Source organism: Mytilus galloprovincialis, chromosome 8 (genome assembly GCF_965363235.1).
Source record: "Mytilus galloprovincialis chromosome 8, xbMytGall1.hap1.1, whole genome shotgun sequence".
NCBI lineage: Eukaryota > Metazoa > Mollusca > Bivalvia > Mytilida > Mytilidae > Mytilus > Mytilus galloprovincialis.
In genome coordinates this window covers 3,198,785-3,304,433 of record NC_134845.1, presented here as the reverse complement: position 1 = coordinate 3,304,433, position 105,649 = coordinate 3,198,785, and the positions used below count along the sequence as shown (strand labels likewise).

The following is a 105,649-nucleotide window of genomic DNA, read 5'->3' as shown; positions in this document are numbered from 1 at the left end:
CCTGTAGAAAACTTATCTCAAACGGGATAGCACATCCTCATTTTTACGGAAATGTTGTTTACCGTGCCCGGAAATTTAGAAACGATCCTGGTAAACTTATTCTAAAAGGTTACCAATTCAACACTGTGATTAGATCATTGAATATTGTTTTATTGGTATTAATATTGATTTTGTTATCAGTAAATTAAAAGCAAACTAAATATTATTGTTATATACATATACACATCCATGGATCTACAATCTGTCGATACCTGTATCTTTGCATTGCACAAGGTCATGTTTTTCTCTGACTGTTTATGACGTCTTTCCACTAAATCTATTGGATGTTGGATGTGTACTGATTGATAATTTAGTCTTAAATGCATGTTTTTTTTTCATTAGTTGTTAGTGGCTTTGAACTAGCTGTCAGTAACTGTGAGTACTTTCAGATCAGTACTTAGTGTCTTTTTGTTGTTAGGATATACAAGTACCCGGCCACGTCCACTCTGTGTTTTTGTTAGATGTATTTCTATTTGTATCCATCTGATGAGTTAAGCCTTCTAACTGATTTTTATAGTTCGTTCTTATGTTGTACTGTTAAACCACTGTCCCATGTTAGGGAAGGGTTGGGATCCCAATAACATGTTTAACCCCGCCACATTCTGTATGTATGTGCCTCTCCCCAAGTCAGGAGCCTGTAATTCAGTGGTTGTCGTTTGTTGATGTGTTTCATATTTATTTTTTCGTTCATTTTTTGTACATAAATTAGGCTGTTACTTTTCGCGTTTGAATTGTTTTACATTTGTCATTTCGGGGCCTTTTAAAGCTGACTATGCGGTATGTGCTTTGATAATTGTTGAAGGCCGTACGATGACTTATAGTTGTTAATTTCTGTGTCATTTGGTCTCATGTGGAGAGTTGTCTCATTGACAATTATACCCAACTTCTTTTTTATAGTAACTCATTAGATGGATACAAATAGAAATACATCTAACAAAAACAGAGACGACGTGGACGGGTACATTCACTTAACAGAAAGACAATAGGTACAGATCTGAGAGTACTGACAGTTACTGGCAACTAGTTCAAAGACTATAACAGAAAGACAATAGGTACAGATCTGAGAGTACTGACAGTTACTGGCAACTAGTTCAAAGACAATAGGTACAGATCTGAGAGTACTGACAGTTACTGGCAACTAGTTCAAAGACAATAGGTACAGATCTGAGAGTACTGACAGTTACTGGCAACTAGTTCAAAGACAATAGGTACAGATCTGAGAGTACTGACAGTTACTGGCAACTAGTTCAAAGACAATAGGTACAGATCTGAGAGTACTGACAGTTACTGGCAACTAGTTCAAAGACAATAGGTACAGATCTGAGAGTACTGACAGTTACTGGCAACTAGTTCAAAGACTATAGGTACAGATCTGAGAGTACTGACAGTTACTGGCAACTAGTTCAAAGACAATAGGTACAGATCTGAGAGTACTGACAGTTACTGGCAACTAGTTCAAAGACTATAGGTACAGATCTGAGAGTACTGACAGTTACTGGCAACTAGTTCAAAGACTATAGGTACAGATCTGAGAGTACTGACAGTTACTGGCAACTAGTTCAAAGACTATAGGTACAGATCTGAGAGTACTGACAGTTACTGGCAACTAGTTCAAAGACAATAGGTACAGATCTGAGAGTACTGACAGTTACTGGCAACTAGTTCAAAGACAATAGGTACAGATCTGAGAGTACTGACAGTTACTGGCAACTAGTTCAAAGACAATAGGTACAGATCTGAGAGTACTGACAGTTACTGGCAACTAGTTCAAAGACTATAGGTACAGATCTGAGAGTACTGACAGTTACTGGCAACTAGTTCAAAGACAATAGGTACAGATCTGAGAGTACTGACAGTTACTGGCAACTAGTTCAAAGACTATAGCAAAATGACGGGAAAAAATTATGTACATGTATCTAAGACTTAAATATAAAAGGAAACAGATTGTAAAATATAGCTGAGCAGTAAGAAATGAGAAGTTGACAACTGGAAGATTCAGGAGTGTGTAATTCAATGATTGTCATTGGTTTCTTTCTATCATATTTGTTTTCTTATTTTGCGTAATCAAACCGTATCTCCCAATTCTTATAATATAATTTTAGTACACTTCACTTGAGTTTCGTCACAAAAAGACGCATTAGTGGCGTCCTCGAGTTAAAAAAACTCCATAGTTGACCTAATACTTTTAGTTTACAAGAAACAGACTAAACCATGACAACTTTAGACTGATCAATGAACCATGCCAAGGTCATATGAACCCTACCAGACAAAAATGTACACCTAACAATCACTTCATGCGTCAAATACAGATGACATATTGCTTACAGTATATTAAAAAAACAAACTCAACCAGGAAAACATAGCATTGACCAATGAACAATGAAAATGAGGTCAATGTCAGATGATACCTGACAGAATGATATATACACCTTACAATCATTTCATACACGAAATATAGTTGACCTTTTCCTCATAGTTTAATGAATACAGACCAAAACTCAAAAAAATAACATTGAGCGATGAACTGTTAAAATGAGGTCAAGCTCAAATTTACATCGTAAACTATTTTCCATTCACCAAATATAGATACATTATAAGACGAAAACACAAAAACGTAACTTAACCATGAAAATAAAGTCATGGTTAGATTACACCTTCCAGTTAGACATGTACACCTTACAATCATTCCATACACCACACACAGTAGACATATTGCTTATAGTCTCTGAAATGTGGACTTGGCCACGAAAACATAACCTTGTTCACTGATCCATGAAATGTTGTAAAGGTCAAATGAATGTTGTCTGACAGGAACGACCATGCAAGGTATGCACATATGCTAAATATAGTTGTCCTAATAATAAGAGAGAAATTATCATTACAATTTTTTTTCTCACGTACTTATAGTAGTCACTGAACCATAAAAATTAGGCCAACGACAATTGAAATATGACAGACATAACAATAGGCATCTATATACAAAGTATGAATCACTCAGGTCTTTTGAAGGGCGCCGCTGCAGGGTCACTATCATTATTACCGGCCTTTATTAAATTTCAACAGATGCTTTTATATAGAAATAAACAGAATCGAGCAGTTACTAGACCTGCTTTCATCTGTGGGGACGTAGGTAATAATTAGTAATGTTATCACAAAAGTGAGGGCGTGCAATGATGTACTTCTACTTCTACTTCTACCACAAGTTTGTCGCCAGATCAATCTTTACTTCTTCGTTCGGTATAAGAGGGTAGGTCACCGTCTAGCGTTCTCTCGTATCTCCTCTAGTGTTGGCCATTGTAGTTTTGCAGCATAGATTCTACTGATGATGTGTTGTGGTACCCGTTTGTTAAATACCTTCCTGGTCTTCCTTGTATCATATCTAGTTTATGCTTGTCTTTTTGTACGTGATGATCTCATACTTAACTTGTATATATAACTGTCGTTCCTACTAAAGCTGTGCATGCCTTTTCTTTGTCTCACTGTTTGATATGTTTAAGTTTCGTTTAAGGAATTATATTGTCCTATTTGCTTTATGACAGATGTTGTTTATATGGGCTCACCACTTTAGATCAGATGTTATGGTGACTCCTAGATATTTGGCTGATACTACATGTTCTATGTTGTGGCTATGGAGGATGTAATTATTGTGTATTGGTTTCTTCTTGTTTAATTATTGACAGAACAACACATCTATCGGGATGTAACTGTACCATCATTTTTCTTCCATGTTGAGGTCTTCTTGTAGACTGTTTGATTCCATAATTATCAAGTTTATAGATTAAGAGAGTTTAGTTATTTATCGAATGCCTTCGGGAAATCCATGATGAGGCAGTCTGTTTATTGTCCAAAATTGAGTTTCCACGTCGATGAACTCCACTCTCCACTAGTTGTGTCTCGCATAACAATTGTTTTCTAAACCCATACTGCATTTTGTAGAGGGTGTTACTTTTATCTGCGTGATTCATGATATGGCTGGTGACTATATGCTCCATGATTTTGCAGCAGATGCAGGTAAGAGAGACAGGTCTATAATTGATAGTTTCAAATCTTTTGCCTCTCTTAAAAACTGGGCATACATTTGCTGTATATTTATGGTACTTTTCGATTTTCATACAATACAATACAACATGTTTTGTTGTCAATCAAGGACGCCCTTAAAGAGCAGTATAATTACAAACAATTTGTTACAATGATTATTATTTTACTAATGACAAAATATAGAATAAAGAAAATAAACCGCAAGGCAAAATTAAAACCGCAGAATCATATGATCTTCTTAATGTCATTGTTAAGATTGGTGTTACTTTAAATGTCATCTCTTTGAGTACTCGTGGTGTCAAGTTGTATGGTCCTGCTTCTTTAGGTGGGTTTAGTGCTAATAGCAGCTTTTTTATTCCGTTTTCTATTATGATTATGTCTGTTTCTGTTTCATGTTCCCAGTCATTTTGCATCACTGTATGTATTGAAAGCTGGTAAATTCATCTTTACTGGAGAATGCATCTTTCAAACTGGTGATTTAATATATTGGCTTTATCAAATGAATCTCGGTGAAGTAGGCCATCTGTTTTCAGCGGAGGTTTGTTATTTCCATCTGCTTTTGTGTGTATTATATATGACCATAAGCGTTTTAAATACAAAATTTCAATCCTGGTATCTTAAATGGGTGTATTCGTACATTTTGGTTTGTCATTGCTTTCACTATTTGTTTGTTTGCAAAACTTTGAATTTTTGAAATACTATTAAGGCATTTCTACATCAGGAATGGATAACCTTAGCTGTATTTGGCAAAACTTTTAGGAATTTTTGGTCCTCAATGTTCTTCAACCTCGTACTTTATTTGGCCTTTTTAACATTTTTTTATTCGAGCGTCTTTTGTAGACGAAACACGCGCGTCTGGCGCAAATATAAAATTTCATCCTGGTATCTATGATGAGTTTATTTGTTGTGACTTTGTCTTCTATTTATCTCCAGTATGCATTGCGTATTTATTGCCGTACTTCACGTTCTAGTTCTTTGAACTTTGAGTTGTCCTTTGAGTGATTTCGTCTTCCTTTTGTATGCTCTATCTTTCTTCCTAATAAGTCGACAGCTATCTGTGGTAATCAATGGCCAATTATTTTTAGAGCTAGGTGTTTTGTGTGGAATTTTTCTTATTAAACTGAATTCAGTTGTTTTACAGAAGGGCTCCTAAATGACTTCCGCGCTGGAATTTTCCTTAAGAAATAATGCAATCTCAGCTTGTACATTTTTTATGTCTTTTTCTACATTTTCCCTTCTTGTAGAATATGATCTCTCTTGGTTTTGTGTTTATCTTCGCTGGTATCTTGTTAACCTGTGTATATGCAATGCCATGATCAAATATTCCTGGTATAATCTCAGTTCTCCTAAAACTTTCTTGAAAGTTTGTAAGTATAAGGTCTAAGATGTTTGTTCCTCTTGTTGGTTCTTCAACCAGTTGTGCTAGGCCATGATCGGTGAATTTATGGCGAATATTCACATGTTGAGTGTTAGGCTTCAGCTGTTTTGTTTTCCAGTCCCAGCCAGGGATATACTGAGTTGAAATCTCCTGCTGCTATAATAAATGAGCTCTGTTTATGCTTCGTTTAAATTGCATAAATTCTTCCTGCTTAGATGTTTTAGAATTGTAATGCGATGTTAGGTAGATTGCTTTGTGACAAAAAAAAACTAGTTTAATACACCATATATTAACTATTTCGCAATCAGTGTGGAATTCTGGTATGGGTGAACTGGTGAGATTGTCCCGCATTGCAATAAGGACGCCTCCACCATTCAAATTTCTGAAGATGCTACCTGGAGGCAAAATTGGGACAGTGGTGTAACAGTACAACATAAGAACGAACTATAAAAATCAGTTGAAAAAGCTTAACCCATCAGATGGATACAAATAGAAACACATCTAACAAAAACACAGAGTGGACGTGGCCGGGTACTTCTATATCCCAACAACAAAAATACACTAAGATACTGATCTGAGAGTACTCTCAATTATTGACAGCTAGTTCAAAGCCACTAACAACTAATGAAAAAAAAATCATGCATTTAAGACTAAATTGTCAATCAGTACACATCCAACATCCAATGGATTTAGTGTAAAGACGTCATAAACAGTCAGAGAAAAACATGACCTTGTGCAATGCCAAGATACAGGTATTAATACCAATAAAAACAATATTCAATGATATAATCCAAGTCCATCAAAGAGCATGCTTGTCAAACATTAGTAAGACTATAAATGGATTACGCCATGACGTGATGAGACTCGAATCAGCAAAATCATTCAGATAAGATAGAAAAGTACAAAGACGAACTGAACGATATGTGACCAGCAGACATGGAAAAAGATGTCAGCAATATGATAAATGAAAAAGGATGGAAACTTAGCATATACAAAAAAGGCCAAAAGGTGACCCACTCGTCATATGTTACAAAAAAAACCTCAAATGCCCTTATAGCCATTGACAATAATAAATAACTTCAAAAACCAACAAGAAACTTCTTACTTACATGAATCTATTAAAATCAGCTACAAAGATTGAAGAAATTACCAGGGACTGGAACAAACTGTCCCGAATACCCCGACATCAAAAGCATAGATATTTAAGTCTCAAGTGACCAACATTTCTAACTAAACAATTCAACAATATTTTTTGTAACCAATGTGGGGTACTTCAACTCAAGAAAAGAATAATAAGAAAGAATCTATATTGAGGCATTGCATGAGTCTTAATAATATTCTAGGCGAGGTTCCGGGTGCATTAAGAAAAAATAGAAGAACAGAGGATCATAGTTTTACTCTACAAGGTATTTGTTCTATTCGAAATGCTAAAAAGTTTAAAACATTTGCCTTTCTAGACCTATCAAAAGCTTTCGACAGAGTCTGGCGTGATGGCCTTTTTTTAACTTATTTTGGAAAATCAACATTCAAGATAAGTGTTGGAAACTGCTCAAATCACTTTACAGTAATGTATCAAACAAAGTGTTGTTTGGTGATTGTGAAACGGGTTTCTTTGATCAAGAATTGGCTTAACACAAGGTTGTGTCTCGTCTCCAGTTCTTTTCTCTGTTCTAATGAATAACCTCGTAAGTATGCTCGAAGCCAGCAATTTTGGTGCCGAACTATCCTCACAACTAGTGAATTGCCTTTTATTTTCTGATGATGTAGTCCTTATCGGGAAGTCCGTGGCGGAACTACACCGTCTGCTTTATATAACAGCTACTTTTGCCTCATAGTGGAATCTAAAATTTAACCAAAAAAATCTATGCAAGGTTATGATAATAGGCAAGTATTTAGATAAAGATAAGAAATGGCAATTAGGTAATCTGCTCCATGAAACCAATGAACACAAATATCTCGGAGTTTATTTTACCCGTTCGTTGACTTTTGCATACCATATAAATTGTTACTTAAAAAATAAATTCGAGTGCAAGCTCAATTATATGACTTAAATGGTAATGAGCGCGGATCTTTCAATCGTATATCCTTTGGAGATGCCCTCTGGCACTCGGTAATACGGCCATGTATCTCACATGGTTGTGCTGTATGGCTGTCGTCGTCAGCTTCAAGCAAACAAATTCTTGAAACTTTGCAACATAAATCGGCGAAATTTATTTTCAGTACTGATATGAATATGCCTAAATCGGCTCTGTTCGTAGATTTTGGTTGGGAACCAATAAATGATTTCCTCGATAGACAAAGGTGTCTTATTTTGCTAGAACTCATGACCTAGATAAGAATAGATTATTTCGAATCATATTTGATGAGCTAAAGGGCTTAACGCTACATCGGGGATGGGGACATCCCCATGCAGTATATCGAAAATGTGTTCAATACTGTTGGTCTTCATAATGTTTACAATTCAAATGTTAACCTGAATATTTTCAAACCGTTTTTCGAAAAGTTTTTTCGTGTAAGAGATGGATGATTTAAAGTTGTAAGAAATAAGACTTGGTCTAAATACGTTATCCAGATTTAACCGGGCGCCCTGGTAGACCAATCAAATTAAAAACCGATCTCTCATTGCTCCCGTTTTCTGATATGTCGCGTAAAATATTTTATTCATTAGCAAGTCCGATATTGCTGTATTGTAGTGAGATTTGGTGTTTTTGATAATTCGGGAGACAATTCCATTTTGGAAAAATTCCATATGAAATTAATAAAAGAATTTCTAGGTGTTCATTGCAAAGCAATAAATGCTGCTTGTAGAGCCGAACTTGGCAGGCTACCGTTGTGGGGAAAAAATCTGATTTTCTTGTATTCAGTTTTTTGAACATATTTTTAGGTCTGAAAACACACCTGTATCCAGAATTTTTCTGGCAACTGAAAAAAAAGAACCCCTGGACAAAGAAACTTTATTCTATTTTAAACAATCTAGGATTTTCAAACTTAGCTGAGGGGGGGGGGGGCTTAAAATTTTATCAACAATTTCATAATTCAAATCAGCGTAGTTCTTATGGTGATATTCTAAGTAATAAATTAGAAAAGTCATGCTTGTGTAAAATCAGATTGAGTGTACACAATCTTGCTATTGAAAAAGGGCGACATTAAACGGTTTACCCACCGATGAACGAGTTTGTAAGGTATGTAAATCGGGTGAGGTAGAAGATGAAAATCACTTTTTACTGAAATGTGGAAAATTTTATAACTACAGAATAAACTTTAAAACTATTACTAGTATATTAAATATACTTCCTACATGTTGTAGTGAAAATCAGCTGCATTAATCGCAATTCTTTAAAAGTCCTGAAAGTGACAAGTTTTTATATCTCAGTATAATACTAAAACTACGAGGTCCAATTTGTCAGCCGTCATCACGTAAAAACGACGAATCAAAGAATTCAACTTTATATATAACTAATATAGTACAAAGGTGTAGATTAAAAATTACACCACTCCAGGCCCGTTTGTTTTCCACGTAATTAATATTGTCAATAATAAAGAAGTTCCGGGTCGAGTCCAATACCGATACCAATAGTATATTCACCTGTTACCTATTACCTTATCTGTACGTTCCGCATCTGACAGGCGCACCACCAAACGGTGTATTCAGGATTAAAAGAGGGACGAAAGATACCAATATGCTATATACACGGGTCATAATCACATGATTGATACTACTAAATTGTAGTATTTTAATCAGTAAGACTTTCTAAGATAACAATACGAATACTAAACATCTGGACTAAAAATAAGGCGTATAGGTACAGTTTTCAATTTGTTAGCGGGCATGACGTAAAACAGCGAATCAAAGAATTCAACTTTATTTATAACTAATATAGGACAATGCTGTTGATTAAAAAATACTCCATTCCAAAAATTTGTTAGCGGGCATGACGTAAAACAGTGAATCAAAGAATTCAACTTTATTTATAACTAATATAGGACAATGCTGTTGATTAAAAAATACTCCATTCCAGGACCTTTTGTTTTCCAAATAATTAATATTACCAATAATTGATAAGTTCCAGTTCGACGGGTTCAAACAGAAAGATTTGAAAACAGAGAAAACTGTGTATCTTATAATCGGCATGACTTTATCAGATTACAATACTAATACTAAAATAATGCTTGCGCAAAGTTATATACTTTAATTCAGTCACGGACCCGCGATATCACGGGTGTGTTCTAGTATACATAAAAAGTAAAAACACAAAAATACTGAACTCCGAATAAAATTCAAAAAGGAAAATCAAAAATCAAAAGGCAAAATCAAAAGTCCAAGCACATCAAACGAATGGATAACAACTGTCATATTCCTGACTTGGTACAGGCATTTTCTAATGTAGAAAATGGTGGATTAATTTGAACCTGGTTTTATAGCTAGCTAAACCTCTCACTTGTATGACAGTCGCATCAAATTCCATTACATTGTCAACGATGCATAAATGTCTGGTATATAGAAATAAGAATTTAGCTTCTTAATTATAATATATTTAATTATGCTGTATTCATTGTTTCAATGCACTGAAATATGGGCCTTTGCCAATTATTGTAATTGTGTTTGTGCCAATAAAATACTTTGTTGTATTTGTATTTCGTATATAGTCACATAAACCATTGTTTAGTGTTCATTGACCATGCGCTAGAATCAGCATCACATCCATAAAACACATTGAAACAATTGTATAAAGTATGAGTGTTTTTCATTATGTTTTATGAAAGCACACATTTCGTACAAGAGTATCTTCCTTTTCATTACTCATTAACCAAATTAAGGATTTGTATAATAAATATATACAAATCCTTGACCAAATTAATAAACTAGAAATTTCGTTTTTACTATTCATCCATTTATATATATAGATCGAATATTTGTTCTCAGAATGAAGGTAGATAGTTTCCTAAGAATTTTAGTAACAAAAATTTAAATGCGCGTAACTAGTCTAGCTACAGAGCAGAGCTATGGTCGATCAAAATGATGTATTGCATCATCACAACGTACGGAAACTTTCCTTAGTTTGTCCGCGTTTGTTCAGTAGCTTATTTTGTAATAGAGCGAACGAAGAAAAGCTCAGTAGAACAAGAAACTAGCTTGATTTATATTTCCAGTTGAAAGCAGTTCACAACGTGGGGAGATTAGCGGGAAAAGAAACAGATTTTGTAAGAAAAAAAGTGAAAACAAATATATAATTCAGACTTATTTTATGTTATATTTGTTAAAAAAATTCTTATACAATTGAAGAGAGAAAAAGGAGGGAGAAATACTCAATTAAATTTAACAGGAATCAACTTTCTTGTTTGTAAACAAAACACACAACGATCCAAACATGACCGTTACCAGTAAAATTCTTAAAGAAGGCGATGAGGATCCGGAGGTTAAAATAGAACTCAAAAAGGAAATAACACTTCTTAATGGAGTGGCTATAATAGTAGGCATCATCATAGGATCCGGAATCTTTGTATCTCCTGTTGGAATACTCAAAGAAGTTGATTCTATAGGACTTTCATTTGTTATGTGGATTGTGTGTGGACTTTATAATGCTCTTTGTGCTGTATGTTATGCAGAATTAGGCACAACTATACCAGAATCAGGTGGAGAATACATTTACATTTATAGAGCATTTGGAGAGGTACCAGCATTTTGTTGTTTATGGATTAATTTTATCCTGATTTGTCCAGTTGGAATAGCAGCATCAGCTCTGATATTTTCTATGTACATACTACAACCACTTTTCCCTGATTGTAACATCCCTGATAACGGGTTAGCTCTTCTTGCTACATCAATTTTCAGTAAGTATTATTACAGTAAAGTTGCAGTAAACCTACTAATTTTTCAAGAGTGATTACTATGATGAATCCATGATATCTCGGCCTGTAACAAAATCGGACTAACAAACTCGGCCTCTAAGATAAGATAAGATAAGAAAACTTTATTTTGATTCGGCATAGATACAAATAAGCAACACAAGCTCTAAGGAGCTTTTGACCGAATATAAAAACATATAAATCAGTGATCGGGAAGGACCTGCGCCCTGCGCCTATAGCGCATATTGACAAGAAATGGTGCATACAGTGATAAATGTAAGCGCCCACGTGGCGCACAATATTTTTCACTTCGTTTCGAAATGTTTAGATATAGTCAAATGAATTTCCGATCGTGTTCCGTGCCGCAATGTGTGTGTTCACAACTGTGTAATGTTCCTCCAATAATAGTAACCCCAATAATTCAGTCGTTATATTCCGCTGATCTACGAAGGCTACATTAACGCCTGAACGTCTTCCTCAATAAAGACCGTCAACCGGAAAATTCACACCGCTATGCAATATTAAGTTGGCAGCCAAAGAAGGAGGAGTTCCAGATGTTAATTGATGTTAAATGATGTAAACTGATGTTAATTGATGTTAATTAATTATTATCGGATTTGTGTTAATTGAATACACGTGTTTGGTAAGACAACTACAAGACAGTTGCGCAGACTCATTATCCTGATCGCAGCCGATTGGCTCTCTCTCTCTCAGAGAGCAGGCGACGCGGCCAATGATCATAAGGAGTTCAAGCCCTCGTGTGGGAGAAAATCGGACACGGAAAAGGCTTGAATTATTCGAGTTACAATAATAGGAGCACCTATATATATTTTTGGGACGTCTCGGGTGTTTCCCTATCATAATAGAACCATGCGATTTAACGTCTCAGTGTTTTCCTATTGTAATAATAGAACCTTGCGGGTCTAACTGATAACCAGAAAAACGTAATTAACCATCATTCATGATATATTTGTTTATAAACAACTTTAAATTTGTGAAATTTGGCTAGTACAGACGAGATTTAACTCTAATAATAATCTCATTTAATGTAGTTTAGCTTGCTATTATTTTGATTGAAGAACCCCAAGACTTTTTAGGAATATAGTTTTTGTGTCCTAACTGTCCTTGTCATTTTTTGGTCTTTGGCTCGTTTTCACATTTTGTAAACATGACTTCAGCGATTTGTTGTTATGTTCTTCAATGTATGAATTAATGGTACTCTATACTGTTATTCTTGTCACCGTGATGAAGTTATAATAATACAAGAAGTGCAGAGGAAATGCCAGAAATGTCCTCTGATACGGAACGTTTAGTATGGTATCGACGAAGACCCAAATTTAATGTACAAAAAAACATGAACATGAACAAGGCAACAGTACCAGTTTAAACATTGTAAATAAAGGTTGACTTAAATATTGTTGGGGTTGGAAGAAGTTATTGTATATTCATTGAAATTGAAATTATAAAATCACAGGAACAATATCCATGATTTTATTTAAAATCATAAAGGTAAGTATCAACACCTCTTTGCCAAAATATACTGATAATTTTTTTTTACAGAAGTCAATTAAAATGGCCCACTCATTTGACAACATGGCCCATTATTTTTTAAAATGGCCCATTGAATTTATTTTTGAGGGGCCCTGGGCCCATAGTAAAAAAAACCTTCCAGATCACTGATAAATAACATAAAAACAGTGCATTTTGACATATAAAAACAACCTGTAATACGAAGTTGAAATCTCACATATACATAGCATGTAATAAAAATATGCAACAAATTCGAATGAAGTAAAAACATGCTTGACCAGAGCAACCAAAAGCACAAACATAATAAACAGCTCAAGAATTATCTGCAAGCAGAACAGCGACATTCCAAACCGTTGCAAAAATACAATATTCTGACTATACATTTGTAACAAACTCGGACTACTAGAAGAATATAAGTGTTTTCTTTATTGGAAATTAATGATCAAAACTTAATTTGAAATCAATTATATATTCTGACTGTATTTTATCTTTTATTAATTAATAATTGCTATAACAACACATATTGTATTTTGTTTGAATATTTTTTTATCACATGTTGGCATATAATTGCCCAACTGGCACATGTCGAAATGTACTGTTGACACTTATTTTATCACCCAAGTGAGAACAATATGACCTGTAATTACATGAAATTGTAATTAACTAAACATCCAATATCCAGTATTTCCACAGAAACAGCTTGTGTATAATTGATGTTTTGAATGATATAGACAAAAGAACACTGAGAATTTTGGGGTGGCATTAGAAATTATACAAAAAAAAAAGGAAAATAACTTGCCAAAGAATGGGAGATTCATTATAAAAATTTGCTTGCTTCAAGTGAAGATGATAAAAATGATACAAAACAAATTATAAATATGGAGAACGAAGACCATAACTTTGCAAATACATCCCTTAATGTCCCCAATATATATATAAGTCTGAAAATTACACCAAACAGTGTTAGAGTTAGATTTTCTGCTGACAAATTTTTGTCCGTCCCTCTGCGGGATTTGAACTCACACCTTTGATACACTACAGCACCAATCGCTTAGCGTCATGTCTACTGCTCTAGACCACTCGACCACATCTGCTATGTTAGAATATAACTTCAATAGTCGTAGTGTTACCTTGTCACGGAAGGCTAATCTAGAGATAGACATGAGACACATGTTTTAAGCGTGTGCAGATGTTATATTGTTATTGCCCTTTTCTTTTGAAAAATTTGACGCCATGTGCCCTTTAGTGTTATCTGGATCGAAATCGGTTTTTCGCTGATCGAAGGGCGACAAGCATTGACTAAAGTTGGTTGCATGTTATTTCATGAAGACAACATGTATCTCTTCCGCGAGACTCTAGAGCGTACATTAAATCATTCTTAATTTCAGCAAAATCAGTGTGTTACTTCATTAGAACGTGATGAAAGTTGCCTGAAGTAAACTTGTAATCCATTTATTGCATTAACCCTTTCAACGCTACAATGTACACAAAAAATTAGAAAAATGGGTGCTGCTGCTGCATTTGTTTTGTGTTCATTCATTAGAACAGTATATTCTTTTTCAGACTGCTGTATCTTTTTTATTATATGAGATACAGAGAAAGTTATTGCATGAAAAATGCTCAGGAGAGCATGAACTGTAATGTTAGGCAATTATTTTAATGAAATTTTTATTCAGGTAATTAACAGGTAAAAGGTGTAATTTATTACATTTGTATTGAATTTTGAATACAAACTACTTTTAGCATGTTTAGTCTTCATTTATTTTGTTGTTTTATCTGCCATATAATAAAGAAGACACCAGTTGCTCGATTCCGTAGCGTATTGCACCATACACAATGTTTTACGTAATCGTGGCACAAATAAATGGCTCCGTCCTAAAAAATTTCAGTCAACCTCCGTTTTCCCCCTTTTTCTACGTCTCGTAATGATCGATCAAATCATATTTCCCACATGAATTAAATGTAATAAACACATTGAGATAACAAGAAACCTTTTAACTAATTAACTAAACATTCATGAATGGCACAGCTGACGGACATTGGTTAGATCAGGCCAGAAAAAATATAGTCTTGTTTCCTGCCTCCCGACCGACCCTAAAGTTTTTTTTGACAAAATAAAATTATTTTTAAAAGAAAAAATCAATTTCATCACAGTAGTCCGACGGGCTAGTCAAAATTTTGTTTAAAGCTAGGAATTTCACAAAATTTTGATTTTCAACAAATCTCAGATTTTTTCATGAACTTTGCTGTCTTTATTGTACAGTTTAGGCCACACTTAAAATTATTTTGGTTTGCCCAACCCTACCCAAAGGTTGAGACAGTGGGTAGGTAAGTAGGCATTTTCTCTTTTTTTTTCATAAAAAGAAATTGAAGTATCAGATGTTTATTAGTCTTCATGCCTATTTGATTAAAAAAAACTTCTTCAAATCAGGACAATAAAAGAATTTGAGTAGGCAGCTTTTTTCTGGGAAGGTAGCATTTGGGCGAACAAACCTATTATTTATTATGGCCTTATTCAAACTTTATATCAAAATTATAACATGAAAACGAAATTATTATGCAACAGAAGTTTATACCTGAAAAAATGAAGAGAAATAAAAAATAGAATAAAATTATTTACCTACCTACCTACCCTATTTTTTCTGACTTGTAGCAGGAAACAAGACTATATTTTTTTTGGCCTCAACTTGATTAATGTATATATTTCCATGTATATGCATTGTTTCAATTTATTTATTAAAGTTGCTTAACTCTGGGACTATTATACTAATATCATTATATTATGTACCAGCTAAACTTTGTTAAATTTATATATCTTTTTAATGAGAAACACTGAAAATGTGTATCTTACTAGTTTATTTATGTGCCCTTTTTGGTAAAGTCGATGCACAAAGTGCCCTTTTGGTAAAAAAATTTACCATGCCCTTATTTAGCTCTACATAGATAAAACACTAAGGTACAGCATGTACATTACTGAGAGAAACTTAAATACAATGAATAAAAATGTTTTTTTCAAAGATGGACATAATTTGCCTAAATTTGGTGCAAGTCAGTAAGACAATCAAAGGAAAGAAGTTCATTGGCTCTCTGTAAAAATAATTTATCAGTGACTGCTGTGGAGAGTAAACTTGGAATTGATAGTAGATAGCAAATGCAAATTATTTGTAATACATGTATATACATTGTATATGTTCTAATGATACAGAAGAATGCGAAAATAATTGAAAATAATTAATAGAAAACGAAAAAATAACAGATTTTGGAAAAAAGGGGAAGGGCAAAAAAAAAAAATTGTCCTACATGTATCCCCAAGTACCTATGGTATTGACAATTATGAAATATTTTGGTGCAAAATAATTTGGTTTGTTGGCAAATGAAAGATTTATTTAGTGCAAATGTAAAGTACCAAATCATAAATGTACATTTACATGCCTACAATGTTATATATATATGACTGACTCAGACGTACTTATATATGAGCCAGTCCATGCGAAAAGGTACAAAAAGTCCTTTTGGTAAACTTTACAGGACACGTTATCAAAGTTTGTTATAGTATTTTTGAAAAACGATTTTATCCGAAAAAAAATTACATTAATGTAAACATTCATAAGATTGTCAATTCTATCCCGAATTTGTCAACTAAAACCGAAAAAGACGTAGAAATATCTGAATTTTTGGTATTTGAGCAAGTGTAAAATCATTTGTTCCCCGGACTAATGCTATACCGACCAGAAACTACAAAAAATTATGACACTACAGAGACAAAAGTCAATAATTTCCGTCAGTTCTACAGGTTTAAAGAAAGAAAGACAACATTAAAACATGAGGGAAAATGCAAAAACTATGACATCTTGTGTTTTAGAAATTGAAATTTAAGTTAAGTTAAGTTATTTAATATTATATAAATCAACCTAGTTAAGTTAAGTTATTTAATATTATATAAATCAACCTTAGTTGCACGGGATTCGAACCGTTGCCTTGTTTGATTGCATTGATATCCGCATCGTAAGCGAGAGCCTTATCCCCACTGCTACCAGGTTTAACGTTATCAATTGGCAAATCAAGCCATTTAAACTGTACTTTGAAAATGATTGAAATATATGAAATAATTCACTAAAAATCTTGATAAAACTAGGGGGGGGGGGTCTCAACACTCGCAGGTGCGTGAAGCTCACAGCTTGATGATATGAGGGAAAGTAAATGTGTTTTATAAATCACAAGTCTACTACCAATAATTATGCACACTTTTTAGAATTTCGTAAATTTTTCGTTTTTGTACCTTTTCGCATGGACTGGCTCATATATATATATATATATATATATATATACAACTCGTCTGAACATCAACCCAACAATGTTAGATCTGTAAATTTGCTTTCGCAAATTTTTGGTTCTTCCCTCGCCGGGATTCGAACCCATGCTACTGTGATATAGTGACACCAAATTGCCTGCACTGCAGCCGTCCCGCTAGACCACACAACCACCTGGGCTCTCAAAAAAAGAGCTTTCGCTGGCAGTGTGTTACCTTTCCTCGTCAGTTTTAATCTAGCGGCGTACTACAGTACATGATATATAAGGCATGAAGATGTTATTGTTACAGATCAGCTAACTTATCTATAGTAAAGGATCCTACAAATTAATGTAATATACAGTCACAGAAAATAATTATATTTATAAGTACGTCTGAGTCAGTGACAACTCTACAACAGATGTATCCATCGGATCGCCATCAATGATGGTGATACATGGCTGTGTACATAATGTATATATACAACTCGTCTAAACATCAACCCAACAATGTTAGATCTGTAAATTTGCTTTCGCAAATATATATATATATATATATACATGTACATGGACAAACATGACAAATGAACATGTCTACAATTGCTTTATACATATATAAACATTGTACATTATAATATTTTCTGATACAAAAAAAAAAATTATGATACATAAAGGTACGATTGTACATGTACAATATACAATCTGTAATAATTTGAAGAAGTTCTTCACATGTACATGTTGAATTAAAGTTGAAAGTAAGAATTTTTTCATTGTTAATTTGTTTGTCCACCATCTTTTTACCGGTAGACAGTACTGTATCGTGTGTGTGTGTGTGTGTAAACATGTACATATATATATATATATATATATATATATCAAAATACCACTTCTTATATTTGTGTGCATATCTTCATGATCTTATTGTTTAAAGTGCATGAATTTGATAGAGGACAATTGCAAAGATCTATATACTGAAATTGCCATGCAGTTAAAACCATCATGGTTCAGCTGTTTCTAAGTTTGGGATGTTTCTGTATCATTGATCTCTTTGTCATATTTATAGTTCAGGAAACAAATTTAACTTTATTTGGGATAAGTTTAATTAGGTGACAATAACATAATATAATCAGCATGGTCATCAGTAATAAATAATGTATGCACCATATATCTTTGATACATCCTCAAATACAATGAAGTAACTTATAATTGGCCATTCTTATGATAGTAAGGTGGCTTTTAATGGTATCAATTCTATAAACTTTGGAGTTCTTAAAGTATTTGTTTTCTATGTCTATTTGGTACAAACATACAGCTGTAGCTCGTTAGTGATTTTGAGCCAGTCAATAGTATTTATATTTGTTGTCTGATGACAAAATTGGATTATGTAAAAAAAAAAATTTTCTTTTTACTGAACATTAAGGAATATATACTGTGACATAAAAGCAAACATGACAACATCAAATTCAATAGAAAAAGTTAAAGGTGGTATGGAGGATGAGAAATTGAAAGTTGTCATCGAAAAAGTTGAACTTGGTAGAAATTTAAAGCTTATCCATGGTGTAGCGATTCTAATTGGAGTCATTATTGGCTCGGGCATATTTGTGTCTCCTGTAGGAATACTCAAAGAGACGAAGTCCGTTGGATTTTCCTTTGTTATGTGGGTTATCTGTGGACTGTACAATTGCCTCTGTGCACTGTGTTTTGCTGAATTGGGGACAACATTCCCACAATCTGGAGGAGAGTATATCTACATACATAGAGCATTCGGAGATGGTGTCGCATTTGTTAGTTTATGGATCAGTTTTATATTAATTTGTCCAGTGGCTATAGCGGCATGTTCACTGATATTCTCTGTGTACATCTTACAACCTTACTTCCCAAACTGTAAAGTTCCAGACCTAGGAGTCAACTTACTTGCAGCCTCTGTCTTTAGTAAGCTATTTATATTGGGAACTTGGAGGCATAACCTTAAAGCTTCATTTTGTAGCTATCAATCTTTATTAATGGTTTTGCAGATCTAAACATGATTAAACTAAGGCCATGTTCACACTGCCCATGTGAAGCATGTTTTGTGTTTCACACTGCCCATGTGAAACATGTTTTGTGTTTCACACTGCCCATGTGAAACATGTTTTGAGTTTCACACTGCCCATGTGAAGCATGTTTTGTGTTTCACACTACCCATGTGAAGCATGTTTTGTGTTTCACACTGCCCATGTGAAACATGTTTTGAATTTCACACTGCCCATGTAAAGCATGTTTTGTGTTTCACACTGCCTGTGTGAAACATGTTTTGAATTTCACACTGCCCATGTGAAGCATGTTTTGTGTTTCACACTGCCCATGTGAAGCATGTTATTTTATTCACACTGCCCATGTGAAATATGTTTTGTGTTCACACGTTGTTTTGTTAACATCTTTGAAATAAAAACTAATCAATTGTTTTAACATGTACTGAATTCTATATTTAAAAGTTATATAACAATTTAATAGCTTCGATTGTTTATGAGCCATTTAAGGGGAGATAACTCTTTTAGTAAAAAAATATACTGGAAGAATAGGGAAAATTTTTATTTTTACTTGTGCCACACCAATTTAATTCCTTGTTCGACGGACCCCCCCGCACCTATTTTTTTCAAAACAGATTTTTTAAAATTTTTATTATATTCCCGCATCCGGATATGTAATCATTTCCATTTCCCGCACTGTGTTTTTTGTAAATATTATAAAAAGATCTCAACATTTGTTTTTAAAATCACAGTATAACCTTTATATAACGATTTTAAACCTATAAGCACTGTAAATATCTGTGAGAATATGCATGAAACCAATTTTTATTCCAAGTAGGAGTGCTCTGAAATAAATATATAACAGCGGAAATACCTGTACAGAACAAAACATTAGTTTCTTTTCCCCTGACTTATATTCCCTATCAAAAAATGTTCGTTGTTAAAATAAAGTGCAAAGAACTTCTGTAGGATTTGCCTTCAACTGCAATTATAATGTATGCTGATGGTCATACCCGCTGCAGGTTTGTTCACCTGTCCTGATTTGATTCAGGGACCTGTCGTTCAACAGTTATCGTTTGTTGATGTGGTTCATTGGTATTTTCCCGTTTGGAAAATTAGATCGTTGGTTTTCCTGTTCGAATTGTGTACAATACTAAGTTGTGGTCCCTTATAGCTTGCTGTTTGGTCTGGATCAAAGCTGTGTAAAAGACCGTACTTTGACCTATGTTTGTTATTATCATGTTATCCCTCAGACAAGGGCCTTGAAGGGGTCATTTTACCATATTTACTGTTGTAGAAAAGAAAATAGAAATACTAAGGATTTGTATAGTGCTACTATACAAAACCTTTGAAAACTTAGAATTTTTTACTCAAAAAAAAGGAGAAATACATTGTATTTTAAACAACTTTTCTAAAAGAGGGGTCCACTTATTTTGAATAATATCAAACTGTTAAAGTAAATGTTAAAGTCCAGGAATATTACAAAATTCTTGGACATGCTTTGAGAATTTAATACCATATGGTTAGTATAGTTCTTTGGGAAAATATTAGCGCTTTTGTACTAAAAGTGTTTTTACAAAAAAAAATATATTATAACTTATATTGACCTCTCATAAAAGGGATATTCATAACATTAAGGGGTTGTTCTGAACCTCATTATGACTTGGATGGAGAATTGTCTCATTGTCAGTCACACATACATAGACCAGATTTAATTATTCAATTATTTCTTGTTGAACAGGGAAAAAATACTGCATAAATTAAAGAAATGTCAAGGTACAAGTGATAAATCAAGTTTTCATATAGTCAAAACCTACTATTTTATGTTTACAAAAAAAAATTTAATCGCTCGCCTTTACTTTTTAAGCTTCGCCTCAAAAATTTGCAAATTAAATATTTTTTTATTAAAATTTTCAAATCGCTCGCTCGCCCAAATTTTTGGAGTCCAAAAATCTGTAGAACAAGAAATTGAATTGGTGTGGCCTTGTAGCAAGAAAACAAATTTGGTGAAACCATTTTGTCTCTTTATTTTCTTAAAACATATTATAAAACCTATCTTTTCACAATTTATTTCAAAACTCTTTATCTCATAGAATATTTTTTATTCACACAAATGTTTTTTTTTCATGAACAATCTAACCAAATTTGGGCAATTTCAATGACTCATAGCTTGAAAAATAGCACGGTGTCCCATACTTTTTATTATATTTTTGAAAAAAAGCATATTAAAATCTTCATTTTGGCAAATTATACGAAAATTCTGTTTCAAAAAGTATATACTTATAATCTACCTTAATCAGATAAGCAATTGACCCATGCCAAGTTGCCCAGTATTATTAAATGTATTTGGAGTCTTAATTGAAAATAGCTGTATTAATTTTCCATACATTGAGAACATTTTTTCCATGTCAGAAGACTATTATAGTCTGGGACTCTTGTGTTGCTATAAATCTGACATGGGACTATCATGTGACCATTGTTAAGTCTATTCTAATTTACATGTCAGACAATGATTTGGGTATGTATTTCAATTGTTTCACTATTCCTTACTGGGCGTATCATTTGCTCAGTAAATTATAAAGTTCAAAAGACAACAGCTTTTTTATGGTAGATGTACATGTTAAAATAGAAATTTATGAGTATTTTCTCAATAAACTTTATAAAATTTAAAAATAACAGTCTGGTATACTTGTCAAGGGTGCTCATTGGGAGAGGAATTCTACCCATTGTTATTGACCATGTAGTATCAATTACTTCTATGATTCCCTTTTTAGCTCACCTGGCCCGAAGGGCCAAGTGAGCTATTCCCATCACTTTGCGTCCGGCGTCCGTCGTCGTCGTCGTCGTCCGTCGTCGTCCGTCGTCGTTAACTTTTACAAAAATCTTCTCCTCTGAAACTACTGGGCCAAACCAAACCAAACTTGGCCACAATCATCATTGGGGTATCTAGTTTAAAAAATGTGTGGCGTGACCCGGTCAACCAACCAAGATGGCCGCCACGGCTAAAAATAGAACATAGGGGTAAAATGCAGTTTTTGGCTTATAACTCAAAAACCAAAGCATTTAGAGCAAATCTGACATGGGGTAAAAATGTTTATCAGGTCAAGATCTATCTGCTCTGAAATTTTCAGATGAATCGGTCAATCGGTTGTTGGGTTGCTGCCCCTGAATTGGTAATTTTGAGGAAATTTTGCTGTTTTTGGTTATTATCTTGAATATTATTAAAGATAGAGATAAATTGTAAACAGCAATAATGTTCAGCAAAGTAAGATCTACAAATAAGTCAACATGACCAAAATGGTCAGTTGACCCGTTTAGGAGTTATTGCCCTTTATAGTCAATTTTTAACCATTTTTCGTTAATTAAAGTAATCTTTTACAAAAATCTTCTCCTCTGAAACTACTTGGCCAAATTAATCCAAACTTGGCCACAATCATCTTTGGGGTATCTAGTTTAAAAAATGTGTGGCGTGACCTGGTCAACCAACCAAGATGGCCGCCACGGCTAAAAATAGAACAAAGGGGTAAAATGCAGTTTTTGGCTTATAACTCAAAAACCAAAGCATTTTGAGGAAATCTGACATGGGATAAAAATGTTTATTAGGTCAAGATCTATCTGCCCTGAATTTTTCAGATGAATCGGTCAATCGGTTGTTGGGTTGCTGCCCCTGAATTGGTAATTTTGAGGAAATTTTGCTGTTTTTGGTTATTATCTTGAATATTATTATAGATAGAGATAAACTGTAAACACCAATAATGTTCAGCAAAGTAAGATCTACAAATAAGTCAACATGACCAAAATGGTCAGTTGACCCGTTTAGGAGTTATTGCCCTTTATAGTCAATTTTTAACCATTTTTCGTAAATTAAAGTAATCTTTTACAAAAATCTTCTCCTCTGAAACTACTGGGCCAAATTAATCCAAACTTGGCCACAATCATCTTTGGGGTATCTAGTTTAAAAAATGTGTGGCGTGACCTGGTCAACCAACCAAGATGGCCACCACCGCTAAAAATAGAACATAGGGGTAAAATGCAGTTTTTGGCTTATAACTCAAAAACCAAAGCATTTTGAGGAAATCTGACATGGGATAAAAATGTTTATCAGGTCAAGATCTATCTGCCCTGAAATTTTCAGATGAATCGGTCAATCGGTTGTTGGGTTGCTGCCCCTGAATTGGTAATTTTGAGGAAATTTTGCTGTTTTTGGTTATTATCTTAAGCTTGAATATTATTATAGATAGAGATAAATTGTAAACAGCAATAATGTTCAGCAAAGTAAGATCTACAAATAAGTCAACATGACCAAAATGGTCAGTTGACCCGTTTAGGAGTTATTGCCCTTTATAGTCAATCTTTAACCATTTTTCATAAATCTAAGTAATCTTTTACAAAATCTCCACTGAAACTACTAGGCCACAATCATCTTTGGGGTATCTAGTTTGAAAAATGTGTCCGATGACCTGGCCATTCAACCAAGATGGCCGCCATGGCTAAAAATAGAACATAGGGGTAAAATGCAGTTTTTGGCTTATAACTATGAAACCAAAGCATCTAGAGCAAATCTGACAAGAAGTTAAATTGTTAATCAAGTCAATATCTATCTGCCCTGAATTTTTCAGATGAATTGGACAACTGGTTGTTGGGTTGCTGCCCTCCAATTGGTAATTTTTAAATAAATTTTGCCGTTTTTGGTTATCTTGAATACTATTATAGATAGCGATAAACTGTAAACAGCAATAATGTTCAGCAAAGTAAGATCTACAAATAAGTCAACATGACCTAAATGGTCAATTGACCCCTTAAGGAGTTATTGCCCTTTATAGTCAATTTTTCACAATTTTCATTAATTTGGTTAATTTATGTAAATTTTTACCAAATATAGTTCTCTGTTACTAATGGGCAAAGTTCATGATAGATATAATTGTAAGAAGCAAAATCGTTCAGTAAAGTAAGAACTTCAAACACATCACCATCACCAAAATACAATTTTGTCATGAATCCATTTGTGTCCTTTGTTTAATATGCACATAGACCAAGGTGAGCGACACAGGCTCTTTAGAGCCTCTAGTTTAAATTTATGATCAGAGAAACATTATACTTGAAGAGTGAAGAGACCATGGAGTTTGTAATGTTTTTAAGTAGAGTCAGGTTCCCTATGATAAAGATACATTTTTGTACATTTGAGGTTAACAAGCGGTCAAACGAATATGGTCATTCAGTAACTATTTTAATACTTTAACAAATGTAAAAGTATACTCCTTTCAACAGAGGAAATATTGTTTTACAACCTTGAATAATGAATTTATTTGGACAGTGAAATTTTTACGTAAAGGACCAAGTTCACTCCTGGCAAAATTTGGTCTTGAATTTCATCTTTCTGTTAAAAAGTATTAAATGGATATGCGTTTTATAAACCATAAAGTTAGACACAACACCTGGATCAGGACTGGCTCCCAAAATAAAATTTATTTTGGACATGTACATCATTTTTGCTTAATTTATACATGTCATATAAAAACTGTTACAAATTATGATAAAATTGGATCAAAATTCATTTTTTAAAACAAATATTACAAAATTAAGGGGTCATTACTTTGTTTCATTTGTAATGTGGTGTGCCAAAAAGAAGTCATTTTGTAAAGTTATATCACAACTAGATCTATGTAAGATTTTGACTATTTTGGCTAGGTATTAAAATGAAAAAAAAACAGCTGTTCCAATAGTGCATGATACACCTTTATTAATTGTGTACACAGAAATTGTTGCAAGAATACATTGATATATTTCAAAGTCTTGAATGCCACATTTAGTCCTCCAATCTATCCAAGTAAAATCAATTATACAATATGGCAACCAAAATCTGGCAATTGTAAGACCCATAACTCTGTAATGACAAATCAGATAATTAAAAAATTAGAAAGGAGCTTCTTTTGATCAATCCCTCCAATAATATAGTTTGGATGAAATCAATCCCTGAATACTGGAGTTAGTGTGTGATTTGTGAAAATTGTCTTAATTAAATTAAAACAAAACTTTTAAGTTTTGTAAATCTAGAACAACAATCTGTAAATTAAAAATATCACAAGGGTGCTTTACACTTCCTTTCATCAATCCCCACAATAATTAAAAATTTGGAGGAAATCAATTCAGGAATACTTGGGTTAGGTTGCCACTTGCATAAAATTGCCTTATATGTAAGAGTCAAAGTTCCATAACTCTTGAATGAGAAAGTCAAAAATAAAGATACTTGAAAGGTAACTTTCTGTTGTCAATTGTAATGTGTTAAAAGTTATATGAAAATTATATCAAGTGAATTTGTGTATTCGTTCAAAATTTTGATGGACATTGATGAACAATAATTATATGTCCTTTCTACAATGAGCGTATAAAAGTTAAAATTAAAGGGGCAATTTTAACTGTTAGTGAACCTTTTTGTGAGGTAAAATAATATGTTCCTCAAATGAAGTGAAGATACATGATCATTTCCTAATATATATGCAGTATAATAGAATTTAAATTTGACCGATAATAATATACATTATTATATATGCCCTTCAATGAATGATATTATGTCTTTGATATTATGTAATAGTATACCATGTATATGTATTGTTTATAATACATTTTTTGGAAAACACCACAACATTGTAATGGTAGTACATGTGTACTATGTATTAAATTGAATGTCATTGAGGAAGGTCAAGGATTTCAGGAGGACTATTACAATAAGTGGTGAAAGTAATTTATGGCATTCTTTTTGTAATGTACATGTAAAATAAAGCTTAATTTAGAAACACACATGACATACTTTGTATTAGCATGCTTATTTCATATTTGGTGAAACAATCTATGGTCAATCTACGCGTCGCCAGTAAACTTAATTTGCTTCCATCAAATCACCAATTGATGCTGTCGGATCTTAAATACAATACAGTTATCTCTTAACTGATATGGTCATAAGTATAAAAATTAGCTGTGATAACAAATTTTGAATTTTTGAAATACTAAGGCTTTTTTTCCTCAGGAATAGATAACCTTTGATACTAGCTGTATTTGGCAAAATCATTTTGGTCCTCAATCATGTCAATGCTCTTCAACTTAATACTTTATTTGGCCTTTTTAACTTTTTTGATTTGAGCGTCACTGACGAGTCTTTTGTAGCGGAAACATGCAATCCTGGTATCTTTAATGAGTTTATTTCTCCATATATATTAAAAACATTTTGACTTCAGTTTCACTTGTAAAATGCAAACATGTACAAATAGAAGTTCCAGGTAATTACAACTTCAAGCTGTCTCTTTTTATCTCCTTGTTAATTACATGTAGGTGACCTGAATAGAGATAGATCATTCTATCAACACATGATAAAACATGTATACATGTATGTCAGTTAGATATGCATGTTAATGTTACTGTCATCAAATTAGTGCATGTTTTGTTATCAGGAGATTGATGTTAGTGGAATTAGATCAATGTTCTGAGGAAGAAGTGTACATCATGTACATGGTGAATAGGTTTCATTGCACCATATCATTCGGATCAAAACCTGGCCAGCACAGACTTGACAATATATGTATGTGTCTTTATTTCTTGAACGAGAGTTTATTGAAATCCTGTAGGAAAGGTGGATTAGGGACTGAATTATATATACTATAAGTTATATGGTTTGCTACTGACTCTACAAATCCATAGAGGGTTAGCAAAATCCGAAGGAGGTGAGGCCAAAAGCGGAATCTCCCATTGATTTTATTCACCCACTTTGGTCCATATGGGGTCAGCAGTGAACCATGTAATGAATTAATTGCAAGTGGGACCTTTTTCTGCAGCGTTTTGTGAACTATGAAACTCAACAACATTGATAGATGATGTCACTATTATCAGTAGACATGACGTCATTGACCCCCTATGAAATTTACTTGCCCTCTAATTAAGAAACCATAGGGAGTCACAACATGATTAATTAGGGCCCCGCCGACGGCGGGTCGCCCTATAGTGATCAGTCTGTCCGTCCGTCTGTCCGTCCGTCTGTCCGTCCGTCCGTCTGTCCGTCCGTAACACTTTCGTGTCCACTCCATATCTAGAGAACCGTTATGATTTCATACTTAATACTTAACATGATTATTAACCAACACCAGAGGGTGTGTCATGTTGTATGTACAACTTCCTAGGTCAAAGGTCAAGGTCAAAAACTTTGGTTTCAGTTGACAACCCCGTGTCCTGTGGTGAAGATCGTGTCCGCTCCATATCTAGATAACCATTATGATTTCAAAGTTTATACTTGACATCCATTTTAACAACCACCAGAGGGTGTGTCATGATGTATGTACAACTTCCTAGGTCAAAGGTCAAGGTCCAAAACTTTGGTTTCGAGTTGACAATCCTGTGTCCTGTGGTGAAGATCGTGTCCGCTCCATATCTAGATAATCGTTATGATTTCAAAGTATATACTTGTCATACATTTTAACCACCACCAGAGGGCGTGTCATGATGTATGTACAACTTCCTAGGTCAAAGGTCAATGTCAAAAAAACTTTGGTTTCAGTTGACAACCCTGTGTCCTGTGGTGAAGATTGTGTCCGCTCTATATCTTGAGAACCGTTATGATTTCAAATATTATACTTGACATCCATTTTAACCAACACCAGAGGGTGTGTCATGATGTATGTACCACTTCCTAGGTCAAAGGTCTGTCTGTCTGTTGGTCTGTCCATTGCTAACAAATTTGATCCACATTATATTTTGAGAGGACAGCTGTTATTATTTCATACTTTATACCTGACAAACATTTTCAACTTAACATATATATTAACCAACACAAGAGAATGTGTCATAATGTATGCATCCTAGGTCTAAGATCAGTCTGTCGGTCTGTCCATCCGTTCGTTGTTCTTAACAAACTGTGTCCGCTCTACCTCTCGAGAACCATTAATATTTCATACTTTATACTTGGTGGGTCATAATATATTGAAGGCATAATTCTAAAAATATGTGACAAATATCAATTGGGCAGCACCTTTAAACATATTGTTCAAACATCAATCCATATATCCAGAAGTCACCTTAGAGTAGTAAACAATGAGTTCACATCATGCAGTCATATCACTATTATACTATGAAAGTAAGATGAGAATATTTATCAGTTTTAACTTAAAATCTTAGATCAAAATCACACATGAGACTATGTAATAACTTCAAATAATGCTTCATATCAGATTATCCATACAACTTATTTACCCCATGTTATTGACAGCGGGGCCCACAGAGATGGCTCCCATCTCAATGATATCTAGTTAAACCTGTGGTTGGATAAACAAATTAAACATATTAAAGTTTCTTTGTAAATCAAAACTTATCAAAAATATAATTTATGAATTTTGTACAAATTCAAACAAGTATTACCAATGTTATTTCAACTAATCGGGCGGAGCTTATGTTTTAATTTGCATAAGGACAGTCTAATTGAAGATGTGTGTGATAAGGATGATTGCCGTTATAACTATTACTGATTTCTAATCACCTATCAGTGTCATCAAAGGAATTAACAAAATAATTACTGGACACTTCATTGATGAGTTTATCCTAAAACACCTTTCTATAGATGGACTGGTTTATTATGAGTGAACCGGTTTAACTCCGGCCAGTCAAGTGAAATAAATCGAGTAATAATTATTAATTAAAACAATTTTTTCATTATGTTTATGTGTAAAGTTTTAATTTCAACATTTGCACAAAATATCTGCATGCATGTCGTTGAAATTGGAGGACTTCAGACGTTATCTGATTTTTGGTTGGGTAAAATTGTTGTCTCTTTTCAAATTCCCCTTTTCTATTCTTAATTTTACTATCAAAAGTTAAAAAAAAAATGGTGAGATATATCTCGATGCCAACCGTTTATTATAATAATGTCCCATCAAAATTTCAATTGCAGGGACCACGCTGGGTGTCGCCAATGTCGTAATTTGAGATTTATTATTTCATCTGGCGAAAAAAAAAAAAAAACGACTGCTGGCGATATTTCTTACTCCAAAGTTTTCCTATGTCTAAACTTACATTTCTTGACTGTAATGTTAACAATATCGATCTTCATATAAAATTGGTAAAAGTTTATAAAAATTAAAGTATGAAATGAAATTTTACCTGGTTACAAGTTTATGACTTTGTTTACTATCACAAGCTAATCAATGGTTACGACAGGTGTCATAAGCTGTTGCTACATGTAATCTGTTTATCTGATGGGTCGTTAATGATCATCAGCATCAATTAATTCAAACAGAATGGGTCAGTCTGCATTTGTCTTTTCATTTGAAGACATTTTCATATGGCAACACAATTTACACAGTTAACTAGTTTGATGAAGAAAATATATAATTAACAGAGAGTCCATAAGCATAACCAACTTGTTAAAGAACATCATTTTACTTGTTTGCCGTAAAGAATAGCAAACTCGTTGAAGACGTAATTTGTCTTTGCTTCCTTCCTTCCCTTATTGACCAGTATTTGCCAGTTTTTCCCAGTAATTACCAGTATTTACTGCCGGCTTGCCAATCTTTTTGAGGATAAACTGCTTTAGATGAATGATATTTGATAATTTCTTCTGTTTCTTATACTCTTAACTTGAAACTGTGAACGTTATATCATTAAAAGATCAAATCTCAATTGTAAAGAAATGTTAAGCCTATTTAGTCACCGGGCGTCTGACATTGACACACATATATATTAAGCTCATTTTATCAACTGAAAAAAATATATCTTTTCTAATGTATGCAATAAGGTTATACAGTATCATGTTTTCGTTTGGTTCACCATCATACCTTAGTATATAATCTGAATTTATACACACAACTCTTCTAATCTTTCAAAGCACCTTAGAATACATACACCTTTTCTCAAAATTTCAAGAGCTAAAAGCTGTGATTTGAAAATGAAAATTACCCTGGTAATATTTTCATGAAACATTGATGAAAAAATGGTTGATTATAAAAAGATACATGTATATAAATATAAGTAAATGTTATTCAAAATATCAGAGATAAACACACTACCATTATTGACTCTTTCACAGTAATAAATATTGTTCCTTGACAGCTTGACCCACTGATCATGAAGTGTAGAGAAATGTGGTCATTTGTTATTTTGGGGGTGTCAATGATCTCCATAGCTACTTGACCTGACAGTTGTCCTTAATAAGGCATATCTTATCAAAACAATGACCATTCATTGCAAGGTATAGAGGACTAAGATTTCATCATTCTCATGATATGCTTGTTAACCAAATATTTACTATAAAATGTTTATACTGTAATACAATAATATTTCTTCGTTGAGGTGTATTTTAATATGGGCTATTGGCCAGGAGATCTTATTTTGTTTTGGTTTTCAGCCTGACCAAGTTTACAATATAAAAGACCTTTAAATCCTGTCAAATAAATCCGTTCAAGTTTACAATGTTTTGTTTTGGTTCCAAATAAAGTTAAACAGTACTGAAATGATTTGTTATGAACTTGACCTAAATTCAAAGATATTTTGGTTATAAAGCAAGGGTAAGAAAATAAAGAAATTTCTATTATATTTTTTTTTTATGTAAACGCAAGTTGTTGAAAAGACAGGGATTGAGAAACTTGGAACACATTTGTGTAAAAGTATATATCGGGTATATAAATACAATTGATGGCACAAACCAATGACACACATCACCAAAAGTCATCTCGAGTAGAGGGCAGCAAAAATTAACAATAGTTAGATTAACAAAAGATAGGTGTCTATGCAATGATACACTGTATGCAAAATGATCTCTGTATGTTGAACTTGAAGACACATTGTTGACCTTTGGCTTTTTTCTGCTCCTTGGTCAAGTTGTCTCTTTGACACATTGCCAAAAAAAACCCAACAGTATACAAACACAACATACATGAGCAACAACTAATTCACCAGCAAACCTCGGGAATGATTTAAGGTGCTGCAGAAGGGAAGCAGATCCTGCTCCACAAGTAGAACCCATATTGTTTCTCATGTCAGTACAAACTTTGGTGATACTTATAATGTGGATGAAAAATGCAGTTAACAGGCTATTATTTGAACTTAGAATTATTTTTAATTATGGAATTTGCTTGATTTCTTGTTATTGAATTTTTTAATAAAAAGTCCATGTTTATTCTGTACTGAATTGTTCTGTGCTGCGCACAACACTTTCTATTACAAAGAAAATAGTATTTTTTCAATTGAATGTACTGTGCCGCCCACAACACTATCTAACCAAAATATATTGTATGGAAAGTGTTATTAACCGCTCAAAAGATTATAATACCAAATAAACATGGAATTTATTAAAAATTTTAAACACAAGAAATTATGCAAATTCCATAATTAATAATAATTTCAAGTTCAAATAATAGCCTGTTAGTTACTTAGTCTTGATTTAGTTATTTAACAACCAACATTTGGTAAATTGATGGACAAATAATTCAATTTAAAAATGTTCTCATACAACAATGTTCATGTATGTTAACATAACAGTACTCTGAATTTATTCTTTCAGCTTTATTAGTAGCCATTAATTGTTGGAATACCAAATGGGCCACAAAAGTCCAAGTTGTCATTACTGCCAGCAAACTTATAGCCTTGCTAACAGTCATTGTTATAGGCTTCTACTACATCATAGGATTAGGTGAGTACTAACTGGTAGCAGTGGTTGTCATAAGTACCATAGGGCCAGTTCAAATTAACATCTTCCTCTCTCCGTAAGTTTACCTGCTCCTAGTAATTCACTTCTACAAGAGTTGATCTAAAGTTTACTGGTTTATACAGAGCCTGTCTAAAAAAAACCTTGATAAATATGTCAATTAAAGCAAACAACTTTTTAAAATTCATATGCTCTTTAAGTTGATATTTTACGTTGTTGTTTCTCCTCCCAAATGCAAGAAGCTATTCAAACCATATTAAGATTACATTTATACCACATAATAATAATCTGAAAGGGTTCTTTCTTTAAGTAGATTACGTTCTCTGGTAAACTTCTTAAAATTTTTGTTACCTATTTAAATGAGACTCTTAACAATAAATTCCTGATTTCCCAGATAAATGCAATACTTAAAAAGTTAATAGATTAAATAAAATGTTACTTTTTGTTTAGAGATTAGACAACTCAATTAATTTTTTCTAAATAAAGTATTCTAAATCTGTACAACTATGTAGTCTTACAGGTTGGGCTATATTGTATATAGATTTATTATATTCTTAAATACAAATGTAGGACGTGGCTCCATTGATAACCTACAGACCTATTGATTTGTATTCAGCCGTATGTAGATACATTGTAACAGCCTGATGTATTAGTTAATTGAAATTCAGATGATGAATGAAACTTTTAATAAGATAAAGATAGATAAGAATTTTATTAATCTAATCAAGAACCCATAAAGGGCATCATTTTACAACACAATATAAAAATAATTTAATTTAAATAATTTAATATAAAAGATAGATTTTGTTGCACAAAATGTTGCATTCATTATTGAAACTCAATATGATTGACAAAACAGAAAGCAAATGTACTGCACTTAAATTGTTGTACTTCATCTCAAAGTCAAAGTAGTAATAATAGTATATATATTAAGTCATGTAAGTACATCTGAGCCTGTGACAACTCTAGAACAGATTTATCCATCCAATCACCAGCAGTGATGGTGATACATGGCTGTGTACATTAAGTATATACAACTAGTCTAAAAATCAACCCAACAATGTTAGATCTGTATTTCAGTAAATTTGCTTTCGCAAATTTTTTGTTCTTCCCTCGCCGGGATTCGAGTCCATGCTACTGAGATATTGTGACACCAAAATGCCTGCACTGTAGAGTTGTCACTGGCTCAGACGTACTTATAAATATAATTATTTTCTGTGACTGTATCTTACATTAATTTGTAGGATCCTTTACTATAGATAATTTAGCTGATCTGTAAAAATAACATCTCCATGCCTTATATATCATGTACTATAGTACGACGCTAGATTAAAACTAACGTGGAAAGGTAACACCCGGCCACCAAAAGCTTCATTTTTTATGAAGCCCAGGTGGTCGTGTGGTATAGACGGCTTCTGTTTACATTCACCAAAACCCCGCGGAAATCTCACATGCGTATGTGCGTTCTAAAAGTCATGTACGTTCGTACAACAAAGTTTACATTAAAAATTATATAATTGTCCCGAATAAACAGCTGTCATGGTTGTAAAGAGCTATTGGAGAAACAATTATTTTAACAAAAATATAAATCTTTGTAAGATCTAGTTCAAATATTTATAGTTTTTCACTTGCTTTCCATCACGATATAATTAACGAGAATTTTTTTCAAACACAACCAAATTAACCACCATGACAGCATCTTGTCCAATCACAGAAAGGATTTTCGAGCATGCATATTCTGTTGCCATAGTTAAGCGTCGTTAAGTTCTAAGGGCACAAACCGAAACTATACCGACTACGTCGGAAAAATTTGCAAAAGCAAATGTACAGATCTAACATTGTTGGGTTGATGTTTAGACGAGTTGTATATCTATATAAGTCCCCTAATAGCATGTGCTTTTGAACATTTAACTCAATTCTTAACTGACTATGAGCATCAGTTTACCCGCCAAGGTACATGATTCTATCTGGTTACATACATCTATGAAAACTTGCCGCTATTATTACTATGATATAGCCTACAGTGCTTAAAATGGGATTAAACTCTAAAAAAATTGGTCAATCTTGGTTGGGTGCAGAGATGCATTAGATCAAAAATTTAAGCCAGGGTTATAGTAAAGAAATAAAAAGTTAAGGAGTTTCATGAATGGAAGTGAGTCTCATATAATTGTACATGGTTGTTCTTGTGCATTTGTTTATGTACATTTCTTGTGTAAAGTTCTGTAATACTGTCATTTTTCAGGTGAAACTGAGAATTTTAAGAATCCATTTGAAGGAAGTGATTTCAGTGCAGGAGCTATAGCTATATCATTCTATTCTGGATTCTGGGCATACAGTGGATGGTAATTTTCATTTATGTCTATATTATATTCGTGTTTGAGGGGCCCACATGGTTATGACCCCTTAAATTTGGTGTGGGCTACTAAAACTTCTGCTTTTCTTGTATAGAACTATATTTTTTAGTGGCTACCAAAATTTAAGCTTTGGGCTACCATGCCAAAATTTTTACTTCAATCCCTGATAATGAAGTTAAATTATTAAGACGACAATTATTACTTCAAAGTAGGTACATTTTGTACTTCCAATAGCTATTTGAGTGTTAAAAAAGGAACACAGTCTGAGTTCAAAAATTTCAAAATAACAAAATAATTGAAAACCATGAAAACAAATAAGATAGCTTGGTTTATGCTAAAACATAATGTGGCAGACAGCAACCTACAACATCTAACATGTCTAATGAATAATTGTCTCCAACTTGGAACAGGCACATGTCGTAGTGTTAAACATGTTTGTGGTTGTAAAACATAAGAACAAGCAACAAAAATCAGTTCAGAAAAAACTCATCAGAGATGGCACAAAGCACACCAACATTTAAATTTTATTTTAAGAAATTGGGAAAAAAATAGCTATAAAAGTATCTTGGAGCAAATATAAAATGAAATTTTTTTAGAAAAACTAATTTATTCTAAGAATCAATAAGTCGCATGGATTATATCTAAATTTGTGATCTCTATATATTGCATCCCCAAACAAATTTGAGTAAAGCTTCTGCAGTCATTGATTGTTTAATTAAAGTCATGAAGGAAAAGCCTATATAAAAACTGCTTCCCATAATATTTAAAAAAAAAAAAAAAAAAAAAAAAAAGAAATGTGCAATATGAATATTGTTAGAACTGTACATTGAATTAATTTTGAAACTTTGAAAGTAAGTTGATTCTGTAACCCTTGTGAACTAAAGTAAATCATATATTTGTTGATAAAAAGTTGTAGGTCTTATTTAAATGACTTGTATTTAGTTTGTGTTTATAACAATGCTCTGTAGATTTATATATATTTACAACATGGTATTTTATTGTTGGATTTAATCTGGATTACAAGTCATTTTCACATGAACTTTTCACCTGAACTTTTGACATGAACTTTTGACATGAACTTTTGACATGAACTTTTCACATGAACTTTTGACATTTGGATTGGATGTCTAGTATGATGTTATAAATGAATGTTTTTGATATATCTGCCTCAACAAATTTATTATATATTATATATTTCTATTTTTAGTCAGATTTGTAATATAACTTCTGAAAAAAAAGAAAGGTTAAACACATTGATTCACATGTACAAAATTGGGAGAGAGAGAGAGAGAGAGAGAGAGAGAGAGAGAGAGAGAGAGAGAGAGAGAGAGAGAGAGAGAGAGAGAAAATCATTTAAATTAAACCTAACAGTACTATTGATTAATTTATTGTTGGATGAATTTAACATGTTCAATATAACAGTTGTGCATACATACATGTTTTCCATTCTCAATTTTATACATGTGTAATATATATATGTGTAATGAAATGCAAGGAAAGCTATGTATGCCATTATCCACATGTCAATAGTTAATTTTTTTTACCAATAAGAAATATTTGTATAAGCAAATTTAGAAACATTTGTATAAGCAAATGTCAGTTTTAACAATGAACTTTCAATCTACAGGCCAAGAGCTCAATCTTTGGACAATTTAAGTTAGATTATGTTGGCCTGTAGATATGATTTATACAGACACAAGAGCAATTTTACAAGCCTGGGCTGCTGGGCCTGTGGTTCAGGGTGAAGATTGAAATGTACTATAGACTTATTCATTGTAGCCCATAGTTAATCAATAGAAACAAACATTATTTAACATTTGACTTGTTATTGGTGTAAATATAAACAATCAGTCTTTTTATATATTAATAATAGTATAAAGTATCGGATATTATGATTTTCGACAGGTACGATGTTATTCTATATTCTATTTCAGGAGTTACTTAAACTTTTTAGTAGGAGAACTTGTAGATCCACACAGGTAAGAATTAAATCATACTTAGCCTTTACATTTAACTTTCGAGTCCACAAGCTAGAAGCTCTATTTTTTAAAAATTTTAGTTGGATAATGTCTTGTACAGAAGAATTTTACAAGCCAATGCCATAGGACTTGTGGTTAAGCGTGAAGACTGCATGATACCCTTATAAATTTTAATTACATCACAAAGCTAAAAGAGTTGTTTATCTATATAAATCTTGGAAGACTCATCCTGAAGAAATTACACTCAAGTTTACTTACACATGACATGCCCAGTATACATAGGTTTTACCAGTCGGAAAACTCTTCTGAAAAATTACAACACAAACACACCTGTAGAAATTGTTTGATTAGCTTATTGTTTAAGTTTAATGTCACTTTCATTCTCTTGGCTCTATTGTGGCAGTAATCTTTATGAAAAAAACTTAATTTCTCACTTGTAAACAATAGGATAACTACTACATGGTATATAAAATCAAAGCAAGGTCGTCATGTCTGTCTGATGGTATTTTGACCTTCACCTAATAACATAGGTCTGTGATCAAGGTTAAGCTATGTATCCCAGATACTATAAGCATTAGGTTAAATGAGAGTCAACATATTCCTAGGTTTATATCTTTAATAATAAGGATGACTGATACCTGAAATATATATACACAGTTCATTATCCTTTGTATGTAGACATAGACTGGTACGTGTATCATGATAATGAGCAGTCATGTTAACTAGGGAATCAAGTTCAGGTGCCGCCCCCGGTAAGTTTAGACGATCTGGTGGTCCAACAGGATACCGTGACGCTGCATCTGGCCCAAGGTTCTATCTACCTGGTACATGAAGAATTGTGAACCTGTACCCTAAAGTTTTCTCTTTGAGGTTGTCTGTTGTCGATGTCTGTGAGTGATCGATCGTTCAGAATCTGGAGTAGTGGCTTGTGGTCAGTTGCAACAAGAAGGTCTTTGCAACCAAGAACATAGTAGCGTGTTTGGTGAAGTGCATACACAACAGCCAAGGCCTCACCTTCAATAGGAGCATATCTGCTTTCTGCTGGATGTGTGAATCTGCTGCCAACTAGACATAGTTTCCCAACCGTCATTACAGCAGGTAGGGGTTTTACTTGAGCACTGACAGTACTTCTGCATCAAAAAGAATCCAATTCCGTCAACAGACCAGTCGGTAGCTAGGCATGTCATACGAGCAGGGTCAAAAAGATGAACACCTTCCTTCATCTCCTGAATAATGATCTCTTTTGACTTGTGAAATACTTCATCTAATTCATTTGTCCAGCAGAATGTTGTGGATGGTTTCAATAGAGCTCGAAAAGGTTTCATTTGTCTTGCCATGGCAAATGCATATGCTCCTTGGTTTATAAGCCCAAACCAAGCTCTTGCACCAGTAATGTCAGTTGGTGTTGGGAAGTTGCTAATTGCATCTAGGAACTTAGTACTTGTCGAATGTTTGTTAGGGTGATTGTAAGTCCTGCAAAATTGACAGTGTCTTGAGCAAATTGAAACTTCTTTGGGTTTAATGTAATGCCGTTACGAGCACACAGGTCGAGTCATTCACATGCCTGAAAAAATGCTGCTTCAATGGAGTTCGCCCACATACATGTGTCATCGACACATTTAACCTTGTCGTTGAAATTATAGCATCAAATCGTTGATTGTAAGCTTCACCGCTGGCCATGAATCCCTGTGGAGCAACTTTGAACCTGTAGCGCCCCCATGGTGTGATGAATGTTGTGAAATGGCGATCTTCTTCACGAATAGGCACTGAGTGGTACCCATTCCAAGCGTCTGTCACTGTTTTTTTCATACCTTGAGGGACACGGGTCAGCTAGATGAAAAGGACTTGGGACATGATGTGATTGCCGAACAGAATGTTGATTTTGTGGTTGTAGGTCTACTGTCCGCCTTGGAGTGCCATCAGCCTTGCTGGTTACCACCATTCTTGAGCACCAAGTTGTAGGTGTGTTTTGACTTACTTGTACTTGTACTTGACCAGTACACCAATGCGAACATCCCTCTCAAGATCAGCATAAACTTTATCCTGCCAATGGATAGGAACAAGTGCTGGTTTGTGGACGGCTACCGGTGTGGCATTAGGATCAACATGGAGTTGAAGAGGCTTACAATTCATAAGCGGTAGAGGTTGATGTTCACATACATTAAATGTTGTAGCACCATATTAATCAAGAAGCCACTCTTTTAGTGACTTTCCCATGTTTCTCTGTTTATTATCAGTTGTCACAGCATCTAAAGACTGTTTCTCACCAGAATGTATCAGTCATAAATGAGGGTCAACATCTTCCTAGGTTTATATCTTTAATAATAAGGATGACTGATACCTGAAATATATATACACAGTACATTAGTAAATGATTAGTTATAGGTCAATTAGTGTATGGAATGAATTATAAGTTGTACATGTCTGACTGTCGGAGTTTATCTGACCTTGACATGGATCATTATTTAGTGTTTATATTTTTCTTGCCTTCACCTCAGTATTTGAGACATAGGTATTACTTTGCGGCAGCAGTGGCAGCCATAACTATTAGTATTTTAAAATTTAAAGTCATATGCATTTTACAGGGAACATGGAAAAAACTATCCATAGCCAAGAAACTAACTAATAAAATCATAAACTGTCACTTATATAGTTTCCATTTTGTGTGGGAGAAAACTTTCAATTCTTAGTAAGATCAGAATTATAGTCACAACATGTTTTCTTTCTTTCAGAAATCTACCTCGGGCCATTTTGATTTCCATGGTGTTAGTCATAGTAACCTACTTAATCGCCAATGTAGCTTATGTAGCTGTTCTCACACCAGCACAGATGTTGTCATCTCCAGCTGTAGCTGTGGTTAGTATATATAGTTATAGTGACCATAGTAACCTACTTAATTGCCAATGTAGCTTACGTAGCCATTCTCACGCAGGCACAGATGTTGTCATCTCCCGCTGTAGCTGTGGTTGGTATCTATAGTGAATAAATATAGACATAAAGGGTATAAACCAATGTGACAGAAACATGAAAAAAAAAAGTAAAAGATGTCTAGAATATTAGCCTAATTTCCATACTTTTATATTTCCCAATCAAAAGATATGCAAAGATGAAAGATGTTGAAAAATAGAATGCCTACCCATGTTTAAATGAACAAAGAGAATGGATTTGGATTTTAAAGAATATTACTTTGACATGTTTTAATGTTTTTGAAGCAAAAACCTTTTAGAAAACCAACTGTCTCACAATTAAAATATGAAAAATTAAACTCACTTCACTTCATTGTTTTTTGAGAACGATTTGAATTCATACAAATATGTCAATAAGTAACAATGTATTAAGTTTAGTATGTACTGTTACATTTCATACCTTTGGAGAACATTCGATGGGAGTTAAGGCCTGGTTAATGGCAGTATCGACAGCTGTAACAATAATGTTATATATTTACTTTATTTCAGACCTTTGGAGAACATTCGATGGGAGTTATGGCCTGGTTAATGGCAGTATTGACAGCTGTAACAATAATGTTATATATTTACTTTATTTCAGACCTTTGGGGAACATACAATGGGAGTTATGGCCTGGTTAATGCCAGTATTGACAGCTGTAACAATAATGTTATATATTTACTTTATTTCAGACCTTTGGGGAACATACAATGGGAGTTATGGCCTGGTTAATGCCAGTATTGATTGCCATTTCTGTATGTGGAACCATGAATGGATGTGCACTTGGTTTCTCTAGGTAGGTACAATGTATGAAATGAATATGTACAATTTTAACTACTGCAAACCAACTTATTTTCGTGGATACTGTATTTTGCGTATTACCATTTCTGGTACACTTTGCGGCTATTTAATTTCGCGATTTTCTAATTTACTGAATGTAGTCTTAATAAGGAAAGATCAAAGTTTATATTCGCGACGATTTATATTTGCGTTATTTTTCTACTAGCGATAGACGCGAAAATAAGTTGCTCCCGAAAATAAGTTGGTTTACAGTATCTAATAGTCAGTCAAAGAAATCTATTTATTATCTTGAGTATATTTCCAAAATACATGTGATTTGATATTCTATATTTATAAAAGTTACTTTGGATTATTTAGAAAGATATTCATTGGTATAGATTAACCACTAAATTTAGATGTTCAACAAAGTACAAATGTTTATAAGCTTCTAATCAGACCTCATCATAACCACTAGATCATGTGATCAGACCTCATCATAACCACTAGATCATGTGATCAGACCTCATCATAACCACTAGATCAAATATCCAATAAAGTACAATTTCTCCTTTATCCATGGAATTTTGGTGCAAACATCCTTAATAGCAAATAAGAAAATAAGATCGAATATATATGAAAAGTGTATTTATATATTCTAAAAAGCAGGATTCAGCTGCTGATCCTTTATCTGAACATGAAGATTCATCAGGGAGAGTGGTGGGGGGATATTTTGATGATAGTACTATAAAGTATTAAAGTTATTGATTTTATATAATTTATATGTTGACGTTTCAGATTGTTCTATGTGGGGTCAACAAAAGGACAGTTGCCAGCCTTCATGGGGATGATACAACAGAAGAGATTGACTCCTTCTCCATCACTTCTAGTTATTGTAAGTTGTGAAAAAAACATGAAGGGCAGACAAGAGCTGAAGGTCACTGATAAGTCTTCAATGCTTAAATCCTGCACCCAGAGGTGCTCCTTAACTGGCCCCTAAATAAAGTGTACTAGTTCAGTGAAAATGGATGTCACACTAAACTTCAAAACATATAAATTAATACAACTTTATATAGTTATTTGAAATTAAAAGGATGACTTGAGGAGAAAGTTCAATTTGAAAATGTATCAGATATTGACTCTCAGCCTCTACATTTGACTTTAAATAAGGATGCTGTCTATATATTGTTAAAAAATACTATCTGACTGGTATAAATGAATTTGAAGACAAGAAACAATTGATAATGTGAATATTTGACTAAAACTGCAGCTTAGCTAGAACATTTCTGTCCCTTTATGATGATAACAATCAACATTTTGCAATGCATTAATTCATGAAAATGAATTTTTCTAGCAGAAAAAAATGTAACATTTGTTTTATTTTCTACAGTTGATTATGACTTTGATCTACACATCGACAGGGGATATATTTTTCCTAATTGAGATGGAAGGATTTGGTTTTGCCTCTGTATTAACATGTAATTGTTTTATTTTCTACAGTTGATTATGACTTTGATCTACACATCGACAGGGGATATATTTTTCTTAATTGAGATGGAAGGATTTGGTTTTGCCTCTGTATTAACAATGGTGTTTGCTGGACAGGTTTACCTCCGATACAAAGAACCTGATTTACCAAGGCCTATCAGGGTAAGGATTTATACAAAGTTGTCTAGGTCTCATTTTTACTAGCTCACTTTTTAAACAAAGGAAAGAAATTTTAATGCAAATATTTGATAAAAACTAAAACTACAGCTAATAAAAGCTACAGCTGGTTGAACTGACTTCTGTCATGGATTTATATGGTCTCTAGAAAGTATCTGTGATAGAAATTTCCTCTTCTAAAGCCATTGAGGCATTTGGAAGCAAACTTAGCCTGCATATTCCTAATGTGTTTGATATCAAATAGTGTGCCTCATGACTTGCCGACAAACATTGCCACAATTGATCAAATTAGAACATTAGGTTAAAATCCACAAAAAAGAAAAACAACAGAAAATACTGTAAGGAACTTATTGCCTATTATAACTGAGGTTAAGATACATTTATAATCTGTAAATATTATAGAAAATGACTGAACCACTTCAAACATTGCTGTCACTATAGTCAAACATGGAATTTTACAACAAAAAATGTAAAAAACAAATGTCAAAAATTGATTTTGTATAAGTAATTGATAAATATATATATATTGATAATTTCAAGGTTTCAAACACAACATTTTTAAAAATGTCATTAATATTGTTTTATTTTTTGACAGCTTCCTATTTTGTTGCCTATAATTCTGTGTATCATCAGTTTCCTGATAGTTGCCTTGACCTTCTACCAGAAAACGAGAGAAAGTTTAATGGCACTAGGATTAGTAGCGTTTGGACTGGTTATGTACATCGTATGTGTTGTATGGAAAAATAAACCTAAAGTTATACAGCAAAAAATGTGTAAGTTGTAACACTGTTTGATAATTTTATATTTTTGATAAAAATGAAATACAAGGACATAAATGGCACCAATTTTACTGAACCAGATATTTATCTTCACTCTTCAGTTATGCTTCTGGCCAAAATATTTGAAAATCCCCAACCAAATACAAATGTTCAAGATATGATAAAACCAAAATGAAACTGTAATCAGCCCATAAGGCAATAAGAACAAGAATGTGTCCAAAGTACACGGATTCCCCACTCGCACTATCCTTTTCCATGTTCCATGGACCGTGAAATTGGGTAAAAATCTAATTTGGCATTAAAATTAGAAAGATTATACTATAGAGAACATATGTACTAAGTTTCAAGTTGATTGGACTTCAATTTCTTCAAAAACTAACTTGAACAAAAACTTTAACCTGAAACTCCCACTTTCATTTTATATGTTCAGTGGACCGTGAAATTGGGGTCAATAGTCTAATTTGGCTTTTAAATTAGAAAGATCATATCATAAGCAACAAGTGTACTAAGTTTCAAGTTGATTGGACTTCAGCTTCATCAAAAACTACCTTGACCAAAAACTTTAACCTGAACAGACGCACAGACGAACAGACGGATGAACGGACCGACGAACGAACAGAGCACAGACCAGAAAACACAATGCCCCTCTCATATCTTAAGCAACAAGTGTACTAAGTTTCAAGTTGATTGGACTTCAGCTTCATCAAAAACTACCTTGACCAAAAACTTTAACCTGAACGGACGCACAGACGATCGAACAAACGGAGCACAGACCAGAAAACATAATGCCCCTTTGCTATTGTAGGTGGGACATAAAAATATTTGTTAAGCCTTGTAAATAGAAAAGTCAATTGAAGATTCAAGTTGTCCAATTTAATATGAAGGTGGACAGAAATATTATGTAAAAAAGTTCCAGTACACCATAAATAAAATATTGTTGTTTGAAAATGTAAGTGGAACTGTTACAGAAATATATTGCTACTTTTATATCATCTGCATGTATAAGGTTAAAGTTTAGGTTAAAGCTAATTTACCCAAAAGTTATTGTAATATTAACTGAGTACACCTTAAAAAAAAAGAAGATATGGTATGATTGCCAATACGATTCCTTCATCAGAGACCAACTGACATGGAAGTTTACAGCTACAGTTAACTCTCGTTGTCTCGAACTCGGTTGACTCGAAATTTCGGATGAGTCGAAGTTTTCACGTGGTCCCGAACTTTATTCCATACAAAAGTATGTAATTCGACTCCTGATGAGTCGAAATTGGATGAGTCGAAATTTCGGTTGAGTCGAACTAAATTTACGGTCCCAAGGTTAACAAAAGCATTCAAAAATCATTTTTTATCTCGAACTAATACACATATGTCAAAACATGACATCCGGGATTTAAATGGATTGAAGAGTTAATCTGACAATACACGTGTAATTAAATTTCCGGTCACTGACCACTGTATTGATTTATGACATGCTATTTCTATGAGTGTTTTCCTAAGATTATCTTTTGTAGAATTTTTATAAATAATTAGTGATAAATTGTTAATGTTCATGAAAAAGTATTTTAATTGTTTACAAAACAATTAATTTGTGATTTACACTAATGAGCTTGGGTGTGTATAAAGTGAGGATTATGGCTTCCGTTGATGATCACCTAAAAACTACTCAAACGGCGTCTTTAATCTTATTATATGTTCTTTTGAAAACAAAGAGTGAGATAAAACAAAATGAATAGAAATCAAAATTTTCTTAAATCTCTTGTATCCGAGAATAAACAAATTTGTCAGCTATTAGCGACCTGAATTACGAAACTGTCGATTGGAAATTACTCTCTTGGAAAAGCCATAGGATTTTTTTTTTAATTGAAACAATTGAATAAGTAAAAATAACAGTCATTATAATAATAAAAGACTGTGACATACAAATACATCGATCTGATACTAGAATATCGATCCCCTTGTCATATTCACCCGGATTTATTTTAGCTTTACCAAGCTAAGCAAGAGTTGTGTCCCTTAGATTGTCGAACTTCCGGTGTTCGTTTGAGTCGAACTACGTGTATCTCGAAATATTTCTCTGGTCCGGCTGACTTCGACATAACGAGAGTCGACTGTATATGTTATATGACCTTCAACAATGAGCTAAGCACATACTGCATAGTCACGGATAAAAGCCCTTGATCTGTCAAATGGAAAACAATACAAACAAGAAAACTAACAGCCTAATTAATATAGAAAACAAATATGATATAGATCTACAAATGCCTACTTATTTAAAAGCTTGACTTGGGACATACTAAATGTGGCGGGGTTAGACTAGTTAAACTGTGTTTCACAAAATATGGTGTTATATGATTATTAAGGTTATATTAAGAAAATCTTGTCTTTATTTTATAGATGCTATTAACACATTGATACAGAAATGTTTGATAGTTTTACCTGTTGATGATCCTGATTCAGTAGACTGGGATTGAGGAAAGACAGACGTACAGGTTCTAAAAGGGAGATAATTTATACTGTGCATCAACAATGATCAAGATAAAGTAGATGGAAGAAGATTTGAGAGGAATATTGACCTAAAAAAAAAATGAAATTAGATTCGACAAAACGGTTGTTTAATCAACAAAAATGTTTTAGGTTGATTTCTTTTCTTCCTGTGAAAAAAATTTTTAGAAGTTTATATAGATTGTTGAATTAACATTGCAGCTTTGTTAGTTATCAGAATTCATTTGTTCATACAGTAGCCACAGATTTTTGCAGTGGTGTTATGGTTTTGGTGTTTCTCATCTTCATCATTGTTTATCTGTTGACACAATACTTGTCATTTTAATTTCTGATCAAGTCATCATATCCTTTATTATAAACACAAAAGCCATGAGCATAAAAGGCAGCCCAAACTAAGTGAATTATTCCAACAGATTTGACTTCACTTTAAAAGGAATCAAATTTTTAAAAATCTCAGATATTAGAAATTCTTCATTGTAGATATTTATGTTTCTTTAAATACCTCTGGAAAATCACTGCCTGCATATTTTTATTTGAGCTAGCCAAATTTATACAGTTTGTGAGACACAGGGGGAGTTAAAACACTGAGTGCAAACCTTGTAATATTCAAATGTTGAACATTTTAGTCAAAATGTTTTGGTTCTTTCGAGATATTAACTAGTATCAATATTAATACACAATGCTTCTGAAATACAAGGGGTTAAAGATGTCTCATAAGCAAAGCAATTGTTTTCTACTAATTGTTGTGTCAAGCATAATTTATGTTCTCTTTGATTTTGATATTCATCATAGCCACTTTCCTGTGTGAACTTGATTATTGATGCTGTAATATGTTTAGAAATTTCTTTGTGGCATTACTGATATGTTGATTTTGTAATTTGAACGTTGTGCCTATTTTGTCTTGGTACTCATTGTATTTCTTCTATTGATCTCTTGTGAAAAGTTCAAATTTTACATAGAATTGATTCGAGAAAGATTAGAGAACAGATAAAATGAAATTCTACAAATTAGATTTAATTAGTTGCATTTTATGTAAATAACTTATGACAAAATCTGCTATTATTTTGTTGACAAGAATATTTTATCATGATTTACATAATTTATTAAATTATTTGCATAATAGATTGAAATTTTTAAGATCAAATTGTTAGAAAACAAATCTTTTAACTGAACATGATGTATTATCTATTAGATAATTTCTATTATAATTGTGTAAATTTTAGCATCAAATTATGAATTTTAAGCTTGGTAGATTAAGATATTATTGTGTGCATTTATTATTGCAATTATTCAACAATCAACGAGTTAAGGTGGTAGGTACCCAACACTTTAAAATTAATTTGGCTCGTTTAATTTTCTTGAAGAAATTTTGACAAAGTACTTACTTTGACCCTTTGACAAAAATATAAAAATTTAAAAAAAATTTAACCAACCGTTTTATCAGAAAAATTACACTGGTTATATAGCAGTTTGACAAACACTTATTTTGATCATTGAGAAGATTAATATTCCCTTAACAACACAACATAATTAAAACATTTAGCTGATTTTACAGAGTTATCTCCCTGTAGTGTTAGGTACCACCTTAAATAATTTCAGTAAATGTTGCATACAAATTATGCCATCAAAATTGAAATGTGATTTATTTTTGCAACACCCATTTTATTTCAATTCCAACAATAGTAAAACCATTGATAAATTTTCTGAAATCAGAGTAATTTATTTACATGTAAATCATTATGGTGACAAGGATTTTCATTTAATCCCAAATTAGCCAGCATTTAAAATTAGATAACAGTATAGCATTTAAAATCTTCTGTTTTTTGGTTTTTTATTTAATGTATAGTTTGAAAATTCAATGTTCAGCAAAAAAGAATGAGCAAGTATGGCAGTGCATTTCAGTTATTATTATACGATTGTACATGTGTACTAAGAATGTTTTACTTGTAATAAAAGATTTTTTATTAAATAGACATGATATAATTCAGTTGTTAGTCCACTTTTCCTAAAGTAGATATCTCTGTAATAAGTGAAACATACAGATGTCTATTTGCCATTCTGTAATTAAAACTATACAATGTAATTATTTAAATAACAATGTATTAGACAAATGTTGGAAATTTTATGTTATATTTTTATACATATTTAAGTTTGACCCAGAAAAAAATGTATATATGATAGCTCTTTTTACGGAATGTTCAAAATCATAAACCTTTTACAGATTTGAATATCATGTAGATTTCATACATTTGTGGTACAGTGTTAAAATGTTGTCTGTTACAGGGTCGTTCTGTTTTATTTATTAACTTATTTCAGTGTTGACATTGTACAATTTGTTAGACTGTTATAGATATGTTACTTAGATTTTATAAATAGCTGTCAGTATGTTGTATGTTTCACTAATTTAACTCCATTTTAACACAAAATTTTTGGTTAATTTTAACAATGTCCATTGTTTAAAATAGTTAATCCTATAAATATCATTTGTCATTTAAAAATTATTTTAAAATTCCACAATATAAACCAATTGGTCTATTCAATGCAATCGATCAGCTTCATTTTATTTGTTAAATTGTTATTTTGTTGTGTTTTCTGTAATGCAGGGTTTACATATAGGATAGCAGATCTGTATGTTTTTAAGCAAGCATCTCAACATAGTAGTTTATTTTACAAATAAAGATCTTTATTGCTCAATATAATATTTTTAGCAGATATAAAATTGTATCAATGTTTTACAGTACTGTTTTGTAAATAAGATCTGTGAATCATTGCTTTTTTCATATATTTTTATCTCATTTACATAGATTGTATTAAAATTTAGATTAATAGAATATCCATAATTAGTCTTATATAGAATAAATGAAAAAGATAGTATTCAAAGACATAGTATTCTATTCCTTACAAGTAATTTAAATCCTGACCACCCATATATTACTTGATGTTCTTATTAATCCTTTGTATTATTTGATGAGAATGAACCTGATAAGATGGATTGTGATCTCATTATAGAACTTTCAAGGAATAGCCTGATACCAACCATATAACCAACGGACAATTTTCTAATTATAAATTGATTTAAAGTCTATATTGTCATGATGTATCACAGATAAGTAAGTTATAAGGAAACTGCATAATAAGTACTCATTGGTTTGATTATTTGTTTATGATAAAACAGAAAGAGAAAATAAATATATGCTTCAATGGGTATTACAACTTTTGGTTCTGGCATACCTTATGATGCTGTAAAGTTAGTAAATGATTAGGGGAATGGACAATGGATGGACAATGGATGCTAATAAGAGATTAATCGTTGTATTTTCATGAAATACTGAAGACAAGTAATGCTATCAAATTTTTGATATGTATCTTTTTACTTATCAAAACATATCCCGTCAAATCTTTCCCAATATATGAAAAACATTGCTTTAATTTCTGAATTTAAAATCATTTAGCCAATATCAATATTCTGGAACTGTGACCTATTTATTGTAAAGCAGACCTTTGATGCCATTTAATGTAAAATCTTTGTTTTCTATACAAAACAGACAGAATTATTGAATAATTCTCATAATTAGTTATGTTAGATCATTGGATTTTACAGTACAATCATGCAAATTTTTATTCTGTTATGTTTTATTCAAGTTGTAAATTTTGTTGATGGTATTTACTTGATGTGTTGTTTTACTATTATTATTATTATTATTATTATTATATTAGAATGCTTTTCTTTTGAATCTCAAATGGTGTGACTTTGATTGAAATAAAAGTGTTTAAATTTTGTCGTCTTGTTTGATATAATGTTTTTTCTATTGACAGGGGAAAAGATTAGTATAAGATTCTGATTAAAGCTGGTTTACACAATATTACATAAAACAAGAGTGTACATGCTGAAATGTCTTGCCTTCTTCACTAGCCATTGATATTTTGTTGATAGTCCTAAATATAAAGCTTTACTACAACTATCACATAAACTTAACATGAAAATGAGGTCAAGGTCATATAAACCGAAGGAGAAATACATGTACACCTTACAATCATTCAATACACTAAATATAGTTTACCTATTGCTTATAGGAAAAATGGTAGTATTTACTTTCCCTGCATTAGGTTGCCCTTTTGTGTACCGGTGAAAGAAAGACAAACTTGGTGTGATTTGATTGGGATATGTTTATTATTTGTAATGAACTGAATTATTTCCTGATTAGAGGATAATTGAAGTATACAAAATTTTACTAATAAATTGAAAACATGTAAAAATGATATTATGTTGAATTTTTAAAAGTTTATATTTTTCCCATTCACTGTGTACAGAAAAAATGTAAATATCTGGTAACCCTACGCTTTATTTGCCGGTTTCATTGGAAATTGGTCATGCCCATTTTCTGATGTTAATTTAGAGATGTATAGTGAATGTATTTCAGCTGTGGGTGTTCAGAGGCATAGAGTTCTTTATAAAGTACAGAAAAGTTAAGAAATGTTAGTATTTTTGCCTATGGGAAAATAAATACTACTGTTTTCCCTAGAGTTTGTAAGAAACAGAGTTAACCAAGAAAAACTAAACATTGACCAATGGACCATGAATAATGTCAATGTCAGATGAACCATGCCAAGCAGACATGTTCACCTTACAATCTTTCCATACAACAAATATAGTTCTACACAAAAACTTAACACTGAGCAATGAACAGTGAAAATGAGGTCAAGGTCAAATAAAACCTGTGAGACATGAAATATTTCCATACACCAAATATAGTAGACCTTTTGCATATGATGGTTGAAAGAGAGACCAAAACTCAAAAACTTAACTTTCACCACTGGACCATGAAAATTAGGTCAAGGTGAGATTACACCTGCCAGTTGGACATGTACACCTTATCATTTCATACACCAAATAAAGTAGATCTATTGCATACAGTATGAGAAAATCAGACCAAAACTCTAAAACTTAACTCTGACCATGAAATGAAGTCAAGGTCAGATGACACCTGCCAGTTGGACATGTACACCCTACAATCCTTCTATACACCAAATTAACTAAAGCTATTGCTTATAGTATCCGAGATAAGGACTTCACCACCAAAACTTAACCTTGTTCACTGATCCACCTTAGTTATGGTCTTTTGACTGAAACTTTTGTTTAGTTTACAAGTATTAGTTCGTGATTAGGTCAGTTTATGAGGAACCACTAGTGGTAGGTCAATGATATTTTGTATGCAGTTGTATAAACATTAGTATATCTCATTTCCTTAAAGAATATTTGGCCCCGTCCCCTCAGTCATGGTCTATCTACTTCAGGAGGCTCGAGGGTATAAAAATTTCAGAAAAAATTAAACATTTGTTTTTCACTACAAATTTTATTTATTACCTTTTGTAGTTGTTACTTTATCATATGGTACAAAAATAATTCAAAACAATCAATTCGTGTTGGCCCCAGATGACATTTAAAATGTGTACATCATTGAAAAAGTTCTAAATTATCTCCCTTTGGTGGAAAAATGCCCTTTTTATACGACCGCAAATTTTGAAAAAATTTTCGTCGTATATTGCTATCACGTTGGCGTCTGCGTCGTCGTCGTCGTCGTCGTCCGGCGTCCGAATACTTTTAGTTTTCGCACTCTAACTTTAGTAAAAGTGAATGGAAATCTATGAAATTTTAACACAAGGTTTATGACCACAAAAGGAAGGTTGGTATTGATTTTGGGAGTTTTGGTCCCAACATTTTAGGAATTAGGGGCCAAAAAGGGCCCAAATAAGCATTTTCTTGGTTTTCGCACTATAACTTTAGTTTAAGTTAATAGAAATCTATGAAATTTTGACACAAGGTTTATGACCACAAAAGAAAGGTTGGTATTGATTTTGGGAGTTTAGGTCCAAACAGTTTAGGAATTAGGGGCCAAAAAGGGACCCAAATAAGCATTTTTCTTGGTTTTCGCACCATAACGTTAGTATAAGTAAATAGAAATCTATGAAATTTAAACACAAGGTTTATGACCATAAAAGAAAGGTTGGGTTTGATTTTGGGAGTTTTGGTCCCAACATAATAAGGGGCCCAAAGGGTCCAAAATTAAACTTTTGTTTGATTTCATCAAAATTGAATAATTGGGGTTCTTTGATATGCTGAATCTAACTGTCATGACTGTGTATGTAGATTCTTAACTTTTGGTCCCGTTTTCAAATTGGTCTACATTAAGGTCCAAAGGGTCCAAAATTAAACTTAGTTTGATTTTGACAAAAAATGAATCAGTTAGGTTCTTTGATATGCTGAATCTAAAAATGTACTTAGATTCTTGATTATTGGCCCAGTTTTCAAGTTGGTCCAAATCAGGGTCCAAAATTAAACTTTGTTTGATTTCATCAAAAATTGAATAAATGGGGTTCTTTGATATACCAAATCTAACTGTGTATGTAGATTCTTCATTTTTGGTCCTGTTTTCAAATTGGTCTACACTAAAGTCCAAAGGGTCCAAAATTAAACTTAGTCTGATTTTAACAAAAATTGAAATCTTGAAGTTCTTTGATATGCTGAATCCAAAAATGTACTTAGATTTTTTATTATGGGCCCAGTTTTCAAGTTGGTCCAAATCAGGATCTAAAATTATTATATTAAGTATTGTGCAATAGCAAGTCTTTTCAATTGCACAGTATTGCGCAATGGCAAGAAATATCTAATTGCACAATATTGTGAAATATCAATTTTTTTTTAATTAGAGTTATCTTTCTTTGTCCAGAATAGTAAGCAAGAAATATCTAATTGCAAAATATTGTGCAATAGCAAGATTTTTTTTTAATTGGAGTTATCTTTCTTTGTCCAGAATCAACTTAAATGTTTGTTATATACAATATACAATGTATATTCACTTTTTACTACCAACTGATAAATTAAAATAATCTTTACCATTCAGTGATAACAAGCAGTTTTTTTTACATCTTAATATTTTATGATGTATTTAAATGAGTAGTTATTGTTGCAAACTCCATTAGAAATTTTAATTGAGATTAGTTTTGGAATAAGGGAAAGGGGGATGTGATTAAAAAAATTGGGTTCAATTTTTCTCATTTGAAATTTCATAAATAAAAAAGAAAATTTCTTCAAACATTTTTTTGAGAGGATTAATATTCAACAGCATAGTGAATTGCTCTAAGAGAAACAAAAATTTTAAGTTCATTAGAACACATTCATTCTGTGTCAGAAACCTATGCTGTGTCAACTTTTTAATCACAATCCAAATTTAGAGCTGAATCCAGCTTGAATGTTGTGTCCATACTTGCCCTAACCGTTCAGGGTTCAACCTCTACGGTCGTATAAAGCTACGCCCTGCGGAGCATCTGGTTTGGCTTTAAAATTGAAATATCTTTTTAAACTCATCGGTGACATATATTTTTTAATATAATTTCCATATAAGCTGTACTTAAACTAAATTATTGTAAAATTTGAGCGATTTCTGTAATAAATTTCTTTTTTTATTTCGATATTACCTATATTTCTCCTATTATTTCAACCACCTTTACACAAATGTATGCTTCTTTCGAAGGCAGATTGTGAGCGCAAATGAACGGTGACCCCACTTTTTTATTTTTATTTTCTATTAACTATAAGATAAAATTCATTTATAGAAAAATATAGAGAAATCCTATATAAATGATTTAGACCCGTGAACCCCCTTAAAACATTTTCTTAGTTTATATGTATAAGCATGTGATTAGATCAGTTTAAGATGTACTGCCAATTTTAAGTTCATGATATTTGTTATGCAAATTTATTGGCATTTGCAAGTCTTACTTCCGTGGAGATTATAAAGCTCATCATGGTTTATTGAACTTGAAACTTTTACATAGTTTACAAGTTAATGTATGTGTTCAGACTTGTTTTAAGGGAATGACTTATGATAAGTCGATGGTATTTGGTATGCAGTTGTATTAACATTGACACATCTCATTTCCATGGAGATTGTTCAGCCATGTACCTTCAGTCATGGTTTATCGTCTTTGAATATTTGCATAACTTACATGTTATAGTATTGCTATTTTAATTTCAACATTTGCGTTATCAAATTTACAAAAAGGCAAAACATATCTTGGTGAAAACAGTATATTCTTTTACAAATTATGAATTGGATGGAAAGTTGTCACATTGGCACTCATTCCACTTCTTCTTATATCTAATTAATCTGTTAATCAAGCTGATCCTAGAAAAGTTGTGAATTGAAAACAGACTTTTACATCCGCCTTTTTTAACTTTGAGGAAAATTGTCTCCTTGGCAATCATACATGTACCACATCTCCCTTTCTTCATATTTAAGATCTGTCATCAATACTTACTTCCATAAAGGATGAACATATAAAGATAAGACTAACAAGAATGTGTCCCAAGTACATGGATGCCCCATCCACACTATCATTTTCTATGTTCAGTGGACCGTGATAAAGGGGTAAAACCTTAAATTTGGCATTAAAATTAGAAAAATCATGTCATAGGGAAAATGTGTACTAAGTTTCAAGTTGATTGGACTTCAACTTCATCAAAAACTACCTCGACCAAAAACTTTAACCTGAAGCGGGACAGACTGAAAAATGAACGAACGAACAGACGGATGCACAGACCAGAAAACATAATGCCTATAAATGGGTCATAAAAACTAGACATTATGATGTTATATAAGTTCTATTTCTTCTTTGGTTCATTTTAAAACACATCAACACTTTGTAGTTTATTCTAAAATTTATTAAAGATAATGATTAGCAAAATTATTCCAAATATAAAATGTTATAATGAAAGTTATTGTAAAATAAGCTGAAATTTCAAAGTTTACATTACATTGGAATTGCTGACAAAAATTTATGAATCAGTGATCGAGATTTCCAGTACAAGCTGTAGCAGAAAATGACTGGCTAAAATTAGATTGAAATTATTGGAATGTTCATTTTATTGCATTTTTTCATTATTTCCTGAATTTTAGACCTTGCTAAAATGTTTCAAGAAATCTTATAAAGTTATTACTTTAAGAAAACAGGTCCCATATTGCACAAAATCAATTCCAAGTTCCAGACTGGAATTTTTAAACAATATTATGATTTCGAGTGCAAATGCATATTGAATAGTGCTGTTGTACACATATAAAAACTTCCAATCTTACTAGAACATATAATATGATGCAGTTTTTAAGATTCAAATCCTAGTGCCATTAAAGTTATCAAAATTGCATAGTTTCTTTCAAATATCAAAATTAACATAAACAGTTTATAATTGATTCTGGCTTAAGTTAGTCTTTTCCTGCTTTGAAAGTTAACTCACAAATTAAATAGATAAACAAATGGATATACAATGATCTTCAAGTTGAATTTGAATTTCGAAATAATGTGTGTATTTATATAGTCACTGCACCCATTTCAATTTTAAAATATATTATCAATTTGTTATATCTCCATTGTACCATGAAAGTTTGACAAGTTTAAAAAAAAAAAATTAGAAAGAAAGAGTATATCATAATAGCAATTTTGTTATTATTAAATGAGTTTTTTTAATAAATGAATATTTCAAAACAAAAACTTATGGATATATAATTGCAAAATTATGTTATATGATTTAAAAAAAAGAGATATGAGAACTTCAGTAACTACTTATAATTGAAAAATATTAGTAAAAAATAATAGGGTTTGTTTTAACTAAATGTATTGAAGGTAAAAGGCACCTTAAATGTAAATTTCAACAAAAACTATGTAAAATGTATAAAATTCTATTTTTAAATCATTGAAAATGTCTGCAAAAAATGCAACCACCTGCCAAAAGCTTATTTCCTATGCCTCCTTGTTTTTCTCCCAAAATACAAATATGTCTGACACAACCCTTTAAAAATTTGTTACATCTATTTCTGCTTCCATTTTTTAGGAATATCATAATTTTATTACAGTTACACATACATAAAAATGTCTTCAAAATGATTAATAATATAAAAATAACAAATAAGTGACCAGCACTTAAAAAAGTAGCAAATATGCTCAATATTTATATACACAACACAAAAACTGGACGAAAAATGTCAAAAAGTGGATGGAATGTTTATCAATAGATTTTTCTGTTCCATATAACAGATTCAGTATTTTATTACACAAAAATTATTATATATAAATGTGGACAAATTTTTTTGGATACCATATGTCCATCAAAAGAAAAATATTTTTTTTCCATGAAAATTTTCCTCGTAATTTAACGGATATATTTTCTGCAGTAAATTTACAATGAATGTAAGAATTAAAACTTTTGACAATGTTGTAGGATCAAAGTAAACCAGTCTGATTTTTTATTTACCTTACATTTAAAGTAACTTTGGTTCAATAAGTCCAAATAGCTTACATATCTACTTCTGAATAAGGGCAGATAATTCAGTGTTTTTTTTTATATTTTGTGGCAAGAGGTAACTGTACCAGTATTAAGGAAAAAAGCAGCAAAAAAAATATATTTCATTCTTTTGATTATCATCCTAAAGGGCTATTCATTCCGAGATATTTTAGTGAATTATTTTTTAAATATAAAAACCATCATTGAACCAATCTATACACTAAGTGAACTTCAAATACAGTTAAATGTGTCTTATCATGAAAACCTCAAAAAATTGAAAAGAACAGCCCTTTATTATTGTAAAAATAAATTTTGAAATTTAAAACAAGTCATATTGAGTCATATTGATACAAGTTTGCAATTGTTTTAACAGGGGACATAACTCTGTATCCAACATGATTGTTCGAAGCAGTCATACCAGGCTACAGTTCTAAGCAGTCATACCAGGCTCTGGTGGAATTCTACCTCCAAGCTTTGTTATCACATCCTTCATCTCAGCAATATCTAAATATAAACAGTTTTAATATCAAACATGCAAATGAATAAAGTTATAAATAAACATTATTGAAACCGAGAGATGATGATCATGAAGATGAATGTTGTTGTTTAACACCACTTTTTGCTCACAGCTTTTTCCTGGCCACTAGTTTGCATTGGTGGAGGAAGCTGGACAACCTGGATAGGACCACATGAATTCATAAGGAAAACTCATAAGCCTAGTTTTAGAACTGGTGTAGATATGTTGTAAAGTGCTTAGGGTAATTTTGATATTATATAATGTGCTGTTATAAATACTGTATAATAATAATAATAATAATAATAATAATAATAATAATAATAGAATGCACCTTGTCATGAAGATGGATAGAAACATATAACCTAAGTGTTGACAGGTTGGTGATCACTGAACTTTTGTCTCTGCCACATTCTGCATGTCAGGGGCATGAAATTCAACAGGTGTTGCTGTCTGCATTTACTGTGTTGTCATAGATTAATTGTTTATTTTTCCATTGAAATGTTTAAAAAAAAAAAATATGTGGTGGCATTTTATAGCTGAGTTTAAAGTATTGGTTTTGTTCATTGTTGAGGGACTTACAGTGACCTATAATGATTAAATCCATGTCATTTAGACAAGGTTGGATAGTTGTGAATGTCTCATTGGCAATTATACTACATCTCTTATTTTATAATTTGACCCTTAAACAGAAATAGTTCTAGGTTTGTACTACTTCTGAAACAAACAGACAGTATCCAAATTAGTTTTATTTGTGAGTAATAATACAGAATTTTAAGCAATAGACTAATTGGTTATGCCATAATTAAGTTAAGCTTTTAAGTATACATACGTTGCCTCTGTGATTTATTTTCATCCTGTAATTCATTGTTACGACTTGACAAGAACACAGCATCCTGGATAGCGTCCTCTAACAGCTGTCTGTATCTCTGGTCTAATGCTATCTTCTGCTCCTCAAACATCTCTCGGTAACTTCTAAATGTCTGTAAATAAAAGGGCAAGCATTTATAAGTTCTTGCTTTTCATCTATCATAAAGCATAAAAACCCACTGTGTTTTTGCTATACCTTCCTATCCTTATAATTAAAGCCAAACCTCAAAGATTTTGTGTCATTTCTAACTGTAAAAAAAACTATTTGAGTCAGATTTTATGTGACCCTCCCCTTAAATTACCAACACTACTGTTCTCAGCATGTGAGTGTAAATACAGGTTTTATTTGGGATGTGATTAACTGAAATATATAAAAGGTGCTGCAGGGTTCTTGTATTTAGTTCAGTATTTGTTTTGACTTCACGGATTTTACTGTCAACTACCTACCTGGAAATGTTGTAACTGTTGTATTTCTAACTCATCTTTGTGTACTTTATGAACATCTTCTAACTCTTGTACAATTCTAGACTTCTCTTTCTCTAATAACTGAATCTGTTAAACAGAAAAAAATAATGTCAGTATGTAACCTTTAACTTTTGTACATGTATTAACAAAGAGGATTTCAAGAAAATGAAATATATATGCTGACACAGTGCATTTAAAGACTGTATGATGACTAATTATATGGGGTACAATAACATTTACTTATCTCTGTCTTTAAAAAACAACTACTTATACTTTGAAAATATCTCATGTGAAATCATTTAAGATCTTTTGAATATTATAAAATGACTTAGAGTGGAGCAAACCTTTCTCTACAGCTATGTGTACTTTAAGAAGTTATTTCATAAGAGAAGGCATGTGTGACCCTTTGACTTTGTAAACTCACCTGCAGTGTTGTTACATTTTTCTCAGCCTTCATTTCAGCTACATGTACTTCTAAAAGTTCTCCTTCCTGAGAGGAGTAGGTGTGACCTTTGTTGACCTTCATCTGGATGTCCTGTTTGAGATTTTCTATATCCATCTTCATTTTGTCAATTTCAAAATGTACCAGTGCTGCATGCTCTTTCTCTAAATGTTCTCTTTCTTCACGCTTCAAAACAAAGATTGAAAAGTTACACATGGAATTGAAGAACTATAACACATGTTTTTCCCTTTTGAATAGCATGGTGATGTTATACATAGTACTATTGAATTATAACTAAATTCCTATAAAAAAAAAACACAGAATAAAATATTAAGTTTTATTCCTTATTGTCCTAGAGTATATCACTGTTTCAATGATTAATATAACAGTTTGCAAACATGTCAATTATTGAAGCAAATATGTTCTCATCTAAGAGTACGTGTGATATCTATTTCTGAACATGCAAAATATGCTTTTTTAATGTTGAACAATGTTTATAGTGAAAGCTTAACATTTTATCCACTTCTAAAATTTCACTTAACCAGCTCTGTCTTTTGTTATTATTTATCATAAATTTTGGGATGTTTTGTGCACCTTCCATCAAATTTTTATTCATAAGAGAGGGCAGAGAGTCTACCATATAATATATACCTCAATTTTCTGTCTCAGCTCTGCATTTCCTTTCAGTGATGTTATCTGAGCCTTAGCATTCTGAAAAATTTAAACAAAACAGATCACTATACTTTATTAAGTATGAGATATGGGGAAACAAAATTTTGTATCTCAAAAAGGTGAGTTTATATCAAGTAAAGAAACATACATCTATTTTTCAAAAGAAACTCAAAACAGATTTAAAAAATAAGACAGCACCATGACTTTTATGAACTTTTATGTGTAGAACCACCAACACATACACCGTCACATTATTTTATGTGTAGAACCACCAACACATACACCGTCACATTATTTCATGTGTAGAACCACCAACACATACACCGTCACATTATTTTATGTGTAGAACCACTAACACATACACCGTCACATTATTTTATGTGTAGAACCACCAACACATACACCGTCACATTATTTTATGTGTAGAACCACCAACACATACACCGTCACATTATTTTATGTGTAGAACCACCAACACACACACTGTCACATTATTTTATGTGTAGAACCACCAACACATACACCGTCACATTATTTCATGTGTAGAACCACCAACACATACACTGTCACATTATTTTAATCGAGAACCACCAACACATACACCGTCACATTATTTTATGTGTAGAACCACCAACACACACACCGTCACATTATTTTATGTGTAGAACCACCAACACATACACCCTCACACTATTTTATGTGTAGAACCACCAACACACACACCGTCACATTATTTTATGTGTAGAACCACCAACACATACACCCTCACACTATTTTATGTGTAGAACCACCAACACATACACCGTCACATTATTTTATGTGTAGAACCACCAACACATACACCGTCACATTATTTTATGTGTAGAACCACCAACACATACACCGTCACATTATTTTATGTGTAGAACAAACCAACACATACACCGTCACATTATTTTATGTGTAGAACCACCAACACATACACCGTCACATTATTTTATGTGTAGAACCACCAACACATACACCGTCACATTATTTTATGTGTAGAACCACCAACACATACACCGTCACATTATTTTATGTGTAGAACCACCAACACATACACCGTCACATTATTTTATGTGTAGAACCACCAACACATACACCGTCACATTATTTTATGTGTAGAACCACCAACACATACACCGTCACATTATTTTATGTGTAGAACCACCAACACACACACTGTCACATTATTTTAATCGAGAACCACCAACACATACACCGTCACATTATTTTATGTGTAGAACCACCAACACATACACCGTCACATTATTTTATGTGTAGAACCACCAACACATACACCGTCAAATTATTTTATGTGTAGAACCACCAACACATACACTGTCACATTATTTTAATCGAGAACCACCAACACATACACCGTCACATTATTTTATGTGTAGAACCACCAACACACACACCGTCACATTATTTTATGTGTAGAACCACCAACACATACACCCTCACACTATTTTATGTGTAGAACCACCAACACATACACTATTTTATGTGTAGAACCACCAACACATACACCGTCACATTATTTTATGTGTAGAACCACCAACACATACACCCTCACATTATTTTATGTGTAGAACCACTAACACATACACCGTCACATTATTTTATGTGTAGAACCACTAACACATACACCGTCACATTATTTTATGTGTAGAACCACCAACACACACACTGTCACATTATTTTATGTGTAGAACCACCAACACATACACCGTCACATTATTTCATGTGTAGAACCACCAACACATACACTGTCACATTATTTTAATCGAGAACCACCAACACATACACCGTCACATTATTTTATGTGTAGAACCACCAACACACACACCGTCACATTATTTTATGTGTAGAACCACCAACACATACACCCTCACACTATTTTATGTGTAGAACCACCAACACACACACCGTCACATTATTTTATGTGTAGAACCACCAACACATACACCCTCACACTATTTTATGTGTAGAACCCCCAACACATACACCGTCACATTATTTTATGTGTAGAACCACCAACACATACACCGTCACATTATTTTATGTGTAGAACCACCAACACATACACCGTCACATTATTTTATGTGTAGAACAAACCAACACATACACCGTCACATTATTTTATGTGTAGAACCACCAACACATACACCGTCACATTATTTTATGTGTAGAACCACCAACACATACACCGTCACATTATTTTATGTGTAGAACCACCAACACATACACCGTCACATTATTTTATGTGTAGAACCACCAACACATACACCGTCACATTATTTTATGTGTAGAACCACCAACACATACACCGTCACATTATTTTATGTGTAGAACCACCAACACATACACCGTCACATTATTTTATGTGTAGAACCACCAACACACACACTGTCACATTATTTTAATCGAGAACCACCAACACATACACCGTCACATTATTTTATGTGTAGAACCACCAACACATACACCGTCACATTATTTTATGTGTAGAACCACCAACACATACACCGTCATATTATTTTATGTGTAGAACCACCAACACATACACCGTCACATTATTTTAATCGAGAACCACCAACACATACACCGTCACATTATTTTATGTGTAGAACCACCAACACACACACCGTCACATTATTTTATGTGTAGAACCACCAACACATACACCCTCACACTATTTTATGTGTAGAACCACCAACACATACACTATTTTATGTGTAGAACCACCAACACATACACCGTCACATTATTTTATGTGTAGAACCACCAACACATACACCCTCACATTATTTTATGTGTAGAACCACTAACACATACACCGTCACATTATTTTATGTGTAGAACCACTAACACATACACCGTCACATTATTTTATGTGTAGAACCACCAACACACACACTGTCACATTATTTTAATCGAGAACCACCAACACATACACCGTCACATTATTTTATGTGTAGAACCACCAACACATACACCGTCACATTATTTTATGTGTAGAACCACCAACACATACACCGTCAAATTATTTTATGTGTAGAACCACCAACACATACACTGTCACATTATTATAATAGAGAACCACCAACACATACACCGTCACATTATTTTATGTGTAGAACCACCAACACACACACCGTCACATTATTTTATGTGTAGAACCACCAACACATACACCCTCACACTATTTTATGTGTAGAACCACCAACACATACATTATTTTATGTGTAGAACCACCAACACATACACCGTCACATTATTTTATGTGTAGAACCACCAACACATACACCGTCACATTATTTTATGTGTAGAACCACCAACACATACACCCTCACATTATTTTATGTGTAGAACCACCAACACATACACCGTCACATTATTTTATGTGTAGAACCACCAACACATACACCGTCACATTATTTTATGTGTAGAACCACCAACACATACACCCTCACATTATTTTATGTGTAGAACCACCAACACATACACCCTCACATTATTTTATGTGTAGAACCACCAACACATACACCGTCACATTATTTTATGCAATGAAATGTTGTGTGAAATTTTTACTGTTGTACTGGACAGGATAAAACTTTATTCCACTGGGGAGTAACTTCGATATTTTTTTGGTAGGGTTGTGCCATTTTTGCCTCAAAAAACATACCCATTTTAATATAACATTCACTGAAATTCAGTACCTATAGTTATATAAATATTTAAGAAAGAATGAACTATACTTATATACAATATTTAAAATATGACCCATGCTTATATATAAGCACTAACTCATCATCACTCATAATTCATAAATATACCAGCTACCCTTAAGTTTTTATATATGAATTGACATCGTTTGGTGCACATATATTTTAACGTTATATATATGCATGGATTGTTGGATTAACTGCATGTTTAAGTGGGTGTGAGATTTTAATGGGTGTGGGTGTATTTAGCGCATTTATATATGATATGTAGATCATACCCCAAATCAATATACAGTTATCAAACGTAAATGCATTTTAATATAGAATGTCATTAAAAAGGAGGGTCATTTTTATATAAAATCTCGCAAAATTATGACCCATATTTTTGGCACATCCCCGTATACCCAATAATAGGAAGTTACCCCCCCCCCCCCCCCCCGTGCTTTATTCATGCTACGTATTTCTTTATTTGAAACAAAGATAAATTCTGCCAATTTTTTTTAAATCCAATTTAATAAAAGACTAATAGGGGGGAAATCAATGGTGACATTGCCCCAACAGAACTAAACAAAAAAATCCTGTGAAAATCTTTTACATGCAGCTTTAAACAATTAACATAAATATTACCTCTCTTTCATTTTTCTGTTTCTCCGTCAGTTCTTGTAATTGTTCCTTCAATCTTTTCAGACCATCAGTTTCTTTCTTCAGTTTCTCTTTCAAGTCATGTACAGCAGTGACTTTCTTCTTTGTCTCAGATTCTGATGACTTTCCTGAAAATAAGTAAAAATGTAGTTATTGACTGTATTCTCAAATATTTTGGGTAGTTTACCATTTTAAAATTTGTTTAAAAAGTTGTTACACTATATATCAATCTTATACATCCTAATCACAAAGGGTTTTCACTGATTTTCATACATCATTGATATAGCACCACATGAATAAACAACTCTTGTTAAATTGATTTCCAATTTTGAAGGAAAGTTGGTTGATTAATAAATGTATGCTACCATAAAGAAGAGAGCTCATTTCAGATAAGCGAGGCGAACAAGAACATAATTGTATATCTCACCACTTTGTGTAAGTTTTGAATATTCTCCGATCTTCCTCTGTAATTCTTCATTCAGATCATCTACAACCTTCCTTCTCTCTTTATATTGATAGGTCAGCTAAAATATAAAAGTCAGCGGTAAAGAAAAGGTTTTCTTAGATTGTATTATATTAATTTGTCCCAGTTGATGCTATATTTAATCGATGATTAATTAGATTCATTGCAACCAATAAAATGCAACTCTAAACTATGATAAACAGCTTACTGTAGCCTATAGTTGTAACTTTCTGTGTCTTGGTCTCTTGAGGAGAGTTGTCTCATTGGCAGTCTAACCACATCTTCTTATTTTCATATTTGACTCAATATCTTTAATACGAGTATAAATTTACCATTTATAAAAAAAAATAAAAGCTTTTATTCAAATATATAAAAGTATGAGTTATTGACCTAACATAAAATAAATATTGTATCTATTAATCTATTATTAATAAGGAACCAGGAATAAAGTTGCATAGCAGAGAAAGATTAATTTTACCTGATCTTTTTCTTTCTGAAGCAGCATCAGTTTTTCCTGTAATTCTCTGTTTCCTTTCTTCATACTGTCTTGCACCCATTCCAGTACACCCTAAAAAAATAATTAATTTATACATTTATAATAATAAAACTGACTTTCCTTTATAGTGTTTTTGACCTATTAAAGTACACCCTTATGACAATATTAAAATAAATTTATATTGATAAGATTTTCTTTGAAAAACTAAATTCAAATTACTTTAATGGATAATTGCAAAAATAAGCTAAAACAGATTAGATCTTGTACATTTCAGATAACATTAAATTTCTCAAATCCGTAGATCATATAAAGAAAGACAATAAATAATATCCCAAAACTCAAACTAAAAGGAATTTAAAATATTATTTTTATCTATCAGATAATTTCCATGTGGCTAACGGTAACTGGAAAATAACATAAAGGACTGTTCACACAATTCCAATCCTACCTTATTAGCTAGATTAGTTTTCCTTTCATTTTGATATTTACTGGACTGTTTCTCTCTTTCTTCCCATGTAGACCTCTTGGCTATCTGTAAATCTTGTACCAATGCCTGTTAGTAAATCAATAAAGAGGTGAAAGATTTCAAGAAATGTAATCCATTGCTGTATTTGAGGACAAGATGAAACCTCAAAACAAATAAAACATTTTAGATTATACTTTCTATACAATTCATATTTCTATATAGAGATAACATAAATTGAAATTACACTGTAAAAAAAAATTGGGTCATAAATTTGAAAGTCAAGTAGTGATTTGGTCCAGCTAAAAAAGGTGAAAAAAATAGCATTTTGGAAGCTGTCAAAAGATTTCAAGACCCCCTTAACAAAAAAATTGTCCATGTCCTAAAAGTAGTACAACACACTGTAAAAATATTTTAAAATTTTTATTTATTGTCTAAAAGAAATGCACTATGAAATAACTGTAGTCTCCGACCAGTTGTTCCTAGTCATTTCCATAATCTCAGCTAAATTCGTTAACATCTGTTTCCATTTAAACAAACTTTGAGTCATATAATTTGATATTTCAAGTTGTTTATTAATGAATGATGACTTCTTAATATCTATTTCAGGTAAATTTCTACTGTAGGGTTGCTGTCACATTGATGTTTTTACCCCATATCTATTTTAATGGATATAACTGACCTCCATCTTCAGAACATCATCCTTGTTAGGTTGGGATTGTGCTGCAATCTTTTCTCTAAGTTTGGAAATCTCATCTCTCAAATCATTAATTATATCGTGTGTTTCATCCTGAAAATAGTTGGTTATTGTACATCTGAAATCTTTGATATAATATATTTATATAACATAAACAATAGCAGTCTTTTGAAAAGAGTTGATATGAATGTACCAAATTAGGTTTAATGTTCAAATATACATTGAACAAACTTGCATGAATTTATAATAGATATAAGAAGATGTGGTATGAGTGAGAATCCAAGACACAATTTATAAAAGTAAACCATTATATGTCAAAGTATGTTCTTTTACACGGAGCCTTAGCTAAGCATGCTATAAATGAAAATATGCCTCAGTTTAAGTATCATCATCTGCAGATAGTGGATTTGTTACTCAATCTTACTTGAAAGGGTTCAAAATTTTTAATGCAGTCTATACATTAATAATTCAAGTATGTTTATAACATTTTTAGTTAAAAATGCAAAATGGTTTATCATTGTGAATTTTGCAAATAGCTTACATAAGGCTGATTAAGTATTATCTTACTTGCTTACTGAGGGCTAATTTAGTATAACCTTAACACCATTTATTTACCTACCAGATTCATTTTCACATGATTCTTTGTATTTTTAGCATATTGTGCATACTGTAGTGTTGTCATGGTTTCCTGTGCTGATTTGTCTGAAAAATAAAAAAAATTTGGACCTTAATGTAGACCAATTTTAAAACGGAACCAAAAATTCAGAATCTACATACACAGTTAGATTCGACATATCAAGGAACCCCAATTATTCAATTTTTGATGAAATCAAACAAAGTTTAATTTTGGACCCTTTGGGCCCCTTATTCCTAAACTGTTGGGACTAAAACTTCCAAAATCAAACCCAACCTTCCTTTTATGGTCATAAACCTTGTGTTTAAATTTCATAGATTTCTATTTACTTATACTAAAGTTATGGTGCGAAAACAAAGAAAAATGCTTATTTGGGCCCCTTTTTTGCCCTTAATTCCTAAACTGTTTGGACCTCAACTCCCAAAATCAATCCCAACCTTCCTTTTGTGGTCATACACCTTGTGTTTAAATTTCATTGATTTCTATTAACTTATACTAAAGTTCTTGTGCCAAAACCAAGAATAATGCTTATTTGGGCCCTTTTTTGGCCCCTAATTCCTAAACTGGTGAAACCAAAACTCCCAAAATCAATCCCAACCTTCCTTTTGTGGTAATAAACCTTGTGTTAAAATTTCATAGAATTCTATTCACATTTACTAAAGTTAGAGTGCGAAAACTAAAAGTATTCGGACGACGACGATGACGCAGACGACGACGCCAACATCATACCAATATACGACCAAAAAATTTTCAATTTTTGCGGTCGTATAAAAATATCTATCATAGTTAAATTGTTACTTTATCAAATAAAAAATGTTTTTGAACAGCTTTTTAGGCAAGACATCAATCAACCTTATTGGTATCTAAGGACATTAAAATACATTTTGTACTATTTACTTACCAACAGGGGAGACAACTGCAAAAACCATAGTAACAGCATTACCTCCAAGACTTTCCTGCAAAAAATAAATACATTTACGCAGTTTTAATAAATACAGTCAATTTTTTTGTTCTTTACATAATAGTCATATTTTGTGAGCAAAACAACAAAGGGAATAGCGATTAAAATATTTTAACTTTAGCAATTTTTTGGCGCAATTGAAATCAGTCAAGTTTATCACATTTAATTTTAAAGAAAGTCATTATCACTTCCTGTATCAGATGTATATGTTTACCTGGAGAACTCTAGTGATGACAGAATCCCTATAAGGAATGGCTCCTCCTTTCTTTGGTCCTCCTAAAGCATTTAAAACACTTGCCATACCTTGAACACTACAAACAAACATACAAAATTTAATTTGAAACGAACATCCCTGTATAAACTTGTAGAGAAGAATTGCCCTTCAGCATATTGAGCAGAGGTCAAACTGTAGATAAATACAGGTCGGTATCATAAAATGTGTATTGTTAAGATAAAGTGGTCATCATTTAATTTCAGGAATGATTTATGGTTTCAGGTAATATTGACTCTACCTCAACGCCGCTTCTTATCACAAAATTGGTTGGTTCCACTGTTTATAAACTCTAAAGCGGCTTTCTTTTTGTGTATGTTTGTGCATTTCTCTGTAATTTGTATGAATGTGTATGTAATCTGACAAGGCAGGTATGCTTATTAATCTCTACATAATTATATAGATTTTATCTTTCCTTTATTATCAAATATATATAAACGTATAATACCCTGCAACAACTTTTGGATCTGTGCTGCCTCCATGGTCAAACCCTGTAATATAATAATACATACAGAAATCTTTGAAGAGATAACAGCAATAAATGTATGATTTATTTGCATTAGGTTTTATTCTCAATTGAATAGGGATTTAGCAATGAATATCATAGATTTTATCCCTTCATTTTTTATTTTCATTTGCAAACATATGGTATTAAAGTGTAAAATTATTTGGTGTCTGGAGCCTAGTCTTATTGTCAAGCATACCACATCTCCCTACTTTTATACTAGTTGTCTTATTGTTAAGCATACCACATCTCCCTACTTTTATACTAGTTGTCTTATTGTCAATCATACCACATCTCCCTACTTTTATACTTAAACTGTAACTAGTATATAATGTGACTTTAAGAGTATAAAATAATCAAGAGTATTTAAAGTGAGGATGTGAAAACACATTGATGCTTAATTTAAGTTTTGAAACCATTTTTTTCTATTTTCTAGGTTATTTACCTGCAATTTCTGCCAATGTTAGAACAGATCTGACTCCAACTTTACTGGATTGTCTCTCCTTCTGTTCTATGGTTATACTAAATACAGAATGAGCTCTGAAAAAAACCAAATAATAATGTATACTCATTTTCTTTTCTTTATGATATTAAGATGAAATGTCAAGGAAGACTGAAGACTCCAAAGTCTAAAAAAGACTGGATGTATATGACACCCTAATCTCACAAAGCAATAAGGAAATAACTTAGTAACCCAACCAGTGGTATTCCAAACTGACAGTATATCATTGAGTTTTATTGGTTAAGATCAGCTACATGAACCCACCAGCTTTTTTCATACTAACCTTGCCCTGCTGCCTTTGAGATCAGAACCTCCAGCTTTATAAACTCTCCTACCTTGTTCATACTAACCTTGCCCTGCTGCCTTTGAGATCAGAACCTCCTGCTTCATGAACTCTTCTGCCTTGTTCATACTAACCTTGCCCTGCTGCCTTTGAGATCAGAACCTCCAGCTTCATAAACTCTTCTGCCTTGTTCATACATCTCTGACATTTCATCATAACTATGGACTACCATCTCAGACAAACCATCTACAAATCTAAAGGAAAAAAAACATCTGTCAGGCTACAGTATCAAACACCGTTTTGATGATAATTATTCATGCATAAATAATTCTCAGCTTTTTAAGACATTTTATAAAATTATAAGCCTTCCCAGCTGCACCATATTTTTGTTACATTTACAATATGTAAAAGGATTTTTTTCTATATATTGGCTTTAGTAACCCATGACTTTTATTTACGATTTTTGAAAAATTGATGAATCCATCAGTGATTTATTTTTTAGTTGATAAATATAATGTTCTTATAAAGTCATAAACAAATTCACTAGATGTCTCTGCAGTTTTTTAAAGTACCAAAATTTAATTTACATATATATTCCAGGTTTTTAATAATTATGTGGTTGGTTATGGTCTGACAGGACATCTTAAAGCAGTCTTTCTGGCAATTAAAATAAATAACTGAATAAACTGGATAGATTTACCCTCCCTCAAAACATAACATATGCAAAAACAGCAATTCAAATTGTCTCCAGGTTGTCAGGTTTTTAGTGTGGTGGGTGGGATGCAATAATATTTACATTTCATTATGAGGGTGAAGTCGAATTGTCATCTGATTGTTTTGTCAGTAGCTCAGTCTGTCAGGTTTTTAGTGTGGTGGGTTAGATGTACATACCTATACCTAAGATAATGGATACTTACATTCCTTTATGAGGGTGAAGTCTAATTGTCATCTGATTGTCTTGTCAGTAGCTCAGTCTGTCAGGTTTTAGTGTGGTGGGTTAGATGTAGATACATATACCTAAGATAATGGATACTTACATTCCTTTATGAGGGTGATGTCTGATTGTCATCTGATTGTTGTGAGGATTTAATAAATCCATCATCTTCTCATCCATTGCCTAGCAACAATGAAAAATATTAATAAAATATCCTATTTTAAAAAATAGAGAACATAGTTATGTTTCCAGGTCCATTACTGTTTACCCTTCCAGAGCAATTTACCATAAACAGCATGATATTTATTAGTTACAATTTACCATAAACAGCATGATATTTATTAGTTAGAATTTACCATAAACAGCATGATATTTATTAGTTAGAATTTACCATAAACAGCATGATATTTATTAGTTAGAATTTACCCTAAACAACAGCATGATATTTATTAGCTACAATTTACCCTAAACAGCATGATATTTATTAGTTAGAATTTACCATAAACAGCATGATATTTATTAGTTAGAATTTACCCTAAACAACATGATATTTATTAGTTAGAATTTACCATAAACAGCATGATATTTATTAGTTACAATTTACCCTAAACAACATGATATGTATTAGTTAGAATTTACCATAAACAGCATGATATTTATTAGTTAGAATTTACCATAAACAGCATGATATTTATTAGTTAGAATTTACCATAAACAGCATGATATTTATTAGTTACAATTTACCCTAAACAACATGATATTTATTAGTTAGAATTTACCATAAACAGCATGATATTTATTAGTTAGAATTTACCCTAAACAGCATGATATTTATTAGTTAGAATTTGTTTGAGTTCACTGTATTGTTGGTTATTGTTTATCTTTTTATATTTTTCTATTGGTTAATACTGTCTGGTCCTTTTCTACTTTTGTCTTCTAAATTTTCTTCATTATTCGTATGCACTTGTTTTTTCACTGTTTTGTTTTTATAAAATCTCGTTTTTGTGGTTATTATTAAGATAAGAAGGTTTAAGGAAATGAACAAAAATGGTTAAATATTTTTTTTAAATTAAATACGTTAACATCTAGTTTTAATGATTTTTTTCACTCACAGATAGTTGATAATTAAATAATTAACTATGCTAATATCACACAAAGTCACAGAAGTTACGCTCACTTGTTGCTATAACATGCTAATGACAAATTTACCTGTAAGTATGACACAGTTATAATTCACCTGTAAGTATGACACAGTTATAATTTACCTGTAAGTATGACACAGTTATAATTTACCTGTAAGTATGACACAGTTATAAAGAATTTACCTGTAAGTATGACACAGTTATAAAGAATTCTCTATTACTTTTCTCAGCTATGTGTTGGTATAATCTCTTGATCATCTGAAACCAAAGAAGAAAACATTATATATTTTTAACTGAAGAACCTTACAGAGCATGCTCACATACCCCACACACCCCACATTGTCACTAAGCACACAAAATCTCCCAAGATTTCTAAGTTTAAAGATTCATAACTCCAACAATAGTCAACTGATCAAAATTTCTAGAAAAAAAAAATAAATCATAATATCCTGTTGATATGCACATTTACATTGCATGTTCTTACTATCTACAAAGTTTCATAAAAATCTGTTGTTTGGTTTCAGAGGAGTTGGAATGAAAAAAACAGAACTGACAGAAAGGTGGACTGATGGGTCAGAAACAACCGTTTAAACAAAATTAAAAATGTTGTATACAGTTAATCATTACTTTCAGGCTTACACTCTATAATGTTTGATGGTGGTTTAAAATTCTTTTGAGACCAACTTTGAAAACAGCTGGATAACATTCAAACATCTACCACATTTGTGATTAGTCCGAGATTACTCTGACGTCCAACGGCTGTTTTGCCAGACAAGCTGGGGCCGTGGGACGTCAGAGCTCGTCCCATATCAAAAAGTGGATATTTGCCCATCCAAAATAGATACGCTGCTTCGTCGCTTCTGATGCTGACTGACGGCCTTGGAATTATATAAATCGGGCATCAACCTGTTCATTTTTCATTTATCTCTTCATTTATGTAAGTTTCACCTACCTGCCAACCTTTATTTTTCAATATTTTTAACAGTTTTCACAGTGACCCATCGATTTCGGCATTTTGACTGTCATGACTATATGACGTCCCACGGCCCCAGCTTGTCTGGCAAAACAGCCGTTGGACGTCAGAGTAATCTCGGACTAATTTGTGATACATGTATGCTAAAGTGTTCAACACAGGTAAACGAACTTAACTTAAAACTATTGAACATAAAGAGACTATTCCTGGAATATTTTCTTAAAACTTAACATCAGTTCCATGTCAATGTAGTTAACTTACTTGTGGAGCTATCCCAGGATTGTCGTCTGTACCGGACATCAGGTGACTTTTACCTGCTCCTGTCTGTAAGGGAAAATAATATCAATGTTAGTGTATTTGAATGTAAATGTAGTTCAGTTCCAATAACACTGCTGAAATTTTTATGTGCAGAAAGTTAATAGTCCATTTGCCAATTACTGATTTGATTCTGTTATTACACACTTTTTAAACAAATTAATTCCCTTTGTCAATCGTAGACTGGTTCAATACTGGACAAAATTGGCTTTTGCCAATGCAATGCATGATGAATTGAAAGTGATGTATCGGCGGTTTAACTTATTTTTAATGAAAAATAATTTCTGATGTCAAAAGTATTAACAACAAATTAATGTAATTAAAAGATTTGAAAACCTTAAAAATTACTCACATTACGCTCAAGTAAATTTGCTCTCTCTGCTAGTTCTCCATTATAAATAAAAATTAATGTCCCTCATAAGGGAAACAACTAAACTAGAGGCTCTTAAGAGCCTGTGTCGCTCACCTTGGTTTATGTGCATATTAAACAAAAGACACAGATGGATTTATGACAAAATTTTGTTTTGGTGTTGGTGATGTGTTTGTACATCTTACTTTACTAAACAGTCTTGCTACTTACAATTATCTCTATCTATAATGAACTTGGCCCATTAGTTACAGATGAAAATATTTTGTAAAAATTTACAAAAATTTACAAAATTTGTGAAAATTGTTAAAAGTTGACTATAAAATGCAATAACTCCTTAAGGGGTCAACTGAGCATTTTGGTCATGTTGACTTATTTGTAGATCTTACTTTGCTGAACATTATTGCTGTTTACAGTTTATCTCTATCTATAACAATATTCAAGATAATAACCAAAAACAGTAAAATTTCTTTAAAAATTTATTAATTGAGGGGCAGCAACCTAACAAGCGATTGTTTGATTCATCTGAAAATTTCAAGGCAAACAGATCTTGACTTGATAAACAATTTAACCCCCTCAGATTTGCTCTAAATGCTTTGGTTTCAAACTTTTAAGTCAAAATCTATGTTTTACCCCTATGTTCTATTTTTATCCATGGTGGCCATCTTGGTTGGTGGGCTGGGTCACCGCACCATTTTTTTAACTAGATACCCTAATGATGATGGTTAAATTTGGCCCAGTAGTTTCAGAGGAGAAGATTTTTGTAAAAGATTACAAGAATTTAGGAAAAATGACTAAAAAAATGACTAAAAAGGGCAATAACTCCGTAAGGGGTCAACTGACCAATTTGGTCATGTTGACTTATTTGTAGATCTTACTTTGTTGAACATTATTGCTGTTTACAGTTTATCTCTATCTATAATAATACTCAGGATAATAACAAAAAACCGCAAAATTTCTTTAAAATTACCAATTCAGGGGCAGCAACCCAACAACCGATTCACTCACTCACTCACGGTCTGATTAATCTGAAAATTTGATGGCAGATAGATCTTGATGTGATTAATAATTTTATCCCCTGACAGATTTGCTCTAAATGCTTTGATTTCAGAGTTATAAGCCAAAATCTACATTTTACCCCATTCTTCTATTTTTAGCCATGGTGGCCATCTTGGTTGGTTGGCCGGGTCATCGCACACATTTTTTAAACTAGATACACAAATGATGATTGTGGCCAAGTTTGGTTAAATTTGGCCCAGTAGTTTCAGAGGAGAAGATTTTTGTAAAAGTTAACGATGACGGATGACAACGGACTAGGACGACAGGCCTTTGGGCCAGGTGAGCTAAAAAGGGATCTCTAATATCAGGGTCAATTACGGAAATAGGCAAATAGCCTATTAAAAGGGGATAAAATGGCTATAATTTAACATAATACTTACTGCCCCAAAAGTCATTATGGTAGAATTATATCCTTCTGTCGTTCTTTGTAACATTGTCTCACATTTTTCTTTAAAAATCTGTTCCTATTAAAATGAAAAATAAACAAATTCAGCAACCAATCTTCTATTATGTAACCACACACCTAATATGTAACCACACACCTATTATGTAACCACACACCTATTATGTAACCACACATATAATATTGCTCTCTTCTGTTTATTAATTTAATTGTGATGCTACTTTTTTCAAATCTCAATTTTGAAAGAACAATTTTAATCAAAGTAAAGCAAGTTTAAAAGTAAAAAGAAAAAAAAAAAGTTTCTCGCTAGATCATTGGTGGCCTTCGGCTGTTGACTGCTCTATGGTCAGGATGTTGTCGCTTTGACACATTCCCCATTTCCTTTCTCAATTTTATATTTTACACAAAAAGTCAAAATGTTAGAATCATGGCAGTTCTATTTAACTCCCTAGATTATTGACAGTTGTATTTAACTCCCTAGATTATTGGCAGTTCTATTTAACTCCCTAGATTATTGACACAACTGTGGATTCATTTATTTTGTGGGTACCATTTTTTGTGGATTGAAATATAAGAAAAAATTGCATTTTTTGTGACATTTGATTACAAGGTTTGGTCAAAGTCTGTTTAAATTCCTAAAGAAAATTTGTAATTTTTTGGACATTCTTCATACTTGGGTTAACACGAAATCAACAAAAATGTGTATCCAAAGAATAGTAATGAATCCACAGTATGTTAACAGTGATGTCTCAAATTGTTATTAGTAATATATGTAAATGAAACATTTTAAATTCAAACATTTGTTTCAACTGTTAATTTTCAGTTAAATCATATAAATATACATGTACAATGTATCACTAAAACTTGAGTTTTATTTTCTTCAGAAGACAAAGTTGACCAATAATGATTTAGCATTTCTTTTAAGGCGATCTTCACATTTGTTCTTGAGCATCATTGATGAAGGTTACCAAGAATTTGTGTATTGTCTGCTATAAAACTATCATCATTAATTCATAAAATAAAAGATGAATAATAAATGATAACCAGTAATTAGCTACTACTTACATCCACTACTTACAACATTAGACAATCATTCATCAACATGATCAATCTGACTACTTACATTTCTAACTTCTCCAGAGTAGGCTCCATCAAATCCAAATGACTGTTCCTGAAAAATAATAATGAACAATTTACACTATTCAAGTTTCACTGTGACCTTCATCAGTGAGTTTGGTATTTACAAATTCATTGATAAACAAAAATTATACATGTTATCTACATGTAGCAGATTTATCATATTCTTTCTTAAAATGTTTTTTTTCCTTCACAACTTAAATACTCAATTCTTATCAAAATTTAATGTGGAATTCAAAAGCGATTCTGTCATTAAAATTGCCAAAATTTGACTGTATTCTATTGCCTTCTTGGTTGCCTAACTGAGTATATCACTTGGTCCGAGTACACAATTATTTCGTAGTGCATTTCTTTTAAACAAAAAATGGAAATAAAAAAAATCCCACCTGTGCTTTCTCAATAATATTTTTACAGTGGGTTGTACTACTTTTGGGACAAATTATATCAAAATTATAGAAAACTTTATCAGCTCTAACTCAAAATATGGACAATTTTATGTATTAAAAGGAGGTCTTGAAATCTTTTGACAGCTTCCGAAATGCTAATTTTTGACCTTTTTCAACAGGACCAAATCACTACTTTACATTCATGACATTATAATTCATGAATCAAATTCTTTTAAAGTGTTATTTTATCCCCCTTCTTGCTACTTGAGGCATAAAACATAAAGAAATAAATTTGGAAGGGGTATAAAAAAATTGACAAGTAACACACTGTCCACACTAGGGACTATATTCGTGGACAACGAAAATCAAGGGACGATAACTGTGTACTCGGACCACTCAATCCACAGATACCGCTAAGTAAACATACCTTTCCACCAAGTTCTAATAAAATCTTATCACCAGAAACTTTGACCACTGATTTTACACCTTTGCTAGATTCTTCTCCTGTAAGTGGTCGACAGCGACCAATCACTTTTATACTGATATTTTCTGGCTGAAATATAAATCAATTACTGAATTAGTCATATTGTTATAAAATATTTTATACAGCTTTAAAATAACATTGAAGACATTTTATTGCCCCAAAAATTTATTTTGTGATTTTGGTTTGCAGTCTCACTGGCACAAACTCTACTAAACATATATATATATATATATATATATATATATATATATATATATATATATATATATATATATATATATATATATATATAGATGTATATCATTTCATTTATCATGTTTATCTAAGTTCAAATTACATTACAATAGACCACTTTCAAGTTAAGTCTTTCACCAAGAAGTTAGTCAATTATGTGCTTTTTTGTGACGTCATTTACCAGATAGAGGATATCGCCTGTTTTATGGAGGATATCTTATAGAATTGATGTTTGTTCCTTTGATGCATTCGTGTATTATAATTGACAGTGTTCAAGATATTTTTTTTATTTTTTCTTCATTCAGGAACGGATATATCTTATTTCAGGTTCAACAGTGGACATACCCCTAATGCACAGGCACTTGTCTCCAAAAAGAATTCCTATATACCTTGATATAACACAAAGTACTTGACTCACATTTTTTGAAAAATGATAGCCAGTCGTGAAATTCAGTCATATGCCTATTGGCAATCTTGCATCAGTGAACGAAATAATTACGATAGACATACTTGGGTAGGCCTGGTACAGATGATTCCAACAACAATGATCAGAAGTGTTAATTATACACTATTGTGTAGAAAAATCAATTTAGATTTACGGCATAACAAGTTTTCTAGTCATGCTACCCATGGGGTTGACAACTGATAAATCAGCATAAAATGGAATTTCATGAATGGCCGACATTTTTCAGAAATGCGAGATAAGTACCTTGTGTTATATTAAAGTATACAGATCTATACAGGAAAATATTTATTGAGACCAGTGCCTAAATGGTCATTATCAAGGAATCACCACCACAGATGACAGCATTTCAAATGAGAAATAAACATTTTTTTTTGTTTCAAATACTGGACTGTCTCTGATGTCAGATATTTACACTTCTAGCAATTATCTTCATTTTAATTCAATGTAAATAGTATTTTAAAACATCGGTTCTTCCTCTTATTTTGACTGGAATTTGAAATATTTTAATTCCAGTCAAAATAACTTAAAAAGAGCAAGAACTGATATTTTAAAATCATTATTTACATTGTATTAAAATGAAGTTTAACAAAGAGGACAGTGTACCATTGCTATTCTTTAACAACTAAAACTGCAATGAAAAGGAAGAAAATAAAACAATTTCACTGGAGTCCAGTTCCAGGGTTGCTCTCCAAGGTATTTGTGTAAATACACAAGAAATGATGACGTCAGGTAATTTTTTCGGGAGAATTACTTGATTCATTAAATTTTCAATTGAATTGTATTTATCTGTTTATTGGCAATCAGGTTTCGAATAGTATAAAATAAAATTATAAATTCGAACTCAAATTTTGGTGTATCTATTCTATAATTTCCTAATTCAATTAATAATGATTTCTAATAAAGACTCCCGGCGACGAACTCTTTTGCATGAAGATACAAAAATGGCATCAAAAGAAGAAAAGCCGCTGTGTAAATTTGGAGCTAATTGTTATAGAAAGAACCAACAACATATACAAAATTACAGACATCCCAAGAGGAAAAGCGATTCTGTATACAAAATTATACAATCTTGATTTTTTATTTATTTACTTTTATGATTGCTTGTAAAACTGCTTTCCTTTTAATTTAAGGTGCCCGCCAAAATCCGCAAAAATCGGTATCAAGACGTTTCGGCCATGGGACCGGTTCGGCAATGGTCGTTTCGGGCAGATACCACTTCGGACATATAATGAAAACTAGAGATTTTCACCCTCCCATACACATATCTAGATGCCAGACCTGAGTTTAAAATATAATTGGTAATTAGTGGGCCTCTGTACTCAGTCTGTAGGCTAGAGACTACTAGAGGTGTCAGACCACCAATTAAAAATCCCTATCTGTTCAACCAAATTTTGCAATTTTCACAGCTATCTAACTATTTTGCCTTTAGTTTAACTTCATAGAAACCAGGTATATCCCGAATTGTACATGTATCACCTTTCTACATTCCAATTTTCAACCCACATATGACCCATGTTTAAAATAAATTTGAGAATTGCCTTTCGGAAAAGAACTACTCCAAAAATAACCCCTGGTTTTCTGGAAATCTTAAATTTGTGTACTATGTAGCACATTAATCATGATTTTTTAATCCAAACTCATAGACAAGTGAATTTGGCTGAAAATGGTCTAAATATATTTCTCTCAGGGGTTAAAAAATTTTGTTACAGCTTACTAGCCCAGGACTTATTGGCAGCAGGATTTTACTAGCCCTGTTGGAAGAAAATCAAGAGTTTGCTGCATAATACAAAGTGGGTGTCCTTTGTTTTGAAGGAGACATTATACACTGTATTTAATAGTTGCTGATCTGTTATTTATTCTTTTGGTGCTTAATCTAACTTAGTTGTTCCCACATTCAAAGCAGACTTGTTATTGGCGTGTTTGGGGCAACTAACCGCAATATTCACAGAGCATTGTCTGTTTTTTTCATCAGCAACAGCCAACCTTGCCAGGGGAATCATTGTGTCCTAGTTCTGCCAACTTTTCAGGAAGTGAATGCGTGATTTTTTGGCCAAATTGTAAAGATCAAAGAGAAAAAACAATAGATCAAAGGAAAATGCCACCAAATAAGCAGGAACATGTGTGAGTCTCGCGCTAAAGACTTGACAGCCCTGAGGGCTGTCCTGGACACTATTATTTTTTTTGCACGGCTTTTCTCGGTCGTATTTAGCATTTTTGGGGGATGAATTTTCAGCCTCGTTACTCCCTTCATCTACCGTTTTTCTTTTTAAAACTGACGAAGTTCCTGGGGTTACCATACTAAAATATTAAGAAATATTTTGTTGCATGGTTTCGTGCTCAAGAGCTGTGCAACAAGACAGGTCAATACCAATCAATACATCATACCCCAATATACCGTTAATTGAAAATCTCGGCACGATAAGCAATGTACAATACCCCAAGCCATGGTATGAGAAATCGATATTTAAAGTACGAGAATTGCAATCAACACATGATACCAGGCCACCCAGACATGCCAGAGTTATTTGTTCTATTTTTAAAATATGTACAACAGGACCTGTACAAACCAGTTCAAATTCTTGGAATCCCGGATAACTAAATTGAATAGAAATGGCTAACATAGAATAGTGATGAAGGGATTTTTCACTTTCTATTTTGGAATCGGCAAGAATTTTTTGTTACTAGTCTGTCGGGCATATCGGATTACACATTTTAATTGCCCGAGGCGTAAATGATCTAGTCCAGGGCGTCAGGCTTGTGGATTTTTTAACCCCTGTTCTCTTTTCCCAAAAGTCTAATTTCTGCTAATTTGTTGGTTTGTTTAAGTTATCAATTGTGCAAAATTTATCTTTGAAATAAAGAAATACTTGGCATGAGTAAAGTTTTATCCTGTCAAGTAGTACTGAGTACTAAATTCAAAATTTTGCATAACATTGTATTAGATATAAGAAGAATTGCAGCAGGTTTAAACGTTTGCAGCAGGTTTAAACGTTACTAGAACACACCCGTGATATCATGGGTCCGTGACTGTATTAAAGTATATAACTATGCGTAAGCCTTATTTTAGTATTGGTATTGTCATCTGATAAAGTCATGCCGATTATAAGATACACCGTTTTCTCTGCTTTCAAATCTTTCTGTTTGAATCCGTCGACCTGGAACTTATCAATTATTGGTAATATTAATTATTTGGAAAACAAAAGGTCCAGGAATGGAGTATATTTTAATCAACAGCATTTTCCTATATTATAGTTATAAATAAAGTTGAATTCTTTGATTCACTGTTTTACGTCATGCCCGCTGACAAATTGAAAACTGTACCTATACACCTTATTTTAAGTCCAGATTTTTAGTATTCATATTGTTATCTTAGAAAGTCTTACTGATTAAAATACTACAATAGGGAACAATTTGCGATGATGGAAATTAGTAGTGTCAACCCTGTGATTATGACCCGTATATATAGCAAAATCCTTAATACACCGTTCGGTGATGCGCCTGTCAAATGCAGAACGTACAGATAAGGTAATAGGTAACAGGTGAATATACTATTGGTATCGATATCGGATTCGACCCGGAACTTGTTAATTATTGGCAATATTAATTAGGCCAACCTTAAAAATATGTTTGTTTGCAGTTTTCCGGCTGTACCTTCAGACTGAAGGTTCGGTAGGTAGGAAAAATATTTTATTTTATCAGCCAAAATACAGTTTAAACAAGCAGTTACACTAAACCAAGTTTCTTGTGAAGAAAAAAACCATTTTAAAACAACAAACACTGGACATGCTGAAAACCAACATCAAATGAACAGGCATTTTCAGATAAAAAAAACTTTTTAACCAAAACTGAAACTTTAACATAGTGTCATTATCCAATTTATGACATAAAATATGGTATAATTATTAAATACTGGAACACTTATAAACAAGGAATGTCATTATGACTAGAACTGTTTTAAAGAAATATATTCAGACATGTATGCTTCTTGACTAGAATGTTTTCATGAGTAGAGTATTTTCATCAGAAAAATGTAGATATTAAAGATTTATAAGACAATGTATTAAAGAGTGTATTTCTAATAAAAAAAAATAACCATTGAATCTTCCTCAATTGAAAAAAAGGCAACTTGAAAAAAAAGTATTAAGACATTCGACTGTTTTCATATTTCTAACAATATTTAATTATATGTGATAAGGTTATATTTTTGCCAGGCTTTAATGAAAACCAAAGAAATCTAAAGTTTGGGGTGAAATCCATAGCACCCCATTAAAAGTAAATGGTCTGTACTGAAATGTTTTTAATGCATAAAAAAAATTGGCAGCATAGCTCCTAAGGACATGTTTCAATTGAATTACACAGGCCACACAGTTTGGGTATATTTAATATTGTAAGAAAGAGAATAATTGCAATGAGTGGGTCAGCCCCCCTTATCCTAAAGGAGCATACTCATTGCAATCGAAGATAGATTTAATATAGAGAGAGTATATTTATTTTTCAAGCTAACCATTCATTTTCTCTACATCTTTGTGTAGTTAGGGTTGCTTCTTATTGATTTGGCATGATCTATATCCATTAACATTTCAAATGAGCCCTTCCTCCGTACAAGCGTGTTTACAGATATCCATGAAGATTTAAGTCACGGAGGAGTGGTTTCATCTTTGTCGTCTTCACAACGATTTGTAGAAAATATGCCATACTTCAAGCTGCTGTCGAATTATTTAACCACTGAAATTGGTTCCATAAAGTCAGGCTCCACAGATTCTGTACCCGATTTGTTTGAGACAGAATGGTTATCGTGTCAGTTATGAATATCCCCTGCATCATCGTCAATGATATCATCACACATCATTACATGTGCCTGAATCTGTATAAATAGTTTACTAATAAACTTTTTTGTTTGTTATTTGTCTTAAAATTGACACGAGACGACAGCGTAAAGTACTCCTCCGTGACTTCATGGATACCTGTAAACAATTTCCATGTGCTTTATCATTAAATGGTCACATGAACGCTTGACGGGAAGCTAAGAAAAACCGAACTTGAAATGTGTAATTGACCCAGACTTTAAATCATTTCCGGAAAGGACCCAAAGTTCCGGATCGCGTCAATAGATAAAGGCAACAGTAGTATACCGCTGTTCAAACACATAAATCCATGGACAAAAAACAAAATCGGGGTAACAAACTAAAACTGAGGGAAATGCATAAATATAAGAGAAGAACAACGACACAACACTACAATGTAACACACACAGAAACGGACCAAGCATCAGACAAAATCCCACGAGAATAACAAATATAACATCAAAACCAAATACATGAATTAGGGATAGACAAGTACCGTGACACGTCTTATCGCAATGTCAATTTACACTCAAAAATAAGAGAAAGCAAACGACGCAACGTTAAATAGTAACACACACAGAAACGAACTATAATATAATAATGGCCATATTCCTGACTTGGTACAGGACATTTTTAAAGGAAAAAATGGTGGGTTGAACCTGGTTTTGTGGCATACCAAACCTCGCACTTTAATGGCAATGTTAAATATAACATTGAAATGACAACATAATATTACAGGACTACAATACAAATAAATAGGAGAACGTATTAGACAAAGAAACACATGATTAATGAATCAGGTTTAAAATTTAATATGCCAAAAACGCGCCTCGTCCACACAAGACTCACCAGTGACGCCCAGATATAAAAGATCGAAAGCAATAGAAGTATTAAAATAAATTTCTTCAAATTTAAAGCAATAAAATTTTCACAGTCGGGAGGATTTTCAAGGGTCGGTCGGTAAACTGCAAACAAACAATATTTTAATTTAAGCCTTATGTGGAAAACAAAAGGGTCTGGAGTGGTGTAATATTTAATCTACACCATTGTCCTATATTAGCTATATATAAAGTTGAATTCTTTGATTTGTAGTTTTTACCCCATGACGGCTGAAAAATTGGACCTCGTTATTTTAGTATTATAGATAATAGGCATCAACCTTTGCACTTACCTGAAACTATAGTGTAACATCACAAAATGAAAAAAAACACAGCATATAAGAAAATATCCATCACTGGAAGTTAACCAATAATATTTTCTTCTCTTTTTTTCACCTTTGTACAAGCTAGAGAAACTATGTAACCTCAAGCTTCCACAATAATCTAAAAAATCCATATTTAAAACATATGGTGCTTTGAAACACCCAAGACATATGTTTATGGCCCAGATTTTTTTTTACTGCAATAAAAATTAATGTAGGAATAATTACCTACAACTGTCAAATTCAAGGCAATAATTTTTTATGCCCCACCTACGATAGTAGAGGGGCATTATGTTTTCTGGTCTGTGCGTCCGTTCGTCCGTCTGTTCGTTCGTTCGTCTGTCCCGCTTCAGGTTAAGTTTTTGGTCAAGGTAGTTTTTGATGAAGTTGGAGTCCAATCAACTTGAAACTTAGTACACATGTGCCCTATGATATGATCTTTCTAATTTTAATGCCAAATTAGAGTTTTGACCCCAATTTCATGGTTCACTGAACATAGAAAATGATAGTACAAATTTCAGGTTAAAGTTTTTGGTCAAGGTAGTTTTTGATGAAGTTGAAGTCCAATCAACTTGAAACTTAGTATACATGTTCCCTATGATATGATCTTTTCAATTTTAATGCCAAAGTAGAATATTGACCCCAATTTAACGGTTCACTTAACATAGATAATGATAGTGCGAGTGGGGCATCCGTGTACTATGGACACATTCTTGTTTCAACCTATTTTTGTAAGCACCAGGATGTGACGTACCATGATTTGGATGTATTTCAATATGTTATCAAAAATATAGTTTTATATTTAGGGGCTTGTGAATGACAGTGCACCATTTTAGATTTATATTGGTAAACATCTATTGGCTTGTCAGCATGAACACTATATTTAGATTTATGTTTGAAAAGGGATTGCAAAAATAATTGTTTAAATTTTTCATTCTTTTATTTTAGGAGGATGATCAACAAAAAGAATCAAAAAAAGTAAAGAAGGAAGAAGTTTCACCAGAAAAGACAAACAAAACTATAACTGATTTCTTTGGAGGAAAGAAGAAAGAAAAGACTGGCAATGGAAATACTGAGGGAGATGCTGACAATGAACCAAAAGCATCAAGTTCAAATAAAAGTGGTAAATAAAATATACAATGAATAAAAAGCATCAAGTTCAAATGATAGTGGTAAATAAAATATACAATGATCAAAAAGCATCAAGTTCAAATGATAGTGGTAAACAAAATATACAATGATCAAAAAGCATCAAGTTCAAATGATAGTGGTAAACAAAATATACAATGAATAAAAAGCATCAAGTTCAAATGATAGTGGTAAACAAAATATACAATGATCAAAAAGCATCAAGTTCAAATGATAGTGGTAAACAAAATATACAATGATCAAAAAGCATCAAGTTCAAATGATAGTGGTAAACAAAATATACAATGATCAAAAAGCATCAAGTTCAAATGATAGTGGTAAATAAAATATACAATGATCAAAAAGCATCAAGTTCAAATGATAGTGGTAAATAAAATATACAATGATCAAAAAGCATCAAGTTCAAATGATAGTGGTAAATAAAATATACAATGATCAAAAAGCATCAAGTTCAAATGATAGTGGTAAACAAAATATACAATGATCAAAAAGCATCAAGTTCAAATGATAGTGGTAAACAAAATATACAATGATCAAAAAGCATCAAGTTCAAATGATAGTGGTAAACAAAATATACAATGATCAAAAAGCATCAAGTTCAAATGATAGTGGTAAACAAAATATACAATGATCAAAAAGCATCAAGTTCAAATGATAGTGGTAAACAAAATATACAATGATCAAAAAGCATCAAGTTCAAATGATAGTGGTAAATAAAATATACAATGATCAAAAAGCATCAAGTTCAAATGATGGTAAATAAAATATACAATGAACAAAAAGCATCAAGTTCAAATTTATGATAGTGGTAAACAAAATATATATTAGGAAATTATCTTTTGAAAGGTATTCATTGATTGTAGCAGTCATTGATAATATCTTCAGAAAGGGAGTTAATTGATTATAGCAGTCATTGATAATATCTTCAGAAAGGGAGTTAATTGATTATAGCAGTCATTGATAATATCTTCAGAAAGGGAGTTAATTGATTATAGCAGTCATTGATAATATCTTCAGAAAGGGAGTTAATTGATTATAGCAGTCATTGATAATATCTTCAGAAAGGGAGTTAATTGATTATAGCAGTCATTGATAATATCTTCAGAAAGGGAGTTAATTGATTATAGCAGTCATTGATAATATCTTCAGAAAGGGAGTTAATTGATTATAGCAGTCATTGATAATATCTTCAGAAAAGGAGTTAATTGATTATAGCAGTCATTGATAATATCTTCAGAAAGGGAGATAATTGATTATGTGACTCAATGTACATGTATTAGCATGCTTGAACTACTGAAGATTTCTTTTCAGAAGAAATCGTGTCACATAATACAGAAGATGTAGAAGAATCTGTGGAAAGTAAAGAAGAATCTGTGGCGAGTACAGAAGAATGTGTGGAGAGTGATGAAGAATCTCTACCATCACCAGATGATGGTGCAGAGAATATTAAAAGGAAATTCCTTGTTGAAATGCCTGAGGATTTCTTTGAATTCTGGGAATTCTGCTGCCATCTTGATAAGAAGAAACCTAGAGGTAAAATATCTAAAACTTCTAAAGAAATCTAAACAGTCAAACAATTTTGTTACTACTGAATACCTGTTAATTTTTTTGTTGTTGCTTTTTTATCATATATCATAAACGTAAGATAAGTAATCAACATTTAAAGATTTTTTTCCTTGAATTTATACATTCTTATGTTTACTTTTATATACCAGCAATACATATTTGATTTTATCCTGTTACTATTTTTAGATGCATTACATGATGTATTAGGGTACCAGTTAGTGGGACCATTTGATATCCTCGCTGGACGACATAAGGGTGTAAGGAAGAATAAACATGGCAGGAAACCTAATTACCTTCTGCATTGGAGATACTATTATGATCCTCCTGAATTTATGACAGTTATCAGGGGAGACAACAAATCTCAATTTCACATTGGTTATCTCAGGTAAGTGGGGATAACAGTAAGAATTACCACTTTATGATGAAACAGAAATTGATAATATTAAAAAGCAAATTATTCAACATTTTTCAAATTCTGAAAGGGTAGCACACAGTATTGAACCAGGTTTTTTGAACAGGAGAAAAAACAAACAAATTCTAGACAAATCTGTTAATAACTGAAAATTTTTATATTTTAAAGAAAATAATTTGAAGATACAATGGAATCAAATTGTACAGTGTGTTAGATAATTGATGGTGACTGGCTCAAAAGAGATTTAATGACAAATAGTTATGAGTAGAAAAGGTTAATTAACATATTTATACTGAGCCAAAAAATTTTGCAACAAAAATATAAAATTTTGTTTTATTACAAAATCATAACAACATATAAAAATAATGACAAAATGAAATCATGACATGACAGAAGCAACATGCATGTTTATCACTCACATTCAATAAGAACTTCTTTGTATAGAGCGTAGTAGGGTCAAAATGCGGAAAAGAGTATAGTGTTATACAAAATCAATACCTCGTCCATGCTCCATGTGCATCAATGAAGGATTGGCAAGCACTTCAGTAGCTGCCCTAAGTCAATGCACTACTCTTATGGCCGGAATGAACTTGTCACGTGTTGACATAAAGCGAAAGTAGCGCCCCGCCCCTCCCTTGACGTTAGTTTTTTTAGGTCTACCAGATCTTGACCTGTCCTGTGCAGTTGCAATTTGTCGATATCTGTTTGTTAGTCTCTAAACTGTTGACTTATGCACATTAAATCAATCCGCGACGTCTGCAACACTCATTATGGCATCAACCATTCCAGGAGCTTTCTGATGGTCATTTTTGAGGAGGCCTGGTTGACATCCCAAGCAATCTTTTTAACGTTTATGTGTTTTTCTTACCAATGGTATGTCTCTGAACGTTCATGAAAACTAAATTTAAAATGTCGTTTTCAAAAGTACTGGTACAGAAGTTAAAACATCAATTACATGTGCAAAGCTTAAATGGCGTGAAATTAATCACCCAGAAAAAAGTACAACTGTTATAATTACAGGGACACCTTAGGATTATATCTATGATGTTTAATTTTTTTTTTGACAAAAACAACCAAAAAAAACTTGAAAAAAAGTGTTGCTAAACTTTTTTTGCTCAGTATAGGTTACAAATATCATCACAATAAGCATACAATCAAAAATTAATTTATACTAAAATTTAACATTTGATTGGTTTACAAATTTTCAATACCCTAATACAATGCAGCTTCATATTTTCTAACCAAGGAGACTGCAGGAAATTCATTAAATTTATTTACAATGGTGTCCTTTCCAAGTGTAAGCTAAAAGTAAATAACAATGGAACAAATACATGTATGTGGTATTATTAAAATCTAAAATAGTTATTGATTTATTAATAGATGATTGATTTAATGAGTTTTGCTTTGTAGAGATGATCCATCAGAGATGCCTGTTATGGTAGCAGCTAACTCTGCAGCTGAATCTTGTAATATTACACCAAAGGGAGATAACTTATTTGCAGCAATAAAGTAAGTATTACAAAACATAATTATTATATATAAGTTTTTAGTCTTGACAATTTGAACATTTTAATTAGGATTTGCAGTTTTAAAAGAAGTGTGTATAAGGAAACTATCCATGTTTTCAGTTGTATACTTTGTTCGAACTTTTCTTGTACGTTTTAATTTCATTTTGATTTGAAGTTTTCTTGCTTTAAATTATAATTTTATGTAAAATCCTTGTACTACTAGCAATGCTCGGCTTTTCCAAATAATGTGTACAGGCAGGTTGGATTGGATTGAGAGGTACTAAATTTGAATGTATGGAACAAGGTTGTAGTGATTAAAATGCATTTAGAAGACAATAGTCAGATTCTATTTATCATGTTGATAGTTAAAGGGCCTTCTTACTCTACTAAATACTTCTACCTAGAAAAGCCTTCACTGTTAAACATTATTACAGGAATTGTATAGATGATCAAATAAAAGCTAAAAGCACAGATGGTACAAAGAAGAAAAAGTTACAGAACATTCAGGATGAGGTTGTAGAATGGGCTAAGAAGAAGAAATACTCATTAGACCTGAAGTCTAAGGGAATGAAGGACCGTGACAAGAAGGTTGTGTGTAAGACGTTCCATGGCGCTGGTATTGTGGTTCCGGTAGATGATAATGATGTGGGTTATCGTCCTGTCCCAGAAACACCAGGTTTGTAAAGTAAAAAAACAAACTTAGACAGCACGAAATCTTAGTTTTGGAGAAATAATTTAGAAACCTTCCACCTAAAAATGTTTTAAAATAACCTTTTATCATGTTAATGAATTTGTATTGAAAGTAATTGAGGATAGTGACAATTGTCTGTTGATAAACAAATAAAAAACTCTTACAAGTTAACAAAAAATTGCTGAAAACAAGAGTGAATACAGCTAGCCCATCTTAAAAGTAAATGAAATTTTTTTGTAGAATATACAAAGTCTGGTAAACATGCCTCTGATGTCAAATATGTTGTTGTTTTGTACAAAATTCAATGAAGTCTATTTTAGTATTTTGTTTTGTTATCAGTATTAACCTTATCAGGAATAATGAAATGTTTGCATTTTTCATTGTTAAGTGTTTACTGTCTTATCCCATCTACTTTAACTGCCAGTGAATTATTTCTCATTGGACACATGGTACAATTTTTCTATACATTTGATATTAAGTCTGTTATTTTTAGGTGACTTGAAGAAAATGATGAAGAAAGTAGCTGAGAGTAAGACAGACAAAGAAAGAGATGAAAACATGGACGCCATACAGGAATTAATAACATTAGTACAGTTTGCTAACGATGAATGTGATTATGGAGAAGGTTTAGAACTAGGCATGGACTTATTTTGTTATGGAGATAAAAGTTTCAGATCAATGATTGAACATTTACTACCTCTAGCCTATCAACTCCTCGGTCGGATCGAGTTTGAACAGATTATAAAGGCACATCTCAAATCTCGACAGAAAGGGACAGACTTGAGTCAATTAGACTGATTAATTTATTATTTGTCAATCATAGCATCTTCATTGTAAAATAAAATTTATTTATAATATTGTCACTTATAATGCTAGATTTCTCCTCAATGAAGGGAGACATAAAACTACAGCAAAGCCAGTTTTGTATATTATATCATCATGACCTCATCAGAAAATATTCAAAAGATTGCCTGTTTGGCATTAAACATCCATCCACAGTGGTAAAAGTGTTATTAACTGACAAAACCTAAATGGATGACTGTTACTTTGTCAATATAATCATACACATTATAAAAAAAAGTCTTACTATTTGCTTTTGAAAAAAAAGAACAATATTTGTGGATAGTTTTCTTATTGGCAATTATTTATACCACTTTCCTTATTTTCATATACAGTGGATTCATTATTAATCCCTGGATACCAATTTCCATGGATTTCGTGTGTACAAGTCAACCATGAAATTAAATGTTCAACAAATAACTAATTTTCTATAGGCTTGTATGCAGACTTCAACAAAACTACGAAATTAAATATCCATGAACATGTAAGTTTTTGTTAATCCACGAAAATTGGTACCAACAAAAATAAATGAATCCAAAGTAGTTTGTGAGTTGTACATCTTGTCATAAATAACACATGATTTAAACAAAGTTTTGTTAATATTGGTTTAAATTTCAACTATATTCCACATAAAATTGACACATCTGTAGCATAGAGTTCATCAAAGCAAATACTGGTCTATGAGTAAGAATAATGTGTCTGAGTAAGTGAAAGGTATGGTCTATGAGTAAGAATAATGTGTCTGAGTAAGTGAAAGGTATGGTCTATGAGTAAGAATAATGTGTCTGAGTAAGTGAAAGGTATGGTCTATGAGTAAGAATAATGTGTCTGAGTAAGTGAAAGGTATGGTCTATGAGTAAGAATAATGTGTCTGAGTAAGTGAAGGGTATGGTCTATGAGTAAGAATAATGTGTCTGAGTAAGTGAAGGGTATGGTCTATGAGTAAGAATAATGTGTCTGAGTAAGTGAAGGGTATGGTCTATGAGTAAGAATAATGTGTCTGAGTAAGTGAAAGGTATGGTCTATGAGTAAGAATAATGTGTCAGAGTAAGTGAAAGGTATGGTCTATGAGTAAGAATAATGTGTCTGAGTAAGTGAAAGGTATGGTCTATGAGTAAGAATAATGTGTCTGAGTAAAGGTATGGTCTATGAGTAAGAATAATGTGTCTGAGTAAAGGTATGGTCTATGAGTAAGAATAATGTGTCTGAGTAAGTGAAGGGTATGCATATGGTCTATGAGTAAGAATAATGTGTCAGAGTAAGTGAAAGGTATGGTCTATGAGTAAGAATAATGTGTCTGAGTAAGTGAAGGGTATGGTCTATGAGTAAGAATAATGTGTCTGAGTAAGTGAAGGGTATGGTCTATGAGTAAGAATAATGTGTCTGAGTAAGTGAAAGGTATGGTCTATGAGTAAGAATAATGTGTCAGAGTAAGTGAAAGGTATGGTCTATGAGTAAGAATAATGTGTCAGAGTAAGTGAAAGGTATGGTCTATGAGTAAGAATAATGTGTCTGAGTAAGTGAAAGGTATGGTCTATGAGTAAGAATAATGTGTCAGAGTAAGTGAAAGGTATGGTCTATGAGTAAGAATAATGTGTCTGAGTAAGTGAAGGGTATGGTCTATGAGTAAGAATAATGTGTCAGAGTAAGTGAAAGGTATGGTCTATGAGTAAGAATAATGTGTCTGAGTAAGTGAAGGGTATGGTCTATGAGTAAGAATAATGTGTCAGAGTAAGTGAAAGGTATGGTCTATGAGTAAGAATAATGTGTCTGAGTAAGTGAAGGGTATGGTCTATGAGTAAGAATAATGTGTCTGAGTAAGTGAAAGGTATGGTCTATGAGTAAGAATAATGTGTCTGAGTAAGTGAAGGGTATGGTCTATGAGTAAGAATAATGTGTCTGAGTAAGTGAAGGGTATGGTCTATGAGTAAGAATAATGTGTCAGAGTAAGTGAAAGGTATGGTCTATGAGTAAGAATAATGTGTCAGAGTAAGTGAAAGGTATGGTCTATGAGTAAGAATAATGTGTCTGAGTAAGTGAAAGGTATGGTCTATGAGTAAGAATAATGTGTGAGTAAGTGAAGGGTATGGTCTATGAGTAAGAATAATGTGTCTGAGTAAGTGAAAGGTATGGTCTATGAGTAAGAATAATGTGTCGGAGTAAGGTGACATGTCATCCTGACAAAAGTTACCTTGTGAAAATTAAAATCACAAAAATACTGAACTCAGAGGAAAATCCATAATCACATGGCAAAATCAAATGACAAAACACATAAAAAACGAATGGACGAGAACTGTCATATTCCTGACTTGGTACAGGCATTTTCAAATGTAGAAAATGGTGGATTAAACCTGGTTTTATAGCGCTAACCCTCTCACTTTGATGACAGGCTCATCAAATTCCGTTATATTTACTAGCATGTTAAAATCTGTTTCAGTGTGTTGGTCTAGTACAAAGCAGACTTTATACTCATATCACATTATCATGTTCTGGTCTTGAATATGCATTTCATGTGCCACTTGATGTGAACTGGATGCTACTCTCATTGCAGGTGAGACTAAAATTAGGAATACGTTCAATATAATAACATGCTTGTGTGCATGTTAAATTTTTGTAATCTGTTACGTGGTGGTTATTATACCTGACGCAATCTCGTGCAATATATTGCTTCGGGTAATATGTTTTTGACCCATCCATCAGTCTGTCTGTCCTGTTCTTGTCATCACAACTCCTCTGAAATCACAACAGAATTTCATGAAACTTTGTAGATGATAAGGACATACTATGAAGATGTGCATATTGACAGAAAATTACAATTCAATTTTTTTTCTAGGAGTTCTGCACCTTTGAACTTATTGGCCTCAATTTACTACTGCAACAGTTTGTCATCGCAACTTCTCTAAAACCACACAACAGAATTTCATGAAACTTTGTAGATAACAAGGACATACTATGTAGATTTGCATATTACTGGAGTTATGCCCCTTTGAACTTAGAATTAGGCCTAAATATACTTGTGGGACAGTTTGTAATCGCAACTCCTCTGAAACCACAACAGAATTTCATGAAACTTTGTAGTTTTTAGATTGGTTTTCAAACAAATTATGTTCTTGATTTCTGGTTCTATGGTGGATGGCTGGTCAGGTAGGATTTTGACAAAAGCGCTTCTGTGCCAACCAATTATTGTTGACATTTCAGTGGCGTAGCCAGGGTTAAAATGATGTGGATGCGAAACTGTTCTCCGAGCGGAGCGAGGCGAAAAAAAATTTAGGACCTTTTATGCACTTTTTTTTCCAGACGTTTTTCCTGTATACATGTGTACTCCCCCTACAATCCGACAATGGCTAGATTTTTGTTTAATTTTAAAATACCCATCAATATATAAGTTTCTAACTGAATTTTGTTGTTTTCTCGTAACTACCATCATTAGATACAGTAATATGTGATGTTAAAGTTTCACATCCAATTGAAATATGAAATCTCAAAATGGACCCATTACAAAGGCCCTTTTGTATATGGAACTTCGAAATATAGGCTCTGAAGTGATACCCACCTTTCCCGGAACTTGAGCCTCCACATTGGATTTTTTTATTACTTGTCTTAACGCGTTGCAGGGGACAGAAATGCCGGGCGTCAGTCATGTGTTGCCAGATTTTTGTGAAATTTATATCATCAGCAATGTCTTTGAAACTCGCGAAAATAAGTCCTGATCAAATAATTTAACCAACTATACCCCCTTTGAAATATAAATCATAATTGATATACCATTGCATTTGGCCAGAACCTTTTATTTCTCTTTAGTTAATAAATAAAAAAAAAAGAAAGAAAATGCTCTTTTTTAGTAACTGACCTTGTATATTAGAATAGATAAAATTTAATATGTGCACTACGGGGAATTTTGAACTCTTTTTTTTTTTGAAAATAAATTAATATTCTACCAAGTTTGAAACGGGTATTTATTAGCCCAGATATGATCACACTCCATAATAAATACTAGTCGTATTTAATGTCACAGGAAACGATATCAGACAATGATGTGTTCGTTGTTAACTTGTAAAGTTGCTATGTAATCGCTCCGCTTGGTTCAATCTCAGACCAAACATGTCTGCAGGTCTACGTTTTATCATCCTCTGTCAAAATGATGTGGATGCTTGAGCATCTGAGCATACATGCAAGCTACGCCACTGCATTTTAACATTGAGGCAGGAGACAACATGGAGGCCAAGTATTGACAATTTTCACTTTTGCAGTATCAAGAGTTATTGTTCTTGAATTGTTACAAATAGTACTGTATGATGTTTCCACACTATAAATCATAAACTGTTTAAATAAATGCTTTTCAAATTTCAACATGTTGCTATATACTGATGACAAAATTGAGGTTAAAGTTGATATTTACGATTGTCACTTCTGACAGGCTCTCATTAATTGGATTATGGCATTTTAAGGGTCTCAAAGCACTAACAGCACTTCATATCTGTGTATCCAAGTTTATTTTTATTTGAATAGAAATATTACAGAAACATGAGAGTATAAAATAAAAATAACATAATATTATAAAATAAGAAATAAGAGTTTACAAAAATATTGACTATAAATAAACAAGTATAAACATGGAAATTTAAATAGTATCATTTGTATATACAAATTTTTGCAATACATGTATACATATCACATCTCAGTAAAAAAAAAAAAAAAAAAAAACAACTGAAAAATAAAATTGAAAAAGTTTAGGCAAGATTTGGTCTTTTCTTTTTTTGTAAACTGTTATTAGGTTGATCTGAAATTGATTGTGTTTAAAAACAGAAGAAAAAAAATCTAGCCTTTTAGCATGTGAGATTTCTCATACTGTGAAAGTACTTTAATTCATGGGTATCAATTTTCGTGGTTTGAGCAACATTTACATGTTCGTGGGTTTAGAAAACCACGAAAATTGGTACCCCACGAATAAAAGTACTTTCACGGTAGTAAATAAATAAACAATAAAATCAGAGATTTTAATTCAGTATATTATGCAAAGGATTGTATGAGTAATAAAATGACTAATCTCAGTAAATCACCAAAAATACATACAACTGATAGATTATAAGGATGTTCACTCCTCTGTTTCAAAAATAAAAGTTTTTGAAAAGACTGTTATGAATTGTTTGCTTATAAATGAAAACTTAAAAGCAGAAACAAAATTATAGGTCTGGGTCTGTTTTTGAGATGTAATCATTTGAAAAGTTGGCATGAAAGTATTCTCTATAGATTATTCATTCTTTTGACATTGGCTCCATTTTTCTCTAAAAATCTAAGAAAATAAACAGGATTTAAAAAGATTTTCAAAAATGGCCTTTTAATTTTTTAAACTATGTGTAATAAAATTAGAAAAATAGAAGTAGGGGTTAGTGGGCAGAATTTTTATTGGAACTACATAGATAAAACTAAAGGATTCGGAGATTCTGACAAAACATCAAAAACAAAAGAAGTGAACATCCTAAATAGTGGTAGATTGCTAAATTTTCATTTCTTTTCATATACTGATTTGACAGCTTAAACTTGTATGTTGTTAAAATGGAAAAATACATTGTTTTAATTTATGACACAAAATCTACAAACACTTGTCAAAACCCAAAGCAATGGATTTTTGCTTTTATTACTTGACCTAATCTCATAGTAAGGCCTTCAACAAAGAAGAAGATTGCTTCACTGAAAGTCCAAAAAGCACATTACACCTGTTTCAGATGCTATTACACAAAGGTACCATTTGAGATCACTTATAATTGAGCAAACATAGAGGCATAGATACCTAAGGGACAATCAAAATTCATGAGTAGTAGAAAATCCGACAAAACCCCAAAAAAGGCAAATAGACCAGCAACAGTCTACATACATTGTGTAGTTCCAATTGACTATATTGAGTTAAAAAGCCGTAATGATATGTGGTGACTTGGTCAGACCCAAACAACATCTTAATAATAGCACCTGAGATCACCCCTAGTTTTTGGTGGGGTTCGTGTTGTTTATTCTTTAGTTTTTTATGTTGTGTCGTGTGTACTATTGTTTGTTTGTCCTTTTCAATTTTTTTAAGCCATGGCGTTGTCAGTTTATTTTCGATTTATGAGTTTGACTGTCCCTCTGGTATCTTTTCTCCCTCTTTTGATATGAATGTATTTTTTCTGGAATTCTTATCATACTAAGCAAAGACTTATGTCCTGGTAAACCATGTAAAGACAAAATTGTGAGCTATGGATGTCATTTGTCCTTGTATCCTAGAAATTAGTAAATAAAAAAAAAAAAATTAAAATTTTTTTTTTAAAAAAGTAGAAAAAAAAGTTGGCATTTATTCACAGAAATAAGCCCTATATTTTTAGATCTGATAATTTTGTAAAAAACTAATAACATTCAGTACATCACTATAACATGTTTATAGTGTTTACTGTACATATTTGTACAACTATATAACAAGTTCATACAGGTTTTACTGTATACATGTAGACAATATAACAAGTTCATATAGGTTTTACTGTATACATGTAGACAATATAACAAGTTCATACAGGTTTTACTGTATACATGTAGACAATATAACAAGTTCATATAGGTTTTACTGTATACATGTAGACAATATAACAAGTTCATACAGGTTTTACTGTAAACATGTAGACAATATAAAAAGTTCATACAGGTTTTACTGTAAACATGTAGACAATATAAAAAGTTCATACAGGTTTTACTGTATACATGTAGACACTATAACAAGTTCATACAGGTTTCACTGTAAACATAAATATACCAGTAGGATTAACATTAAATGTAAGTATAGATGATGTATTATGTGTCCCCATGCTGTGACCATCAAAGACTTCTGTGATATCATATTGTTTTCCTTCAGTTATCCCATACATTGATAGTGGGTATGTAACTTTGATGTAATTGCCACCTTTACCAGGATAATGGTCAGTCACAAACAGTACAGCTACAGCTTTACTTCCTAGAGGGAGAATAGGTCTGGTCCATACTTGTACATAGCCCTGTAAAACAGAAACTGACTATATAATACCTTTTAATGTCTTTTTTTTCAAAATTATCATTTCAAATACTGAAAAACATTATTTCAAAGATAAAACTTTGCTATCGTTGAAAAAATTGTTATTACAAAGGTATTTAGAATTGATCAGGACACAACATAAGTTTGAAGTTTTCTCATTTAACATTTCTCTCTTTTTCAAAAGGAGCATGTTTGGTGTATAGAAATTAAGTCCTGGTGTTTATAATGAGTGTATTTACAGTACTGTACATGAAAAATTATTTGGAGTCCATTATTAATCGTATCCCAGAAATTATTAAATCCCCTCTGAAATGTAAAGTTCTCTATTTATTTTGAAATAAAAAGTAGAGCTAGTAAGGTTTAATTGGAATGAATTTTACAGTGTAATAGGGGTTAATATTTGACAAGCTTAATTATCCAAAGGGAGATAACTACAACATTTTGACATAAACAAACTACTACCAGATTGAATGCTTTGGCTTGTATTCCTAATGGATCTTGGTTGATAGCTAAGAGTCTCTTGTTTAATATCAGAGTCTTAGAACTGTTCCTGATGTTCCTAAGATCATTTGACAGGAGTAAGGGAGCGGCAAACATACACCACATCCCCATCTGGACCCTCTCTTGGTCATGGCTAAGACCAAAATCTCCAACGATAATCTGAAAAACATGGAAAGGCTTAAACATACACCACATCCCCATCTGGACCCTCTCTTGGTCATGGCTTAGACCAAAATCTCCTATAATCTGAAAAACACGGAAAGGCTTAAACATACACCACATCCCCATCTGGACACTCTCTTGGTCATGGCTTAAACCAAAGTCTCCTACAATAATCTGAAAAACATGGAAAGGCTTAAACATACACCAACCACATCCCCATCTGGACCCTCTCTTGGTCATGGCTTAGACCAAAATCTCCTACGATAATCTGTAAAACATCTTTATATCTGAATTTAACTTATCTGAGCCTCATCTGGATCTTTGTCCAGTTTATAATGATTTTTCTTTACCTCTTGTTATCATTTCAGCCCTTAGGTCCAAATATAAACTCACCTCGTCTGGATCATTCCAACCCCCTGGTCCAGCGTATGATGACATATTGTATGGATCTTTAGCCCAGTAATTAATGACACTAAGTACACTATCAAAGGAGTCCTCTATATCATTGTAATTCCTCCACATATTACAGGTCTTTCTGATGGCAGCAAAATCAGGCTGTAATAAAGTCAAAACCACATGAAACTTTTCTTCACTAAATCAATCAATCAAAATTAAGGAATAAACAACTCACCCGTGTCGCTAGGCAAAGGGGACGTTAAGTGTTACCATTGTTTGCCTACCACGACACGTCCCCCAAAAATAGTTTTCCATTCTCTACCTCTGAGACAAATGTCACAAAACTTATACACAGTGCTTATTTCCACAAAACACAGATCAAGTTTGAAATAAGGTATATACCCTTTGAGTTATGCCCCTTTATATATGGAAAATTTCCTTAATCTGTCGTTCCCGTTCTCTGAATTTTAAGCTTGCCAAAAAATGAAATGAAACTTAAACACAATGCTTAATACCACAAAACTCAGATTATTTCCAATTTGGGTGGCATCACTTTTACCATTCTGGAGTTATGTCCCTTTATCACATTATATGCAAGTGGGAGCATCATCTGTGTACCATGGAAGCATCCTCCATTTAGTCTAATTTCATCTTTTGTTTAGAAATAAAGGTTTATAATACATTTAAACAGACCTGCTGCTGAGGATTGATTTTCATTTCTGGTGACCAATTATTATTAACTTGATTTCATGTTTTAAAAACTCCTGCATTCATGCAAAAATAAATTCTGTTCTGTACTGAACACTTTATATTGCTGGTTTATCTTTACAAATGGAATCAACGCAATATTGAATCAACAGTATGATAAATCCTTGTTAACTTGTTAAGCTAAGTTTTCTCATATACAATACAATTTCGATGTTGAAGTAAGGGGTTACTCAAATCCTACATATATAAGCATTCCTTCATATTATGTGTTCAACTGGCAAAGTAGTGAAGTGGTTTAAAACATGATTAAAAAATATGATTGACCAAATATTCTCAAATTTTAAAAAACACTTGAGACAGGGAAATGTATTACTAAAGAACATATCATTATTATATTTTTAGGAAATACAACTTTCTTAACTGCCTGTTGTCTCTGTATTACAAAAATGATTTTTATAACATTTCCCAAAATCAATTATTAATCTATTCATATATGGCAGTAAAATTAAATAGTTTATGTTAACTTCTTTCCATCTGTATTCATTGCAGGAAGAAGAGTAACTTTTATAAATTCTTAAAGTCAGGCTTTCTGAAATAACCTAATGGTTTATTTATTTTATTAAGTACATACCTTTATTTTCTTTACTAAATTATTCAAAGGCCATTCACAAGCAAACACCATTGGTCTTCCTGTTTTATTCATAAAAAACTCCATCACTGGATAACCTATAAATAAGGATAACAGTGGCATGGGTTAAGCAAGTTGTGTTCTGAACTGATTGACAGAAGAAAAAAATAACATGGAAAATAAAAAAATTGTGGAAACCATCTATGTTACCTTATACTGAAGTCAACTATATGAGACTTAAGGATGTTTGCTTGTCATGTTTTGGAATTTTTGTCAGATTTTCGAAATCCTCTGGTTTTCTCCATTTGAATGCCTTAAAGAAAAATACGAAAATTTATGACCAAAAACAACTTTGAATAAGAAATATTTTGTTAATTTATGTTTTGACAAAAATCATTCACATAAATTTATTTTAAAAACATTTACCAGGCATGCGCCGGAAAGTAAACATCAGTACGTTGATGGTTTTCTGTAACAAAAGAAGAAGAAGAATTTTGCCCATGGACCCCCATTTTTCTTTTTATAAATCTTTTGCATGTATAATTGTAAGCCATTTGTTAAAGTCTTATAAAATCTTATTTATTTTTTAAAAGATTTTGAGAACTTTAACTGGTCAATGATAAAGCTATGAAAAATCAAGAGAGAACATTTTCCCGCCAAAATTCAAATGGCTAATATCTTGAAAACAAGCACATTGACCCCCATATTTTGTTTGCTTTTTTGATTCCTCAAATAGTCCCCTAGCATTATATACTAGTTTTATGGAAAGTTATTTATTTTGAAACTGAGCAGCAAACGGGGTCAGACCTATAATCCGACAGTCCCATAATCCGACAGTCCGATAGTCCGACAGTCCTATAATCCGACAGCCCGATAGTCTGACGCACGGTTACTTGTCTCTGAAAAGTATGCCTATATAGACATGGAACGTTTGTAAATTGGTACAATGTATATTTTTTCACACAGAAAATTAACAAATCAGTCAGTATGACGTCTTGCACAGGACCGCAATAATCCCATACGAATCGGAAATGAAAGGAATCCGGGTCCGTTCACCTTAAAACATGATCGCTCTCATTCAAATTCGCCCCCTTTCACTTTCACACCCTACACGTTCTTACCAAAAGTCCATTTGCACCCTATACGTTTGCTTTTGTTTATTATGAAAACATATTTATAGCAATAATATTACTGCCCAATTAATATACTAACCAAAACTAACCAAAAACTTTTTTTCATTATTTCATAATAAATTGACATTCTAAAAACATTTTTTCGTGTTGATGGTTTGGTTAGAGACTTGCAATGGCTATATATTTTTTTCATTGTTTCAAAATAAAGAGGCATTCTGGCAACGGTTTTGTGTTGAATAAATCTAAATCATGTTTTGGTTAGTGTATTTGTATTGCTATAAAAAAAAATCATTGTTTCTTAATAAAGTGCCTTTCTTATTTGTGCTGTAATTTTCAAGTTAAAACTTCAGCACTGCAGTCATAGGTCTTAACCGCTATCTGCTTTGTCTGCGTACTGTCTTCATGTCATTGCCCATCTTCATTCAAATCTTTTTAACATAATTGGTGTCATGTCGTGATGATTCTATGACTAGGGATGCTCAGGTCCTTATAATAATTTACATATAAGTGTTATCCTTTATCAGACTTTATCAGCAAAGAGTTCAGGTTTTGGCAATCAGTAAGCTGTTAACTGTTTTCAACCCACTTTCTTAACTTTTATCAGCATTTCTGCATTTTTTTATAACTGTTTTTGCCAAAATCGAGGTGTTGTTAACATGTTAACGGACCCCCTATGGCCCTCCCTCAAGAAGACATTTAATTTATATCCCATTTCGATGCATTCCACTTTTTAAATTTTAAACACTGCTCACGTTTTAGCAGTATGACAATGATCCTTTGCCGCAGCACGGCTTCGTGTCGGACGATTAACGGACTGTCGGACTATCGGACTATCGGACTGTCGGACTACTGGACTGTCGGAATTTCGGGGTGTCGGATTATAGCTACGCTCCCCAGTAAACATCCTTAAGATTTTAGAAGGATAACAGGATAGTACAAAATTGAAAGAAGACTGAATAGCATTTTTACATTCCATTATTTGTGTACAACTAATTTCTTACCATACTTCATGTCATGAGGGTCAGCATTACACTGGTCAAACTTTACAAAATCCACCCCCCAATCAGCAAACGTCTGAGAATCCATCTTCATGTAAAATTCACTGCCAGGATAACCGGCACATGTCTTCTTACCAAAATCTTCATAGATACCAAACTTTAGTCCCTTGGAATGTATCTGATAAAATAAACACATGGAAATTAAGAATCGTATGTTAATCAGGTGGAATAATAGAAAGATAATAGAAGCATTACTTTGTATGTCTTATGTATATAAGCTAAGTGAGTACCCATATGCCCATTATGTCTAATCAACTCCTATAATTTTAAACCAATTAAGATCCATGTATCTTCACAAGAATAGATTGCACATATTAGTGAAGTTGTGTACCTGCTTTCACATAGCAATATTATATGTTTTTTTTGTTTGTTATTTTTTATCAATATTTCATATTTCCATATGTCAATGATTGTATATATTTACAGCAGATTTCAGTGAGTATGTAGCTAAAGGTAATATCTTTGGTTAGCTTGCTTGTTAGCTGAACCGTGAAGTCATTGTTAGGTGAGGTAAACTACCCTCCTTTAATAGTAGACTAGCCCAACAGATAACCAATCTATCTCTCTGTAGGACTAAGCTACTTTAAAAGGAGGGTAGTATACCTTACCTAACAATGACTTCACGGTTCAGCTAACAAGCAAGCTAACCAAAGATATTACCATTAGCTACATACTGACTGAAATCTGCTGTAAAGGTTCATTATAGTCAATTGTTTCAGAAACTCTGTGCAACTTTGCCATTTGGGTCTTTTATCCAATTTGTTTACCACAGATTTAAACAGAGATAATAGATTATATGTAATTCATGCAAAGTCTCTGCTGAATAGTTGTCCTGTGGGCAATTTCATACCACATCTTCTTATTCTTATAAAGGGAGATAATTCAATCATTTTCAACATAATAAACTGCATAAATTTACTAAAATTTGAGAAGCTACTGATAAAATGAATAGACACAATTTTTACTCTTTACATCCAAATTAAAAATAATTGTCAAAATGAAAAATCAACTTTAAGAAGTACAATTAGTCTATAACTCACATAGTCAGCTAAAGCCTTCATGCCATTTGGAAATCTTTCAGGGTCTCCTTGTAATCTGCCCTCAGAGGTTCTCTTTGATGCTGGCCAACAATCATCTATGATAATATATTCATACCCAGCATCCTTGTAACCATCAGAGACCATAACATCAGCCATCTCCTTAATTAATGTTTCCCTACAAAAACAATGTACATCAAGGATATGAACAAATTTAAAAGGGGTGATTACTTTAGCAAAATATATTTGAAGGAATAATATTATGGGGTGAATATCAACGAGACATCCACCTAACAACATATAACAGCCAAAGATTAACATATGGAGTTCCAAATAGACGGTAAACATCCATTAATTTTGGAGGCAAATATTTTAAAATTTTACTATATTGATAATTCAGAAATAATGGCGATGATTTTATTGATTGGAATGACATTGGGTGAGTATCAGATTCACAATTATACATGTTATAAGAACTTAGTCTTATATTTGGTACATATATATCTAGTTGATTCTTTACCAGAAATAGTAATAACTTCATTCCTTTTTTTGTTCATTCTTCAAAAACTCGTAATGATAAATGCACACAATATATAAGTTACAGTATTTACTGAAATGAAACTTGTAAAAAAAATTCTATGATTAGTGAAAAGAGAATTCTGTATTAAGGTGGTACCTAACACTACAGGGAGATAACTCAGCTAAACATTTTAATGACATTGTATTGTTAAGTAAACAATCCATTAAATGAAGCTCGCAATATATGGAAAAGTGTAAAAAAATAATCCATTAAAATGAAGCTCACAGTATATGGAAAAGTGTAAAAAACGACAGTAAAGATGTAAAGGCAGGAGAAATAAAAGCAAGAATAAATACTCAAACGTACATATTCCAATCCAAAAGAGCTAAGTTTGATCCGAAAGTTAACCCAAATAGTACAATCTGTGAACAGGGAAATGAAAATCTAGAACATTTTATTCTACACTGCAAAGAATTAGAGCAAATAAGATCTAAATACTGCTTAAAAATCAAACAGACAATGGATGAAATTGATACCTCAACATACAAGAAGATCATACAACAAGGGAATTTACTGCAGCTCATAATGGACTGTACTAGCAAGGACATAAACTGTTACTCAACTGTGTATGAAAACATTGCAACTCTGGCTAAAAATATGTGTTATGAGATGCACTTGCTGCGCACAAAAAGGATAAAAAACTTGATCACAAGTACAGTATAAGTAAAATTTTTTAAGATAAAATAGTTCCTTACTAATAGTATATCATCTTACTATTTTATGACTTATAAGTATTTGAAAATAAATCTTCTCTTTTTAAAAATTGTAAGATATCGGTTATAATTTAAAAAAAATAATGACAAGATCTCCATATAGTAAATTGAACTGTGAAGAAAATTTATGTATATCTTATAGCTTAAATTTTTTCCAAACCCCAACCATTTTACATAAATCTTATAAAATAATATTTTTATTATAGATCCTGATGTATGTAAAGCACTCTTAACTAATAAATATAAGTAAGTTTAATTTGAGACCATTTTTTCTTATTTGTAAATATATGCAGTTGTTACTTAACGTTTTCTTACACCCCAGCACATATGAATTTTTATATATTTTTTAAAACTTTATGATGAAAACCCTATGAATTAATTATGATATTTATTATTTAGTGATTATTATAACCAAATTCAGTCATCTGTATATAATTAAATGTTTCATTATGTTTTAAGGTGTACATAGTTGCTAAAACTATACCCTTAGGGTAGTGCTCCACAATTAACGGAGGAATATACAAGAAACTGAACTGAGTAAATATTAAGCTTCTCGATGATCAAAATTAGTGTTTGTCAAATTGCTAATTAACCATTGCAATTTTTCTGACAGTGGTTGGTTCAAATTTTTTAAAATTTTAATATTTTTGTCAAAGGGAAATTAAACAAGCCAAATTAATATTAGTCAAAGTATTGGGTAATATAGAGCTTGATAAGTGTATTTTTTTTTATGTCTCAGGAAGCTTTATATTCAGATAATGGAAGTGAATAGTAAGAATTGAGCTTGAAAATAGTAATTTGTACTATGCATTTCCAGCATTGTAATATCAAATAACTCTTATTTGTGTTTTGTAGATGATTAAATAAACAGGTCATATATTTCACTTGAAAATGTCGTTCACAGAACATCTCCCACTCAGCTAGGATAGCTGAGGGGGGAGATCGCCCTCTTTGACAGTTTCAGAGGTTGGCAGGTATGTGCATTGGTTCTATAGGTACATTGTTCAACCACTTCCTGTGTGAAAACATTTTTAAAGAATGGAGTAACACCCTGATGAAATAATTGTAAATAATTACCCAATACAATTTTTTGGATAATCTTTACAGTTGGTTTGACATCTGAATCTTTCCCATGTCAGCCATCCCAAAGGAGGTGTTAAAGTCAATCCATTATCTAGTGACCAAATACATGGACACAATAAGGAGACTATCAAAACAATCAACATTGACCTGTAATACAAAAATAAATCTGTCATAGTATATAAGGTTTATCTGTGATTTTAGATATCAAATGTGTTCAAAGCAAATACATTTTTGGCATTTCACACACAGGCACTCGTCTCAGAAAAAAAAATCCTATATACCAAAGGTATATATAAAAAAAAATTCTGAGATGAGTGCCTGTGATTGCACTTTTCAAGGTCATGCTTTTCTTACACTGTTTTATGATAGATTTACACTAAACTTGTTGGATGTGTACTGTTTGATATTTTAGTTTTGAATCAGTTGATTTTTCTGATACTAGTAGTTTTAAATTGGCTTTGAAATAGTCAGTAACTGTGAGTACTTAGAGTCTGTTGTTTTTTTGTTTGTTACTTTTGTGCCGTTTTTGAGTCTAATAATTAAGCCATTTCCAACTGATTGTTACAACTGGTTATTTTATTATGTTGATACACTACTGTCCCAGATAAGGTCAGAGTTAAGTCCTTTAACAATATAGACAATATTTTATAGACAATATTTTATTCGCACAAACACATTTACATTAAATGGTTATGGCATACAAAATTAAGACAATAAACTGACAATAGTTAAATTGATTATAATTATATTAGAGTGACAGTGGTATTCACAGCGAAGAAGAAAAAGGCTATAAATATCAACAGTTAACACATTGTTAATGTTCATGAACAATTAAAAAAAAGAACACAAACAAAAATTAGGTTGCATATTAAAAAAAGTTATACAGATGTTCTTAATAAAAGACAATCATTTATATACTTTATGGTGATTTTTATAATGACTGGTAGACTGCTATTTAAAAGTACAGTCAAATGATTTAGTGTTACAGTGGACTGCAATTTAATAAAATTGAAATTAAGATTTTTATTAATATTTTGTATATAGGTATCCCTTAATGATTTATAGCATGGACAGATTGAGAAGAAATGGTATTCATCCTCAATTTCTTGTCTGTTACAGGATAAGCAAATGCGTTTACTTCTTTCAATGTTGGTATAACGCCCTCTTTCAATTGCTAGGGAATGCGCACTTTAACATATGACCTAAGTGAGACATAATATTTTCTATATCATCTGTTGTCTGTTACTGTCTTTTCTATTTGTCTGTTTCACTATGAATGTGTTATACAAGCAATCCCCTCACAATTACCCCCAAATAATTACATTGCATGTATATATGTTTCATTATATTATGTGACTTTGATTGGCTAACAGCAATCACACATCCTTCTGAAATTGACATTCATTACACAATGAAATTTAACATTCATGACGATACGAGGTCGCACAATAAAGTGCACAGGTAAATAAAATAAAAACTTGATAGCCTCACTGGACACAATTACGAACGATTTTAAATATCATTTTTGAACTTTAATTATTTTTTTTCTTTGTAGAATACTTTTCTTGAATTGTTTGTAAAGGAAATAATTCAGATTTTTTGTTTTTATGCAAGTTCTTTCGTCTAAGAAGCACTGAATTCTCTTTTTAGTTAGTGAACCTATGATTTTAATTTACTTTCGGAGTTCTCGGACTTTTCAATAAAAATACTATTTTCTTCTGACAATGCTCAGGGTCACTTGAGTCTGAGAAAACGTTCATTTTTGGATTATTTGGGCAAGATAAAGGGTATCACACATATGAACAGATTCAGGAGATATTTTTCTATCTATATAATGACAAAAGAAGGCAATTTGCACTAGCTTGGGTGCTTTATTCATGTAATTTCCAAGAGAGGGAGTCATTATTTTGACATTTACGAAACTTAATTTTTTGGTCGTCTGCAACATTAACCAAGTGCGCATGAACTTTTTTTTCGTGAAAACACAAGTAATGTAGTGGGTTTTTAATTAATAGAAACATTTATTGATTATCATGCATAAATATAATATAAGGGGGCAAACATTAAAAATCGTTCGTAATTGCCTCCGGTAAGGCTAGAAATCATGTTTTCCCAATCCTAGATGTTTTGGGGTTATGAAATTGGATATGTTTGGGGAATATTGAATAGACACGTTTGGGGAGAATAGACACGTTTGGGGGAATCGGACACGTTTGTGGGGAAGGACACGTTTGGGAGTGTTACATATATTTCTTAATTTACTTTTGCTTTTTATTGATTTTTCTAAAAAAAAAATTTTAATGAAACCAAATCTTCTATACACTTTTATATTATAAACAGCTGAAAAAATGTATTTCAAATGAAAGTTTTCATTCTGCAAATATTTTCTTTAAGTTGGACTAAACTTAGTGACATACTGAGCTTAATTATTTAACAAAACAGATAACGAGATACTCTGCCTCTGGTGCAGGTGTAAAATCACATGTGTGTCATGTGATACCTTACCTTACCTTACCTTACCTTACCTCTGTATCTTTAACCTCCTATATAGGAGAACCACACCAGTGTCTTCATAGGCACCAGTATGTCTAACATGTGCATCAATATCCTCCACCTGTGTGCTTTATATATACGTGTAGTGCAGTCCAATACCATCGAATTTGGTTTAATATATACAGTTTATTTACACATTGTTCACAGTACTGATTCTTGGTTATTACACCTTTACGT

The 105,649-nt window shown here is 32.3% G+C and overlaps 4 protein-coding genes and 1 long non-coding RNA gene across 7 annotated transcripts; 2 read left to right on the top strand and 3 right to left on the bottom strand.

Annotated features, from left to right (window-relative positions):
• Window positions 1-10,569: 10,569 nt before the first annotated feature.
• On the top strand, window positions 10,570-44,932 carry LOC143084886 (large neutral amino acids transporter small subunit 1-like). Of its 2 annotated transcripts, none has more exons than XM_076260943.1 (10): window positions 10,570-11,287; window positions 31,664-31,792; window positions 34,050-34,149; window positions 36,096-36,140; window positions 38,873-38,996; window positions 39,778-39,881; window positions 40,661-40,757; window positions 41,363-41,512; window positions 42,123-42,300; window positions 44,701-44,932. In XM_076260943.1, the coding sequence occupies exons 1-10, from the start codon at window positions 10,825-10,827 to the stop codon at window positions 44,775-44,777; spliced, it is 1,467 nt and encodes a 488-aa protein (XP_076117058.1). In that variant the 5' UTR covers window positions 10,570-10,824; the 3' UTR covers window positions 44,778-44,932. The 2 variants fall into 2 exon arrangements, with proteins under 2 accessions (XP_076117058.1, XP_076117057.1); XM_076260942.1 differs by lacking the exon at window positions 10,570-11,287 and adding an exon at window positions 18,548-19,051.
• Window positions 44,933-48,182: 3,250 nt separating this feature from the next.
• On the bottom strand, window positions 48,183-50,094 carry LOC143084885 (uncharacterized). Its single transcript, XR_012981197.1, has 2 exons — window positions 48,836-50,094; window positions 48,183-48,767 (listed from the first exon to the last, which is right to left on the bottom strand). It is a non-coding gene; the product is annotated as an uncharacterized LOC143084885 (long non-coding RNA).
• A 3,414-nt stretch (window positions 50,095-53,508) lies between these two features.
• LOC143084883 (kinesin-II 85 kDa subunit-like) lies at window positions 53,509-76,409 on the bottom strand. The gene is made up of 23 exons (XM_076260939.1): window positions 76,280-76,409; window positions 74,920-75,045; window positions 74,093-74,140; window positions 72,947-73,030; window positions 71,087-71,149; window positions 70,036-70,110; window positions 68,814-68,893; window positions 67,911-68,030; window positions 67,437-67,531; window positions 66,935-66,977; window positions 66,430-66,526; window positions 66,156-66,210; window positions 65,240-65,322; window positions 64,606-64,713; window positions 63,909-64,013; window positions 63,443-63,532; window positions 62,929-63,025; window positions 62,487-62,629; window positions 58,087-58,146; window positions 57,418-57,621; window positions 56,976-57,080; window positions 56,491-56,641; window positions 53,509-55,648 (listed from the first exon to the last, which is right to left on the bottom strand). The coding sequence occupies exons 1-23, from the start codon at window positions 76,280-76,282 to the stop codon at window positions 55,575-55,577; spliced, it is 2,109 nt and encodes a 702-aa protein (XP_076117054.1). The 5' UTR covers window positions 76,283-76,409; the 3' UTR covers window positions 53,509-55,574.
• Window positions 76,410-76,585: 176 nt separating this feature from the next.
• LOC143084884 (histone PARylation factor 1-like) lies at window positions 76,586-87,904 on the top strand. Of its 2 annotated transcripts, none has more exons than XM_076260941.1 (7): window positions 76,586-76,725; window positions 82,670-82,844; window positions 84,185-84,403; window positions 84,623-84,821; window positions 86,259-86,357; window positions 86,791-87,032; window positions 87,541-87,904. In XM_076260941.1, exons 1-7 carry the CDS (start codon window positions 76,618-76,620, stop codon window positions 87,843-87,845), a joined length of 1,347 nt encoding a protein of 448 aa, XP_076117056.1. In that variant the 5' UTR covers window positions 76,586-76,617; the 3' UTR covers window positions 87,846-87,904. The 2 variants fall into 2 exon arrangements, with proteins under 2 accessions (XP_076117056.1, XP_076117055.1); XM_076260940.1 differs by having other exon boundaries at window positions 84,182-84,403.
• A 4,457-nt stretch (window positions 87,905-92,361) lies between these two features.
• On the bottom strand, window positions 92,362-105,408 carry LOC143084882 (alpha-N-acetylgalactosaminidase-like). The gene is made up of 8 exons (XM_076260938.1): window positions 105,337-105,408; window positions 102,914-103,066; window positions 100,547-100,721; window positions 99,450-99,624; window positions 97,319-97,413; window positions 95,977-96,138; window positions 95,383-95,580; window positions 92,362-94,903 (listed from the first exon to the last, which is right to left on the bottom strand). The coding sequence occupies exons 2-8, from the start codon at window positions 103,060-103,062 to the stop codon at window positions 94,634-94,636; spliced, it is 1,224 nt and encodes a 407-aa protein (XP_076117053.1). The 5' UTR covers window positions 103,063-103,066; window positions 105,337-105,408; the 3' UTR covers window positions 92,362-94,633.
• Window positions 105,409-105,649: the final 241 nt, after the last annotated feature.

Bases quoted from the DNA above. Each gene is read 5' to 3' on its own strand.
- LOC143084886 (XM_076260942.1), top strand. From the start codon at position 18,568: ATGACAACATCAAATTCAATAGAAAAAGTTAAAGGTGGTATGGAGGAT. The intron at 39,882-40,660 runs GTAGGTACAATG...TTGACGTTTCAG, and splicing joins TGTGCACTTGGTTTCTCTAG to ATTGTTCTATGTGGGGTCAA. The intron at 42,301-44,700 runs GTAAGTTGTAAC...TTTATTTTATAG, and splicing joins AGTTATACAGCAAAAAATGT to ATGCTATTAACACATTGATA.
- LOC143084883 (XM_076260939.1), bottom strand. The intron at 66,978-67,436 runs GTAAATAACCTA...ATTATATTACAG, and splicing joins AACATTGGCAGAAATTGCAG to GGTTTGACCATGGAGGCAGC. The intron at 66,211-66,429 runs GTAAACATATAC...TATTTTTTGCAG, and splicing joins TCATCACTAGAGTTCTCCAG to GAAAGTCTTGGAGGTAATGC.
- LOC143084884 (XM_076260940.1), top strand. From the start codon at position 76,618: ATGGCATCAAAAGAAGAAAAGCCGCTGTGTAAATTTGGAGCTAATTGT. The intron at 76,726-82,669 runs GTATACAAAATT...CTTTTATTTTAG, and splicing joins CCAAGAGGAAAAGCGATTCT to GAGGATGATCAACAAAAAGA. The intron at 84,404-84,622 runs GTAAAATATCTA...TACTATTTTTAG, and splicing joins TGATAAGAAGAAACCTAGAG to ATGCATTACATGATGTATTA.
- LOC143084882 (XM_076260938.1), bottom strand. From the start codon at position 103,062: ATGTTGATTGTTTTGATAGTCTCCTTATTGTGTCCATGTATTTGGTCA. The intron at 99,625-100,546 runs GTGAGTTATAGA...TTATTTTATCAG, and splicing joins TGAAGGCTTTAGCTGACTAT to ATACATTCCAAGGGACTAAA. The intron at 94,904-95,382 runs GTAGTAGTTTGT...TCTGTTTTACAG, and splicing joins AAGCCAAAGCATTCAATCTG to GGCTATGTACAAGTATGGAC.